The sequence below is a fragment of the Megascapheus bottae genome, chromosome 4, assembly GCF_031878675.1.
Source record: "Megascapheus bottae isolate mThoBot1 chromosome 4, mThoBot2.hap1, whole genome shotgun sequence".
NCBI classification, from domain to species: domain Eukaryota; kingdom Metazoa; phylum Chordata; class Mammalia; order Rodentia; family Geomyidae; genus Megascapheus; species Megascapheus bottae.
In genome coordinates, this window is record NC_143512.1 from 14,678,486 (window position 1) to 14,819,202 (window position 140,717).

The 140,717-nt window shown below is 42.4% G+C and overlaps 5 protein-coding genes and 2 non-coding genes across 22 annotated transcripts; 4 read left to right on the plus strand and 3 right to left on the minus strand.

Moving 5' to 3' along the window:
- Positions 1-6,070: 6,070 nt before the first annotated feature.
- Positions 6,071-24,458, plus strand: Cdc23 (cell division cycle 23). The gene is made up of 16 exons (XM_090331474.1): positions 6,071-6,247; positions 6,338-6,410; positions 7,030-7,167; positions 9,622-9,664; positions 10,089-10,194; positions 10,430-10,562; positions 12,994-13,171; positions 13,257-13,354; positions 13,502-13,583; positions 17,637-17,790; positions 17,940-18,059; positions 18,365-18,440; positions 18,883-18,944; positions 21,325-21,403; positions 21,689-21,808; positions 22,637-24,458. The coding sequence occupies exons 1-16, from the start codon at positions 6,087-6,089 to the stop codon at positions 22,805-22,807; spliced, it is 1,794 nt and encodes a 597-aa protein (XP_090187600.1). The 5' UTR covers positions 6,071-6,086; the 3' UTR covers positions 22,808-24,458.
- A 3-nt stretch (positions 24,459-24,461) lies between these two features.
- On the minus strand, positions 24,462-38,643 carry Kif20a (kinesin family member 20A). Of its 3 annotated transcripts, none has more exons than XM_090331471.1 (19): positions 38,559-38,643; positions 37,424-37,610; positions 36,101-36,190; positions 35,883-36,002; positions 32,922-33,060; positions 32,362-32,549; positions 32,143-32,272; positions 31,805-31,999; positions 31,594-31,705; positions 30,610-30,678; positions 30,301-30,444; positions 30,005-30,170; positions 29,533-29,694; positions 28,730-28,869; positions 27,957-28,059; positions 27,501-27,681; positions 26,406-26,497; positions 26,064-26,201; positions 24,462-24,992 (listed from the first exon to the last, which is right to left on the minus strand). In XM_090331471.1, exons 2-19 carry the CDS (start codon positions 37,586-37,588, stop codon positions 24,672-24,674), a joined length of 2,655 nt encoding a protein of 884 aa, XP_090187597.1. In that variant the 5' UTR covers positions 37,589-37,610; positions 38,559-38,643; the 3' UTR covers positions 24,462-24,671. The 3 variants fall into 3 exon arrangements, with proteins under 3 accessions (XP_090187597.1, XP_090187598.1, XP_090187599.1); XM_090331472.1 differs by lacking the exon at positions 38,559-38,643 and adding an exon at positions 38,316-38,537; XM_090331473.1 differs by having other exon boundaries at positions 24,463-24,992; positions 37,424-37,557; positions 38,559-38,641.
- On the plus strand, positions 37,938-38,047 carry LOC150064076 (U6 spliceosomal RNA). Its single transcript, XR_016535334.1, has one exon. It is a non-coding gene; the product is annotated as a U6 spliceosomal RNA (small nuclear RNA).
- On the plus strand, positions 38,605-95,216 carry Brd8 (bromodomain containing 8). 12 transcript variants are annotated; one of them, XM_090331461.1, is made up of 28 exons: positions 38,605-38,731; positions 40,875-40,971; positions 51,900-51,969; positions 54,506-54,555; positions 54,733-54,855; positions 55,733-55,813; positions 56,585-56,649; positions 59,225-59,361; positions 60,101-60,319; positions 60,655-60,799; positions 65,036-65,245; positions 65,839-66,119; positions 66,385-66,837; positions 66,930-67,023; positions 67,224-67,270; positions 67,971-68,185; positions 68,899-68,991; positions 69,481-69,549; positions 70,197-70,374; positions 73,601-73,705; positions 74,149-74,193; positions 81,276-81,554; positions 83,521-83,790; positions 85,350-85,504; positions 88,153-88,242; positions 90,403-90,471; positions 93,574-93,751; positions 94,926-95,216. In XM_090331461.1, exons 2-28 carry the CDS (start codon positions 40,949-40,951, stop codon positions 94,974-94,976), a joined length of 3,795 nt encoding a protein of 1,264 aa, XP_090187587.1. In that variant the 5' UTR covers positions 38,605-38,731; positions 40,875-40,948; the 3' UTR covers positions 94,977-95,216. The 12 variants fall into 12 exon arrangements, with proteins under 12 accessions (XP_090187587.1, XP_090187585.1, XP_090187586.1 ...); XM_090331459.1 differs by lacking the exon at positions 38,605-38,731 and adding an exon at positions 38,845-38,924; XM_090331462.1 differs by lacking the exon at positions 38,605-38,731 and adding an exon at positions 39,020-39,241.
- A 449-nt stretch (positions 95,217-95,665) lies between these two features.
- Nme5 (NME/NM23 family member 5) lies at positions 95,666-106,412 on the plus strand. Of its 3 annotated transcripts, none has more exons than XM_090331102.1 (6): positions 95,666-95,733; positions 96,156-96,322; positions 99,935-100,140; positions 101,385-101,485; positions 104,216-104,334; positions 106,263-106,412. In XM_090331102.1, the coding sequence occupies exons 2-6, from the start codon at positions 96,194-96,196 to the stop codon at positions 106,341-106,343; spliced, it is 636 nt and encodes a 211-aa protein (XP_090187228.1). In that variant the 5' UTR covers positions 95,666-95,733; positions 96,156-96,193; the 3' UTR covers positions 106,344-106,412. The 3 variants fall into 3 exon arrangements, with proteins under 3 accessions (XP_090187228.1, XP_090187229.1, XP_090187227.1); XM_090331103.1 differs by having other exon boundaries at positions 95,719-95,737; XM_090331101.1 differs by lacking the exon at positions 95,666-95,733 and having other exon boundaries at positions 95,763-96,322.
- A 3,838-nt stretch (positions 106,413-110,250) lies between these two features.
- Positions 110,251-110,357, minus strand: LOC150064079 (U6 spliceosomal RNA). The gene has a single exon (XR_016535345.1). It is a non-coding gene; the product is annotated as a U6 spliceosomal RNA (small nuclear RNA).
- A 13,677-nt stretch (positions 110,358-124,034) lies between these two features.
- Positions 124,035-131,402, minus strand: Wnt8a (Wnt family member 8A). The gene is made up of 6 exons (XM_090331104.1): positions 131,329-131,402; positions 131,205-131,238; positions 130,886-131,024; positions 128,514-128,639; positions 126,953-127,095; positions 124,035-124,580 (listed from the first exon to the last, which is right to left on the minus strand). The coding sequence occupies exons 1-6, from the start codon at positions 131,394-131,396 to the stop codon at positions 124,035-124,037; spliced, it is 1,056 nt and encodes a 351-aa protein (XP_090187230.1). The 5' UTR covers positions 131,397-131,402.
- Positions 131,403-140,717: the final 9,315 nt, after the last annotated feature.

The window sequence follows — 140,717 nt, forward strand, 5'->3', positions numbered from 1 at the left end:
TGAGAAAGTCCAAGGACAGTGCTCAGGCCCTGAGTTCAGTCCCCAGGACTGGCAAACAAACAAAAAAATCATGTTGACATTTGCTTAGAAGGGATGTTAAGTTATGGGACAGTAATAGAGTGGGTGAGTTTGACTGGGATACATTTCATGCGTATGTAGAAATGTCACAATGATGTCAAGAGTTTGGCCTTGTGGTAAGAGTGCTAGCCCAGCATGCCCAAAGGCCTGGGTTCGATTTCTTGGTACCACATACATAGAAAAAGCTATAAATGGTGCTGTGGTTCAAGTCATAGAGCTCTAGCTTTGAGAAAGCCCGAGGAAAGTGCTCTCGCCCTGAGTTCAAGCCCTGGGACTGGCAAGAAAAAAGAAAGAAAGAAATAAAGAAAGAACATAATGAAAACCCCTTTATGCAAATAATGTATGCTAATTTTTAAGTGAAAAAGAAAACCACCAATAATATAAACTTCCAGTACTGCAAAAGATTGAACCCGAACAGTAAGCTCAGCAGGGTTCTAGCCAGCCTGCCTTCTTTTCTCAGCCTTGTGGATCTGGTAGCTGGACATAGGATTCTGTAGTTGTTTTGGCCTGCCTGATGGGAAGCCTGCTACAATCAGGCCCAGCCTGTCACCCCTGCAGGTGGAATTCCTGCTGGATCATCTTCCCTCGATAGAGGAGGAGGCTGAATAATACAGTGATGTCAGCTCAATCAATTTTCCATTTTTCTAGCAGTTCTCAGCAGTGACCTTGAAGGTGAGGTGTCCTTAGGGGAACTTTATTGAGTAATAGGGATAAAAGAAACTGGGAATTGAGGGCTGGGAGCCCCCAAGAACAGATCTGATAATGAGACATCCCATTACAGCCCAGGGCCATTACCTTGGGGAGATGGAATTAGACAAGCCTGTCTTTCCATTATGTAAAGAAAGGACTTTTCAAGTAAATTTCCATTTAAGTATGAGCTTAGATCAGTGAAGATGGGGCCATAATAGCTTTGATGGTCATCACAGCTATTAAAAATACATTTTTCCCCCCAGTGCTTGGGCTGCTTTGTCATCTTCACATCTTTCATTCCCCCCGTATGCTGTGGCTGTGACTCAACCCTTTGCAAACATCTGGGAGGCAGGTTAATATGCATCGATACCTACAACTTTCTAATTCTTTGCCATATCTAGTGGATGAAATTTAAGGACATTGATGTATCAAGAATGTGATAAATAACTTAAAAGGAGGCGGGTGGTGGCCATTCTTCACTCATTAGTCATTGCCTACAAGGCAGGCTCCTGCATCTCTATAGCGCTTTATGCGTCTATTTCCCACTTAGGTCCTCAACAGATACCTAGGTTCTGCTGTAGCTCAGCACACTCAAATATTGACTCTGTGGTATAGATACTTTCCCCTCATGCTCTGATTATTCCTACTTGTCCTTTAGGTCTCAGTTTGAACTTGGTCTTCAAGGAAGCCACCCCCCTGACACCTCCTGTGTCCTAAGCCAAGCTAGGGACTTGTAGTGGTTGTATATTAACCAATATAATAAATGACATGGTGAATCCTTCTAACCAGATATTTACTCAGGATACTGAGATTGAAGGATGAGCTCTGTAGCTGCAGTCAGTTTTCATGCTGCACCCCGGTACATAATGTCACTTAACTATGTCTGCAGTCTCCACCAGAATGGTGGGAACAGCAAAGATGCTAAAATGTCTGGAGTTTCCTTTGCCTTCAAGGCAGCCAGAAGGTAAGAGTTAGAGCTGCAAGGTCTTTTGTAGCCAAGGCTCACAAGTCACATCACTAACTTCCACTGTGTTCTGTTAGTTAAAGCAAGTTACTGATTTAAAGAGGGGGTATAGATTAACCTCTTGATACCAAGTCACAATGCAAAGGAGCACATATTCAGGAAGGGAAGGACTTGTGGCCATCTTTGCGTACTCAGTATAAGCCTCTTCTGCAATTCCAAGGGCCTTTCCTTTGTTGTATTTATCATAACTGCTATTAAAGAGCTCCTTGTGTGATCGCTTGCTTATTACTTTTTGCTCCCATTAAACAAAAATGTCCATGAGTGTACGGATTGTCTTGTTCATCTGTCTATTTCCAGAGTATGGTAGAGGCAAAGTAAGTAGTTATATTGATATGAATAGCCTCCACCCTCCAATTATCAACAAGATGTCATTAATGCCAAAGTTGAGGAACTTTGATGGGAACTGACTGTATTTTCCATCCTCATGGGTTTAGATTTGTAAGTTCTTCCTGATAGCAGCCAGCCCTCCACCTACTTTGGTCTCTGATGTCCTGTCCCACACAGGTTTGAAGCAAAAGCTTTTCTTAAGCCTTTTGAAGAGTGGGAAAGGAGGGGGAAAGCGCTCCATCTGCTGGCCAGAGCCAAGACTACAGAAGGAGAAGGCACAGGAGTTTTTTTCTAGAAAGGTCATTGCATGGGCCAGCCTTGAGTACACTGCACCTCCTAATGGTAGCTGGAGAAAATTCAGTGAAGCACTTGATACTCAAGCTGGTTGTTTTTTGTCTGTTTGTTTGTTTTAAATTTTTTTTAAATGACAAGCTGTATTTAGAAGTTTGAAATGAGTCCTATTCCTTCTGTACCCCTTCCCACTTCTGCTCTTCTCCCCTTCTCTTCCCTGCTTTTCCTGATTAAAAAAATTGTGGAGTCCAGGAATTTGGTCTAGTGGTAGAGTGCTTGCCTAGCATGCAGGAAGACCCGGTTTGATTCCTTGGTAGAAAAGCCAGGAAGTGCCAGGAAAAGCCAGAAGTGGTTCTGTGGCTCTAGTGGCAGAGCTCTACTTTTGAGACAGCCCAAGGACAGTGCCTAGGCCCAGAGTTCAAGTCCCAGGACTGGCAAAAAAACAAAAACAAAAACAAAAACAAAAAACACAACGAATTGTGAAACATGAGACACCTACATAATAAGCAGCATACAAATTTGTTTATATAGAGAGTATGTAAGTACAGTTTAAAGATTGATATTTAAAGATACACATATGCTGGGCACTGGTGGCTCATACCTGTAGTACTGGGTACTTAGGAGGTTGAGATTTGAGGATTGAGGTTCAAAGCCAGAACAAGTAGGAAAGTCTGAGAGTCTCTTATCTGATTAACCTCCTAAAGACTGGAAATGGAGCTATGCATTAGAGTGGTAGAGTGCCCAGTGACAAGAAGAAGAAGGAGGAGGAGGAGGAGGAGGAGGAGGAGGAAGAAGAAGAAGAAGAAGAAGAAGAAGAAGAAGAAGAAGAAGAAGAGGAAGAAAAGCACACATGATCTATTACTCAGATTAAGAAACAGAGACATTAGCAGCCTTTTAGAAACCTCCAGAGTCAGGCCAATCTCCTTCCTGTGTTCCCTTTCCTTTCTTTTTCTCCATCCACTATTTCTTTATTTTGTTCCTTTTAAATGATTTTCTTTTTTGTGTTTTGTTTTCTTTTGCACTCTCTCTACCACTTGAGCCACAGCACCGCTTCCAGCTTTTTCTGTGTATATGGTACTGAGGAATTGAACCCATGGCTTCCTACATGCTAGGCAAACACTCTACCACTAGGCTACATTCCCGGCCCTTAAAATTGTTTTAAATATCTCAATTATCCCTAATAAAATAGTAGGGATTATTATTAGCTTCATTTTAATCAATTAATAATCTGAACCCAAATAGTATGACTTGGAGTTCACATTCTTTTTTTTTTTTGGCCAGCCCCAGAGTTTACATTCTTGAATTCTATATTTCTCTGCTTCACAAAAATAATAATAGAATTCCTCTCCATATGCTTATATATTAAAAAGTAATAAAGCTTACTTTATAATATAATCCTTAATAATATATTGATATAAAATGACATTCCTGGCTGGGCAAGGTGGCTCACGCCTGTAATCCTAGCTACTCAGGAGGCTGAGATCTGAGGATCAAGGTTCAAAGCCAGCCTGGGCATAAAAGGTCCAGAGACTCTTATCTCCAATTAACCTCTAGAAACAGGAAGTGGGACTTGGCTCAAGGGTAGGACAGTAGCCTTGAGCTGAAGAGCTCAGGGACAGTGCCCAGGCCTAGGAGTAGAGTGGTAGCCTTGAGCTGAGGAGCTCAAGGACAGCACTCAAGCCCCACAACCCACAAAAAAAATGACATTCCTTACTTAAAACAATGACAATGACAAAACGCCTTAAAAAAAAATCGCAACAGGGGCCAAGTAGTAGAGGACTTGACTAGCATGCATGAAGATCCAGGTTTGATTCTTCAGTACTGCATAGATAGAAAAAAGCCAGTAGTGGTGCTGTGGCTCAACTGGTAGAGTGCTAGTCTTGAGCAAAAAGAGTCCAAGGACAGTGCCCAGGCCCTGAGTTCAAGACTGGCAAAAAAAATCTCAATAGAGTTGATGACACAATAATGCATACTACAATTTATATATATGTATATATATATATATATATTTTTTTTTTTGTCAGCCCTAAGGCTTGGACTCAGGGCCTGAGAACTGTCTTTGAGCTTTCTCAAGCTAGAGCTCTGCCACTTGAGCCACAGCACCATGCCCAGCCTTTTCTGTATTTGTAGTTCTGTGGAATCAAACCTGGGTCTTCGTGCATGGTAGGGAAGCATTCTACCACTAGGCCACACTCTTGGCCCTGTTTGTTTGTTTGTTTGTTTTTAGGCAGACTCTTACTATGTTGCCCATGCTGGTCTCAAATGGCTGTGCTCAAGTGATTTTCCAGCCTCAACATCCTGAGTGGCACTTTGCTTTAGCCACAGCACCACTTCGGGCTTTTTCTGTGTATGTAATACCAAGGAATTGAACCCAGGGCTTCATGCATGCTAAGTGGGCACTCTACCACCTGGCCACACTCCCAGCCCTCCAGTTGCATTTTAGATGTAGTTTCCATGTATGAGAGAAAACATACACTGTTTGTCTCTCTGAGTTTGGCACTACTGGCTTATTTATTTTGTATGGATGTGTGTGTGTATGTATTTATGTATGTATTTTGCCAGTCCTGGGACTTGAACTCAAAGCCTAAGCACTGTCTTTGGGCTTTATCAAGGCTAGAGCTCTATCACAGAACCACTTCTGGCTTATTTGTATGTATGTGGTACTAGGGAATTGAACCTGGGTCTTTGTGCATGCTAGGTAAACACTCTACCACTAGGCCAAATTCCCAGCTCCAACTACTGGCTTTTTAAAAAAGTAGTTTATTGGTCTGGGAGTTTGGCCTAGTGGTAGAGTGCTTGCCTAACATGCACAAAGACCTGGGTTCGATTCCTTGGTACCACATATATAGAAAAAAGCTGGAAGTGATGCTGAGGCTCCAGGTGGTAGAGCTCAGTGCTCAGGCCCTGAGCTCAAGCCCAGGACTGGCAAAAAAAAAAAAAATGTATAACACAAAAAAGTAGTTTATTGGAGACAGTAGAGGGAGAGAGATAGGAAAAGTGAGTGGGGGAAAGGTAGAGGGGTAAAGGAGAGAGTTTGAGAGGACAGTTTTGAACTAGGGCCTCACCTCCAGTTCTCCTCATGTTCTTCATACATCACAAACATTACCGTCACCCCTGGTACAGGGTTTGTCTAGAAACCATGCTCTTTCTGTTTTTTTTTTTTTTTCTAGTTACATTACCTCTCTCTCTCTTTTTTTTTTTAATTTGTTATTATTATTTTTTATTTTGCCAGTTCTGGACTCAGGGCCTGAACACTGTCATTGGGCTTTCTCAAGGGTACGGCACGACCACTTGAGCCACAGCACCATTTCTGGCTTATTTTCTGTGTATGTAGTACTGAGGAATCGAACCTGGGCCTTACTGCATGCTAGACGAGCACTCTACCCCTAGGCCACACTCCCGACTCTTCTTTTTTCCCCCTTTTCCCCCCCTCCCTTTTAAACTGCTCTCACGTCCAATCCCAGCTTTCCAATCCGCCTATCCCTCTCCTCCCAGCTCAGAGCCCGCCCACCTCTCACTTCCTGTTCTAATTTTCCCGCAGCCACGGCTCTTGACCAATCAGAGATGTAATTGAGCTCTCGGTTACAACTGACCAATGACCAGCAGGCTTTCTCTTTGCCGACAGGCAGCTAAGTAGTCTCTCTAGGGATTGGTTGGAGGGATCCAAGTGAGAAAGATGGCTGCGAGTACCTCGGTCGTCGCCGTGGCAGGGCCAGCGGCCGTGATGCCCAACTTGTCGACGAACGCAGATTTCTCAGATTTGCGAGAAATTAAAAGGCAGCTGCTGCTTATTACGGGCCTTACTCGGGAGCGGGGCCTGCTGCACAGCAGCAAATGGTGAGCAGTGGGGGTCGGGAGGGGCGGGTTCGGCTCCTGGGCCTTGGTGGGCGGCCTTGTCAGGCTGATGCAGTTTGTGTGGCGTTTCAGGTCTGCCGAGTTGGCCTTCTCGCTCCCGGCGCTGCCTCTGGCGGAGCTACCGCCGCCGCCGCCTATCACCGAGGTAAGGTCGTCTTACCTCCCCCTGTCCCCCCATCTCACACAGGCAAGAACGTCTCACCCTCCCACCGCAGTGGTAAGGGCGTAGTCTACCGCCACGACCATTCCGTGCCCCCTGTCAGCCGAGAGCGGGGCCTCTGAGGCCCCGAGCCCCCGCGCCCCCGGGGGCCCCCGAAGGGAGCCAGCTGCCAGCGGCTTTGTCAGGAGGAAAAGCCAGCATTTTTTTCATCGCTGGGCGGCGCTGCTAGCCGTTCTGTCTGTGGTTTTCTTGAGCATTGGAACAGTTTTTGGTGTGCTCGCCTGTAAGCCTGAGAGAAGGAGTAAACAGCCATTGCTGAAGACACCCGCCTTTTAGATTTTGTAGCGCGAAAGTATTCGTAAGGATAAGAATCAAAGATTTCCCAACTTGTTGCGTGAAATGATTCCTCGGGAATCAGCTGCCTGTCTGATAGGCATTGCAAAAAAGGGTATGGAGTTCTCCATTCCAATCTGTCAGATCTGTGAAATTAGGAAGGTAGGAATGTCTGTTTTGAGGTTTTTAGTGTATTTCGTTTCATACTCCTACGACTTTCCAGTCGGTTTGGGGGTTTTATTTTTGATCATTATGTACATTTGTCTCATAGGAGGATGCCCAGGATATGGATGCTTACACCCTGGCCAAGTCCTACTTTGATGTTAAAGAATATGATCGGGCGGCCCATTTCTTACATGGCTGCAATAGCAAGAAAGCCTATTTCCTGTTTATGTATTCCAAATATCTGGTAAGGACCATTTTAAGATGTTACTTTTTTCTTCAATGATGCATTTATATTTAGAACCAAGTGGGAAAAGTTTACTCTTTTAAATAGCTTGGAAGTGGGTCACCAAGTAAATATACCTTTGTATTTTTAATTTTTTGTCTGATAATGGTACTAGAACTTTTTACCTGCTGCTGGTGCTCTACCAACTGAGCGTAACACCTCCAACCCCAGTAAGTGTACTTTGTAAGTGTAATATAGTAATAAAAATATAAATATATAGAATAAGTATGTAGATAGGAAAATAAATAATAGAGTAATAAAAATGTAGAGGACTGGAAGCTTGCCCTAGTGGTAGAGTGCTTGTCTAACATGCATGAAGACCCAAGTTGGATTCCTCAGTACCACATATATAGAAAAAAGCCAGAAATGGTGCTGTGGCTCAAGTGGTAGAGCTCTAGCCTTGCAAAAGCCCAAGGACAGTGCTCAGGCCCTGAGTTCAGTCCCCAGGACTGGCAAAAAAAAAAAAAAGGTGTGAAAAATAACGTTATATAATAATGGCTCCATAGGGCTGGGCAAGAATTCCAGCTGTTTTTTTTTTTTTTTTCTTTCTTTCTTTTTTTGCCAGTCCTGGGCTTGAGCTCAGGGCCTGAGCACTGTCCTTGGATTTTCTCAAGGCTAGAGCTTCACCACTTTAGCTTCACCACTTCCGGCTTTTTTCTATGTATGTGGTACGGAGAAATCAAACCAGGGTCTTTGTGCATGCTAGGCAAGCACTTTTACCACTAGGCCAAACTCCCGGCCTAGTACTAGCTATCTAGTCATCCAGTACCTTGTATATGCTTGAGAAGCATTCTCTTCATGGGCTATATCCCCAGCCATTGGATTGTCTGGGTATGTGGTATGTTAGTGTGTGGATATAAGGCTTTGAACTCCGGACCTTGCAACTTGATTGGTTGGTATTCTACCCATAAGCTAATATTTGCTAAGTTTGTTTTGGAGATGGAATCTTGCAAACTCTTCTACCTAGGCTGGTTTTTAACCATACCTTCCAGATCTCAGTTAGGATTATAGGTGTGAACCAGGATCAGCCCTTGAATTTTTATTTTATTTTATTTTATTTTGCCAGTCCTGGGCTTGAGCTCAGGGCCTGAGCACTGTTCTTGGATTTTCTCAAGGCTAGCGCTCTGTCACTTGAGCCATAGCACCACTTCCAGCCTTTTTCTATGTATGTGGTACCGAGGAATCGAACCTGGGTCTTCGTGCATGCTAGGCAGGCACTCTACCACTAGGCCAAACTCCCGGCCCCAGCCCTTGAATTTTGAGACAGCAGCTCATTTAGGCTGGCTTTGTACTAAGTGTGTAGCACATAATTCCAATCCTGCCTTACCTCTTAAATGCTAGGATTTTGGATATGCTTCATCTTTCCTGACATTTGAGTGCATTTTGTCATTTCTGTCTCCACACCTGTATATATAGATATACACATAAGCACAATGTCTTACTCTCTGATGCATTTGAGAGAAAGCTACTGATGTCATGATAACTTTAGTATAAAATGCTTCCGTTTGTATCTTTTTAAAATAAGGGTATTTACCTCAACCTGTTTTCTCTGTTCATCCCCTCTTCCCCCCGCCCCCTTTCTGCATAATGATGGATCAAACCCTAGAACCTTGAATATGCTAAGCACCCATATTCTTATGCAGCGCTATAGTCCCCAGACCAGGATATTAAATTTAATTCATTATTACTTGGTCAAAATTTTGCCCATTTTCTCCACTCTGTAGTTACTATTATTTCACTTGTAATTAATCTGTAATCTAAGAGGATATACTTTTTTTTTTTTTTTTTTTTTTTGCCAGTCCTGGGCTTGAGCTCAGGGCCTGAGCACTGTCCTTGGACTTTCTCAAGGCTAGAGCTCTACCCCTTGAGCCTCAGCACCACTTCCGGCTTTTTTCTATGTATGTGATACCGAGGAATCAAACCTGGGTCTTCATGCATGCTAGGCAAGCACTTTAACCACTAGGCCAAACTCCCGGCTCAGAGGATATACTTTAAAGCCATGCAAGTTTCCTACACTTCATCAAAAATTTTCCTCTAAATCTAATATCCATCGTTAATTCTTGCCAGAAGTACTCTTTATCATGATGTTGTTACATGATGTTTCCACTGTAGTATTCTCCGTATTTATTACTTGAAGTTTCATTCTACTTTAAGCATCACCATCCTTTTCCCATGTATTTATTTGGCATCAGTGTGACTTATGAATCTTGTATTTTTTAATTGGTATTATTTTGTTGCTCTAGTTACCCAGACTTAGTCAGTAGGAACTCCTGAATAAAATTTTAAAGTTAGTGACTGTGAAATCTGGCTGGACAAGTTCAACAAATTCTACTTAAAGTAGAATCAGTTTGCCAGTTTTAGAATATGATTTAGATCTAACTGAAAAAGACCCATTTGTTAATTTTTCTCTTACAGTCTGGAGAGAAAAAGAAGGATGATGAAACAGTTGATAGCCTAGGTATGATTTTTTTTCTTTGTAATCTTTTGACTTAAAAAGCAGGGTTTCAAAGTTAAATGCCTATCTGATTCAAGCAAGTGATATAAATTGTTGCACATTGTACACTACACAGCTTGTCTCAGCTGCAGCTGTTGCCTTATGGAAATCTGGGCCTGCCATTGTTAAGACTCTCCCGTTTCTTATAAATTGAAGCTGAAAATTCCGTTTTAATGGAAGCTTCTGATTTTCAGCAATAACTCATTCAAAGTCAGCTGTGTGGGCTTATTAAACTAGGAGTGCAGAACATTATCACTTGCAATTTAGAAATAAACGGACCACTTGTATTTACTAAAGGTTTACTAAAAGTTTGGTTGAGACTAACTGCATATGTCTTTAAGAATGAAAACCAGCATCCTTCTCTTAGATCAGACTATTTCTTTCTTAGGTCCTCTGGAGAAAGGACAAGTGAAAAATGAGGCTCTCAGAGAATTGAGGGTGGAACTCAGCAAAAAACACCAAGCTCGGGAACTTGATGGATTTGGTCTTTATCTGTAAGTGTTGTGGTTGTTTGGAACTTTCTATAATATATTCCCTTGAGTAGAAGGGAAGAGAAACTCTTTGAGAGTGAATGATAGGAAGAGGGGGTGAGGGGCAGATAGGGGTACATTATATATTTAAATGTCACTGTGGAACCTCCCCCCCATACAACTAATGCATACCAATAAAAATATTAGAAAAGAAAAAAAATGAACCTCTTCTGTGATTCTTTCTTTTTTTTCTTTCCAGGTATGGTGTTGTACTTCGAAAATTGGACTTGGTGAAAGAGGCCATTGATGTGTTTGTGGAGGCTACTCATGTTTTGCCTCTGCATTGGGGAGCTTGGTTAGAACTCTGTAACTTGATCACAGACAAAGAGATGGTAATTGAGATGAGCTGCTCTAAGCTTTGTATAATCTGTAACAATATGTGTTAGGGGTGATATTGACCTTTGATTATAGCTATCTATGCTGCATCTGTAGCCCCTTTCACTGTTTTGTTGTTGTTCTTGCTTTTTGTTTTTGTCAGTCCTGGGGCTTGAACTCAGAACTAGGTTCTGAGCCTCTCTCTGTGCTCAAGGCTAGCACTCTACCACTTGACCACAGCACCACTTCTGGCTTTTTCTGTTTTTCCAGCTTTTTTTGATTCTGAGGAATCGAACCCATGGCTTTATGCATGAGCGTGTACCACTAAGCCACATTCCCAGCCCCCTTTCACAGTTTTGAAATTTAGATAATCATTTGATGATGTTGGCTCTTGTTCAGTAGTTGTCATTGGGCTTATGTTTTTTTATTTTAAAATATTTGTCATATTTATATTTTTACCTTAAAGGTTTGCTGTAACTTTTTTTTTTCTTTTGGTCATCGGTCGTGGGGCTTAAACTCTTGGCCTGAATGCTGTCCCTGAGCTCTTCAGCTCAAGGCTAGTGCTCTACCACTTGAGCCATAACACTACTTCTGGTTTTCTGGTAGTTAACTAGAGTTAAGTGTCTCACAGTCTTTCCTGCCCAGGCTGGCTTTGAGCTACGATCCTTAAATATCAGCTTCCTGAGTAATTGGGATTATACCACTACTCCCAGCTCTAACTTTTCTTTTTTCTTTTTTAATTTTTTTTATTGTAATTAATAGAAGGGTTACATGATATTTGCCAGATAGAAGGTGCATTAATTCACATACATTGATACCCTTTCACATGTCTTGGTACCCATTTCCCTCCCCCCCCACATCTAACATTTCTTAAACATTATTATTATTATTTTTTTTTTTCCAGTCCTGGGCTTGAAGTCAGGGGCTGAGCACTGTCCTTGGACCTTCTTGAGGCTAGAGTTCTACCACTTGAGCCTCAGCACCACTTCTAGCTTTTTTTTTTTTCTATGTATGTGGTACTGAGGAATCGAACCCGTGTCTTCATGCATGCTAGGCAAGCACTCTACCACTAGGCCAAACTCCCGGACCTTAAACATTATTCTTTTCACAGAAATTTGCAGTAGTTTTCTATTGCATTCTAGTTTCTTTTTTCTTTTTCTGCCAGTCCTGGGGCTTGAACTTGGGGGCACTGTCCTTGTACACTTTTAGCTCAAGGCTAGCACTCTGCCACTTGAGCCACAGTGCCACTTCTGGCTTTGTGTATGTGGTTCCTGGGAATCGAACCTAGGATTTTGTGCATGCTAGACGAGCACGTTACCGTTAGACCATACTCCCAGCCCTCCTTCACCCTACTTATTTATTCCAGTCTGTTTTCCTTGTACTTTCATTTTATTGCCCTTACCTATAATATTGAATTCTCTCCCCGTCTCTCCCTCCCTTTCCCTCCTCTCTTCCTCCCTTTCCTTCTTCTCCTTTTCCCTTTCCTCCCTCCTTCCCTCCCTCCCCGCCCCACCCCTTGCTTGCTGGCTTACTCATTTTTTTTTTTTTTGCCAGTCCTGGGCTTGAGCTCAGGGCCTGAGCACTGTCCTTGGACTTTCTCAAGGCTAGAGCTCTACCACTTGAGCCTCAGCACCACTTCTGGCTTTTTCTATATATGTGGTACCAAGGAATCGAACCCGGGTCTTCATGCATGCTAGGCAAGCACTTTAACCACTAGGCCAAACTCCTAGTCCAAGGCTTACTCATTTTTTGTTGAGCCTGAGCTCTGTCCCAGACCCTCTTTGTGCTCGAGGCTATGTCTCTACCAATTAAACCACAGTGCCACTCTGGCTTTTTCTGAGTTGTTTGTTGGAAATAAGAGTCTCAGGTACTTTCCTGCCTGGGCTGTCTTTGAACCAAAATCCTGAGATCTCAGCCTCCTGAGAGTAGCTAGGATTATAGGCATGAGCCACAGGCTCCTGGTTCCCTCGTTTATTTAAATCCTATCCATTCTCTAAGACTCAGCTCAAATTCTTTGTTTTTGTTTTTTTTTTGCCAGTCCTGGACTTGAGCTCAGGGCCTGAGCACTGTCCTTGGACTTTTTTTTTTTCTCAAGACTAGAGCTCTACCACTTGAGCCTCAGCACCACTTCTGGCTTTTTTCTATGTATGTGGTACCAAGGAATCGAACCCGGGTCTTTGTGCATGCTAGGCAAGCACTTTAACCACTAGACCAAACTCCTGGCCTCTTTCTTTCTTTTTTTTTTTTTTTCAGTCTATTGTATTAATATTTCAGTTCAATTGAATTTTAGTTATCACTTAGATTGTCCTGTGTTCATTTTTAGGTTTGCTAATAACATTTTTTTGGTCAGTACTTTAAGACAGAAAAGATCCTTATTGTTCATTTGGGAGAAAGATTGATTTATTAAGCATGTCTTTTCCCCCCTTTCTCCTCTCCTGCTGCTGCTAGCTGAAGTTCCTGTCTTTGCCAGACACCTGGATGAAAGAATTTTTTCTGGCTCATATATATACAGAATTGCAGTTGATAGAGGAGGCTCTTCAAAAATATCAGAATCTCATTGATGTGGGCTTTTCTAAGAGCTCATATATTGTCTCCCAAATTGCAGTTGCCTATCACAATATCAGAGGTAAGTGAATAAGGACAATGAAATACTATTAAGTCCTGAGAGGTACACTATATTATCTTCTGAAACCCCTGTCTTCTTTTGGCAGATATTGACAAAGCCCTGTCCATTTTTAATGAGCTGAGGAAACAAGACCCTTATAGGATTGAAAATATGGACACATTCTCCAACCTTCTTTATGTCAGGGTAATAAGTTGTTTCTCTTGCTTGGGTTTGATTAAACTCTTTTGTGCTTTAATGTCTTGAATTAGATTGTTATCCATTTGCATTAGCTATAAAAAAGGCAATTGATGGAGTTTTTAGATGATCTCGCTCTCTCTTTTTTTCCCTCAGAGCATGAAATCTGAATTGAGTTATTTGGCGCATAACCTTTGTGAAATTGATAAATATCGTGTAGAAACGTGCTGTGTAATTGGTAAGGGTTAACCACATTTTTTTTCTCTTATAACATTTATCCTTTGTTTTAAATAGTACAAACATAAAAATAGTAACAGTGGATGGGCAGTGGTACCTCATGCCTATAATCCTAGCTACTCAGAAGGCTAAAATCTGAGAATCATAGTTTGAGGCCAGCTTGGGCAGGCACGTGCACAACACACACACACACACACACACACACACACACACACACACACACACACACACACACACACACACACACACACACACACACACACACACACACACACACACACACACACACACACACACACACACACACACACACACACACACACACACACACACACACACACACACACCTGTTAAAATGTCAAAGACATGCCAGAGACTATGACAGTTTAATCTCAATCCTATGGCTGTTTAGTAAAAGTAACTCCAGAATATTTTCCTATTCAAATAGTAAAAATTTGTATGCTTGTGTATGTGCATAAGGACCTTTTGCTTGCCTAGTTGTTGCTGTCCTGCTTGAACAACACCTCCAGTCCTGCTTTTTGCTTGTTTGGAAAAGAGTTTCTTGAACTTTTCTGTGTACACTGGCCTTGAACCACAGTCCTCCATGTCTTAGCCTCTGAAATAGCAGGATTACAGCATGAGCCACTAACAACTGGCTTTCTTTTCTGTTTTTGCCAGTCATAGGGCTTGTACTCAGGGCCTGGGCACTGTCCCTGAACCTCTTTGTGCTTAAATCTAGCACTCTACCCCCTCCTCATCCTTCTCCTCCTCTTTCTGTACAGGTTCATCTATGGGCACTGTGCCTAGAGTCTGCTCACTCTCTGTCTCTAGATCTTAGTCAGGAAGAGAAACAAAGATATCCTTGTGTAGGGCACAGGGCCCTCCTTTTTCCTAGATTAACATAAAATTGAGTTTAAACTTAGATATAGGGGATTATATAATTGATTTCTCCTGAATAAAACTAAAAAGCTGGGACTAGACAGACAAGAGTAAATGCTTTTTTTTTTTTTAATGGAAGTTTGGCTTTTTGGTTGTTTTCCCAAAATGGAATCCTATTAGATAATTTCTCCCTAACTTGATTTTTTCACTTGATAGAATCTCATGGCAGTCCTGGAGATAATCAGGGCCTTGTGCTGTCTCTGAACATTTTTACTCAAGAACAAAATAACCTCCTGTGCCACAGTTCTATTTCTCCTCCTCCTCCTCCTCCTCTTCCTCCTCTTCCTCCTCCTCCTCCTCCTCCTCCTCCTTCTTCTCCTCCTCCTTCTTCTCCTTCTTCTTCTTATGGTGGTTTTAATTGGAGATAAGTGTCTAATAGACTTTCCTAGCTGGCTTTCAACTATGAACCTCTGATCTTTGCTTCCTAAGTAAACTGTCATAACAGGAATGGGCCACTGGTGCCCAACTTATAAAGGAGATTTTTTTTTTTTAATTTAATTTTTAATTTAATTTTTTTTTCTTTGCCAGTCCTGGGGCTTGAACTCGGGGTCTGGGCATTGTTCTTGGGCTTTTTCCTCAAGGCTAGCACTCTGCCATTTGAGCCACAGCACCACTTCTAGCTTTTCTATGTATGCAGTACCAAGGAATTGACCCTGGGTCTTTGTCCTGCTAGGCAAGCACACTGCCACAAGGCCAAACTCTTGCCTCCCCACCTCCGTTTTTTTTGGCCAATCCTGGGGACTGAACTCAGGGCCTGAGCACTGTCCATAGGCTTTCTCAAGGCTAGAAATCTACCACTTGAACCACAGAACCATTTCTAGCTTTTCCTATATATGTGATACCAAGGAATTAAACCCAGGTCTTTATGCATGCTAGACAAGCATGCTTACCACTAGGCTAAACTCCCAGCCCTATTTTTAAATTTTTATCTATTGTTGAGCTTGAACTCAGAGCCTGGGTACTATCCCTGAACAATTTTGCTCTTCCACTTTGAACTACAGCTATACTTCTGATTTTTTGTTTTGTTTTGTTTTTTTATTTTTATTTTGAGGCTTGAACTCAGGCATTGTCCTTGAGCTTTCTCGCTCTACCACTGGACCACAGCACCACCATTTTTCTGTGCATGTGGTACTGAGGAACCCAACCCAGGGCTTTGTGCATGTTAGGTAAGCACTCTACCCCTAGGCCACACTCTTGGTCCCAGGAATCAAGGACTTTCCTGCCCAGGCTGGCTTTGAACCATTATACTTAGATCTCAATCTACTGAGTAGCTAGGAATAGAGACATGAGTCACCAAGTGCCCAGAAAAGGAGATATGATGATAATGATGATCATGATGTTTTCTGCCAGTCTTGGGGCTTGAACTTTAGGGCCTAGGCATTGTCCCTGAGCTTCTTTTGCTCAAGGCTAGCACTCTACCACTTAGGCTACAGCACCACTTCTGGCCTTTTCTATTTATGTGGTACTGAGGAATTGAACCCAGGGCTTCATGTATGTTAGGCAAGCACTCAACCACTTAGCCACATTCTCTGTCCCCAAAGGATTTTTTTTTGCGCGGGGGGGGAGGGGGTGTCATGGGGGAGCTCTTCAGCTCAAAGGCTATGGCTCTACCATTTTGAGCCACAGCACCACTTCCAGTTTTCTGGTGGTTAATTGGAGATAAGAGTCTTACAGACTTCCATACCCTGACTGGCTTTGAACCTTGATCCTCAGATCTCAGCTTCCTGAGTAGCTAGGCTTGCAGGCATGAGCCACCATCACCTGGCCCTCAAAGGATATTTTTAAAGTACAACTTTTTTGCTTTTTGTTGTTATTCTTTTGTTTCTTTTTGTTTTGTTTTGTCTTAGTCCCCTTCCACTTTTATATTATTTGTATTTACTTGTTATGATGCTAAATTAAAACATTTGCACACATATGCTTTTGCTTTGTAAAAAAAGGATCAAATTGGGGCCGGGTTCGATTCCTCGCTACCACATACCACATATATAGAAAAAGCTGGAAGTGGTGCTGAGGCTCAAGTGATAGAGCTCTAGCCTTGAGAAAGTCCAAGGACAGTGCTCAGGCCCTGAGCTCAAGGCTAGGATTGGCAAAAAAAAAAAAAAAAAAAAAAAAAAAAAAAAATTGGATCAAATTGTGTAACTTTTTAGCTGGGTGCCAGTGACCCATACCTATAATCTTAGATACTAAGATGATCTGAGTATCATGGTTTAAAGCTAACTGGGGCAGACAAATCTGAGAAAGTCTTATCAGTAATTAATCACCAAAGCATAGTTCAGGTCCCATGACTGGCATGCCAATTTCCCCTCCTCTCCCTTCCCCCTCCCTCCCCCCCCCTCCCTTCCCTGCTTCACTTCTCTCTTTCCCCTTCCTTCTCCCTCCCTCTCCTCCCCATCCCTCCTTCTCTCTCTCCCTCTCCTTCTCTCTTCTACAAAGAAGGTTATTCCCTTTGTGTATAGTTTGATTTTTCTATTTGGACTTTTTGGAGAAAGGGTTACAGCTTCATGTTCACTTAATGGACAGCCCAATGCAGTCTATTTTAGCAGGCTTTTGAATTATGTATACATTCTTATTTATAATATACATATATATTTTTGAGGGGTGGTATTAGGGTTTGAACTCAGGGTTTCATACTTGATGGCTTACTTGCTTACAGTGTCATGGGTGATACTGTACCACTTAGGCCAAGCTTCTAGCCCTCCTTTTTACTCTTTTTTTTTTTTTTTTTTTTTGCCAGTCCTGGGCTTGAGCTCAGGGCCTGAGCACTGTCCTTGGACTTTCTCAAGGCTAGAGCTCTACCCCTTGAGCCTCAGCACCACTTCCGGCTTTTTTCTATGTATGTGGTACCAAGGAATTGAACCCGGGTCTTCATGCATGCTAGGCAAGCACTTTAACCACTAGGCCAAACTCCCGGCCCTCCTTTTTACTCTTTATCTTGCAATTGGAGCCTAACAGACTCTTTGTCTGGTCTGGCCTTGAACCCCCGTCTTCTGGATCTCATCTTCCTGAGTAGCTATGATTTTAGGCATGAGCCCTTGGTTCCCAACTCAGCATACTTAAAAAAAAAAAACCAACTTTCTAGGTATTAATATTTTTGTTTGTTTGTTTTTTAAATCAGGCAATTATTATAGTTTACGTTCTCAGCACGAGAAAGCAGCCTTATATTTTCAGAGAGCCCTCAAGTTGAACCCTCGTTATCTTGGGGCATGGACCCTAATGGGACATGAGTACATGGAAATGAAAAACACGTCTGCTGCTATCCAGGCTTATCGGTAAGCATATAGTTAGTGTATGTTGGAGGAGGAAAGAGAGGAGGTGGATTTGACTGCTGTAATAAACTTGTATTGAGGCTGTAAGTTGTAAACCTCATTGATTTTGCCTTCTCACCAGACTTTTTTTTTTTTTTTTTTTAATTTCTTAGACATGCCATTGAAGTCAACAAGAGAGACTACAGAGCTTGGTATGGCCTTGGGCAGACGTATGAAATCCTTAAGATGCCATTTTACTGCCTTTATTATTATAGACGGGCCCACCAGCTTCGGTAAGTTTGGTGTGAGGACTATATTGCTTCTTTGCCTGATGATAGCTATTAGTAAGTTACTGTGATAGTTTTTGGAGACCTAAGTTAAGACTGACTAATCATTTTTATTGAGTGTATTCCACTAGTGGATAATAGTAAAACTATGAAACCAAAGTCATGTTATTACTGCATGAAGCATTCTATTAAAGACCAGTCCTTGTATAGATTGGAAATAACAGTGCAATCGCAGTGGTGCTAGTTTCTTGATGAAAGGCTCCAGTTATTGGTGGTAGTCTCTGATCAGACTCCCTATGCTTTTTTCTCAGGCCTAATGATTCTCGTATGCTGGTTGCCTTAGGAGAATGTTATGAGAAACTCAATCAACTAGTGGAAGCCAAAAAGGTACCTAAAATTAGGGCCTTGATATTTTTGGGTAGGAATCTGCTGTTTAGATGAGGGTCTGGGAAGTGGGGCTGTGGCTCAAGGGGAAGGACAGTAGCCTTAAGCTGAAGAGAAGAGCTTAGGGACAACACTCAGGCCTGGAGTTCAAGCCCCACGACCGACAAAAAAAAAAGTTCAGTAGATGGTCAGGCTGTTTGTGCCCTGTTTTTGTTTTTGTTTGTGCTCTGATTTTTATCTTTATTGTGGTCTATGTCTGAGTATTTTTCATGTACTTAGGCTAACAAAGCAGGATCAGTGAGAATACTGGTATTTAATCTAGATGTGTCAGAACTACTTAAAATGCTTTGTACTTTGCATGTCTGAACTTCTAGAAGGGTTAGAAAACGCTTTATATGATTATTTGTTACAAGTTGAGTAACAATCAAAGTGGGTTTTTTGACAGTGTTACTGGAGAGCTTATGCTGTGGGTGATGTGGAGAAAATGGCTCTCGTGAAACTGGCAAAGTAAGTGAAAGGAGGGAATGCTGCTGGTATTTTTATCTTCTCTAGGTTGGTGGGTGTTGCAGGTGCTAGAGCCTCCCATCCTTCCATTATCACGTAGGAGTACAGTGAGATATATGCTGGTCTGGAATTGGGTGTACATGCATGCATGCATGCTTGCACGTGGGTGTGTTTTGCTGGAGACAAACCAACTTTACTCTAGGAGACGTGTATGGGAAATGTCCAGCCTGATTCACTACCTGTACTAGAGAGTACTACCACTTTTAGTCAGGTCTCTGGCTCACACCTCTAATCCTAGCTACTCAAGAGGCTGAGATCAAGGATCTCAGTTCAAAGCAAATCCTAGCAGACAAATCTGAGAGACTCTATCTGCAATTACCCACCAAAAAGCTGAAAATAGAGATGTGACTCCAGTGGTAGAGTGCCAGCCTTGAGTAAAAGAACAAGGCAAGAGCACTAGTTCCTAAGTTCAGGCTCTAGAACCAGCACCAAAAAAGTGGTAGAGTGCCTTCCTAATAAGTACAAGGCCCTGAGTTCAAACTCAGTACTACAAAGAAAAAGAAGGAATAGGTCCAGGAATGTGACCAAGTGGTAGAGTGCTTGCCTAATATGCATGAATTCCTAGGTTCAATTCCTCGGTGCCACATAGAAAAAGCCAGAAGGGGTGCTGTGGTTCAAGTGCTGGAACACTAGCCTTGAGAAAGCCCAGGGACAGTGCCCAACCCCAGGACTGGCAAAAAGGGGTGGGGGGCGAGGGATATAGCTCAGTGATAAGAGTACTTGATATAACAGGTACATGTCCAAGAGTTGGATCCTTAGGATGGTAAACAAAAGCAAACGAAGTAAGAGAGGGGGGAAGGGAAGAAGAGAGAAATGAAAGGAAAGGAGGAAGGAAAGAAAGGAGGAGGGAAGTGAAATTAAAAAATACATATCCTAAATTCCTGATAAAGGACAACTAATTGGACTGATGACTCAGAAACAGTTGGCCAGTCAAATGGTACAATGTCAGCCTTGAGCACAAAACCTCGGGAACAGTGCCTAGGCCCACATTTTAAGTCATGGGACTGGAAAAAAGAAAATAGTTGGCCGAGAGGTTCTATTATTAGTAGTATATGTAGTAGTAGTAGTAGTATAAAGCTGATCTATATCAGGGTTATAGTTACATAAGCCAGATAATGAGTATATTTCTTTCTTTTTTTTTTTTTTTGCCAGTCCTAGGGCGTGAACTCAGGGCTTGAACACTGTCCTTAGGCTTTTTCATCAAGGCTAGTGCTCTGCCATTTGAGCTACAGCACCACTTCTGGCTTTTCTATGTATGTGGTACTGAGGAATTGAACCCAGGTCTTTGTGCATGCTAGGCAAGCACTCTACCACTAGGCCAAACTCCTGGCCCATGAATATATTTCTTTTGGGACAATGTCACTCTCCCTTGCTCTCGAGAGACTTTTTTTTTTTTTTTTGGTCAGTTGTGGAGCTTGAACTGAGGTGATGCCCTGTCTCTGAGCTCATTTTACTGAAGACGAGTGCTCTGTGGGCTGGAGATGTGGCTTAGAATATTTGCCTATCATGCATGAAGCCCTGGGCTCAATTCCACAGTACCAGAAAAGGCCAGAAGTCGTGCTGTGGCTCAAGTGGTAGATTGCTAGCCTTCAGCAAAAGTGCTCAATGATCGTGCTCAGGGTCCTGAGTTCAAGCCCAGGAATGGCAAAACAAAACAAAAAATCTGGTCCTCTAGTACTTTGAGCCATGCCACCACTCCTGATTTTCTGGTGGTTAGTTGGAGATGAGTCTCACAGACTTTCCTGCCCAGGCTGGTCTTGAGATTTCAGCCTCCTTAGTAGATAGGAATATAGGTGTGAGCTACCAGTGCCTGGCTTAAGAGATTCTTTTTTTTTTTTTTGCCAGTCCTGGGCTTGAGCTCAGGGCCTGAGCACTGTCCTTGGACTTTCTCAAGGCTAGAGCTCTACCACTTGAGCCTCAGCACCACTTCCGGCTTTTTTCTATGTATGTGGTACCGAGGAATCGAACCCGGGTCTTCATGCATGCTAGGCAAGCACTTTAACCACTAGGCCAAACTCCCGGCCCCTTGCCAATTCTTTTCTAGATTATCTCCCCCTCCTTCTCTAGGTACTGGGGATTGAAACCAGTGCTTCCAGTTTGCTAGGCAAGTGCTCTACCACTTGAATCACAGTCTTGTTTCTGATCTTTTTAATAATAACTATGTGCTGGGCACTAAAACTCTTCTGGATCTCAATTTTGTTATTTTTGAGGAAAATTGTACTCATTTAGGTATTGTGATTTTTTTTTGTTGTTTGTGTGTGCGTGTGTCTTAGTCATGTTTTTACTTTTTAATTACTAAGGTGTTTCACAATTTCTCTTGTAGACTCCATGAACAATTGACTGAGTCGGAACAGGCTGCCCAGTGTTACATCAAATATATCCAAGATATCTATTCCTGTGGGGTATGTGTGATAAAATGGAGGTTGTTTTACTGACTTTTTTGTTTGTTTCTGGTTTTTGCCAGTCCTGGGGCTTGAACTCAGGGCCTGACCACTGCCCTCGAGTTTTCTCAAGGCTAGCACTCTACCACTTGAGCCACAGCACTACTTCCAGCTTTTTCTATGTATGTGGTATGGAGGAATTGAACCCATGGCTTTGTGCATGCTAGACAAGCAACTCTACCACGAAGCCACATTCCCAGCCCTACCAACTATAAGGTATCACTCATTCCTATTTTCCTTATCTAGGAAATAGTGGAACACTTGGAGGAAAGCACTGCTTTCCGCTATCTGGCCCAGTACTATTTTAAGTGCAAGCTGTGGGATGAAGCTTCAACTTGTGCCCAGAAGTGTTGTGCATTCAATGATGTACGTATCAGTTCCTTAGTAAAGGGTTTGGATTTTAGGCTAGACTATATGTCATTTGTGTGTGTGTGTGTGTGTGTGTTTGTACTGTGGCTTAACTCAGGTGCTGTTCCTTAGGCTTCTTGCTTAAGGTTAGCACTCTTTTCACTGAGTCACAGCTTCACTTCTAGCTTTTTGTTGGTTAATTTCCCTATCTGGGCTGCTTACTGACTGTGATCCTTGGATCTCAGCCTCCAAGTAGCTAGTATTGTAGGTGTAAACTACTGGTACCTGGCTAAGGGTAGAATACGCGCGCGCGACCACACACACACACACACACACATACCCCACACACACTGTGATGTGGGGGAGACACACACACACACACACACACACACACGCACACACACCATGATGTAGGAAGGTAAATGTAGGGTGGGACAGTGGTGGCTTAGGCCTGTAATACTAGCTGTTTAGGAGGCTGAGATCTGAGGATCATGGTTCAAATCCAGCCTGTGTAGGAAAGACCGTGAAGCACTTGAATTAACCACTGTCCTTGAGCCAGAAGTGGCACTGTGACTCAAAGTGGTAGAGTACTAGCCTTGAGCATTAGGTCCCTGGGCCTCAAGATCCTTCCCACCCTTTAGGAACAGGGTCTTGCTTATGTAGCAGGTTGGCCACAAATATATAATCTTCCTTAGTTCTAAGTCTTGAGATTTTTGGCGTACCACCTTGCCTGGTTTAAAAACTTACTTTGGTCTAACTCATTTATCTGTTGAACAGTAGTATCTCTTAATGGAATGCCTTGGATATATTTTGAAACAATTGCCTGACTTGTTATTTTTATTTCAGACCCGTGAAGAAGGTAAGGCCTTGCTCCGACAAATCCTCCAGCTTCGGAATCAAGGGGAGACTCCCACAACTGAGATGCCTGCTCCCTTCTTCCTCCCTGCTTCACTGTCTGCTAACAATACTCCCACCCGCAGAGTTTCTCCACTCAACTTGTCTTCAGTCACACCATAGTTATTATCTTAAGTCAGCACATTTTGCTAGACCCCTTACTAAGCTTTACGTGAGGAATGGCCATGTCTGTTTTCCCAAGGATCTCAGCTCTTCTCATTTCTACAAATGAAAACAGCTTTAAGGAGCTAATGTACATTCAGAGGCAGGAACAGATATTTGTCTTTTGTTAATAGAAGCACTTCTATCGTCCCTGTTCAAAGTGGCTATAGTTCTTGGCCTTCTTTCCAGAGCCTCTCCTCCACTCATGAAAACATCCCTTGTATAGCACTTTAGCACAGGCCATCCTACAGGAACAAAGTTTTAATGCTGCTGGGAATGCTGCAGACATGAGATAAATTTGTCACTCTACTCTCCCGGGTGGGTATTGAGTCAGACAGAGGCAGAGTTCTGCACTAGACAGAAATGAGTTTTTAATTTTGGAGGATTCTTTTTTTTAGGCCAGCACTTGGGCTTAAACTCAGAGCCCGAAGCTCTTAGTTTTTTACTCAAAGCTAGCACTCTACTGCTTGAGTCACAACTCCACTTCTGGCTGCTTGTTGATTGGAGAGAAGAGTCTCTGTTAGATTTGGCTGCTACAGCTAATGGCTGGCTTCATATTAAGATTTCAGCCTCTGAGTAGCCAAGATTACAGGCATGACCAGCGCCTGAACCCCGCCCCCCCCCCTGCACATTTAAGACGATCTCACTAAATTTGCCCGGTCTGGCCTCAACCTGATCCTCCAGTATAAGCCTCCCTATTACTGGGATAACAAGCATTGGCCATTGTCAAGATGTTACCTTGTGAATTGGCTGAGCATAACCCCTATTTTGATGTCACTGATTATATTTACATATAGTAGAGCTGTACATGTGTTCTTATTCCACACGACATTCTTTGAAAGACCTTTGAGGAATACTGTTCTAGCTTTCAAATTAGAAATGATTTAGGATTGAATAGAACTTTTGATGCCTTTTCCTAAGGCAAAGATAGTTACAGTATTAGCTTTACTCTTACTAATGCAGGATAAGGAGAGAGGATACAGTCTTTTTTGTGATAGTACTGAGGCTTGAACTCAGGGTCTCACAATCACTTGGCTTTTTCGCTCAAAGCTGGCACTCTATTTCATTTGAGCCATTGCTCCATTTCCAGGATTGTAGATAATATCATGGACATTTGAAAATAACTGTAGGTAAAAGTAAGTGTTCTTAATGCTGGTCTGTGTTTCTCTTATCTCAAAAACAATACTTTTTTTTTCAGCCTTATCTGTCTAGACAAGGTAAATGGGAATCATTGTTACTGTGCTCATTGAAGGTTTTAGGCCTGTGCGTGTGTTCAGTAGATAATGTGCTATTTGTCTGTTGTAATGAATTTGTACATTAGATGCTATGGGTATTCTGAGTTTAGGACCCAGCCTTGTCTTGTTCCTTGAGCATTTTTACTCACGTTCTAATGTATGGTATTTCATTTTGTATTAAAAGTTTGAGTATCTAGTGACAGTTGAATCCATTTCTTAATAAGCCTTCTTTGGATATATATACTAGTTTCTGATTTCTATTGCTATTCCTGTGCAAGATTCCCATTAGCCAGAATGAAGTTTGAGTCAATTTTTCTGCCTTTTTTTTAAGTTGTTTGTTGCTAAATTTGAAAATGAAATAAAGATGTGAACAATAATATCTTTATTTAAATTTTTTGTGTGCATAAAAACCATATGTGAAAAAAACATAGAGATTACATAGGTGTTTATAATACAAAAAGGGAAAGACCAGTATCTGAGTATTATATTCTGAATAGAGTTCCAAATATATGGCAAAGCTTAAGAGAGAGTATTAGGCTGAGCAGTTCATCCACTTTGGGGCAGTGCCTGTATTTCTGTTCCCTTTAGCCTTAGTATTTTTTGCCAAAAGGCCCAGATTTGAGTAAAGGAGAGTGCCTTGAGCGCAAAATCCGGGCATAAGGACTACAGTTTGTTGAGCTTTGGCAGGTGGGTGTTCGGGGAAGTAAGTTTCGAAGGAACGGTTTTTTCCCTGGTGGTTGCTGATCTGGTTGTTGGTTTTCCTGGTTGGCACCAAGGCGCTTTTTGGAAGAAGAAGCCTGGCCTTGGAGCTTTAGGACAGTATTATACTGCTCAGCAATGCATGCTGCCTTCTTCCGAAGGTCCAGTTTCACTAGCATCATGTTATTTTGCAGCTCAGCCAGGGTCTGGTCCTAAGGGACAAAAGCAAAGTTAGAGAAAACATTTCTGTCTTCTACATTAGATAAATAAGAGCAAGGCAATAAGCTGGGTACATGCCTCCTGTAGTAGAACATCTGCCTAATATGTATGAGCTCTGGTTTCAAATCTCAGTAATGGGGTGGGGAGAAAAATCAAGGTGTATGATACGTGCTAGTATTGTTTCTTCAAAGACGATTAGGTCAAAGATCAAAACTGAACAGTGTATATTTTCTTTGATTTCCAGATGTATGCTGTGCTGAACAATCATTTTCTAACACATAATGTTGTATGTACTTTTTTTGGTGTGTATGTGGTTGTGGGGCTTGAACTCTGCCTGGGTGTTGTCCCTGAGTTCTTCAGTTCAAGGAGCCACAGCACCACTTCTGGTTTTCTAATGGTTAATTAGAGAGAAGAGTCTTACGGACTTTCATGCCTGGGCTGGCTTTGAACTGAGATCCTCAGATCTCAGCCTCCTGAGTAGCTAGGATTACAGGTGTGAGCCATGGAGCCAAGTTTAGGATCTCATGATAATTTCTATGTCATGCCTGGATGTGGCTCCCATTAGTTAGAAACTTATAAATTTGAAGTCCAAGCGTCTATATTGTCTATACATTTAAAATTTGAGTCTTAATTTGTTATCCCAAGATAACAAATGCTGCCTAGTCACTTTCACATTTTACGATTCTGAAGGCACAATGTATCTTACTGATAAGAAGTGTACTGGGCTGGTAGAGTCCCTGCTCTGGGTTAAAAAACACATAGCTTAATTGTTACTTTTAAAAAAAATTAATACATAAAGTAGTATTGATGGTATTATGATCAACAAATATAATATCAGATATTAATATCTGTCTCCCTAGCAAGTGTCTATATAGTATCACTTCATTTAGAGTGCCTGGTAAAATAAATACTGCACACAAATTATTTTTATTTTGCAAGAAAGAGTAACTCTAAGTTCCACTTAAAACTTTTCCATTTTCGTCATTCCCTTTTTCACATAGCATTGGAGCAAGTAGGGACAAGTAGAGGATGGGAAGAATATGGGGGTAGCAAAACTGCCTTACTTGTTTGATTAAGATGTCATCACAAGTGGTAAAAGCTTGACGAAGTTTTTCTGCTCCAGTGCTGTGGCAACAGGCCCTTTCTGCTGATTGGAGTGACTGGCCAAGTTTCTGAAGTTCTGACCTCAGCAGCCTTATGTTCTGAGAAAGGAGTAGGAATAAGATTGGGACCAATACCAACTAGAATAATTCTGGTGGAGCTACTTGAAAGTATAATTAGGAAGGAAAGGCAAATAAGCCACTCCCAAGGACTTGGGGCCTAGAGGGGGCTCACATAAACTGTTAAGAGGTTTGTATGTTAGAAATTGTTTTAGGTAAGAACTTTGGTAACAGAAAGGTAATTACCTTCTGGCCTTCCTCTAACTTCTTGTCCACATCAGTTGTGAAAGGTTTGGCTGAAGGTGGTGGTTCTAACATTTTTTGGTACTTCTGTAGCTCTGAGGAATGGAAACAGGAGACTTGAATGTGTGGGATTTTTCAGCTTTTGACTTGACTTGTGTGTGTGTGTGTGTGTGCACGCACATGTATGCTGGTCTTAAGACTTGAATTTAGGGCTTAAGGGCACTGTCCCTTAACATTTTTGCTCATAATATCACTTGAGATACAGTATAGTCTACTTGCAGGTTTTTGGTGATTGGGATAAAGAATCTTACGGACTTTCATGCCTAGGCTGACTTTGAACCTAGATCTTCAGATCTCAGCCTCCTGAGTAGCTAGAATTACAGGCATCAACCACTAGGGCCAGGTTCCCTAGACTTTAAGTTAACAGTAGCTTATACCAAATTTTAAGAGTGAGGTCAAGCCAGGCACTGGTGGCTGTAGTCCTAAGTACTTAGGAGGCTGAGATCTAAGAGTTACCATTCAATGCCAGCCAGGAAAGTCTGTTGGTTCTTTTCGTGAATTAACCAGGGAAGAGTTAAAAATACAGCTGTGGCTCAGGTGGTAGATAGAGCACCAGTCTTAAGCAAAAAAGCTACATGATAGCTTGTAGGCTATGAGCATGTGTGCACACAAAAGTGAGGTCAAATGCATCCTAGACTGAACGTTGCATGAAATTCTGTTGGGAGTCGCAATGCCCAAATTTGACAGGCTCATTACTCCAGTGGTAGAGCACCTGCCTAACAGGCGGAAAGTCCTAAACTCAACCCCCAGCACCACCAAAGGGGAAAAAAAAGACCTAGGTTTGAATAGTCTTTTCTTTTTGCCAGTCCTGGGCTTGAGCTCAGGGCCTGAGCACTGTCCTTGGACTTTCTCAAGGCTAGAGCTCTACCACTTGAGCTTTAGCACCACTTCCGGCTTTTTTCTATGTATGTGGTGCCAAGTAATCGAACTTGGGCCTCCGTGCATGCTAGGCAAGCACTCTACCACTAGGCCAAACTCCCAGCCCCTGAATACTCTTTTCCCAAAGCAGTACCATGCTTCCTGCCTTCCCTTCCTCACCTTCAGTAGCAGAGCTTAGTTCTGCTTGGCACTGTTCTAGTTTAGTTTTAGCCTCCTGGAGCTGCTGAGTTGAGGCAGAAGTTGCCAACCTTTGTGACCGTCGTAGGGATAGTTGGGTCATAGGCTGCTGTCTGGCTTCTTGCAAGAGAGCTTCTAGCTCTTCAATTTTTTCATCCCGCTCCTAAGAAGAAAGAAGAGACGCAATCCTATATATCATATACCGCAGGACTAATGAATAAAATCCTTCTCAGTAGTTATTTTAACTCAAAATGCTTTTTGTTACCATTTTTTACATTTTCTTAGCCAACTAAATCCTTGATTTATTGACTAAGCAACAATGGAACACCTACATAGTAAAGTGAGTTCCATGTGTCTTCGCTCTCACCAGTAATAAAATCTGCTTATGTAAGGTAATCTAGTGATGGAAATTGTTTGGACAGGTTCAGGATAACTCACTTGAATCTCTTCTTGGTAAAAAGTTGTTAGTGATTCCTTGAGTATCTTTAGTTTCTCTTCGTATGTTTCTTCTAGTAGCTCCTTTTGGGCATCCAAATGTTCACTATTAGGAGAAAAGACGTGAAGTTTTCTTTGTTTCCCCCTCCCTTTTTGTTTTCCCAGTCATGGGACTTGAACTCTGGGCCTGGGCATAGTCCTTGAGCTGTCTTCAACTCAAGGTTACTGCCCTATGCCTTTGGCATGGGTGTTGTCCCTGAGCTCTTTAGTTCAAAGCTACTACCCTATCCCTTGAGCCATAGCACCACTTCCAGTTTTCTGGTGATTAATTGGAGATAAGAGTCTAGTGGACTTCAGTGCCTGGCTGGCTTTGAACCATGATCGTCATGTCTTAGCCTCTTGAGTAGGTAGGATTACAGGCTTGAGCCATTGGTGCCCAGCCTGAGTGAAGATTTTTTTTTTTGGTGCCCGTCTTGGAGCTTGAATTCAGGGCCTGAGCACTGTCCTTGGGCTTTTTCCTCAAAGCTAGCACTCTGCCACTTGAGCCACAGCACCACTTCTGGCTTTTTCTATGTATGTGGTACCAAGGAATCAAACCCTGGTCTTCGTACATGCTAGGCAAGCACTCTACCACTAGGCCAAACTCCTGGCCCATGAGTGAAGATTTTTAAGGAATGAACTTGAAGGACACTTGAGGCAAAACTCTATCCTAGTACCTGCTTCCTGCCTTCTGCTCCAAGTGATGCATCACTTGGGACACTCAGTAGGTACTGTACCTGCACCACTGTTCCCGCTGTTGCATCTGTTCCACCATCTCGTTACAAATCTCATCACGGAGCTGCATTTCCAGCTGCACCTTTTCCTGTCGTTCTTTAAAAAGCAATGTTTTCATAGCTTCTACTACCTGTAGGAGCTCCTAGGAAGAACATATGTCAGAAACCATAAATTTCCCATGTTCCAAATAGATAAAGCCCTTCTGCTCTTTTGGAATGCAGTATAGAATATATAGTCATGAAGCTACTATGTCATACTTTTTTTTTTGTTGGTTGTGGGGCTTGAACTCAGTGCCTGCGTGTTGTCTCTGAACTTCTTGGGCTCAAGGCTAGCACTATGCACCGTTTGAGCTACAGTGCCACTTCTGGTTTTGTTTTTTGTTTTTCCAGTCCTGTGGCTTGAACTCAGGGCCTGATCACTGTCCTTGGAATTTTTTCTCAAGGCTAGTGCTCTGCCACTTGAGCCATAGCACAACTCACGGTTTTTCTATATATGTGGTACTGAGGAATTGAACTCAGGTCTTTATGCATGCTAGGTAAGCACTCTACCACCAGGCCAAACTTGCACTGCTGGTTTTCTGAGTGGTTAATAGGAATTTTTTCTGTCCCAGCTGGCTTATAACATCAATCCTCAGATCTCAGCCTCCTGAGTAGCTAGGATTACATGTGTGGGCCACCGACACCCAGCTCTTCCCATTACCCACTGAGTCATGCCTCCAGACCAGCCTTTTACTGGATATTTTGGATATACAGTTCTTGCACTTTTCTCCAAGGGTTTGTAATGAACAAAAATTTTGTTTTCTTACCTCCTTGCTATATACAGAGATGTCAGCTTCATTTTCAATGTGGTTATCAAGGCCTATATCTGCCTTACTCTCTTTCTCTAAGCCAGGTACTTGAAGACTGTGCTCTTTGATGAACGAACGCAGGGATGTGAGTCCCAGATGCATAGGTGGGGCATGTATAAGCTAGAGGAAGGGGGAAAAACAACATATTAAGTAGTCTCTACTAGGTTTCATCAAGTTACCAACCCTGGGCCGGGAGCAATAGCCTAGTGGTAGCGTGCTCACCTAACATGCACCAAGCCCTGGGCTTGATTCCCTAGAACCACCTACACAGAAAAAGCTAGAAGTAGTGCTGTGGCTCAAGTGGCAGAACGACAGCCTTGAGCAAAAAGTGTCTAAGGACAGTGCCCTGACCCTGAGTTCATGCCCCAGGACAAAAAAACAAAAAAAGATACCAGCCTAAACAGGCATCTTAACATCCATAGGTCCTCACCTGGCTAGCAATGGCTGAGAATTTGGCCACATGTAGAGTCTCATCATAGGTAGATGCACAGGGATTGATATTGACAATCATGCAAGAACGGCCTCTACCTGTGAAGAAGCCTTGGAACACTCGAGTCAACTTGCTATCACGGAAGGGAACCAGGTTCTGCTTTAACCTGGCAGAGAATCAGAGAATTGTAGCTATGAGCAGAACTCATTCCTTGAGAATTCCAGCACCATCCCCAATGATGACCAGTAAGTCTTAGCAAATTGATCAGCTTCCCAGCCATCCATCTCATAGCTTACCGGTTCTGTTGGTTTTGGCGAAGGGCAGCAATACATCGGCCTAGGGTATGCAGAGAAGTGTTAATGTTCCCTGCTTCCTTTAGCCGTTCACCACTTTTTTGATCTTTGCAGCGCTCTGAGCCAGCCAGATCACAGAGGGACAACCTAGAACGATGCCCAGTGTCTCTCATAAGAACCTTGTGTTAATGTGCTAGCTATCCTAAGTCCTGGAGAAGGGAAGGCGTATTGGGAATCTCTGCCTGAGAAAGAACAAGTAATTCCTCTCCTTCCACAACTAAATAGCCAAGATTTCCAAGAGGAAAAACTTACTCGCTGATTTTGGGGATCATATCTCCTTCCCCCTGCAGGTGCAGGATTCGGATTGAGAAGATGCTGTGACTAAAAGTTAAGAAAAAGAGACAAGTCATTGCATAGAAAACTAAAATTTCCTAGAATGAAGGGCATTTATCTATGTATTTATTTTTGCTGGTCCTGGGGCTTGAACTCAGGGCCTGGGCACTGTTTTTGGGCTTTTTCTTTCTTCTTTTTAAAATTGTATTATTGTTACATTCGTCAGGTAATGGGTATATTACTTCTTGAACCTTGATACCCCTTCTCATGTTTTTGTCCCCCACTATACCACTAGGCCATGCTCCCAGCCCCTGAAGGGTCTATTTGGGGAGGTTTTTTTTAACTCTGGGCTTGGGCATTGTCCCTGAGCTCTTCAGCTCAAGGCTAGTGCTCTACCACTAGCCACAGACTTTAGTGTCCAGGCTGGCTTTGAAGTGCAATCTTCAGATCTCAGCCTCCTGAGTAGCTAGGATTATAGGTATGAGCCACTGGTGCTTGCGGGGTTTTTTTGTTTTGTTGGTCATGGGGCTTGAACTATGGGCCTGGCTATTACCCCGAGCTCTTCAGTTCAAGGCTAGTGTTCTACCACTTGGACCACGGCACCACTTCCGGTTTTCTAGTGCTTAATTGGAAGCCAAGACTGGCTTTGAACCTTGATCCTCAGATCTTAGCTTCCTGAGTAGCTAGGATTGCAGGCGTGAGCCACTGGTACCCGATACAGGGTTGATTTTTTTTTTTTTTTTTTTTTTTTTTTTGCCAGTCCTGGGCTTGAGCTCAGGGCCTGAGCACTGTCCTTGGACTTTCTCAAGGCTAAAGCTCTACCACTCGAGCCTCAGCACCATTTCCAGCTTTTTTCTATGTATGTGGTACCAAGGAATCAACCCAGGGTCTTTATGCATGCCAGGCAAGCACGCTACCACTAGGCCAAACTCCTAGCCCACAGGGTTGATTTTTATAACTCACCTTCGGCTAGAGTTCTGATTTAGGTGGGTGCTGGCAAAGCTCTGGTTCTTACGACCCACTTTGAGGAATTTCCAAGCTTCTTCAGCATCTCGAACATGAATCCAATTGAGATCTGGAGCCAAAGGTGACACAGATATAAGGCAGGACACTCAACTCCTTCCTTAGTTTACACATCCCTTCCAGAGTTCCTGTAGTTTCCACAATCACATACCTTTTACATAAGTATTGCCATTTTGGTCCTCGCACAACCGTAGAGTCTGCCTCTTACGCTGCTGGCTAGGTGGCTCTAACAGGTCATACAGCAGTTCATTGTAGATCTCAAAGAAAGAGATCCAGATAGAGAAGCGAATGTCTGTTGGGACACTAACTGGGGCAGTGTCTGGCTGTGCCCATCGTTGACTTGTTTCTAAGAAAGAAGCCAATGGAGAGTCTATCAACCCTAGAGCAATACATCTCAAAATGGAGCCTAACAGTGCACCCGTCATAGACCTGTTGGGAGCAGGGAGTAGGTTCCTGATACTTGGCACAGAACCCATGCCCAGTACATACCATCTAGTTGGCTACTGCTGGTAAACTGACTGCTTGAAGAGAGCCCAGCAATGCCACTATCAAAACTAGTGCTGGTACCCATCCTACTTTCAATGTAGACATTTTTCTTCAAGGAGGTAGATAGCTCCTCCTGGAGAAGAGAGAGAAAGTAAGCACAAAAACTTTCCTGAGATTTGTACCCCTTATCCCTCCCTACCTTCGTGCATACCAACACTTCACCTCTTGGAGGCCTCCATTTAGCAGGGACATCTTTCTCACTTCCTCCTGTCGAATTTGTTTGCTGTCTAGCCAGATTACCTCATTGGAGAGCAATGGCTTCAGATCAGGTGTTGAATGAAGTTGGCCCTGGAGGCTACTGAAGATCAGAGCCAGTGACCGGGGAAGGATTCCTCCGTCCTTGATGGTACCTGGGGTCAGAGAAAAGATGGACAGCTGAAGCAAGTCTCTTTCTCTTCATAACTCAGAGTATCAAAAGGTAAACACCACCATTACATGCAAATCAGAAGCCTGGTAAAGCCAGGTGCCGGTGCCTCACACCTGTAATCCTAGCTACTCAGTATGCTGAGATTTAAGGAACATGGTTCAAAGCCAGCCCAGGTGGGAAAGTCTGTGAGATTTATCTCCAGTTAACCACCAAAAAGGCCAAGAGTAGAGCTTTGGCACAAGTGATAGAGTGGTAACCTTGAGTGAAAAAGCTAAGAGACAGCGCCTAGGCCCTGAGTTTAAACCTCAGTGCCAGCACAATAAATAAATAAATCATGTGAGTTCGTACTACTTACCCTGAATTGTGTGGGTTTTCCCTGAGTTGGTAACTCCATATGTATAGATGAGCCAGTTCTGTCCTTTGAGTACATCTTTTACCATCTCTTTAACAGTCAGGTTGAAGAAGTTTGCTTGTCCCACTTCTGGCCCAAATATCTAGAAACATATTCAGGGTTCTCAGAGGCCATCCTTTCTTTCTTTGTATTTTGTATTTATTTTTTTTAATATTTTTATTTTTTGTGAGTTATGGGGCTTGAACTCCCTGGGTGCTGTCCCTGAGCTCTTCAGTTCAAGGCTACTACCTACCCTAGGGCCAAGGCCCACTTCCTGTTTTCTAGAGGTTAATTGGATATGAGTTTCAGGTCCTTTTGTGCTGGGGCTGGCTTTGAACCTTGATCCTCAGATCTCAGCCTCCTGAGTAGCTAGGACTACAGCTGTGAGCCACCCAAACCACAGTTTTCAGATCTCAGCCTCTTGAGTAGCTAGAATTACAGGTGTGAGCCGCCAAAGCTTGGCTTCAGAGTCCATCATTTATCTCCACATATCTCCTAGACAGCCAGCAAATATATCCCTTTCTGGGTGGTTGGCTCTGAAGACCTTCAAGCAGGTACTTTCTGCTTGTCGAAGTTCTTTCTCTTTCTTCTGCTATTCCTAAACACTGAACACACAATAGCTCTGTAAATCCATCTTTCATCCAAATCAACCCTTAGGGAATGCTATAAACTAAGCCTAAAACTGCATATATAATATGGGCAATATATTAGCTATAACTGTGGGCTTTGGAGATGGATGAGTCTCTAGTCATAGCTCTACCACTGGCTAAGTTTTATGGCTTAACAGTAATTAATACCTTTGCTGAGCTATAGTATCCTTGTCGGGAAAATAAGAATAGGGATAACAATAGAATTATTAGGATTGAGTGCAAAAAAGTACTTTACACACTCTACTAGAAAAGTCTCTAAAGTTGAGCTGGGTGTCAGTGGACCATGCCTGCAATCCTAGCTACTCAGGAGGCTAAGATCTGTGGACTGTGGTTTGAAATCAGCCAGGGTAGGAAAACCCATGGGAGATTCTTATTTTCAATTAATTTCAAAAGACAAAATAACAACAAAAGACAAAAAACAAAAAACCGAAATGGAATTGTGGCTCAACTGGTAGCACTTTAGCTTTGAGCAAAAAATCTCCAAGACAGTGTCCAGGTTCTCTTGAGACTGGCACACTGGTGTGTACACACACAGACACACACACACACACACACACACACACAAGCAGAACTGAGTACCATTTGAGGATCACAGTTTGAAGCCAGTGTGCACAGTAAAGTCCATGAGACTCTTATCTCCAATTAACAAGCAAAAGCCAGAAATGGAATTGTGATTCCAGTAGAATAGTGTCATCCCTCCTTAAGCAAAAATGCTAAGGGACAGCATTCAAGTCCAGATTTCAAGCCCTAATACTAGCACCAAAAGATAAATAAGCCTGTAATCCTATCTACTCAGGAGGCTGAGATCTGAGGATCATAGTTCAAAGGACGCAAGACTCTTCTCTCAAACAAGACTCTTATCTCAAACGGGAAAGTGGGGCTGTGGCTCAAGGGGTAGGACGGTAGCCTTGAGCTGAAGAGCTCAGGGACAGTGCCCAGGCCCAGAGTTCAAGTCCCACAACCATCCCCTCCCCCCCAAAAAAAGATACATACGAATTGTGGCCAGGAGCGAAGGCTAGTGGTAGAGTGCTCACCTAGTACAAGCCCTGGGTTCAATTCTTCAGTACCACATGCACAGAAAAAGCTGAAAGTGGCGTTGTGGCTCAAGTAGCAGAGCTTTAGTCTTGAGCAAAATGTGTCCAAGGACAGTGCTCAGGCCCTGAGGTCATGCCCCATGACTGGCAAAAAAAAAAAAAAAAAGTTGTCTCTAAGCCAGGCATGGTGGCTCATACCTATAATCCTAGTTACTCAGCAGGCTGAGATCTGAGGATCCTAAGACTCTTATCTCCGATTAACCAGCAGAAATCAGGAAGTGGCCCTGTGGCTCAAGGAGTAGGGCAGTTGCCTTGAGCTGAATTGCTCAGAGACAACAACCAGGCCCAGAGTTGAAGTCCCACAACCAACAACAACAAAAAAAGTTGACACTAACTTTGATCATTTTTTACTTTTAATTTTTTTTCTTTTGTAGTTGTGGGACTTGAACTCTTGAGCTCTTCGGCTCAAGGCTACTGTCCTACCCCTTGGGCCACAATGCCACTTCTGGTTTTCTAGTGGTTAATTGAAGATAAGACACTCACTTTCTTTAGTGCTCAGGCTGGCTTTGAACTGCAATCCTCAGATCTCAGCCTTCTGCGTGGCTAGATTTACAAGTATGAGCTGACACGCCTGGCTATTCTTTTTTTTTTTTTTTTTCCCAGTCCTGGGGCTTGTGCTCAGGTCTTGGGCACACTGTCCCTGAGCTCAAGGTTAGCACTCTACCACTTGAGCCACAGTGGCCTTTTCTGGTTATGTGGTATTGAGGAATTGAACCCAGAGCTTCATGCATGCTAGGCAAGCACTCTACCACTAAGCCACATTCCCAGCCTGATCATTTTTCTTTTATTTTTTAAACTTTTTTTCAAATTTTACTACTTTTTCATTTGCGCTTTTTTTGGCCACTTGAGCCTCAACACCACTTCAGCTTTTTTTCTATGTATGTGGTACTGAAGAATCGAACCCGGGTCTTTGTGCATGTTAGGCAAGCACTTTACCAATAGGCCAAAGACCCAGCCTCTTTTCTCTATTTTATCTTTTATGCTTTGCCAATCCTGAGGCTGTCAGGACTCCAGCAATGTCACTGAGCTTCTTTTGCTCACGCCTGGCACGCTACCACTTCCAGACTTTTCTGTGTATATGAATGGAACCCAAGGGATTCTTGGGTGCTAGGCAAGCACTCTACCACTAAACCACATTTCCAGTCCATGATGATCATTTTTCATAGACAGTACCTCCATACCTGAGAAAATGTGAACTTGTGGGTGGCTTGGCCAATTCCCCGCTCATTGCTCTTTAGAGCAAATGAATCCTTGGGTGCTTGCAGAACAAGCGTCTCCGAATTCTCGATATGAACACAGCCCTGAGAAGGGAAAAAAATATCACCACCAAAGGAAATATTCCTGCGTAGCTTCTTCTGTACTTCATTATTCCTCTTTAAATCCTTGTTTAAACACTTACCTGATCCTCCTGTTTCTCTAACTCTGATGGTAACAAGGGCCTGACTCGGAGGTATACTTTCACCTTCTCTGTATTGTCCTCATATGGAACCTGTAGTAAAATTCCAGACAGAAACCATAGATTAATCTCAGAAGTTACCTCTGAGCAAATAGCATATAGCACAGTTAAATATCTCGGTCCAAGTGTCCTTTGACTCTTCAATCATTTCAACCCACATGAACTATTCTTTGGTACCTTTCCTTATTTCATCATTACGCTGAAAACCTGGCTTGCCATATTAAATAACTCAATTAGAACTCATTGATTGTATAAAAATCAACCTGTGACATTATAGCAAAGCAGATCACTTTTGAGATGAACACACTCTGACTTTGACTCTCAATTCCATCACTTAGTAAATACAAGACCTTAACAAGTTCTTTAAATTTTTTTGCCTTATTCTCTTTTCTTATTTAAAATTTTATATATGTGGCACAAAGGAATTGAACTAGGGTCTTATGCATGCTAGGCAAGCACTATATACCACTAAGCCACATTCTCAGCTCTTACCCTGGTTTTCTTATCTAAAGAATGAGGTTAATAATAGCACCCACCTCATTCATTCAATATGTATTTAGAATGCCTACTATGGCCCAGGAATGTTAAGAGGCTTTAGTGGTTCTAGTGAAGGACATTTTTAAGGGTCTTGTTTTCATGAAATTTTTTAGTTTCCAAAATAAACTCTGAGAGGAAAAAGATGTAACCAATGTACGTTAACTTTTAACTTAAGACCCTGTGCAGTGGTTCTCAACCACTCAGAGGGCGTTAGAACAAGTGGGAAGGTACCACTGGCATCTAGTGGTTCAAGGGCAGAAATGCTATTAAGCATCCTACAATCACAGGACACCCCCAGAATACAAAGCCTTGGCTCCAAATATTAATCAGGGGCTATCTGTGTTGATATTACTAAAATATGAATGCACAATCTGTCCACTGAATGTTATGGCTCTGCAAATAATTTTTTGTTCGTGTGCTGGGATTTGAACTCGGGGATTCACAAATGCTAAACACAGATTCTACCATTAAGCTACACCTTCCAGCCCTGTACAAATTATATAACAAAAACAGACTTCATGGCGGGAAGATATGATTAGTCTTCCCTCAAGGCTGAGCAAGCACTTAAGGGTGTTTCATTAATACAAGGCAAGTAACAGTTACTTTTATGAATACACAGTACATTTTCTTCTTGCCAGGCTTTAAAATTTGAATTGTTCTCCCATACTTTCTTCAGTATTACAGATCTTTGCCTCACTTTCTGTCCCAAGTCGGATGCTCCAACTCTACCTGCTGTTTGTCTTCCAAGGAGGTGGAAATGACAGAGCAGTCTGACAACAGTTTCTTGCATACTACAGACCCCAAATCTGCAGCTGTGGACTCAAACATAGGAGATACTACGACGTCCTCATCATACAGCAATCCTGCTGGCGGGGAAAGGATCCCTTGAGCCATGACAGTAGGAAGAAGCCTACGTCTAAAACACAAGAAAAGAAAATTATAGAGGTGAACTATAGGAGACTCATGACCAGGCCATGCTGCCTGAATTTCAACTCTCTACCCCCATTATAGGCAAAGCGGTGTAAGAATGGGAGGAATTAAATCAGTCCGCAGATCAGCGTCGCATTTCCAAATGCCAGAATTATCTGGCTTTAAAAGCAGAAGGCGGAATTGGCGCTGTGGTTCAAGGGATAGGGCAGTACCCTTGAGTGGAAGAGCTCAGGGACAATTCCCAGGCCCAGAGTTCAAGCCACACGACCGACGAAAAAAATAACAATAATAACGACTACGGTAATTCATGTTTGTGCTCGCTTCGGCAGCACATATACCAAAATTGGAACGATACAGAGAAGATTAGCACGGCCCCTGCGCCGCAAAGATGACACGCAAATTCGTGAAGCGTTCCATATTTTTGTAATGCACCTTCTATCTGGTGAATATAATGTAATCCTCCTAGTAATTACAATAAAAATATATGAAAAAAAAGCAGAAGGCACGCCCCAAGGAGGGTATCTGGCACTCAGTGCTGTGGAAGTGGTGTTCGGATCCCAGCCTCACGCCCAGGCTCACAAGAGTATGAAGAAAAAAAGAGAGAGAGATGGCTGCCGCTCCACTTTCTGAATGCCTGTTCCGCAGGAGCATGAGCGGATAAAACTGGGTTAAAAACCATCGGCACACTTACCAGGAGTCGGGATATTCGCTGCCTCTTCGGTACCAACTCCCAGTTCGTGGCGGAACCCGAACTTTCGCAAGGACAGCACTCAACTCCGCCCACGGCGGGCAGCTTTGTTCTGATACAATGTTTTAAATTACGCGCGGAGTTCCCCCAGCCAATCAGAAAGCAAATCCTGCGGCTCCCAATCAGCGCAAGGAGAAGGGGAGGGGTAAGGGAGCGAGAGACCGTTTGTTCAGTGTGACCCCTCACCTCAAAAGTGCGTCCGGGTTAGTGTTTTCACCTAGGAAGGAGTCTTCTCTTTTTCTTTTCCGGCTGTGAACTCAGAACCTCGTACTTACGCGTTTACCCTGAACGCTAGACATTTTTTTTTCTTCATTTAGACGTCCTGAAGTTTTAGTGCTATCACTCCCACTTCCTTAACGGTATTTATTTCCGGAAGCGCCCGGGGAAACGAGTTGTCCGCTTCCTCTTGAAAAAAGAACTACATTTCCCAGGAGGCTTCGCAAACAAACGCCGTTATTTCCCCCCCCCCCAGAATCCCCCGGGGTCGGCAATACCGACTGTCTCTCACTGCCTTTTATGAGTACGAAGCCAAAATGGCGACCGGCACCGGCAGTGAGTATCGGAGTTGCTTTTGTGTGGTAGGCCTTAGTGCAGCCGAGACAAGGCGCCAAGCTTCCCCCCTTTTTTTGTGGGGGGGCGGGGATACACGCTGAAGAGAGTGGGAAGAGTGGCTTGTCCGAGAGAGCCCTGGGCCTTCCGAGGTCGGCTGTCGACGGCGCCACGAGGGCCAGCGTCTGGGGGCGGGGGGAACGGAGGCTCGAGAGGAAGCAGCCTCGCCGGTCTTTGTTTGTGAGGGGCTCAAGAAACTTGGGCTTAAAAACAAAGAGATGGGAGCCATTTATTCTCTGATAAACGTCTGAGGAAGAAAAGTGAGCGCTCGTTTTTTAACCGTGGGCTTTTTTTTCCCCCCCTGCCACCAGAGAGATTGGATTTTGTGTATTTCAGTCATTTTTTTTTTTTCTCTTGTTTCTTGGCTCGGCGATTGGGAGGGGAGGGCCGACTGAGAGAAGTAAACAGGTTTATGCTAAGAAGGAGGCGGTGCCTTACGAGGAATGGCTGCTCGGTATCTTGGGAAGTAAATTTTCCGTCTACAGTGGAGTGCAATGCTCTCAAAATTGGGCCTTTCCGGAGAACTGCTGCTGCTATTTGTTTTTTTTTTTTTTTTTTGGTCGATGGTGGGGCTTGACCCTAGGGCCTGGTCAATATCCCTGAGCTCTTTTTGTACAGGCTGGCGCTCTTCCATTTTGAACCACAACTCCACTTCTGATTTTTGAGTGGTTTAATTGGAGATAGAATCTCTCGAACACTTTCCTGCCCAGGCTGGCTTCTAACCGCGCTCCTTAGAGCTCAGCCTTCTGAGTATCTAGGATTATAGGCCAGCTATACCCACTTATACCCAGGTAGAACTGCTTCATTTTTTTTGTTTGTTTGTTTTGCCAGTTCTGGGCTTGAGCTCAGGGCCTGAGCACTGTCCTTGGACTTTCTCAAGGCTGAAGCTCTACCACTTGAGCCTCAGCACCACTTCCGGCTTTTTTCTATGTATGTGGTACCGAGGAATCGAACTCAGGACTTTGTGCATGCTAGGCAAGCACTCTCCCACTAGGCCAAACTCCCGGCTCTGGAACTGCTTCATTTTAACCGATACTCCTTTTTTGTTTTTTTGTTTTTTAGAAAGGCTGACTTTAAAATGTTCTGTGACTTACATGCAGGTACCACAGTCAGTGGTGGATATCTGATTGGTGTGACAAAAATCAAGTTTTGATGATAGTTTAAAAATAGGGTTTGGGGTCAGGAGCATGGCCTAGTGACAGTGTTCCCCTAGCATGCACAAAGCCCTGGGTTCAATATTTCCGCATTACATACACAGAAAAAGCGGGAAGTGGCGCTGTGGCTCAGGTAGCAGAGCTCTGGCAGAGCAAAAAGTGTTCAAGGATAGTGCCCAAGCCTTGAGTTCAAGCTCCAAGACTGGCAAGAAAAATCTAGGGTCTGAGGGGACCAGGAGCATAGCTTAGTAGTAGAGTGCCTGCCTAGCATGCACAAAGCCCTGGGTTTGATTCCTTGGTACTACATTTACAGAAAAAGCTGGAAGTGGCTCAAGTGGTAGAGGGCTAGTCTTGAGAAAGCTCAAGATCAGTGCTTAGTCTGCATTCAAGCCCCAGACTGCTTCCCCCCACCCCAATAAATAAAAAATAGAGTTTGGAGCTAGGTGCCCAGTAATCCTAGGTACTCAGGACCTGGCTGAGATCTTCTAGTCGAGAGGTTCAAAGCTAGCCTGGACAGCAGAGTCAGTGAGACCCTTAACTCCAGTTAACCTCCATTAAAAAAAAAAAAGAGCTCGGAAAATGACCATATTGAGTTCAAGCCCCAGGACTGGCAAGGGAAAAAAGGATTTGATGGAGGTAGTTTACTTTGTCCCTACTGTTTGGGATATTTTGTAGTAGCCTTTTAGTTCCTTTGGGACTCAAAACTACTATCTGGTAATCTTAAAGCCTTTCTTTTTAGAACACAAGCTGCTGAGTACAGGTCCCACAGAGCCATGGTCCATTAGAGAGAAGCTATGTTTAGCATCTTCTGTCATGAGGAGTGGAGATCAAAACTGGTAAGTAGTCTGAGATGCCTGTTTTCTTGGGTTTTACTAACTTGACATTTTCTTTTCAGTTAATCCTTTTAAGCTTCCCTCCCTCCGCCCCCCATACTGGGAATTGAACTTAGATCCTCCTGCTTGCCAGGCAGGTACTCTACCTTTTGTGTTTGTGGGGTTGTTTCTACTGTGAACTCAGTGCCTCACACTTGTTAAGCAAGTGAGTCATGCTACTATACCCAGTTTGTTGGAGGAAGTGGGGTCTTGCTAATGTTTTGTCTAGACTTGACTTAAACTAAGATTTGGATCTCTACCGCCTAAGTGGCTGGGGTTACATGCATAAACTACTATATGCAGATACCCATAAACTGTTTTTACATCATTTATTTCAAGTTTAACTTTTCTTTCTACTAGGACTTGAACTTGTACTTGGCTAGGTACATTCTCTACCACTGAACCCTACCTCCAGCCTTCAGTTTAACTCTTGTCACACGTAGTGAGTTTTTATACCCTGCTTTGTGTGCAGTATAAGTACTGAACTTAAAGTTAGGATTTCACATTCTTTCTTGGATTTTACTGTTCAAAGCTAAGTGCTTTCCATCTTTTTGCTGGCTAGAGATAAATAGTCTTACTTTTTTTTTTTTGTGCCAGTCCTGGGCTTGAGCTCAGGGCCTGAGTGCTGTCCTTGGACTTTCTCAAGGCTAGAGCTCTCACTTGAACCTCAGCACCACTTCCAGCTTTTTTTTTTTTTTCTATGTATGTGGTACCAAGGAGTTGAACCCATGCATGCTAGACAAGCACTCAACCACTAGGCCAAACTCCCGGCCACACTTTTTTTTTTTTTGTGGCTAGTCCTGGGGCTCGAACTCTGGGCTTAGGCATTGTCCCTGAGCTCAAGTCGAGTGTTCTACCACTTAGAGTCACAGTGCCACTTCAGCATTTTTGAGTAGTTTATTGGAAATATGAGTCACACAGAACTTCTCTTCCTGGCTGGCTTCTAACCGTGCTCCTCATATCTCAGCGTCCTGAGTTGCTAGGATTGCAGGCATGAGCTACCAGCACCCAGCTCTTAACGAACTTTTTTGATTAGGCTGAACCTCAATCTTCAGAGTTCAACCTCCTGAGTAGCTAGGATTATCAGTATAAGCCACTGATTTCCAGTTTTTTTGGTTTTTTTTTTTTTGGGGGGGGGTTGCTTTAATGTACCAAAAATGAGGGAGTCTAGAAGTAAGTCTACAGCTGATACAACAGCTTTATACTCAGGCTCTTCTCTGCTTCACTTTCCTCAGCATCTTCAGTTGAATTTTCTCAGCATCTTCAGTGTGTCTCCTAGAGGAGCTGGCTGCTTGAGCTTTGGCTAAACAGAAAGAAGAGGGGCAAAAAAAAGATCACAAGCTGTTCCCTTTTTTTTTTTTTTTAATTTTATTTATTTATTGCCAGTCTTGGGCTTGAGCTCAGGGCTTGAGCACTGTCCTTGGACTTTCTCAAGGCTAGAACTCTACCACTTGAGCCTCAGCACCACTTCTGGCTTTTTTTCTATGTATGTGGTACCGAGGAATCAAACCTGGGCCATTGTGCATGCTAGGCAAGCACTCTACCACTAGGCCAAACTCCCGGCCGTCCACTCCTTTTTATAGTTCTTTCTTTCTTTCTTTTTTTTTTTTTTTTTTTTTTTTTGAGGGAAGGTTGGTCATGGGGCTTGAACTCTGGGCCCAGGAACTGTCCCTGAGCCCTTCATCTCAAGGCTACTGGCTACCCCTTGAGCCACAGCCCCACATCCCCTTTTCTAGTGGTTAATTGGAGACAAGAGTTTCAGATTCTTTAGTGCCGGGGCCAGCCGGCAGCAAACCAGGGTTCGCGGATTGGGATTCCTGAAATAGGGGCAAGGACTAGGAAAAAATAGAAGAGAGACAAACAGATGGAGTTCGGGAGGACTACAGCCCAAGTCAGCAGTCCAAGAAGACTGTGAGCTCCAGACTGCCGCCTAAGACTCTCTCGTTTATTTTAAGTTCCGACCTTAAATACTCTTCTTAAAACTTGGAGTTGCCAGAGGCTACATTCATACAAAATAGTAAACAAATCACATATAGGATAAATGAGAAAGGATTAACATTGCTTAAAGTCATCATGATAAGAACTGATTGACATTGCTTAAAGTCATCATGATAAGAACTGATTGACTTTGCTTAAAGTCATCCTGATCAGAGTTACTTCCTTGTGTATACAGTTGTGTAGGTCCAAGGTCAGGTCCAAGGTCATTGACCCCACAGTCGGTCCCCAACATCTCCCCCGTCTGTCTTTTAAAAGATGCGGTCTTGCTTGTCTTGGGTTGGGTGGATCGCTGACTCTGCCTTACCCGTCATGGGGAACTTCTTCAGATCAAGCTGAAGGCCCTGTCTTAGGTTGGTCAGAGAGCGTCCCCTCTTATCCCATCCTTGACTGCGATTCCTCTCGGGGGGGGGGGAATTCATCCATCTGGGGCTTAGAACTGCGGAGTTGTTCGATTGGTGACTGTTGCAGATGTGACCATTGGACGGGTACTGGCCATAGGTGTTGATTTGTTCCGAGCCATAGCTTCAGTTGTCACTTTACTTGGAGTAGAAACAACAGGAGTTGGCTTGATATTGGCTGTTGGTGGATCTGAAGTGCTGGCAATTCCTCGTTCTTCAGAAGCTGCAGTAGTTTTCAACGTGATCTGTCTCTGCTGTTCTGGGACCTTACTAGTAGGTTCTTGAGGCTCTTTTCTCGGCTCTAAGTGCCTCCCTTGATGCTCTCGGAGTTCTCTCTCCAATCTACTGATTCGACCTTCTTAATGGGACTTAAGAGCTGTCACACGAACATCAGTACATTTTTTTGCTGATCTAATATTCCATTCTCCCCCTTCTTTAAAACAATGCAATAATTCAAACCTAAATGATTTTCTTGATTAAACCTTGAACATGTTCACTCACTCATTCACACACATTCATACTCAAAGATTTTAAAGTGCAAAAAATTAATATTGGCCATTCATTTTCCGGAAGTTTGTGTCAAGAGAGCTTTGCCAATTTTACTCTTGCAGGTGAGAACCAGGTTCAAAACAAAACTTTAGAAAAAACATAAGGATCCATATTTAAAACTAGTACCAATTTCAAAGACAAAACTGGACAAGAAAAAATATGTAACATGAACAAGACAAAGAAACAGAGACTTTTACACTTAACACAAAAACATGAATTCAGGTATTTTCTGCATTACTGGATGCATTACTGGAGGGTTGGGGGTGAAGGTCCAGTGGGTCGCTGCTTGGATGACCACTGTCACTCTCCACAATCCGAACATAGCGTTCGGGCAGCCAGCGGGCATCATTTTCTTCCTGTGAGAAAACACATACATGCCCTCTACCCCAGGTTAGAACAGGATCTGGTCCGTGCCAAGCACCAGTTAGGGGATCCTTCCATTTTACTAAGGCAAAAGCACGCTGCTCTCTTTTTTCCCAGAATCGCTGAGCAGCAGATAAATTATTTGAATCCAAATTCAAAAAATTTAAAACAAATAAGGCATGATTAAGTATATTCACAGGGGTAGCGGGATACGACTCTCCTTTCTGTATTTTAGCAATTTGATGTTTTAATAATCCATTAGCTCTCTCCACGATGCCTTGACCTTGAGGATTGTAAGGAATGCCTGTAATATGAGTGATATTATAAGAATGGCAGAAGGACTGAAATGCTTGGCCTACATAGCCAGGGCCATTATCTGTTTTTATTTGCGAGGGAATCCCCATCACAGCAAAACATCGAATGCAGTGAGAAATACAATGTTTAGTAGCTTCCCCAGCAAGGGGGGTGGCTAGGATAAAATTAGAATAAGTATCTACAGTAACATGAACATATTTTAATCGGCCAAATGATGGAACATGTGTGACATCCATCTGCCAAATGTGATTAGAAAGCAGTCCTCGTGGATTTATACCTAAATGAGGAGCTGGTGAGAAGGGCACACAGTTGGAGCAAGTTTTAACTATTTGACGTGCCGCTTCTCTAGATAATTTAAACTGTCGGCGCAAGGCTCGGCTGTTTTGATGATGGATGGCATGTGACTGCTTAGCAAGTTCAACTTGAGTTAAATAAACTCTGGTGGAAGAATCAGTAACTGCGTTACCCTCACTTAAAGGGCCAGGAAGATTAGTGTGAGCTCGAATGAAGCCAAAAAAACAGGGGTGGTTGCGAGAACAAAGCAAAGTTTGTACTTGGCGAAATTGGGTCTGGATATTGGAGTTAGTAGTTCCAATAAAGGGAACAGTTTCTATGACTTGAAGAGCACGAATTACATATTGGCTGTCTGAGTATAAGTTAAAGGGCTCATCTTGTAACAGGACGAGTGCTTGTAAAACAGCCTCTAACTCTACCTCTTGGGCGGAGGTAAAACCCGTAACCCAAGATTGAGTTTTCCCATTAATGGTCAAAGCAGCCGTTCCATTAGAGGATCCGTCTGTAAATACTAAAGCGGCAGAAGATAAAGGCGAGGCCCGTACTATGGAAGGAAATAGGAACGTATGACACGTAGCAAATTGGAGGAGTTTGTTAGATGGGTAGTGATGCAAAATTTTTCCCGTATAATTGGCCCAAGCAATGGCCCAAGAATCGCAATGGGCGAATAGCCAATCTTGTTGTTGTGAATTATATGGGACACAGATAAAATGAGGTTCCTGACCTAAATATTTACGGGAATCCACTCGGCACATATGTATCAGATTAGCTACCAATTCGTAGTAGGGGGTCAGCACTTTGCCAGGTGTTGATGGTAGATAAAGCCATAAAAGTGGGCCATCCTGCCACAATACAGCAGTTGGGGAGTGAGAAGTAGCTAAAATGTAAACTCCCCATGGTTTAGAGTAGTCACAATAGTTCACTTGTTGCTGGGAAATTGCCTTTTCTACGATTTGGATGGCCCTCTCGGCGTCGGGATTTAAATTGCGCAAGGATGTAGGGTTGGTATCTCCTTTTAAGAGATCAAAGAGGGGTTTTAACTCTCCTGTGGACAGCTTTAGATAAGGACGAAGCCAATTTATATCTCCTAAGAATTGCTGAAAATCATGAAGGGTTCTTAAGTGTGAAGTTTTTAATTGTATTTTTTGGCTTTTAAAATAGTGTGGGCCTAATATATGGCCTAAATACGTAAAAGGGGGATGTTCCTGAACCTTTTCAGCTGCTATTATAAGGCCAAAGCGGCTCAGATCTTGCTTTAGTTGTCCAAAGGCTTGTCGTACGACGATAGGGTCAGAACAAGCCAACAAGATGTCGTCCATATAATGAACAATATAAACAGAAGAGAATTTTTCACGGGTGGAAGAAATGGCTCTAGCTACAAAACTTTGACATAAAGTTGGGCTATTTGCCATGCCCTGTGGGAGCACAAGCCAATGATATCGCTTCATGGGTTCTTTAAAATTAACAGAGGGGACGCTGAAGGCAAAGCGCTTACAGTCTTGAGGCGCCAGGGGTATAGTATAGAAACAATCCTTCAAATCTATAATAATCTTATAAGTATCCTTTGGGATTGCCATGGGGGAAGGCAAGCCGGGCTGTAAGGCTCCCATCAGTTCCATAGTTGCATTTATCTTTCTCAGATCCTGTAACAGCCTCCATTTACCTGACTTTTTCTTTATAACAAAAATTGGAGAATTCCATGGAGAGTTAGAAGGGGCCACATGTCCCAAGTCTAGTTGTTCCTGTACCAGCTGCTGAACTGCAATGATCTTTTCTAGAGAAAGAGGCCACTGTTCGACCCATACCGGTTCTTCCGAGAGCCAATTTATGGGATCAGCATGAGGGGCAGGACAAACAACAGCCCCCGTTAAAGAATACCCTAATCCTTGTCTCGTAGGGTGAGACTGGGGTTGGAGTGGCTCTAGCTCCCCCTGTGCTGCTCGGCCTAGTCCCCTAAAGGGGAGGAGGCCTTGATCAAGTAACTGCTTAGTGACCGCAGCACTAGGACTAAACATATACACTCCCATTTTTTCCATGATATCACGACCCCATAAATTAATTGGCAGATGATCCAAGACAAATGGCTGAAAATGACCAGAGTGCCCTTCTTCATCTCTCCAAACAAGGATCGCACTGCTCTGCTGTGGGTCAGTTGCTTGCCCAATCCCCTGTAGGGAAGTCATAGAGGTTGTCAGGGGCCATTGGGCTGGCCAATGCTTTTTAGATATTACAGACACATCCGCTCCTGTGTCTAATATTCCTTTAAAGGGTTTTTCTTGTATAAATATAGTCATCTCAGGCCTCTCTTGTTTTATGCTTTGTACCCAATAGATATCAGAGGATCCAAATCCTCTCTGTCCGCATGGGGCAGAAGAATTAGCAGTCTCCCCATGAGATAAAGGGACAAGTATTAGTTGTGCTAATTTTTGACCGGCTGGGATTGATACTACGTGTTTCGGGGCAGAGGCCATAACTTTGATTTCTCCAGTGAAATCCTGGTCAATTTTGCCAGGTGTAATCTGTATCCCTTTAAGGGCTGAGCTACTTCGCCCTAACAGCAATCCAGCCACTCCCGGGGGAAGGGGACCGAAGACCCCCGTGGGGAGAGCTTGTGTCCCCATCTCTGGGGTCAATACTGAGCAGGTGGAGGAACAGAGGTCCAATCCTGCGCTGCCTGGGGTGGCACGGAAGAGGCTGGAGACTGATTTTGGGGGGTTGTTAGAAGATTTACTTGTGGCCGAGAAGAGGGAGGGACTGCCCCATGGTTTTGCGGGGCCAGAGGCTGGCCCCTTCTCCAGTTTCCCGAAAGCGGGCGGCCATTGCGATCTGTTCTTGACCTGCAATCTTTAGCCCAGTGCTTCCCTTTACCACAGCGTGGACATGTGCCAGGTAATTTTTCTCTCTTTAACCTGGCCTGGCGTGGGCATTGCGTCATCCAATGTCCTATTTGTCCACAAGAGAAGCAACGCCCTGGGGGTCTAGCAGCCCGGGCCTCTGGCCTCTGGCCTCTATATTTTAGAAATTCAGTAGCAGTCTTTCCTTGAGGAGCGGCGGCTAAAGTGAGGCCTTGTACATGGGAGGGTCCAATATCAGCACATAGTGAAATAAAGTCATTGATTCCTCCCTTATTCCTATGGGGTCTGATAGCCGCCTGACAGGCGGCGTTGGCATTTTCATAGGCTATGTGTCTAACTATAATATTCCTTGCGTTCTCATCTTGTACTAGGTGGTCTGCAGTCTCCATTAATCGAGACAAAAATTCTAGATAAGGTTCATTCGGTCCCTGTTTAACTTCTACTAAATTTTTTGTACGATGGGAATTACGTAACCTTTTCCAAGCCTCTCTCGCCGCAGCATTTATTTGTAAATAGGCTTCCTTTGCATAACCCAATTGATCTTCGGTGTTTTTATAGATTCCCTCTCCTAACAACTGATCAAAAGTGTAAGGCAGGTTCTTAGACCTATTTGTTTCAATTTTAGCCCGACACTGTGCAGTGAACTCTGTCTCCCATAATAAGTACTCTCCCGCACTAAGGCATGCTCTGGCAAGCCGCTTCCAGTCATTTGGGCATACAATACCAGCACACGCGGCCTCTAATATTACTTGAGTAAAAGGGGCAGTTGGCCCATATTGGGAGCAGGCACTCTTTAAATCCTGCAATAGTTTAACAGTAACAGGTTGATGGTATACTTGTTCATCCTGATCAACTAAACTAGGGAAGCATCGAGGCTCTGAAATAACTTCCCTCTCTCTAGCAGCCTGAGCCAGGTTTAATTGCGATGCACTGTGCCTGGTTGTAGTGCCTGTTAAAAGGGACTTATTGCTAGGGCCTTTAGGCTTGAAAGGTTGGAAAAGGGATTGAGGCCGTAAGGCTGCAGCCGGAGGCGGTGGGTGTGAGGGATAGGATTTAGAATCAGAAACCATAGTGGCCTGAGGGTCATATCTCCTTCCTACTTCTGGAGGGGCTCTCTGCTCTATCCCCATTTTAGATAGTAGATGTAGCATTTCTTCTAATCTCTTTTCTATTGTAGCTATCCGGTCCTCCATCGGCTCATCATAACTTTCCTCCCTCATATTAAAATTTGAATTCTGATACTCAATATCTACTGGTTGTTGTTCCCTTATCAAGATCTCACTTAGACTCTCTTGGGCTGCGGCATATGGCTCAGTCTCAGGTTTTTCAGAAGGGTCCTTTAATTCATAAAGTTCCCTTAATTCAAATTCAGCATTCTCATGTTCAGGATCTATGCCTTCACTTACTAAATTATATACATCAATAGCCTCTACTGGGGTCTTTTCGGGGCCATATACATTATAATAATCTTTAATTCTTTTTCCTATCCCCTGCCAGGCTTTTTGCAATTCCTCCTCTATAGACCTCGGGCATGCCTCCTCGAGAAACTGTAGGAAGCTCTGAAGTGCCCCTTTTTCCACCCACATTCCGTGGGCTTCAAGTAGGCCTGTTAAGATCGGTAAATATGACATATAGCTATTAACTTGACCCATAATTTTTTTTTCTCCTGACTATACACTCTCCTAATAGTCCTACGACGTGTTACTCACCACAGGGGGGGTCCTTCACCTTGTCCCAGATTTTCAGGTCCCTGTTCGGGCGCCAGTTGCCGGGGCCAGCCGGCAGCAAACCAGGGTTCGCGGATTGGGATTCCTGAAATAGGGGCAAGGACTAGGAAAAAATAGAAGAGAGACAAACAGATGGAGTTCGGGAGGACTACAGCCCAAGTCAGCAGTCCAAGAAGACTGTGAGCTCCAGACTGCCGCCTAAGACTCTCTCGTTTATTTTAAGTTCCGACCTTAAATACTCTTCTTAAAACTTGGAGTTGCCAGAGGCTACATTCATACAAAATAGTAAACAAATCACATATAGGATAAATGAGAAAGGATTAACATTGCTTAAAGTCATCATGATAAGAACTGATTGACATTGCTTAAAGTCATCATGATAAGAACTGATTGACTTTGCTTAAAGTCATCCTGATCAGAGTTACTTCCTTGTGTATACAGTTGTGTAGGTCCAAGGTCAGGTCCAAGGTCATTGACCCCACAGTCGGTCCCCAACACTTTAGTGCCTGGGTTGGCTTTGAACTGCGATCCTTATATCTCAGCCTCCTGAGTAGCTAAGATTACAGGCATGAGGCCACCTTGCCTGGCTAAGTTTATAAGACTCTTATTGCCAGTAAACTTTTAAATAAAAGTCAGAAAATAGAGTTGTGGCTCAAGTGGTAGAGTACTAGTCTTGAGCCAAAAGGCTCAGGGATAGCACCTAGGTCCTGAGTTCAAGCTCTGTGATTGACACATGCGTGTATGCATGCACATGCGTGTGCACACAGGAAATAAGTATCCTTTGAAATGTGGAAAATGATGGTGCTGCTGTATCTGACTTTGGCACCTGGTGTATTGTATATGCATTTATTTGTTTATTTGAATTAGGGAAGGGAAGGGGAAAAACAAGATGATGAGACAGGGTGAACTAATGTAACAGCAATATTCACAAGACAATATGTTAGAGATGAACTTTACAACTTGGGGGGGTAGGGGAGGGAAAGTGGGAGAATAACATGGGAAGGGGTAACAATGTTCAAGAAGTAATGCACTCATTACTTTATGAATGTAATCCATCTATATATCACCCTGACAATAAAATAAAATTAAAAATTAAAAAATGTAGAAAATGGGACTGGGAGTTTGGCCTAGAGGTAGAGTGCCTGCCTAGCATGCACAAAAACCCGGGTTTGATTCCTTGGTACCAAATACATAGAAAAAGGCTGAGGCAAGGACAATGCTCAGGCCCTGAGCTCAAGCCCAGGACTGGCAAACAAAATAAATAAATAAAAATAAATAAGTTTAAAATTTTTAAAAAATGTAGAAAATGATGTACTCTTGTGGGATTTTTTTTGGGGGGGGCGCTAATTCCTGGGCTTGAACTCAGGGCCTGGGTACTGTCATTGAGCTTTCTCAAGGCTAGCAATCTACCATTTGAGCCACAACACCGTTTCTAGCTTTTTTCTGTGTATGTGATGCCAAGGAATCGAACCCAGGGCTTAATGCATTTGAGGTAAGCACTACTCCTATAACGTACTGGCCCCATAAAATACTCTTATATGTCTATGTACCCAGTGTCTGGGGTTTTATTTTTTTTTTAGAATATGAGACCGGCCCAAGGCAGGTCTTTTTTAAAAGAACTAAGAGGAAAACTTAACAAAAGTAATGAATAGGGCCGGGCGTTTGGCCTAGTAGTAGAATGCTTGCCTAGCATGCACAAAGACCTGGGTTCAATTCCTCAGTACCACATACATAGAAAGAAAGAAAAAAGCTGGAAGTGGTGCTGAGGCTCAAGTGGTAGAGCTCTAGCCTTGAGAAGGTCCGAGAACAGTGCTCAGACCCTGAGCTCAAGCCTAGGACTGGCCAAAAAAAAAAAAAAAAAAAAAGTAGTGAGTAGATTCTGAGTGAGTAGCTTGATAATTGACTCCATTCACTTCAACCAGTAAGAATATCATCCAGATAAACTTGATTAGCAGTGACTCCTGTGGCAATAGGGATCTTACTGTTTTTCCCAGACCACTCTCAAACAAAATCCTTATGCCTAGTTCCATATCGCTGACATTACAGACATGTAGCACAGTGTCAGCTAGTAGTTACTCTCTTAACTTTTTAAGTACTTGTGTCATTTTCCACCATCAGATATTCCAGAACTAAAGGTGTAAGGTCATTAATAGAGTGTTTGGTAACACATGTAAGGTTCTGAGTTTGATCCACAGAATTTCAAAATAAATGTACAATGATTATAATAAAAGTTGGAAGATAGTTCCAATGACAGTTTTTTTTGTTTGTTTTTTTAAATCCTAAAATTTGAAGTCTAAACCTTGAACTCTCAGCAGTTTGGTGTGCTCAGTGTGTATTAAATATGTGTATGTTTAGTGTATTCATTTTATATTAAGGCTATTCTCATTTTGTAGGGTATCAGTTAGCAGAGCAATCAAGCCCTTTGCAGAACCTGGCCGACCTCCAGACTGGTTCTCTCAAAAAGTAAGTTACCAAGTTTTTTAAGTTTGCTAAAATTTTTTTACTGTTTTATTATCTGTAGATAGTTGTACCAGAAGGATTTCAGCACCTGACAATATAATACATCTTAATCAATGTCACCTCGTTCATCATCCTCCACCCACCACAATGTTATTTTATAGTCATTGAGATGGTACTTCAGTGCCTACCAGATTCTGCCTTATTTTTACTACATGGAAGGGGTGAATAGTGGAAAACATATTTTTTCCTTTTATATACTGTTTACTATTTATTACAAACTCTTGTGGTCCTGGAACTTGAAATAAGGGCTTTGATCATCTTTTTCAATCGGGGCTGGCACTCTACCACTTAAGCCACACCTCTAGCCCGGCTTTTTTGCTGATTAATTGAAGATAGTTTCTGGAACTTTTCTACCTTGGCTACCTTTGAACCTTGATCATCAGATTTCAGCATCATAAGTACCCATTGTAAGCATGAGCTACTTTTTTTTTTCTCTCTCTCTATGTATGTGGTACCAAGGAATCGAACTTGGGTATTGGGTCTTTGTGCATGCTAGGCAAGCACTCTACTATTAGGCCAAACTCCCAGCCCTGTTGTTATTATATATTTTTTAATAAAGGAATTAACATTGATTTTTATGTCATATTTCAAATGATGTGTTTAACAAACAGCTATTCAAGAAGGGAATCTATATACAATCACTGGCACTTAGATTTTAGAACATAATCAAAATTAGGCTGAGGGTTTGTATGTCATAGATACATAATAATCTATGTAATAAAACATGTCTATAGAGTCATAAGTTTGTATAACTATGTAGTTGTGTTTGTATTTCCAATACCATGTCCATAGGATTGGGTATGCAACTTTTGAGTCCTCGCTCTTGTACTGTTTGGATCTAATAACCACATATTAAGGATACCATGCGCCTTTTTTTTTTTTTTTGGCCAGTCCTGGGCTTGAGCTCAGGGCCTGAGCACTGTCCTTGGACTTTCTCAAGGCTAGAGCTCTGCCACTTGAGCCTCAGCACCACTTCTGGCTTTTTTCTATGTATGTGGTACCAAGGAATCGAACCTGGGTCTTTGTGCATGCTAGGCAAGCACTTTAACCACTAGGCCAAACTCCCGGCCCGCGCCTTTTGTTCCTTTGGTCTTGACTTATCTCACTCAACATGATTCGCTCTAGATTCATACACTTCCCTGCAAATGCCATTATTTGATCTTGTCTGTTGGCTATGTAGAATTCCATTGTATATATAAATATACCACATTTTCTGTATCCATTCATCTGCAGTAGGGCATCTGGATTGTTTCCATCTCCTGGCTATTGTGAATAGTGCAGAGATAAACAGAGCTGAGCAGATGTCCTTATCATACCTTGGGTTATGATGTTCAGGGTAGATACCCAGAAGTGGTATGGCAGGATCATAGGGAAGGTCAATTTTCAGTTCTTTTTTTCTTTTTTTTCCTTTTTTTGCCAGTCCTGGGCTTGAGCTCAGGGCCTGAGCACTGTCCTTGGACTCCCTCAAGGCTAGAGCTTTACCACTTGAGCCTCAGCACCACTTCCGGCTTTTTTCTATGTATGTGGTACCGTGGAATCGAACCCGGGTCTTCGTGCATGCTAGGCAAGCACTTTAACCACTAGGCCAAACTCCAGGCCAATTTTCAGTTCTTTAAGAAACCTCCACACTGCTTTCCAGAGTGGCTGCACTAGTTTGCAATCCCACCAGCAGTGTAGTAGGGTTCCTTTTTCTCCACAACCCCGCCAGCATCTATCATTGTCTGAGTTCAAAATCTTGGCCATTCTTGTTGGGGTAAGGTGGTATCTTAAGATTGTTTTTATTTGCATTTCCTTTATGACCATGGATGATGAACATTTTCTCATATGGTTTTCTGCTATTTTAATCTCTTCTTTTGATAAGTCTCTCTTTAGTTCCGTTGCCCATTTAGTGAATGGTTTGTTGGATTTGGGGGTAATTAGTTTCTTGAGTTCCCTGTAGCAGCTTTTTTTGTTGTTGTGTGACAGTATCTCATTGTGTAACCCAGATCTTCCCTGCATCAGCTTCCAAAGTGCTATGAGTACAGACAAGTATAACCATACCAAGTTTTACAAGCTCTTCTCAGTGTGGCATAATAGTTAAGAGCCCAGTCTTGAAAGTTACACAGTTCTAGGTTCTGTATGACTATACTAAAATCTTTGGACCATAATATTTAATTTTCTTGTTTTTAAAATAAAGATGTTAGGATTGCTGAAGAGGTAATAGATACCAAAAATTTAGCACAGTACCTTGCCTATGGCAACTATTCTATAAATATTAGCCATAAATATATTATTAGGTTGATTTACCTCAAATACACAAATTCCACTCCAGAAGACATAGTTGTATCTCTCAGTTACCTTGAACTGATGTAATTGCAAAGTAATTGGCTGAGAAACAAACACATCTTGAAGATGGCGCTATTCATTAAATCTTACTTTAATTTATTTAACTGCTTAATCTTTCCAGGCTTGCTCATCTGATTTTTACTTTTTTCCTTAGCATTGTGCTTCTCAATACTCGGAGCTCTTGGAGACCACTGAAACCCCAAAGTGAGTATAAAGCAAGGTATCACAGTCAAATGCCTTTAATAAAAATTGTTTGCTGTGGAAATCTGTATTAAATCTATAGGACCAGGTAGGAGTTTTCCATGATTAAGTGGCAAAGAAGGCTCATGAGTGGGAACAAATATTTTCTTAGTTTTTTTTTTCTTTTCTAATTTTCTATAGACGGAAACGGGGTGAGAAAGGAGAAGTGGTGGAAACTGTTGAAGATGTAATTGTTCGGAAACTGACTGCTGAGAGAGTTGAGGAACTAAAGAAAGTGATAAAGGAAACCCAAGAGAAATACAGGTACTTACAAGAGCATATCAAGTGCTTATGAAAGACAAAAGTGGCTGACTTTTGGTATTGATCACAGCTTAAATCAGCAGATTAAAAAAACCAACAGGGGGCTGGGAATATGGCTTAGTGGTAGTGTGCTTGTCTACTATGCATGAAGCCCTTGGTTTGATTCCTTAGTATCGCAACAGAAAAAGCCAGAAAGACCCTGTGGCTCAAATGGGTAGAGTGCTACCTCTGAGCAAAAGAAGCTCAGGAACAGAGCCTAGCCCCTCAATTCAAGCCCCGGGCCTGGCAAAAAACAAAAACAAAACCAAGGCTGGCTAGAGTACTTTATAGTACATGAGTTTAGCCCAGGATGGGCAACATTGGCATGTAACAAAAAAGACTGGGTTCGGGGGCCAGGAGTTTGGCCTAGTGGTAGAGTACTTGTCTTGCATGCATGAAGACCCGGGTTCGATTCCTCGGTACCCACATACATAGCAAAAAGCCAGAAGTGGTGCTGAAGCTCAAGTGGTAGAGTGCTAGCCTTGAGACAGTCCAAGGAACAGTGCTCAAGCCCTGAGCTCAAGCCCAGGATTGGCCAAAAAAAAAAAAAAAAAAAAAAAGTGGGTTCTGGTGGCTCCTGCCTGTAATCCTAGCTACTCAGGAGACTGAGATCTGAAAATCAAGGTTCAAATCCAGTCTGAGCACAAAAGACCCAGAAACTCTTATCTCCAGTTAACAACCAGAAAACCAAAAGTGGCACTCTGGCTCAAGTGGTAGAGTGATAGCCTTAAACCGAAGAGCTCAGGGACAGCACCCAGGCCCAGAGTTCATGTCCCAATACTGACCAAAAAAAAAAAAAGAGTAAAGAAGAAAATCTCAGTCTCTACCTCTCTTTCAACAGACGGTTAAAAAGAGATGCAGAACTAATTCAAGCTGGACACATGGATAATAGACTAGATGAACTTTGCAATGACATTGCAATGTGAGTTCTATCTATGCTCTCTTTTCTCATTTTACCTCTTTTCCCTCAAGTAATATAATGTAGTTCATTGCTCCTATCTACCATCCCTTTATAGACTTGAAATAGATTTGGGAAAGGAAATGATGCAGAGAGGTCTGGTGGCCTGGGAGGAAGGAATGACACTTAGATGTGACAGAACATTTCAGCGTGAGATGGTAACTATTTTACCTAGGCAGAAAACAGGGAGCTACTATAACCCCAGTTCTCTATTTTTCCAGTGATAATTCCTATTTAGGCCTTTTTCTTAGAAAGTAATAATCTGGGATGGGCGTTTGGCCTAGTGGCAGAGTGCCTAGTATGCACTAAGACCGGGGTTTGATTCTTCGATACCACATATATAGATAAAGCCGGAAGAGATGCTGTGGCTCAAGTGGTAGAGCTCTAGCCTTGAAAAAGCCCAAGGACAGTGCCCAGGCCCTGAGTTCAAGCCCCAGGAATGGCAAAAAAAAAAAAAAAAAAAAAATGGGGGGGGGGGTTGGGAGTTTGGCTTAGAGGTAGAGTGCTTGCCTAGCATGCACGAAGACCCATATTCAAAAAGCTGGAGATGGTGCTATGGCTCAACTGGTAGAGCTCTATCTAGCCTTGATAAAGCCCAAGGACATTGCTCAGGCCCTGAGTTCAAGCCCCAAGAGTGGCAAAAAAAAAAAAAGTAATCTGGGGTGGAGGGGAGGATCTGTGAATCATAAATAGGAAGTAGAGCTGGCTAGGTCTAACCCTTAATTCCCTGTTTAGGAAAAAGAAATTAGAGGAAGAGGAGGCTGAAATAAAGAGGAAGGCGACAGATGCTGCATACCAGGGTAAGCTGAATCTACTGCCTGTTTGGTAATTGCTTGCACGCTACTGCATGCTGATGATAGTTGAAAGTATTGTCTTGTAAGGTAGTAGCCTTAATTAAATTTTCTTTCATGGCCTCCTCTTTTTTTCTTCCTTTCCACCCCTACCCCCCATTTATGCATTCTAGTCTGCTGGTATGATTATAAAAGTTTACAAGGAAAAATACTGTCAAAGTTATAATTTTCTTTGCATATACTTTCTGTATGTCCTATGATTACTGGGTAATCATAGTTCCTGAGTACTAGCACCAAAAGAAAAAGAAAGAAAAAAGGGACTTCTATAATCTTTCACAATTGAAATATCCTGTAATGTCAAGGACAAAGTGAGCTCTATTGAAATCTTAAAAAAAATCTCAGATTTACTTTTAGGACACAGAGACATGGAACATTATTAAGGTTTTAAAAGTCAAGAAGAGCTGGGTGCTGGTGGCTCACACCTGTAATCCTAGCTATTCAGGAGGCTCAGATGACAGTTGCTGCAGAAAAGTCCCTGTGAGACTCATTTCCAATTAAACCCCAAGTAGTTCTGTGGCTCAAGTGGTAGAGCACTTGCCTTGAACACAGAGAGGCTCAGGGAAACACCTAGAAGTGGGGGCCTGGAGTTTGGCCTAGTGGTAAAGTGCTTACCTAGCAATGCATGAAGATCCAGGTTCAATTCCTTGGTACCACATACATAGAAAAGCCAAAAGTGGTGCTGTGGCTCAAGTGGTGGAGCTCTAGCCTTAAGGAAAGCCCAAGGACATGCTCAAGCCCTGAGTTCAGTCCCCAGGACTGGCAATTAAAAAAAAAGATTTTTTTTTTTAGAAGTGGGAAGATTGGGAACAGAGCAGTTATTTGGTAAGGGGAGATATTTAAGGTTTTGCAACTACAAGCAGTGAACCATTAAGCTGTGTTGTTTTTTGTTTTGTTTATATGGGTGCTGGGACTTAAGGACTTTTTTTTGGGGGGGGGGGGTTCTGGGGCTTGGTCTGTGCACCTGGATGCTGTCCCTGAGCTTTTCTGTTCAAGGCTACTGCCCTCTACCCTTGGAGCCACTGCACCACTTCCAGTTTTCTAGTGGTTAGTTGGAGATAAGAGTCTCGTGGTCTTTAGTGTCTGGGCTAGCTTTTAACCCCGATCTTCAGATCTCAGCCTCCTGAGTAACTAGGATTATAGGCGTGAGCCACCATGCCTCGCTTTAAAAGGACATTTCTGTCTATGAGGGTGGGGTTTTTTTTTGTTTGTTTGTTTGGTTTTTTTTTTTTGCTCAAAGCAGTCTACCACTTGAGCCACAGTTCTACTTTCTACTTGTTGACTTGATTGGAGGTAAGATTATTAGCTGATTAGCTGTCCTTGCGAACACACGCACACACATGCATGCACACCAGTACGCTGATACTGGAGCTTAAACTTCAGATTTTTGTGCTGTTGGATGGCTATTTTGTCCAAAACTGGTACTATACCAGTTGGAGCCAGAGAAGTCTGTAAGATTTTGGGGGTTTTTTTTGTCTGTTGTGGGGCTTGAACTCTGGGCTTGGATGTTGTCCTTGAGCTCTTCAGTTTAAGGGTAGCATTCTACCACTTTAAACACATCACCCACTTCAGGTTTTCTTATCGTTTTTTGGAGGTAAAAGAGTCCCATGGACTGTCTGCCTGGTCTGGCTTTGAACTGTGATTCTCAGCCTCCTGAGTAGATAGGATTACAGGAATGAACCACCAATGCCCAGCTAGCTTTTTTTTTTTTTTTTAGCCAGTCCTGGGCCTTGAACTCAGACTGAGCACTGTCCTTGAGCTTTTTTTGCTCAAGGCTAGCATTCTACCACTTGACTCACAGCACACTTCCAGCTTTTTCTGTGTATGTGGTATCAAATAATCGAACCTGGAGCTTCATGCATGCTAGGCAAGCACTCTACCACTAGGCCACACTCCCAGCCTGTAAGCCATTTTTCTTTTTTTTTTTCTTTTTTTTTTTTTTCTTTTTTTTCTCAAGGCTAGAGCTCTACCACTTGAATCACAGCACTACTTCCAGCTTTTTCTGTGTATGTGCACAGAAGAGTCGAACCCAGGTCTTCGTGCATGCTAGGCAAGCACTCTACCAGTAGGCCATCCTACCGACTGTGTAAGCCATTTTTCTATTCTGAGAATCTTTATGATGATTAGTTTGCTTAGTGTGAGAATTTCTTTAAGAAAAGTTGGGCTAAGAAGAAAAGCCCATCATCCCAGGCACTGGTGGCTTATGCATGTAATCCTAGCTACTTAGGAGGCTGAGATCAATAGCTGGCTACTTGTATCTGGTTTCATTTGGGGGGGGGGGGAGGGTGGGTACTGGGGAGTTTACCATTTGAGCCAGCCCTGTGTTGTCTTGTTCATTGTCAGATGGCATCTCAAGGTGTTTTCTTTGTTTTTTTAACCTGAGCTGAGTTTTTGCTGGGGTAGGCCTGGGATGGAGATCCTACCTACTACCTACATACAGCCTCCTGTGTAGCTGGATTGTAGAATAGACCACCATGTTCTGTTTATTTAATCTGGAGGATTTAGACTGTTCTTTTTTGTGTTCTAGCCCGACAAGCAGTAAAAACGCCCCCTAGGAGGTTACCTACTGTGATGGTCCGCTCTCCTATAGATTCTGCCTCCCCAGGAGGTGATTATTCACTTGGAGACCTGACTCCAACCACTATGGAAGAGGCTACCTCTGGGGTAAGTAATTGAAATTGATCTCTGAAGGGGCAATAAGTCAGCTGAGAGCTGAGTAATAAGGAAAATACTTTTTGCCTAGAGACAACTTCTCTTCATCTCAATGCTAAAGACTAAACTTACCATGTACTCATTTATAAGATAAAGATGGACCTTTTAAAAGCTTAAAGGCTTTTGACCTTTTGAGGGATAGGTAAAACTATTCAGGAATTATTAGCTAAATATACTAGTCTTTAAAAAAATCCTGCTGAAGTGAACTTCAGTTTTTTCTAAATAAGATAGTGGTAGTGGGGCCGGGAGTTTGGCCTACTGGTTAAAGTGCTTGCCTAGCATGCATGAAGACCCGGGTTCTATTCCTCGGTACCACATACATAGAAAAAAGCCGGAAGTGGTGCTGAGGCTCAAGTGGTAGAGCTCTAGCCTTGAGAAGTCCAAGGACAGTGCTCAGGCCCTGAGCATCAAGCCCAGGACTGGCAAAAAAAAAAAAAAAAAAAAAAAAAGATAGTGGTAGTGGGTAAGGAAATTGTAAATGGCAGGTTGGATGGAATCTGTTTGGGCTGTTGTAAGTTAGAGTGGGTGGAAGGAAAACTGTTGTGGGGAAGAAAGCTGGAGGGGTTGAGGGTTTCTGGGCATATCTACTCAGAACTAATAAAATAATAGTTAGACACACTAACCCATCCAGATGAGTAGGGAACCTTCCATAGTTTGAGAAGTCAGATAAAGGTTCTCTGTTGTCTCTTAGGTAACCCCTGGGACTTTGCCGAGTACCCCAGTCACCTCGTTTCCTGGGATTCCTGACACCCTTCCTCCAGGCTCTGCACCCTTAGAAGCCCCCATGACCCCAGTAACAGATGATTCACCCCAGAAAAAGATGCTTGGACAGAAAGCAACTCCACCCCCCTCCCCTCTGCTGTCAGAGCTCTTGAAGAAGGGCAGCCTCCTGCCTACTAGCCCCAGACTGGTATGGAGACTTCTGTGGGTGTTTGAGAGCTATGATTTAAGTATTTGGAAGGGAGTGCCTGGGAATTAAATGTTAATTTAAAAACAATAGTAATATAGTAAGTTTTTAATGTCCTTGGGTCCTGAGGTATCTGAACCATGATTATTTTGGTTTTCTTCCCTAGAGAACACTTGTCAAATAAGTTCTGAACATTATAGTTTAGAGTTTCCCCTGGATCTTGAATTATTCTCAGTAGATAGATTTAGTTTCAAGAACTTTGACTACTGGAGCTTTTTTGGGAAGCAGCAGTGAAAGAAAGCTTGAGTGTAGCCTTCACTTCTGTTCTTCCCTGGTAGGTCAATGAGAGTGAAATGGCTGTGGCTTCTAGCCACCTGAACAGTACGGGTGTCCTCCTGGAGGTAGGCGGGGTCCTTCCCATGATACATGGTGGGGAGATACAGCAAACACCCAATACTGTTGCAGCCTCCCCTGCTGCCTCAGGTAAGTCACTGCTCTTCCTTATCTACTTCACAGATGTCAGACTTGGTTTCAATTATAAAAGAAATATTAATCTTAGATTTAAAGTCCAGTTTTTCAATTTTGTAATTCATTTGATTGTAACATATTATGTAAGATTATTATCTAGTCTTGTCTTCAGAGTATTGATAGCCCTGATTATTGATGAGGGGAATAGTAAAGTTAATAATGAAGCTGCTTTTCTATGGCTTATGAAATTATACAATGATAGTAGACACCTAAGGGGCTGGGAGTTTGGCCTAGTGGTAGAGTTGACCCGGGTTCAATTCCTCAGTACCACATACATAGAAAAAAGCTGGAAGTGGTGCTGAGGCTCAAGTGGTAGAGCTCTAGACTTGAGAAAGTCCAAGGACAGTGCTCAGGCCCTGAGCTCAAGCCCAGGACTGGCAAAAAAAGAAAGAAAAAAAAAAAAAAAAAAATGATGATAGATACCTAAGATTATAAAATAGGGGAAAGACATTTAAAATCAGATCTGAACTTAAATCTCAGGCCTGCCACTTGTTGGTTTTCTGACCTTAGATAGGTAACTTAACATTGAGACACAATTTCCTGTTTTTGTTATTTCGCAGATGTGTGATGAGAAGTAAATGAAGTAGAAAATTTGAAAGTATAAAATAACTTTACATGCCGGGTTTCAGTTGCTTGTGCCTGTAATTCTAGATACTCCCATAGGCTGATATCTGAGGATCACTGTTCAAGGTGAGCCCAGTCAGGAAGGTTCATGAGACTTCTATCTCCACTTAACCACAAAAAGCTGGAAATGGAACTGTGGCTCAAATGATAGAGCGCTAGCCTTGAGCAAAAAAAAAAAAAAAAAAAAAAAAAAAGCTCAGGAGTACTGGGCACTGGTTCATACCTAGCTACTCAGGAGGCTAATATCTGAGGATCGTAGTTCAAAGCCAGCCTGGGCAGAAAAGTCCCCATGATACTGCAATTAACCACCCAAAAAACAGAGCTGTGCCTCAAGTGGTAGAGCGTTACTCTTGAGTTCAGAGGCTCAGGGACAGTGCCCAGGCCCTTAGTTCAAGCCCCAGGACTGGAACACACAAAATACCATACTAACATTATGCACTGGCACTTGAATATTGTTGAACTTGAGTGTATAGCATACTGAACCTAAACAGAAGTGACAGATTTGTTCATATCATTTTTCTGTAGTATTGAATTTTTTTTTTTTTTTTGCCAGTCCTGGGCTTGAGCTCAGGGCCTGAGCACTGTCCTTGGACTTTCTCAAGGCTAAAGCTCTACCACTCGAGCCTCAGCACCACTTCCGGCTTTTTTCTATGTATGTGGTACCGAGGAATCGAACCCGGGTCTTCATGCATGCTAGGCAAGCACTTTAACCACTAGGCCAAACTCCCGGCCAGTATTGAAATTTTTATAGAACTCAGTCAGGGCCTTGTACTTTATAGGCAGGCATTCTTAATGCTGAGCATGCCTCCTGCTCTTTTTTTTTTTTTTGGAGCCTTTATTTATTTTTGAGGTAGTATACAATGTGATCATTGGCTGGCACTTGACCATTAGAACCATGACTCCGACTCTATTTGCTCAGCTTTCTTGTTCATGGTTATTTATTTATTTAGTGTGTGTGGTGGGGGGAGGGGATGGCCATGGGGCTTAAACTTGGCCTGGGCACTGCCCCTGAGCTCTTCTAGTCATATGGCTTCCTAGTCATAGCTGGGATAGGTATCCATTTATGCCACCTTACATAGCTCACAGATTTGCAAAGTTTTACCTGGGCTGGCATCAGGCTGAGAGCCTCCCAATATCAGCTAAGTAACTAAGATTACAAGCATAAATCACCAGTGCCAGTGCCTGGCTCATTTATGTATGTATGTATTATGTATTTAATGGTGCCAGTCTTGGGAGCTTGAACTCAGGGCCTAGGCATTGTCCCTGAGCTTTTCTGCTCAAATCTCAAATCTAGTGTTCTACCACTTGAGCCACAGTTCCACTTCTCCTTTTGTGCCTGTGTGTTTAATTGGAGATGAGTCTCACAGACTTTTCTGCCTGGGCTGGCTTCAAATGATCCTTGGCTCATATTTTGAATTACGTGAGTATGTATGCGCATGCTTGCATATGCAGAAGGATCGGGGCAGAGGGTGCTTGAATTCAGGGCCTTGAACTCTAGTATGGCTTTTCAACTTAAGATTGTGCTCTATTACTTGACCTATAACTCCACTTCTAGTATTTAAGCTGGCTAATTGGAGTCTTATAGAGTCTTCTGTCGGGCTGACTTTGAACAGTGATTCTCAGATCTGTTTTTAGCTAGTGACTTACAAGTGTGAGTCACTGGCATTTGGCTATTTTTTATTTTTGCTAGTCCTGGGGCTTGAACTTGGGGCCTAGGCACTGCCCTTGAGCTTTCTCAGAGTTAGTACTCAACCACTTTTTTCTTTTTTTTTTTTTTTTTTTTTTTTTTTTTGTGGATCATGGGCCTAGGCACTGTCCCTGAGCTCTTCAGCTCAAGGCTACCACCCTACCCTTGAGCCAAGCCCTACTTCCCATTTTCTAGAGGTTAATTGGAGATAGGAGTCTTAGGTCCTTTTGTGCCCGGGCTGGCTTTGAACCTTGATCCTCAGATCTCAGCTTCCTGAGTAGCTAGGATCACAGGCGTGAGCTACCACACCCGGCTGTACCTCTTTTTTGTGTGTATGTGGTAACAAAGAATTGAACCCAAGGCTTTGTGCATGCTAGGCACTCTACTGCTAGGCCAAATTCCCAGCCTTGTTTTTTCTTTTTGAGATATGGGCTCAAGGTCTCAATATATATTCCAGGCTAGCCTGAAACTCAATATATATAGCTCAAATTGGGCTCAATCATGAGATTGAGATCCTCCTGCCTCATCATCTTGGATGTCCTAGGTTTTTGTTGTTTTAATTTTGCTATTGAAAGTGTTATTAGGGGCCGGGAGTGTGGCCTAGTGGTAGAGTGCTTGCCTAGTATGCACAAAGCCCTGTGTTTGATTCCTTGGTAACACATACACAGAAAAAGCCGGAAGTGGTGCTGTGACTCAAGTGGCAGATTGCTAGCCTTGAGCAAAAGTGTTCAAGGACAGTATGGAGGCCCTGAATTCACGTCATAGGAATGGCCTCCCCCCAAAAAGTGTTATTAATTTTCCTTTGAGGAAAAATGACTACCTATTTTTGATACTTTTGATACTTTGTGTGTGGGGGGGGGGGTCGTAGGGCTTGAACTCAGCCTGGGTGCTGTCCTTGAGCTCTTCAGCTCAAGGCTGCCACCCTACCCTTGAGCCAAGCCCCTGTTTTGTAGAGGTGAATTAGAGATAAGAGTCTCAGGTCCTTTTGTTCCCGGGCTGGCTTTTGAACCTTAATTCACATATCTCAGCCTCCTGAGTAGCTAGGATTACAATCGTGAGTCACCGTGCTCGGCCCAGCTTTCATACATATTTTTGTGTTTTAGTATTTCAGTTCACTCCTAATGTGGAATAAGAGTTTAAGTGAGATTAGAAAAAGTAAGAGCTATGGCTCAAATAGTATAGGACCAGCCTTCAGCAGAAGATCCAGAACAGTACCCATGCCCTGAGTTTAAGCCCTAGGACTAGAATAAACACAGCAGCAAAAATAAGGGATGCACAGTGTCTATGTTTGAGGGTTGTTTAAGATCTTCAAAATTATTTAGTACATGATTGACTAGGTATGTGTGTGTGCTTGTTAGGTAGCTGCAACCACCTGCCTATAATGATGAGTTTGTATGGTCCTCCAAGGATGTCATGGATATCCAAATGGCCCTGAGGAGAATAAAGGATTCCCCACTGTAGTATCTCAGTCACTCAGATGGGACTTGAACCCACACCATTAAAGTCACCAGCACTCAGTGAATCAAGCTAGGAGTCATTTTAGTAGCTGTGCAGCAATTGCTCTTCACCTTCAGGATGGTAGAAAACAGCCTTGAGCTTCAGTAGGGCTGAGTTTTTAAAGGTCAAAAAGCACACACAGGTGGCCGAAACTACATACAGGTGGTCAAGTGAGTCAAGCAAATTTTACAAAAGCAGAATTTGACGATTAAGCTTAGTAGGGTACTACACCCACCCACATTGGGAGAGGATGAGCTTATTCAACACAGGAATTGCTTTCATCCTTTTGAAACTATAAAAAAAATTTCTTGGTTGGGTCTTAAGGCTATTGCTTCTTGTTCATGTGCTTTCTTCTTACCTCATTTTGTGTACCTCTTTGTTAGGTGCTCCTACTCTTTCCCGGCTTTTAGAAGCTGGTCCTACACAGTTCACCACACCTCTTGCTTCCTTCACTACTGTTGCCAGTGAACCTCCAGTTAAACTTGTGCCACCCCCTGTAGAGTCTGTGTCCCAGGCTACCATTGTCATGATGCCTGCGCTGCCAGCACCATCCTCTGCTCCAGCTGTCTCCACTCCTGAAAGTGTAGCTCCAGGTGCGTCCTTGACCCACGCCCTGAGCAGCCACTAGGACTAAAATTTTATTTTGAGCTTCAGTTAGAGAAAAATATCTAAGAGCACGAACTCAATTCAGATGTTTCTATTTTTCCACGGACATGTGCCATCTGTAACCTTAGAAAAGGGATATGGGGCCAGGAGTTTGGCTTAGTGGTAGAGTGCTTGCCTAGCATGCAGAGAGACCCAGGTTCGATTTCTCAGTACCACATTTATAGAAAAAGCTGGAAGTGGTGCTGTGGCTCAAGTGGTAGAGATAGTCTAGCCTTGAGAAAGCCCAAGGACAGTGTTCAGTCCCTGAGTTCAAGGCCCAGGATTGGCCAAAAAACAAGGATATAGGTGGGCAGTTGTGTTCTGGGGATGGGAAGAGAGGCTTAGCTGTACAAATATGAGCAGGCTTTTAGAATGTTCTCACCTTACTTTCTTAATATAATGGGGGAAAAGAAAACAGGTAGATCTGAGTTTCTGACCTTAAGAGTGTACTGCATTGGTCTACAGTCCTAGGGTGATCTCTAGGTGATCACTTAATACCCAACAAGCTTCTGAGATGTTTTTTTCTTTTCCTGTTCTTCAGTGAGTCAGCCTGATACCTGTGTTCCGATGGAGGCTGTAGGGGATCCACATACTGTGACTGTTTCCATGGATAGCAGTGAAATCTCCATGATAATTAATTCTATCAAAGAAGAGTGTTTTCGATCAGGGGTAGCAGAGGCTCCTGGTGCATCAAAGCCTCCAAGCATAGATGGGAAAGAAGATTTAGATCTGGCAGAGAAGATGGATATTGCTGTGTCTTACACAGGTGAAGAATTGGACTTTGAGACAGTTGGAGACATCATTGCTATCATTGAGGACAAGGTAAGTAAATATTCAGTCTCTTGATCCTAGGCTTCTCTATGCTTCTTATGTTTGCTTCTTATAGAATCATTTAAGCAGTTCTTCTGCTTCTGCCCATCTCCATTTCTCTAAAAGCTCTTTTGTATTTACATACTAGTTATCTCCCTGGTAACATCCCTGAATATGGGACAAACAGAGAAGTATAAATTAATGTCATCTTATTCAGTGCTAGAAAAATAGAATTTTTTTTTTCTGTGATCTCAACAGTCTTTATATTATGAAACAGGTAGATGACCACCCTGAAGTGCTAGATGTGGCAGCCGTGGAAGCAGCACTGTCATTCTGTGAAGAGAACGATGATCCCCAGTCCCTACCTGGCCCCTGGGAGCACACAATCCAGCAGGAGCGGGACAAGCCAGTACCTCTTCCTGCACCAGAGATGTCAGTCAAACAAGAGAGATTAGACTTTGAGGAGACAGAAAACAAGAGGATCCATGAATTGGTAGACATCAGAGAGTCAGGTGTTGAGATCAAGATGGAACCTGCAGAACCAGAGCCAGGCATTTCAGGAACTGAAATAATTTCTGGAGTTGGATCAGCCACAAGCATGGAACCACCAGAACTCAGGAGCCAAGATTTAGATGAAGAACCCAGGAGTATTGCAACTGGAGATATTGTTGAAACAGATGTTTCCAGTGGAAAGAGTAATGAGATGCCACTTACAGCTGTGAAGGCAGAGGTATTTAATAAGATATCATTATTATTGAAGACTAAAAACTGGAGCATAGCAGTTTACCAGTACTTAAGATACTGTTCTTTGCTCATCTTCAGGCATCCCCTGAAAGCATGTTGTCCCCATCACATGGCTCAAATCCTATTGAAGATCCTTTAGAAGCAGAGACTCAGCACAAGTTTGAAATGTCAGGTAAATAGAGATCAAGAAATATATACTCTGTAACTAACTTGATATCATTTGCTTTGGCTTTTGAGGGATTGTGGGTTGTGGGCAAATAGAAGAGATAGAACAGGTCAGCATCGAAAGGAGAGCTTCAAGGGATTATGGTCCATAAGAAGGGGAAGGCTAAGGTGGAAAAAATCTTCAGGTAGTCTTTCTCTCCTCTGCAGAATCATTGAAAGAAGAATCAGGGACTATTTTTGGAAGCCAGATAAAGGTATTTCAGATTTTTCTTTATTCCTCTTGCCATGTGACTAGATTTGCTTATAGTACAACATTTTTAATATATTTTAGTAAACACATCTTTGTCTTCTGAGATGAAATTGTTAAGGACTTGCGTGAGGGGAAGCTACAATGGACAGTGGGGTTACTAAAGCAATATGTGCTTCCCATCTGAGTTTGAAAAGATCATAGTCTTTTCTGTGCATATAGTGCACGGAGTATTATTGATACACCTAGAATCATTTTGAGTGAATAGAGGTACAAGGGAGAACACACAGGAAATCAGACTAATAATTAAACTACCAAAAGCAATAGTTGACAGATTTAAAAGTAATTCGATGTGAGCTTGCTCCATCAAATGAGACATGAAATAAAACTATTTTTGGTAACTTTGTACCCAGGGTCAGAGTTCCTCTCAAGAGCAAGGGGAAAGAAGGAACGCCTCTTAGCTTAGTATTAAGTAAGTAGCTTTTTTTTTTTTCCTTCCTCTTATAAAATCCTGGCCTCCAGGTACTAAATTACCTTACTTAGTGAAAGTCTGAAAGTAGAGGGTAGTACAAGTCAGAGGGCTCAGCCAAGATACAGTGTGAGGCAATTTCTAGAACTGATCTAACCCAAAACATAGATCATATTTAATGGTGCTTTGCTGGATAGTTTTGCTTACACTTGTTGACTGTTAACACATTATGTCTAAGGATGCCCCAGGTGAGGATGAAGAGGAAGATGGAGTCAGTGAAGCAGCCAGCCTAGAGGAACCCAAGGAAGAAGATCAAGGAGAAGGCTATTTGTCAGAAATGGATAACGAACCCCCTGTGAGTGAGAGTGATGATGGCTTTAGTATACACAATGCTACGCTGCAGTCACATACACTGGCAGACTCCATTCCCAGCAGCCCTGCTTCTTCACAGTTGTGAGTATCTGAAATTCATTCTTTGAGGCAAACATGATGCAGTGAAGGTGAAAAAGTAGAAGATCTGTAACCTTTTTTGAATGTACTAGGATTTGAACTCCGAACCTCATGTTGGCTAGGCAGCACTGTAACAGTCCAAGAGAGAATCTTTTTTTTTTTTCCCTTTGCCAATCCTGGGGCTTGAACTTAGAGCCTAGCTGCTGTCCTTGGACACTTTGCTCAAGGCTAGTGCACTGCCACTTGAGTCACAGCGCCACTTCCAGCCTTTTCTGAGTATGTGGTACCAAGGAATTGAACCCAGGACTTCGTGTGTGCTACATGAGCTCTAATACTAGGCTACGCTCTCAGCCCTGAGAATCTTTTTTTTTTTTTTTTTTTTTTTTTTTTTTGCCAGTCGTGGGCTTGAGCTCAGGACCTGAGCACTGTCCTTGGACTTTCTCAAGGCTAGAGCTCTACCACTTGAGCCTCAGCACCATTTCTATGTATGTGGTACCGAGGAATAGAACCCGGGTCTTCATGCATGCTAGGCAAGCACTTTAACCACTAGGCCAAACTCCCAGCCCCTGAGAATCTTTTCTTTAATCCTAACTTCCTCATCTTCTCTTTCTTGGCCTGGGACAAATAGTTGAGCAACAAAACAAAACAAAAAACTTTTTATTTTGAAAAAAGGAAAAAAAAGTCAACTTGTGCTAAGTAGAATTACTGTATTTCAGCTCTGTTTGCAGTGAGGATCAAGAAGCTATTCAGGCCCAAAAAATCTGGAAGAAAGCAATCATGCTTGTATGGAGAGCTGCAGCTAATCATAGGTAAGTGGTCTTGTTTATCAATCAGTAAGTACATTTTCTCCTGCCCCCCTTTGTTAGCTTAGAAAAATGTCCTGGGCCAGGATTTTGCCCTAATAGTAGAGTGCTTGCCTAGCATGCAGGAAGACCCTTGTTTGATTCCTCAGTACCCATACATAGAAGAAGCCAGAAATGGTGCTGTGGCTCAAGGTAGAGCACTAGCCTTGAAGAAAGCCCAAGGACAGTACTTAAGCCCTGAGCTCAAGCCCAGGACTGGCCAAGAAAAAAAAAAAAAAAAAAAAAGCCAGAAGTAGTGTTGGGCTCAATTGGTAGAGTGCTAGCCTTGAGGAAAAAGCCCAAGGACAGTGCTCAGGCCCTGATAAACAAATGAAAAATGTTAAGTAGATTTCTGTGGTCCACAATTGAATAGTGGCTTTCTGTACTTTCACTTACATAGATTAAGTTCCCTCTTATGCATCTAGAGAATAATTGTCCCTTACTGGTTTTGCACAGGTACGCCAATGTCTTTCTACAACCTGTTACCGATGACATAGCACCAGGTTACCACAGCATTGTACAAAGGTAAGCCATAGTCTATCCAGCATACTGCCTTGCCCAAATTACTAATTGTTCAGACTTAAATGAATTTTTGCCTTAAATAGTAGGTTTTTTCCTTTTTGTATTTTAGAGGTTTTTGTTGTTATATGTGTGTGTGTCCATTGGTATGTGTCTGTGAGTTCATTCTGATAGTGAGGTTTGAACTCAGGTGCCCCCTCAAGTGTGAAGCTCAGTTACTTGAGCCACAGCTCCAGTTGCAGTTGTTTGTGTCTGTGTCTATGCATATGTGGATGTGTGTGCCAGTGCTGAGACCTGAACTCAAGACCTGAGTCCTGTGTCCCTCAAGACACAGCACTACCACTTGAGCCACTTGCAGCATAAGCCCAACAATGCCCAACTAGATAGTAAGTTTAAAGTAAATATTTGTAAGAGTGGTGGTAAATTTACCCAGTTGCTGATGGTCTAAAAAAATAAGCTGCCTTTTTGCTTTTCTGTGTATGTTATGCATACTGATTTTTTTGTGTAAAGTATATATTTTGGGGTGATAGGTTGGTATTTGAATCTTTGCAGCTGAGACTGAAGGTATGGTATATATGAGAAGATATATGTGGTGAAAATGATCCAGATGAGTCTTTTTTCTGTCTTCACTGCTATTTACTCCTTTTTTTTAGGCCTATGGATTTGTCAACTATTAAGAAAAACATTGAAAATGGGCTAATTCGCAGTACTGCTGAATTTCAGCGTGACATAATGCTGATGTTTCAGAATGCTGTAATGTATAATAGCTCAGACCATGATGTTTATCACATGGCAGTAGAGATGCAGAGAGATGTCTTGGAACAGATTCAGGTACTTTGAGACTCTTTGTGTTTCGGCAATGATGAAGTGAAAATATACTCAAGGGAAGGTTTGTCTTTTACTTGGCTTAAGCATCAGGGACACACAAGTCTGTAATAATTTGTTCTTGCTCAAGTTATCTTGGCTTTATCTGGCTTAGTGCAGTAGTTATAAGATTCTACCTTTTTTATTAAACAGTTTATTTTATTTTATTTTATTTTTGCCGGTCCTGGGCTTGGGCTCAGGGCCTGAGCACTGTCCTTGGACTTTCTCAAGGCTAGCACTCTACCACTTGAGCCTCAGCACCACTCCCGTTTTTTTTCTATGTATGTGGTACCGAGGAATTGAACCCGGGTCTTTGTGCATGCTAGGCAAGCACTCTACCACTAGGCCAAACTCTCGGCCTAAACAGTTTATTAACATTGATTTTTACATCGTATTTTAAATGACAAGTTTAACAAACAAGTGTTCAAGGAGGGAATCTCTATTTACAATCACTGGGACTTAGTATTTAGAACTTAATCAAAATTAGGCTAAGGGTTTGGATGTCATAGAAACATTAATTTATGAAATAAGACATTATGTCTATAGAGTCATAGGTTTTTATGTCTATATAGTTATGTTTATATTTCCATTACCATGTTCATAGCTTTGGGTATGCAGTTATTAAGTCCTTGCTCTTGTACTCTTTGGATTTAATAGCCACATATTAAGGATACCATGTGCCTTTTGTTTCTTAGGTCTTGACTTGTCTCACTCAACATGATTGGCTCTAGATTCATCCACTTCCCTACGAATGCCATTATTTTATCTTGTTGTTGGCTATGTAGAATTCCATTGTGTATATATACCACATTTTCTGTATCCATTCATCTGCAGTAGGGCATCTGGATTGTTTCCATCGCCTGGCTATTGTGAATAGTGCAGAGATGAACATAGCTGAGTAGGTGTCCTTGTAATATCTTGGGTCAGATTCTGCCTTTCTTGGGCAAATGAATTCACTTCCCTTAAGGTTTTTGTAGGGTTTTTTCTTTCGTTTAAATTTCAGTGCTAGGAATCTTACTCAAGGTTTCAGATGGGGGTGGTGTGTGTGTGTGTGTGTGTGTGTGTGTGTGCGTGTGCATGTGCACTGGTCCTAGGGCTTGAATTCAGTGCGTGTGTGTGTGTGTGCTATGCCTGAGCTTTTTTTTTTTTTTTTTTTTTTTTTGCTCAAGGCTAGCACCCTACCACTTGAACCACAGTTCTACTTCAGCTTTTTGGTGATTAGTTAAGAGATAAGAATTTCATGTATGTTCCTACCTGGACTCACTTCAAAGCATTATCCTCAAATATGAACCACGTGAGTAGGATTACAAACATGTGCCACCAGTGCCCTTGTTTTTTTTTGTCGGTCATGGGGCTTGAACTGTGGGCCTTGGCACTGTCCCTGAGCTCTTCAGTTCAAGGATAGCACTCTACCACTTGGATCCACAGCACCACTTCCAGTTTTCTGGTAGTTAGTTGGAGATAAGAATCTCAGGGACTTTCCTGCCAGGGCTGGCTTCAAACCATGGTCCTCAGATCTCAGCCTTCTGACTAGGTAGGATTACAGATATGAGCCCAGACTGATGCCCAGCTCCCTTTTTTGTCTTTTTTGGTCTGTCATGAGGCTGGAACTCCACCCTACCCCTGAGCCACAACACCACTTCCAGTTTTCTGGTGGTTAATTGGAGATGAGTCTCATAGTCTTTAGTGCCTGGGCTGACTTTGAACCATGATCCTCTGATCTCAGCCTCCTGAATAGCTAGGATCACAGGCATGAGCCACCACACCCAGCGTGGCTTCCATTTTTGTTGTTCTTATTTTGTTTTTTCATTTTTGTTTTTCTGGTGCCTGGGCATGAACCCAGGACCTAATGCTTGCTTGGCTTGCTTCCTTGGCTGACACACTTAAGACTTTTTTTTTTTTTTGGTCTGGTACTGGTGTGGATTCAGCCAGGCTACTCAAGCCATATTCCCGCTTCTTTTTTTTTTTTTGCCAGTCCTGTGACTTAAACTCAGGACCAGGGCACTATCCTTCAGCACTTTGGCTCAAGCCTAGCACGCTACCACTTGAGCTAAAGTGCCACTTCTGATGTTTTTGTTGTATGTAGTACCAAGGAATTGAACCCAGGGCTTCGTGCATGCTAGGCAAGCACTCTACCACTAGGCTATTCTCCTGGCCCCCACTTCTGGCCTTTTGCTGGTTATTTAGAAATATGAGTCTCGGAATTGTTTCACCTGGGCTGGTTTTGACCTGTGATTCTCAGATCTCAGCCTCCTGAGCAGCCAGCATTACAAGCATGAGCCACTGGCACATGGCTACAGCTTGTTTTTTGAGAGCTCAGGGACAACACTCAGACTCAGGGGTAGGGGAGTAGCCTTTAGCTGAAGAACTCAGGGACAGTGCCCAGGCCCAGAGTTCCAGCCCCATGACTGACAAAAAAAATAAAAAGAATCTCATATACTGTTCTGCCAGGGCTGGCTTTGAACCTCAATCTTTACATCTCAGCCTTCTGGTTTTGAGTGGTTAATTGGAGATAAGAGTCTCATGGGCTGGCTTTGAGCCACAATCCTCAGATTGAAGCCCCCAGAATAGCTAGGATCACAGACATGAGCCACCAACACTCAGCAGCTATATTTTAAGTGCATAATTTACATGATATATGTCCTAAACCAAAGAGATTTTTCTTTTTTTTTAATCGCAGATGGTTCTTCCACGCCACCCCAGTCCTGGGGTTTGAACTCTAGATCTGGGTGTTGTCCCTGAGTTCCTTTTTGCTCTAGGCTAGCTCTCTTATCACCTGAATCACAGGTGATAAGAGCCACTTCTGGCTTTTTCTGTGATTAATGGAGGTTAGAGTCTCATAGATTTTCCTGCCCAGACTTGCTTGGAACTGTGATCCTCAGATCTCAGCCTCCTGAGTAGCTAGAATACAGGTGTGAGCAACTGGTGCCCAGCCAAATAGTTTGCTTTTATCCTATATTTATGTTATCAGGCACCCTTTGAGATGTTGATGTAGAAAGAATATCATATCTGTGCAAAGTAAGTATTTTTATATTCTTAGGCTGCCTGTTACTCTAGCATTAAAATTTTTAACATGCTAAAATTTCAGTATGTCAAAAAATAATTGGATACTATACAGAGTTCTGTTCAGAAAGCCTAAACTTTCTTAGTTTATCCCTACTGGACTCATTTTGTATGTTTCTTCTCTCTACAGCAATTCTTGGCTACACAGTTGATTATGCAAACATCAGAATCTGGAATCAGTGCTAAAAGTCTTCGAGGACGAGATTCTACCCGCAAACAGGATGCTTCAGAGAAGGTGAGGAGAAAAAGTAGTATTAGAAATCTGTGTGATATTGCCAAACTTCTACTTTCCAATAGAAAAAGACACATAGAGCTTAGAATGAAGGTCATTTCCTCCCATCTAAACATTGAAATCTACTGAGAGACCCAATTAGATGGGAGAAATTTTAAGCATATGAGTGAATTATCTATTCCTTTTTTGAGAGTGCTTTCAAGATGGGGAAAACAATTTAGCTTTCAGCAGTTGGTGATTATCAGTTTTGGGGGTTTTTTTTCTGTTTGTTTTGTTTTCCCCAGTCAAAATGGCCAGATTGCTTTTGGATCTCTTTCTTCTTGTTCTTGAGTTATAAAATTTTGTCTTTGTGTGTGTGGTTGCTTGTGTCTCTGTCCTGAGGTTTGGGGTGCTTGCAGCTGAGAGTTTCCGTGGAACCTGATCAGTGTTTGTTTGTCCTCTAACAGGACAGTGTCCCCATGGGCTCTCCTGCCTTCCTTCTCTCTCTCTTTGTAAGTATTGAATGGCTGCAAGGGATGGTGTTGCCAGAAAGAGTCTCAGCTCCAGCTGGGGGTGGGTGGCAGAGGGAAACCCAACATGTAGACTGTGGCAATATCTTGAACTTCTTTTTATTCAGGTCATTGAATAAGAAACTGTCTTCTGCATTTCTGTCTTTGTGTGTGTGTATGTGTGTGTATGTGGGCTGGACAGAGATATTTATGAGATCACTGGACTGAAATATGAGGTATTCTTAAAGTAAAAGGTCTAGGATGCATCTGCTCCTCATTTCTTGACTCCATCTTTTGGCAATTCTTTTCTTCCAAGTAGAAGGTTATTCAGAGCAGCAGCTGCTACCTGGCTTTTAACAGTACTATACAGTGTTCCTCATGTTAGCAGCATTTAGCACAGTTTTTCTCCCAAAATTAAGTTGTGAGACAAATCCCTGATATATAAATGTTCAGTAAAATTAAAGCAAAGATTTCAGTAGTAATGACCAATGCATAGTTATGGTTGGAGGAATTACATAGGCTAGAGATAATCTAAAGACTTATTCTTTCCATCCATAAGCTATGACTGTTGTTTATTATGGAACAATGAAACATGATGTAATAGAAGAGACATCAAACTTTAAAAACTACATGGCCTCAAGGTTTGGATAATTATCTGGGGCCTTGATTTCCTCAACTGTGTGATAAAACTAATAATTATGTACCTGTCCAGCCTACCTCACAGGGATGTTGTGAGGATAAAATAAATATGGAATGGGCTTGAAAAAAATAATTAAAAGTATTATATAAATGCAAGGTGTTACTTTTATTCTTACTGTTGCCTCATAGGCAGATTTGGTTCGTGAGCTCCAAAAATTTTAGAATCCTTGCATAATAGAAATGTAAAAATGATCTGGCCCAGCAAAAGTCTTCACTAGTTCATCTTGCCTACAGGCCTCTCAGCCTGTACCACAGACAGAACACTATGATCTGCGTTTTTTTCTTATTGGCCTGCAACAGTGACTCTGGATCCCCAAGCAATTGGCTGGCTATTGCAAGGCTGGTTAATAGGATCGTTTATCTATTGAAGACAGCAAAGTATTGCACAAGAGGAAGGAGCTGGGCTACAGGGAGAGAGCAGCAGATGGAAAGAAGCCTGACTGTCCTGATCTCATGGAAAACAACTGTCAGGAGGTGCTAGGGAACTAGTGCCAGGGTCAGTCTGCAGGAAAGGCCTTTCTTATAGGGACCAACAGATGGACAGGTATGTTAGCCAAGAACCTCACTATTCACTCCCTTTTCTGACTCTACCACCTTTCTTTTACTCTTCCAATTCCTTGCACATGATTTGGCCCTGGGTGGGATGACTATTAAGTCATTCTGTGGGACCCTAGGTGAATTCCAAGGACCTTTGTGATGGGTATGAACAAGATGCTTTATCCTACATTTCCTCTCACAAACTACCAGGTGTTCTTTTAGTTACTCTATGGGAATACAGAAAATGCCCTCCTCACTCCTTTGGAGTTTTCTACTGATTCTGTCCTCTCCCCCAAGAAAACAAACCTCCCAACATTTTTATTGTACATTTTTGATTACCTCCTAACAAGCTTACTCATATTCCTATTCTTTCTCTGCTGTCATATAGGATGGGGGAACCAGGGGACGTCGCTGTGCCATTGAAGCAGATATGAAGATGAAAAAGTGAACCCTCAAAGAACCCTCTTTGAGCTGAACCTGAAATGAAGTAAACAAACTAGAGCTTGTGCTTGTGGGCCCAGTTCCACAGTTGGTCTTAGCCTAAAGGTCAAAAAATGATGTGGGCCCAATTACAGAAGAGGAGACACCGGGCCAAATGACATGAGCTGAGAAAAATCTCAGGAAGTTGGAGTAATGTAGTTGCCTGTTTTAGGGCAAAATTATGGGCTAGGTTAATGCCCTAATGTGTAGCTAGCTGGTTTGTAACTAGGTTGTATTGTACAGACTTTTTTTTTTAAATAATAAACCTGTGAAGTGTGTGTATACAATAAATAAAAATCTTGCTTTTGGTGTGTCATTTGTGTGTGAGTATGTGAAATGTGATTTATTCTACATAATCTAAGTATTTGTGAAAATGAGGTTATAGCTGAAGTATCATCTTATAAACTAGCTACTGCAGCTGAGAGGAGGTAATTAGCACTAGGACTTAATTTACAATTTGTATTTTTAAAGTACTGAATTGTGCAATAAGGGCTATCTTATTCAGCTTTTCTTCAGTGGTAAAATTTGAGGTTTTCAGAATTCAGTTCCTGTGTTGCTTAAAGAAGATTAGAGAATAGATATAGGAAGCATTGCCTGTTTTTGTTTTTTTGCCAGTCCTAGGGCTTGAACTCAGGGCCTGAGCACTGTCGTTGGGCTTTTTCCTTAAGGTTAATGCTCTACCACTTGAGCTACAGCACGATTTCTGGCTTTTTCTGTGTATGTAGTACCAAGGAATTGAACCCAAGACTTCCTGAATGCTAGGCAAGTAGTCTACCACTAGGCCATGCTCCTAACTTGGAAAAATTGATGTGTGTGTGTGTGTGTGTGTGTGTGTGTGTGTGTGTGTGTGTGTGTGTGTGATGGGGTGGGGTGGGGGGAGATCATGAGGCTTGAACTTAGCCTAGGTGCTGTCCTTGAGCTCTTCAGGTCAAGGCTACCACCCTCACCCCTAGGCCTGGGCATTGTTCCTGAGCTCTTTAGCTTAAGGCTATTACCTTACCCTTGAGCCAAGCCCTACTTCTCATTTTCTAGAGGTTATTTCTGGATAGGATATTGCTGGTTCCTTTCCATTTCTATGGGTTTGGCTCTTATACAAAGATTTTTTTTTGTTGTTTTTGAAATGGAGTGTCATTGTGTTGCCCAGGCTGTCTTGGAACTAGCAATTCTTCATCCTCTGCTCTTCATCCTCTGCCTCCCGAGTAGCTTCTATTACACATCATGCCCAGCCAATTGTTCTTAATACTGCTGCTTTAAAGCTAATCTGTTAAAATGTGTCTTGGGCCAGACATGTAGGTCAATCCTAGGACACGCAAAGCACTGAAGAAAACAAAACATCAGATTAACCTGAATTCTGTTCTGTTACTAAGAAAATTTAAGTAGTGAACTAATGAGACTTTTTTTTTTTTCCCGTTGTAGAACTTGAACTCTAGGCCTGGGCATTGTCCCTGAGCTCTTCAGCTAAAAGCTACTGCCCTATTCCTTGAGCCACAGCATCACTTCCAGTTTTCTAGTAGTTAATTGGAGATGAGTCTCAAAGACTTTTTAGTGCTCAGGCTGTCTTTGAACTTCGATCCTCAGAGCTCAGCCTCCTGAGTAGCTAGGATTACAAGTGTGACCCGATGTGCCCAGCTCTAATGCAGCTTTTTATAGAAATGATTAATATGGCATTTTCTATTATATAACTCCATCTTGAGAAAGTTGGGTTTAAGGAAGGATATGATTAGAAGTCACACTTTTATGCCTATAAAACTTAAGATAAGGAAATAGAAGTAAGGAATCAGAATTTGAGACAATCCATAAACATAAACATTGAAGTCCTATAAGTTGGAATAGTTTCATTGAAGGACAGATTTAAGGTTATTAGGTGAAAAGTGAACTTAGCAAGCCACATTGGAGTCTTGTGTAATAAAGAGATAACTAATAAAAAACATTGAGGAATAGTGAAGTTCAGATACAAAGAATCAAGACTAAAGAACTTGGTATGGCAGAAATTTATATTCAAGGCAGCAGATGATATTCAAGTAGTTTATAGAAGGTTGAGATAAGAAAAACAGGTGTAGTTCACACCTGTAATCCTAGCTACTCAGGAGGCTGAGATCTGAGGATCAAGGATCAAAGCTAGCTCGGGCACAAAAGGATCTGAGATTCTTATCTCCAGTTAATCTCTAGAAAACAGGAAGTGGGGCTTGGCTCAAGCACGATGCCCAGGCCCAGGGGTAGGGCGATAGCCTTGAGCTGAAGAGTCCAGGAACAGCACCCAACCATTTGTTCAGGAGCAGACTAAAGGAAAATATCCAAGAAAATTTGGATATTCCTTACTGAATAAGAAAGATAATTAGTAGTAAGGATGAGGAAATTGTTAATAGTGGTTTTGGAGATTGGAAGAAAATATTTGTTTTAGAAATCTCATTGATATAACAGAAAAAGTAATAGGACTAAGGAATGGGAAGATTGACTAGGAGGAAGAAAGTTTTAAAATTGTATGTAGCTGGGGGGTGGCTCGTGCCTGTAATTCTAGCTATTCAAGAGGCTGAGATCTGAGGATTGCAGTTCAAAGCCAGCCCCAGCACTAAAGACAGTGAGACTCATCTCCAATTAACCACTAGAAAATGGGAAGTGGGGCTGTGGCTTAAGGTAGTAACCTTGAGCTGAAGAGCTCAGGGTCAGTGCCCAGGCCCAGAGTTCAAGCCCCATCACATACACGATTGTAAATGGTAGGGTATCTAAGTGGAATTGACTCAAATACATAGAGAAATGAGATCATACCCTGGTATGCAGGTGCGCACTGGAATTGCAGTACTCAGGAGACACATGCAAAAAGAGTACAGATTGAAGAGCATATGAGGGGTTTTTGTTTGTTTTCTCAACCTTCATCCCCGAAAAATTACAAGTAGAGATTGGGAGCCATCTGAGTAAAAATGCTGAAACTATAGAAGTGTATACATCTTTTTAAAGGAATTATTAAGAAAGCAGAGAACCGAGAGAAAAAAAAACTAAGTTGTAAGCGACAAGAGACAAAGGATAATAAGGAAGGGAAGATAGGTGTTTTTGTTTTTGCCAGTCCCAGGACTTGAACTCAGGACCTGAGCCCTGTCCTTCAGCTTTCTCAAGGCTAGAGCTCTACCACTTGAGCCACAGTACCATTTGCAGCTTTTTCTATGTATGTAGTACTGAGGAATCAAACCCGAGTCTTCATGCATGCTGGACAAGCACTCTATTACTAGGCCAAACTCCCAGCCCAGGAAGATAGTTTTAAAACTTAATGTTTGTTTTTATTCAAAACTGACAGATTTGACAAAGAAAGGCAAACTAATTTTTAAGATGTTTGATTGTAACTGTTAATAGCTTAAAAATACACACTGAGGAAAATAACTTCTCAAATTTACTGCTTTATAGTTAGTTGCCTTATGGGTGATTTGGGATAGAAGAAATAAATCTGTTCAGTTATTTTCCAGGTTTCTCCCCACCTCCCTCTTTTTTTTTTTTGTAATATAAGTTGAAAAGTTGGGTAAAATCACTCATGCCATGATCCTAGGAGTCTGAGATCTGAGGGTCATAGTTTGAAGCTAGCCCTAACAGGAAAGTCTATGAGAATCTTACTACCAATTAACTATTAATAAGCTAGAAATTGAGCTGTGGCTCAAGTGGCAGAGCACTAGCCTTGTACCCCCCCCCCGCCCAAAAAAAAAAAGTTGGCATGGTGGCTCACGCGCCTATAATCCTAGCTACTCAGGAAGCTGCAGGCTGAGATCTGAGAATAACCATTCAAAGCCAGCTTGGGCACTAAAGACAGTGAGAATCTTTATCTTCAATTAATCACTAAAAAAGGGGAAGTGGGGCTGTGGCTCAAGAAGTAGCCTTAAGCTGAAGAGCTCAGGGACAGTGCTCAGGCCCAGAGTTTAAGCCCTAAGACTCAAAAAGAAAGAGAAAGAAAGAAAGACAGAGAGAGAGAGAGACAGAGAGAGAGAGAGAGAGAGAGAGAGAGAGAGAGAGAGAGAGAGAGAGAGAGAGAAAGAAAGAAAGAAAGAAAGAAAGAAAGAAAGAAAGAAAGAAAGAAAGAAAGAAAGAAAAAGAAAGGAGAGAAAAGAAAAGAAGAGCTCAGGGACAGGGACAGTGCCCAGGTGAATTTCATATTCCAAAATATAAAATAATTCCAGCATATATATATATATACACACATATTTAGTATAAAGATGATGTATAGAGGGGTTACAGTTACATAAGTCAGATAAAGAATACAATTCTTTTGGGGCAATGTTGCCTCTTGCCTCGCTCTATGTTTTTATCTCCCATCCCAACTCACAAATTGTACATTTTCAATATAGCAAATAACATTGATGTATTTGTTCACCCTTTGTCCATTTCTATGTCTTTCTCAAGGACAAATTAAGAAAACAAAAAGAAACAACAATTAAAAAATTCCATTTTCTCGAGTTCATTTTGATAAATATTTTATATGATCAGATGTACATAGACATTGTACCTTTGTATTCCTTTCCTAAGAATATCCTCTTTGGGGGCTGGGAGTATGGACTAGTGGTAGAGTGCTTGCCTGGCATGCAGGAAGCCCTGGGTTCGAGTCCTTAGTACCACATATACTGAAAAAGTCAAGTGGTACTGTGGCTCAAGTGGTAGAGCCTTGCGCAAAAGTGCTCAAGGACAGTGCCTGAGTTCAAGCCCCAGAATAGGCCAAAAAAAGAGGCATATATATATATGTGTGTGTGTGTGTGTGTGTGTGTGTGTGTGTGTGTGTGTGTGTGCTTTTAATATGCTTAAGTATATATGTTAGTTTTGTATGAATTCTTAGAGTCCTGTATCATGTCCTGGTATGAGTGTATTTTTGGATCTACCTTCCCCATATGAGAGAAAATGTGAGCCTTTTCTCTCTCTGAAGCTTGGCTTCACTTAACCTGATTTATTCTCGGTTTATTCATTCCTTGCATGTGACATAATATTCTAGTGGTTGTGTAAAACTTCATTGTGTTTAGGTACCACATATTTTTTGGATCCACTCATCTATTGTAGGGCATCTGGGCTGTTTCCATAACTTGGCTATTGTGAAGAGTGAAGCAATGAAAAAGGATGTACTAGTGTCTTTATGGCTTGTGATGCTCTGGGTAGATGCCCAGGAGTGGTATGACTGGGTTGTAGGGAAGATCTGTTTTAATGTATTGAGGAACATCCAGACTGCTGTCCAGAGTGGTTGTACTAGTTTATACCATTTCATATTTTAATTTTTATCTTCAGCTAGGTGTTACTCTTACTAATAAGCAGAAATTTCTTGCCCCTTTCTACAGAATATGGATGGTGCTATTGCCTTGGAAATACTGATTTGAACGAATTTAATGCATTTTTCTCTATATTTACAGATGGGGCGTGAATGGGTTTGGTTGGATTCTGAACGAGACTATCCCAATGAGTCTGAGTTGAGCAACAACTGCAGGTCTCTCTTCAGCTCATGGGACTCCAGTCTGGATCTTGATGTAGGCAGCTGGAGGGAAACTGAGGATCCAGAGACTGAGGAACTAGAGGAAAGCAGCCCAGGGAGAGAATCTAGTGAGCTGCTTTTGGGAGATGGAGGCAGTGAGGAATCTCAGGAAGAGAAAGAACAAGTGAGCAGCCAGAATCTCCTTCACTTTCTCTCTGAGGTAATGGTGAACTATTATTTTGGAACTTCTGGCCTACTGCCTCAGGCTCCGAAGTGCAGAGTTTTATGGTCATGTGCCACCATCCATGGCCTAACTTTCCAAAAATGCTCTGTCCTTCCATGTTCCTCCCTCTTTTAATATTGTTGACCAAAATATATGTAACTGGTTCATTCCCAGCCCTTCTGGTAGAATATGCACCAAAAAAAAAATGTTTTAAAAGCTGGGAGGGGATCCTAGAGCTTAAACTACTCCCGGCCTTAGCACTATCTCTGAGCTTTTTCTCAGAGCTAGTGCTCTACCTCAAGAGCCATACCTCCACTCCTGGCTTTTTGATAGTTAATTGAAGATAAGAGTGATATGGATTTTCTACCTGGCTGACTGGGCTGACTTTGAACTGTGATCCTCAGTTCTCAGCCTCCTGAATAACTAGGATTACAGATGGTTGCCACCTGTGTTCAATTTAGAATATGTACCGAATGTTCTAAGACCCCACCCAGTCTTTAGTTCTAGAAATCAGAATTTTTGCAGGATTGCCTTAATGAGAATCCTTAAAATTCAAGGAAGTACTACTACTTTGGCAAAGGCCAAGAATCAGAAATAGGTAAGGACACCGAGAGCAGTGGTTCATGCCTGTAATTCTAGCTACAGGAGGCTGAGATCTGAGGATTGTGGTTCAAAGCCAGTCTGAGCACTAAAAAGTCCTTGAGACTCTTATCTACAACTTAAAACCTGGAAGTAGCACTGTAACTCAAGGAGTAGGGCGGTAGCCTTGAGCTGAAGAACTCAATGACAGCACCCAGGCCCAAAGTTCAAGCCCCACGACTGAAAAAAAAAAAAAAAGAAGAAATAGATAAGGGCCAAGCCAGCATGGTGGCTCACACCTGTAATTCTAGCTATTCAGGAGGCTGAGATCTGAGAATCGAGGTCCAAAGCCAACTTGGGCACTAAAGTCTATGAGACTCTTACCTCCAAATAACCATCAGAAAAATGGAAGTGGTACTGTGGCTTAAGAAATGGGGCAGTAGCCTTGAGCTGAAGAGCTCAGGGACAGTGCCCAGACCCAGAGTTCAAGTCCCATGACTGACAAAAAAAGAAAAGACAAGTCATTTGATATAAGTTGATTTATGCTTTGAAATGCTTTTTACTTCATAATCAAAGCAATTTTAAACACTGTCTCTGTATTAAGGAAATGAGTCAATAGAGTTATTTTTATAGGAAATCAGAGATTTTATAATTTGCATGAGTTCTAAGGGTTAATGAAGTAAGAAAATTGAGGAAAATTTTAGAAAGCATAAAATGGATTTTCTTTTATAGCTTCAATCTCATATGTTACGATATCTTACCTTGTTATCTGATATATTGTATATATGTTTATTTGTTTGTTTGAAATAGGATAGGGAAGGGGGAGAAAACAAGATGAGGGAAGGGGATGGGGGATGGAAATGGGGACAAAAACACGAGAAGAGGTAGCAATGATTGTTAAGTAATACATCTTCTATCTGGCGAATATAATGTAACCCCTTCTATTAATTACAATAAAAAATATATATAAACTTTTAAAGAAAGAAAAGAAAAAAGAAATCGATAAGGACATGATTTATATGCATGCTGCAAATGAACAGTATAACCTAGTTTAAGATCAATTGGTGTCCAGCTTAATTAGTGTCTGTTCTCTAGTTTCTGTAGCAGACAATATTTTCATGTTTTCTAGTAACCACTCTTAATTGACCAGAGTTACACATTAGATGAAAAAATGATAACTTAAACTCTTGGAAAAGGTAGCAATTAACCCAGTATATACATATACATATATATGTTAAATTTCAAATAATTAAGTGGATTAATTAAACCTATGTGCCATATCAGACTTGGTCACGGTGACAATATAAGCATATAGCATTACAGACTACTGGATGATGGTTTCCAGTGGTATTCCTGTGCATCTAATAATAAACTTTGATTGCAGGTAGCTTATTTAATGGAACCATTGTGCATTAGCAGCAAAGAACCAATTGAAGGTGGCTGCCCTACATCTGGAATGAGACAACAAGAGGGAAGGGAAATTGATGCTACTGAAGGAGATAGGGAGCCCTGCAACGAGACTGAAGAGCTTTTAGCCGAAGTAGACCCCTTAGCAACTGAAAAGAAGCTAGTGGGAGACTATAGAAAGCCAGAGATGATTCCAGACCCCTCAAATACTGGCACAATTCAGGAACTATTCACAGATAGTGAAGAGGTAAGTGAATAACTTACATGAGAAGTCTGGTTGGTCTTGATGAAGCAGAGCAGAGTGGTCAGAGCACATAAATAACTCCAAAGGACCCAGGTCCAAATTCTGGTTTTAGTACCAATTTTAGCTGTATGATGTTAGACATACTACTGAATGATTGTAATCTCAGTTTTCTCTGCTACAAACAGGATAGCACTGCTCTACTCTAGATGTGTTATGAAGTTGAAGTGTGACAATTCAGGAGGACAAGGTGGCTCATGCCTGTTATCCCAGCTACTCAGGAGGCTGAGGTGGGAGGATCACTTGATCTAGGATTTTGAGACCAGCTTAGGTAACAACTTAGTAAAACCTTATTTCAAAACAAATATGACAACTCATGGCAAGCAGTTAGCACAAAGCCTGAATCATAGTAAAAAATCAATTATTAATATTAGCTACCATAACTACAAGACTGCAAGTGAGCTAGGGCCTATAATCCTAGCTATGTGCAAAGTTGCCCTCAGGTGATAAGGTTTGAGATTCTCTGCCCAGGTAGAAAGTTAGTGAGATCCTATCTTAATCCAAAGGCTAGTGAGCACTTGCCTTGAAAGCCTGGACAGTGCCCAGGCCCTGAGTTCAATTTCCAGGACTGGCACACACACACACACACACACACACACACACACACACACACCATAAAAAATTAAAAAGATGTACCTTGGGGCTGGGAGCATGGCCTAGTGGCAGAGTGCCTGACTAGCATACAAGAAGTCCTGAGTTCAATTCCTTGCTACCACATACACTGAAAATGCCGTAAGTGGGGCCGGGAGTCTGGCCTAGTGGTAGAGTGCTTGCCTAGCATGCACGAGGACCCGGGTTTGATTCCTCGGTACCACATACATAGAAAAAAGCCATAAATGGTGCTGAGGCTCAAGTGGTAGAGCTCTAACCTTGAGAAAGTCCAAGGACAGTGCTCAGGCCCTGAGCTCAAGCCCACGACTGGCAAAAAAAAAAAAAAAAAAAATGCCACAAGTGATTATGTGGCTCAAGGGGTAGAGCACTAGTCTTGAGAAAGCTCAAGGACAGTGCCTGGGCCCTGAGTTCAAGTCCCAGGACTGGTAAGAAAAAAAAAAAACACTGCTCCATATTCATAATCTGACATATAGACATTGTAACCTCATTATACCTTAATTTTAAAAAATCACTTAAGTAGCCTGGCACCAGTGGTCTAGCTATTCAGGAGGCTGAACTATGAGGATAGAGGTTCAAAGCCAGCCCCAGCACAAAAGTCTTATTTCCAATTAACCACCAAAAAACTGGAAGTGGTGCACTGGTGCACTGATGGATCCAGGCCCAGAGTTCAAACCCCAAGCACCGCAAAAAATAAAAATAAATAAAAATTTAAAAAAATTATTAAGATTCCATTGACTTAAGTCTAGTTAAGCCAGTTTTCTCTTAATTTCTTTTCTGTAGCTTTACTATATTTAATCAGTCTCTTCTCACATTTAGCCTTCATATACTGTAAACATTACAATGGGAATAGTAAATTTATTTTAGAAGTTTTCTGTGTTTTCTGGAATTCCCAGGATGCTCAACAAGACTCCAAAGAAGAGGATCAAGGTGAAGGCTCTATTTCAGAGGTGGAAGAACAACCCCCTTCGGGTGACATTGATGATGACTTCAGTGTTCAGGAAACTCCACTGGTGGATTTCCTTTATAACAGTACTAATGCATCAAAACTGTAAGTTCAGAACTCTTAGAGTGTTGCTCAATGGTAAATTCTTGCATTGCATTCACAAGATCTTGATAAGGTCTCACAGACTTCAAACCGAAATCCTCATATCTCAGCCTCCTGAGTAGCTAGAATTATAGGCATAAGCCATCTGAACCCAACTATCTTAAGGGATATAGAAAACATTTCTTGTGTTATCAGCAGACAAACTTAAAAGTACTTTTTAATTTAATTTAATTATTATTATAAAGGTGATATATAAAGGGTAATATATAAAGGTGATATATAAGGTAATGACGACATTTCTTTTTTTTCTTTTTCTTTTTGTCAGTCATGGGACTTGAATTCTGGGGCTAGATATTGTCCCTGAGATCTTCAGCTAAAGGCTAGCACTCTACTACTTGAGCCACACCACCACTTGCTACTTCCAGTTTTCTGGTGGCTAATTGAAGATAAGACTCTCAGAGACTTGTCAGGCAGGGCCCGTGGCGGTGGCTGACACCTGTAATCCTAGCTACTCAGGAGGCTGAGATCTGAGGATCAAGGTTCAAAGCCAGCATGGACATAAAAGGACCTGAGACTCTTACCTCCCATTAACCTCTAGAAAACGGGAAGTGTGGCTTGGCTCAAGGGTAGGGTGGTATCCTTGAGCTGAAGAGCTCAGGGACGGTGTGAAAGCCAAGTTAAAGCCCTATGACCCACCAAAAAAAAAAAAGAATCTCAGAGACTTTCTTGCCCGGGCAGGCTTTGAACCCTCAATCCTCAGATCTTAGCCCTGAGTAGCTAGGACTATAGGTGTGAGCCACCAGTGCCCAGCTATGAGTACATTTCTTTAAAAGTACTTTTTGTTGTTGGTGGTGGTGGTCATGGGGCTTGAACTCTGGGCCTGTGAGCTGTTCCTGAGCTCTTTAGCTCAAGGCTATTGGCCCTACCCCTTGAGGCACAGCACCACTTTTGGTTTTCTGATCATTAATTGGAAATAAGAGTTTCATGGACATTAGTGCCAGGGCTGGCTTTGGAACACCATCCTCAGATCTCAGCCTCCTGAGTAGCTAGGATTATAGGTGTGAGCCACCGTGCCCAGCTAAAAGTACTTTTAATAAAAGACATTCATGGGGCCAGGAGTTTGGCTTAGTAGTAGAGTGCTTTCCTAGCATGCACGAAGACCTGGGTTTGATTCCTCGGTACCACATACATAGAAAAAAGCCAGAAGTGGTGCTGAGGCTCAAGTAATACAGCTCTAGCCTTGAGAAAGCCCAAGGACACTGCTCAAGCCCTGACTTCAAGCCACGACTGGCAAAAAAAAAAAAAAAGAAGGCATACATGAGCCAGATGGTGGCTCATGCTTGTAACCCTAGTGAGATCTGAGGTTTGAGGTTCAAAGCCTGACTTGGCAGGTTGGTCTGTGAGACATTTGGTGACTTTTATGTGTCTGTGACTGTCCTGAGGGCCTGGGTGCTGTCCCTGATCTTTTTTGCTCAAGGCCAGTGTTCTAACTACCACCTGAGCCATAGCTCCATTAACAGCTTTTAGTTAATTGGTGATTTGGAGTTTGGAATCTCACAGATTTTCTTGCCTCAGATCTAGGCCTCCTGAGTAGCTAGGTTATAGGTATGAACCACAGGCACCCTACCATGAGACTCTTATCTTCCATTAACCACCCAAAAGCTGGAAGTACAGTAGAACTGTGGCTAAGTAGTAGAGCCCTGGCCTTGAAAGAATAAAGGTAAAGTACAGCGCCCAAGCTCTGAGTTCAGTACAGCACTGGCATTAAAAAAAAACAAAAAAACACAAAACAGGGGCTGGGAATGTGGCCTAGTAGTAAAGTGCTTGCATGCATGAAGCCCTGGATTTGATTCCTCAGTATCACATAAACAGAAAAGGCCAGAAGTGGCACTGTGTCGAGTGGTGGAGTGATAATGTTGAGCAAAAGAAGCTCAGAGACAGTGCCCAAGCCATAAGTTCAAGGCCTAGGACTGGCAAAGAAAAAAAAATCACCAGAGAGGGAAGAGTGAAAAGGAAAAATTAAAATTTTAACACTCAGCAAAACAGATATGTGAAACCAAGCATTTCCTTCTCTAGATTAAAACAGAATGAAATTACTTTTTCAAATAAGTTACTTACTGAATACCTACTATGTGCCTCTTATAGAGGTTTAGAATTATTACTGTACAGAAACTATTTTTTTTTTTTGCCAATCCTGGGGCTTGAACTCGGGGCCTGAGCACTGTCCTTGGGCTTTCTCAAGGCTTGAGCTCTACCACTTGAGCCACAGCAGCATTTCCAGCTTTTTCCATGTATGTGATGCTGAGGAATTGAACTCAGGTCTTCGTGCATGCTGAGCAAGCACTCCACCGCTAGGCCAAACTCCAGGCCCCCAGAAACTACTTTCATAGACCAATTCTTTAGAATCAAAGATGCTTTTCAGCAAATTGTAAAAGTTTAGCATACTTTATAAGGTGGTAATCATTTCATTAGGTAATAGTGGTAAGTAGAAGAATATTTAAGAGGTTATAGGCCTTTACAGAAGTATTAAATATATTCCTATGATGTTCTATTAATTAGGCATGTTATGCCTTTAGAAAAATCTCATTCCCTTTGAGGACAGAATGCTAATTGTGAGGTTACTTTTCTTTCTGGCATGTTGCATGCTGTAGGACTGATCTAAGCCAAGATGACCCTGTTCAGAGTCATTTGTTATTTAAGAAGACTCTTTTGCCTGTCTGGAAAATGATTGCTAGTCACAGGTAAGTGTTCAAAGTGGTAATAGGATTATGTTCAGAACAGAAGCAATCAAGAATTGGAACTTAAGTATGAAAGGAGATATATTTGGTTTGTTCCTCAAGTGAGCCATAGTATCCCCACAGCTGCTTTCACTAGTCTGTACAAGAAATTATTGTTAGGCCAGGTGTTGATGGCTCAAGCCTGTCATTCTAGCTGCTCAGGAAGCTGAGATATGAGCATTTTGGTTCAAAACTAGCCTAGAAGCTGGGCACTGGTGGCTCATACCTGTGAGCCACTCAGAAGTCTGAGATTTAGGAAAAGTCCATGAGATTCTTATCTCCAATAAACTACTACTCAGAAAAATCTGGAAGTGATATTGTGGCTCAAGTTGTAGAGCTCTAAACTTAAGCACTAAGAAGTTAAATTCAAGTCTCAGGATGGGGCTGGAGGGGAGGCGGGGAGGACACACCTGGCCTAGAGCCAGATGCCCATGGCTCATGTCTGTAATACTAGTTACTTAGGAGGCTGAGATCTGAAAATTGTGGTTTGAAGCCATTTAGACAAGAAAGTCCATGAGACTTGTATTGCCAATAAACTACCAAAAAGCATGGTTCAAATGGTAGATTGTTAGCCTTGAGAAAAGGCGCTTAGGGAAAACACATAGGCCCTGAGTTCCCAGGTCTGGAGTGTACACGTGTACACACACACACACACACACACACACACACACACACACAATTAGCCCAGGCAATAAAGTTCATGAGATTCTGATCTTCTGGCCTCCAAGCAAAAAAGCCAAAAGTGGACCTGTGGCTTAGAGGTAGAGTGTAGTTTTGAGCAAAAAAATTGGAGGGCCAGCCAAGCTCTGGTGGTTCACACCTGTAATCCTAGCTGCTCAAAAGACTGAGATTTGAGGATCATGGTTCAAAGCCAGCCTGGGCAGGAAAGTCCGTGAAGCTCTTATCTCCAATTAACTACCAGTGAACTGGAAGTGGTGCTGTAGCTCCAAGTGGTAGAGCATTAGCCTTGAGCAAAAGAACTCAGGGACAGTGCTCAGAATTCAAGCCCCATGACCAACAGAAAAAAAGAAAGAAAACAGTTGAGGGAGACAGGCACAGTGGCTCACCCCTGTAACCCTAGCTACTCAGGAGGCTGAGATCTGAAGATTGAGGTTCAAAGCCAGCCCGGCACTAAAGACCGTGAAACTCCAATTAACTACTAAAAAACCGGAAGTGGTGCTGTGGCTCAAGGAGTAGGCTGGTAGCCTTGAGCTAAAGAGCTTAGGGATGTCACCCAGGCACAGAGTTCAAGCCCCACGACAGACCAAAAAAGAAAGAAAAAAATAAAAAAATCGAGGAGGCCAGTACCCAAGCCCAGAGTTCAAGCTACAGGACCACACACACACACACACACACACACACACACACACACACACACACACTCTAATTGCAATGACATTTGAATTGTGTGTAGAAATAGATTTTTCTTCCTTTCTTGGTTTTTGTTGTTGTTGTTTTTTGCCAATCCTGGGGCTTGAACTTAAGACTAAGAGCTGTCCTTGGGCTTTTCTCACTCTACCACTTGAGCCACAGCACCACACCACTTTCTTTTTTTTTTTTTTTTTGCCAGTCCTGGGCTTGAGCTCAGGGCCTGAGCACTGTCCTTGGACTTTCTCAAAGCTAGAGCTCTACCACTTGAGCCTCAGCACCACTTTCGGCTTTTTTCTATGCATGTGGTACCAAGGAATCAAACCCGGGTCTTCATGCATGCTAGGCAAGCACTTTAACCACTAGGCCAAACTCCTGGCCATCCACACCACTTTCGACTTTGTATGTGGTACTGAAGAATTGAACCTGAGTGTATGCTAGACAGGCACTCTACCAGTATGCCAAACTCCTGGTTTCACCTGGTATTTTATACTTCTCATATATATAAGCCTTTCCAGCATGGTGAATTTTCTTTTTTTTTCACAGAGAAGCCCTCAAGAACTTTGAATATATTTCTGAACCTAAGCAAATAGATTATAATAGTGGTTAAATATTTCTAGTGTTTACAGTATGCATATTCTTAAGAAAAACTTAAGCCATACTCTGTAGCTTTAAGAAATCTTGTTCATAGCCACTCTTTTCATGTAGAGTAACTTGCTATGGTTCCTTTTCTTCTCTGGATTTGTTCCTTAACAGGTTCAGCAGTCCATTCCTAAAGCCTGTGTCAGAAAGGCAGGCTCCAGGATATAAGGATGTGGTGAAAAGGTCAGTGGAAAAGGGTCAAGAAAAGTTGATTTGAGGGGCTGTGGATTTAGCACAGTGGTAGAGTGCTTTGCTTAGCAAATATAAAAATCTAGGTTCAGTCTCTAGCACCATAAGCACACATAACAAAATAACATTAACTACACTTTATAAAAGTTTTTTTTATCTACCAATCTTTATTTTCACTTTTCAGATTATTTATTTTACTTAGAAATATATTTTACAGGGCTGGGTCTTCCTGCATGCTAGGCAGGCATTCTACCACTAGGCCAAACTCCCGGCCCTGGTTTCCCTCATTTGTCATAATCAGTAGAAACCTTGGGCTGTCCTAGCAGAGAGTTACAACAGAACAAAACCTAGATAATAAGGCCATATAGTATGACCCTAAATGAAAGGACCTCCAGGATATAAAAACAAAATCCATATAATGAGTGAGTGATTGTTGTCCCTAATGTACTATGTTTTTTGTTTTTTTGGTTTTTTTTTTTGCCAGTCCTGGGCTTGAACTCAGGGCCTGAGCACTGTCCTTGGACTTTCTCAAGCCTAGAGCTCTACCACTTGAGCCTCAGCACCACTTCCGGCTTTTTTCTATGTATGTGGTACCGAGGAATCGAACCCGGGTCTTCATGCATGCTAGGCAAACACTTTAACCACTAGGCCAAATTCCCGGCCCCCTAATGTACTATGTTATCTCTCATCTCTTGCTGTCCCTTGGTTATCTCATATTGTTACAGTATTTTATCTTGTTATCTGATATATTGTACATATGCTTATTTGGTTATTTGAAATCAGATAGGGAAGGGGGGAAAACAAGATGAGGGGCGGGGGTGGAAAGTGGGAAATGGGGACCAAGACATGAGCACGGGTATCAATGTTTGTGAAGTAATGCACCTTCTATCTGGTGAATATATTGTAACCCTTCTATTAATGACAATAAAAAAATATATCAGGGGAAAAAAAACAAACAAACAAACTTGTGATCCTGCCAGGTGCAGTGGCTCAGACCAGGAGATAAGAGTCTCAAGTCCTTTTGTGCCGGGGCTGGCTTTGAACCTTGATCCTCAGATCTCATCCTCCTGTTTAGGAGGATTACAGGCGAGAGCCACCGAGCCGAACAGTATTTTGAACTTTCGTAGCATAGTTCCTCTTAAATTTTGTCATAAAGCAATATGGTAATAGAAGATAAAAAATTATGACAGCAGCCTTGGGACTGTGGTATTCCATCTGTGCTCCTACAACAAAATTCTACAGACTGAATAATTTATAAAAGCTGTTTGTGTGTGTGTGTGTGTGTGTGTGTGTGTGTGTGTGTGTGTGTGTGTGTGTGTATTGGGGCTTCAATTCAGTCTAGGTGCTGTCCCTTAGCTTTTTTGCTCAAGGCTAGCACTCTACCTCTTGAGCTCCATTTCCAACATTCCTGTGGTTCATTGCGAATAAGGACTTATTTTGTGCTTGGGTTGGCCTCAGATCTCAGCCTTCTGAGTAGGCCCTGCAATATCTGCTGCATGAGCTACCTGTACCAGCCTACCAAAGTATTATTTTTTTTTCCCATGGCTCTGAAGGAAGTGAAATCAAAGCTCAAAACACTATTGGGGTTGATGTCCTACAAGGGCTGTTCTCTGCTTCCATGATCATGTCTTTGGTACACTTCCAGGAGGATAAATGCTTGTCCTTGAGTAGGAAAGGAACAGAAGGGCAAGAGTGCGGAGTACTTTCTTCAACTTCTAACATCTTTCTTAGCATATTAATCCATTTGTGAAATTGGAGCCCCTGTGACTTAATTCTTCTCCAAAAAATTCACACTTCTTAATATTCTTTGCATTTTGGAATTAAGTTTCAGAAAGACACCATCATTCAAAACAGAGACAAATTCCTTCAATCTGTAAATGAGAAAAGTAACACTTAGAGTAGTCATGAACCCAGATTCTTACTTCCAGTTCTACATTTCTGAACCTTTGTATGTGTGTCTGTGCATGTGAATGTAGGAGGGGTGCATGCATGCATATGCACGCACACATATGCATGTATATATGGGTATGCTAGTAGTGGGGCTTGAAATCAGGGCCTCATATTCTTACTTAGCTTTTTCACTCAAGGCAAATGCTCTATCACTTGAATCACACAGATCCACTCTGGCATTTTGCTGGTTAACTGGAGATAAGAGAGTCCCACAGACTTTTCTGCTTAGGCCAACTTCAAACTATTATTTTCTGATCTTAGCCTCCTGAGTAGCTAGAATTATTAGGCATGAGCTGCTGGCTCCTGGCTTGCTGCTGTGTCTTCTAGTCTACATCCCCAATACTTACTTTTATGTCTCATTAAATAATTATCTTAATATTCAGTTCATTTGGATTAGTAATGTGGCTTAGTGGTAGAGTGCTTGCCTAGCATGCATGAAGCCCTGGATTTGATTCCTTAGTACCACATAAATAGAAAAAAACCAAAAGTAGTGCTGTGGTTGAAGTGATAGAGTGCTAACCTTGGCAATAAAACAAAAACAAAAGCAAAAAAATAGTTGATTTTTACTTTTTTATGTTCGTGAAAAGAGGAAATAGCTTTCCTTTTAGAGAGCAGACTTTTTTCTCCATTTCTTCCTATTCAGTCCTATTTTACTAAAATAAATACTTGCTAAAACTTTCCAAAAACAAACAGCCAATAATGACTGTGTGACAAACTATTCATTGGAACTACTTACAGCTTTGATACTTGAGGCCAGTCCTTATTCCTTCCCGTGATAGCAGATTATAGTGGCTTGGCCTGTGAGCTCTGGAGTCAAGACTACTTCCGAATTAGAATCTAGGCAGTATAATTTGGGGCATGTATTTAAACTCTTTTATATATTTTTTTTCTTTGCCAGTCCTGGGGCTTGAACTCAGGGCCTGGGCACTCGAGACTAGCACTGTGTCACTGGAGCCACAGCCCCACTTCCGGCTTTTTCTATGTATGTGGTTCCGAGAAATGGAACTCAGGGCTTAGTGCATGCCAGGCAAGGACTCTATCCCTAGGCCACATTCGTGGCCCAGTACTTAAACTCTTTAGATCTTCATTTTTTCATCTGCTAGTTGGAAATAATAGTGGAACCTATCCCTGTTTGATCATCTGCAGACCCATGGACTTAACTAGCCTCAAGAGAAATCTGTCTAAGGGACGGATTCGCACCATGGCCCAGTTCCAACGGGACCTGATGCTGATGTTCCAAAATGCTGTTATGTACAATGACTCTGATCATCATGTGTACCATATGGCTGTGGAGATGCAGAGAGAAGTGTTGGAACAGATTCAGGTACTACATATATAGAAATTTCTATTTTTTAAGGGGGTGAACCTGGAATCTGATTTTGAAAAGAATAAAAGTGATGTTGCAATAATATTTTGATTCCAGAGTGTGTGTGGTGTGGGCACATGCATGTGTGCATGCCAGTGCTGGGACTTGAACTCAAGGCCTCACACTCTACCACTTGAACCACACCTCTACTTCCCACTTTTTGCTGGCTAATTGGGCATAAGCGTCTCTTGGATTTGTCCGCTGGGCTAGCTTCAAACCAAGGTTCTCAGATCTCAGCCTCCTAACTAGCTAGAATTACAGGCATAAGCCCTGGCATCTGGCACTAGAGTTCAGTCTTTGGCCAAGATAAAGATTGATATTATACTTTTGGGTCTGGGAAATCCCAAGACTTAGCATGTTCATGATGAGGTGACTAGGATGGCAGGGAGCAAGAGAGTTGGGATGGACAACAGGCGCTTCTACTTTCAGAGTTTCAAGCTGAAAGGCTAAAATTGCTAAGCAGGGGCTTGAAACACTCCTTCTTTTTTGGTTGCTACATCTGTTCATACTAATGTATGTTCACACTTTCCTATTTTTAGGGATAAGACATAGTAGCTTCCAAAAACTAAGAATTTATTTTCTGGACAAAATGGAAGAGAAAGCATACTTTCTTGCTTTCTAGACTGGAGCAAGTGTATAATCCTAGCTAATCAAGATGCTGAGATATGAGGATTGTGGTTTGAAACCAACCCAGGCAGGAAAGTCTGTGAGACTCTTATCCCCGATGAACTGCCAAAGAGCCAGAACTATGGCTCTTTGTGGGTAGAATACTAGAGTCAGGAAGAAAGTTCAGGACAGTGTTCAGGCCTTGAATTCAAGCCCCAGGACCAGAGCACACACACACAAATATTTATATTCAATCCTGTAGCATTTAAGATTCATAGCCTGGGCCGGGAGTTTGGCCTAGTGGTTAAAGTGCTTGCCTAGCATGCACGAAGACCCGGGTTCGATTCCTTGGTACCACATACATAGAAAAAAGCCGGAAGTGGTGCTGAGGCTCAAGTGGTAGAGCTCTAGCCTTGAGAAATTCCAAGGACAGTGCTCAGGCCCTGAGTTCAAGCCCAGGACTGGCAAAAAAAAAAAAAAAAAAAAAAAAGATTCATAGCCTGCTATCTGTATTTTCCTCTTGTAGGTGCTGAGTCTTTGGTTAGACAAAAGAAGAGACTTAAGTGGTCTGGAATGATTATCAAGCCATCCTAGCAGATGAACCTGTTTGTTTTGGTTTTGACCTGGAATAACTACCCTGACCCTTTCTGAAGTTTAGACCTTGTAAGAATAACCACAGAAGATCCTAGGGCTTATCACCTCCCCTTATATTTCAATTAAACATAAAGACTTACCTCACAACCAAGTACTCAAAAATGCTTTTCAATAGAATGAATCTTTTACTTCTGCTCTATAAATAAATATTTTACCAACTGAAGATTGCCTTTTTGTTTGTTTGAGACAGTTTCACTATGTTGGCTAGATGGCCTTGACATTCCTATCTTCTTCACTTCTGGTGTGCTGGGATTTATAGGCTACAGAAGTATGTCACCATGACCTGCAAAGATTGCTTCTTACTGATTACAGAGGCTGGGACTAAAGGAACAGCATCATGTGATGAAACAAGAAATAAATCTGACATCACTTTTCATGTATTCTCTAGAAGATGTCTGAAAGGAGATGGATACAATCTGTATTATCCAGATAATGATAATTCAAGTATCCTTTAAATGAGAAAAGACAAAATTATGAAGAATGTGTTTGAAAATATCTAGGGCTCTTAGGTTCACAAGATAATAAAAACAGGTTGTGGCTGACTCCCTCCCTTGATTTAAACAGCTAGTCTAGAGACTGCAAAAATTCTTGCTAGGATTGGCCCTGTGCAGCCACTGTAGGAAATGGGCTTCAGGTCTCCTAGCAACAGATTGTGAACACATTGGAGTGACTGGTTGCAGGTAGGTGAGTTTGTATTCAGAGGGTCCAGATTGGCTAGTGCTAATCCTGCCTTTTTGGTCATGTCTAACCTTTATAAACAAAGTGGTATCGGGGCTGAGTATTTTCACTAAAGAGCCTGCTGGGTCCAGTCACTCCTGTCCCCTCCTCCCAGTCTTCCTTCTCTCTCCTCCCTACTTCTCTACCCTACCCCTGCCACACTGTAGAATAGTACAGTTACCTCAGTCTTTCATCCCTTGGTAGTCCTTGCCTTGGTGAAAGCATACATGAAAAGCCAAAGCTCACAGTTTCTTGAATCTTTTATATCCATACAGATCTATCTGTATCTATTACTTATATCTTTTCTATAAATAAAACTACTTAATACTAGCATTTAACCATAATTACATCGAGTTTGGGATGGGGGGAACCCATGTCATTGCAGTGATACCTGTCAAGAAAAATTGTAGCAGAAAAGCCAAAATGGAGTTATCAATGCCCCCACCTCAGATATATGTAGAAAAAACGTTGGCCATCATCAAACCAGATATTGTTGACAAAGAGGAGGAGATACAAGATATTATTCTCAGATCTGGATTCACCATTGTTCAGGTAACTAACTTTTGGGTATGATGCATGTTTTTGTTCTCTTTTTATTTTTAATGTAAATATGCCTACTCAGATCCTTAGTATTAAGCCTTAAATTTAGCTTTACTTTTTTTTTTTTTGGCCAGTCCTGGGCTTGAGCTCAGGGTCTGAGCACTGTCCTTGAGCCTCAGCACCACTTATGGCTTTTTTTTTATGTATGTGGTACCGAGAAATTGAACCTGGGTCTTTGTGCATGCTAGACAAGCAGTGTATCACTAGGCCAAACTCCTAGCCCAAATTTAGCTTTACTTTCTAAATTCAGGTTATACATTATAGTTAACTTTTGTCACATTTCAAAAAAATAGAGAAGAAGCCTTTTATTTCCCCTGTTTTCTTCCTCCCCTATCTAGAGAGAGGTAACTAACCATTTAGTATCCATTTAATATTTCATGTTCTGCCAGGAGGTTTTTTTTTTGCATTCCCAAAAATGTAAGCTACAATATAGAACTTCTTATTTTCCTTTACCAAATCCTTTAGGTAGCATTCCATATTGTTACATACGTATGAATTTGTCTCATTCTTTCTAATTACTGTGTAATATTCTCATGCACAGTTTGTTTATTCAATTATCTAGTCTATTCAGGTTATTGTGTTTAGTTACTATAAACATTTAGAGATCCTGAGTTCAGACTTCATAACTACTTAAAAAGGTAGGGGTAAAAAGGTGTAGACATGGTGGTATAGACTTGTAATCCTAAAACCCTGGAATCTGAGGCTGGAAGATTTGGAATCTGAGGCCAACCTGGGCTACATAGCAAGAACTTGTCTCAAACAAAACAAAATTTTAAAAAATAAGCAAAACAAAAAACACCCCTATAGAATTGGTGGTCTTTAATTTTTTGTTTTACATGGTATTGGTACTGGGGCTTCAATTCAGAGCTTCAAACTTACCTACTAATCTACTGATTGAGGCCAGGAGTAAACTTTTTATTTTTTGGTTAGTTGTGGGGCTTGAATTCAGACCTTGGTGTCCCTGAGCTTTTTTGTTTTACTACTTAATGTCTGCTTTTCTTGTGGTTAACTGGAGATAAGACTCTAGCAGCCTGTCCTGCCTGGGCCTCCTGAATAGCTAGGTAACTAGAATTATAGGTGTGAGTCACCAGTGCCCAGTAGAAACAAAATATTTTAATTGTGTGTGTGTGTGTTTGTGTGTGTTGGCTTGTACCTGTGTTGGCTTGTACTAGGGCTCTAATTCAGGATCTTGTATTCTCACTTGGATTTTCCATTCAAGTCTGATGTTCCACCACTTGAGCCACACCTTTACTTCCAGCTTTTTACTGGCAAAACTAGCATATAACACCACCTCTATGGAAGTGAAACTAGTAATTACCTACTGATATTATAAATGGAGTTCTACTCTAGGAATCTTTCCTGTAGAAATCTTTATGTTAATACGAGGAACTCAAGGCGCGCGCACACACACACACACACACACACACACACATACACACACACACACAGAAAACCTTTGTATTAATATGACATATATGCAGTTTTATGTTTTTCCACCATTGTTTATTTACCAGCAAAAAATTATAATTCAAGTCTTACAAAACTACCAAAAGACCAGGAGCATGGTAGAGTACTTGCCTAACATGCATGAACACTTGGGTTCAATGCCTTAGTACCATATAAACAGAAAATCTGGGAGTGGCACTGTGGCTCAACCGGTAAAGTGCTAGCTTTGTGCAAAAGGAATTCAGGGACAGTGCACAGTCCCTGAGTTCAAGCCCTAGGACTGGCAAAAAAAATTTTTTGCCTCCTTCTAATACTGGGGTTTGCACTGCCTTAATGCTTTTCATCCAAAGCTGGAGCTCTGCTACTGGAATGATAGCTCCAATTATTATTATTATTTATTTTTATTTTTATTTTTATTTTTGCTGGTTTGGGAAATAGTATAGGTTAGTCTGCCCAAGCTGGCTTTGAACCAAGATCCTCAGATTTCCTGAGCAGCTAGTATTACAGGCATGAACCACTGGTACGCAGCCAAAATTTTAATAATTCTTAAAGGTAAAATTCAGTATTATTAAGCACATTCATATCTATATGCAGACATAACCCACTGAAGAATTCTATGTTCCTCTTTAATAGCCCCTAGTAACCATTTTTCTACTTTCTCTCTCTAGGAATTTGACTATTCCAGCTATTTCATATAAGTGAAATAATATACTATTTGTCCTTTTGTGTTGTATGTTTGTAAAACAGGCTTTAATGGTTGGGAATCCATTAAACTTAAGGCTTTCTTGTCCCAAAGAAAACTTTCTGGAAAACTATTCATCTTTTCAGTAGGTGGCAGTCTTTCCTTTGTTAGACACTAAGAATTCTGTTTCTGATACTATTTGATACATACAGCTGCTTCTCTTTATCAACCTAATTTCAAAGTTTTTCTCCTGATAAAATCATAATCAGTAGTTTAATATCAACTTATATCAACTTCAAACTGGGTGTAAAAAGTTCACAAGACTCTTTTTTTTTTTTGGCCAGTCCTGGGCCTTGAACTCAGGGGCTGAATGAACACTATCCTTGGGCTTTCTCCAGGCTAGAGTTCTACCATTTGAGCCACCGCACCACTTTCGGCTTTTTATATGTATGTGGTACTGAGGAATTGAACCCAGGTTTTTGTGCATGCTAGGCAAGGGCAAGCAAGCATTCTACCACTAAGCCAAACTCCCATCCCTTTTTTTTTTTTTTTTTAACCAGTCATTGAACTTTGGGTCTGGGCCCTGTCCTTGAGCTCTTCAGGTCAAGGCTTCCTCCGTACTCCACAAGACTCTTATCTCCATTAAACTTCTCAAGAAAAGCCAGAAGTGACACTGTGGCTCAAGTGATAGAGTGCTAGGACCTGAGTTCAAGTGCTAGGACTGGCAGAAGAAGGAGAAGGAGGAGAAGGAGGAGGAGGAGGAGGAGGAAGAGGAGGAAAGAAAACATGAACTATAAGGGATGTAGGTAAGGTAAATACAGGAGACTGAGATCTGAGGATTATAGTTGGAAGCTTGTCCAGGCAGGAAAGTCAGTGAGACGCTTATATCCGAATAACAACCAGAACATCCAAAGTGGAGCTGTGGCTCAAAGTGGTAGATTTCAAGCCTTGGGCAGAAAAACAGGGACAGCTTCCAGGCCCTGAGTTCAAGACCCACAATCAGCAACAACAAACAAAGAAGATGTGATGGGTTTGTCACTAACAAACTATATGGTGAAAGAGGTTGCCAAATGAATCATTTTCTTAAGTAGGTTAAATAATTCCTATTATTATCTTATTCCCATATGGGTTTATCTTCATAATACAAAGATAAACTAAATTTGCAATGACACTGGTGGCAATTTCAAGTTATAATGATTTCATGGGTTGGGTGCTGGTTGCTCACACCTGTAAATACTAGTTATTTAGTAGGCTGAAATCTGGTGCAGAAAAGTCACCGAGACTCTTATTTAGCAGCAACAAGTAAGGTACAGCACCCAGGCCCTGACTTAAAAGCCTAGTACAAAAAAAAAAAAAAAAAAAAAAAGATTTCATGGGGTTTTATTAAACTGTCACTTTAAGTGCTTTTGTTGACTTTGTTTTTGTTTGTTTTATAGAGAAGAAAACTACATCTCAGCCCTGAACACTGTAGTAATTTTTATGTGGAACAGTATGGGAAAATGTTTTTCCCAAACTTAACAGCTTACATGAGTTCTGGACCACTTGTTGCTATGATACTAGCAAGATATAATGCCATCTCTTACTGGAAAGAACTTTTGGGACCAAGTAATAGTTTGATAGCTAAAGAGTCACACCCAGACAGGTAATTTTCTTGGGGTGGAAGGACTGAAACTGTAAAAATTGGGGGAAAAATCCCAACAAACAAAAAACCCTGATTTCACTTGAACTCACAGCACCACTTCCAGCTTTTTCTATGTATGTGGTACCAGGGAATCCAACCCAGGTCTTTGTGCATGCTGGGCAAGCACTCTACCACTAGGCCACACTCCCAGCCCCTGGGAATTTTGGTTTTCTTGAGTGTGTTTTTGTTTTGGAGGGGTTGGGGGGCGCATGTGAGTTTGCTTGTTTTTTGTTGTTGTTTGCCAGTCCTGGGGCTTGAACTTAGGGCCTGGGCACTATCCCTGAGCTTCTTCTTCTTTTTTTTTTTAATCTATCATCCACACCTGTGTTTTATTATAACTCAGGAAAAAACAATGGGCAAGATAAACAATCTCAAACAACACATCACTAGTGATTAATTCAATATAAAGGAAAAACTAGTCATTTTGGGGTTACTCATCAAAATTCTAAAGATTCTTCTCTTTATATCCCTGAGCTGCTTTTGCTTAAAGCTAGTATCTACCAGTTGAGCCACAGTGCCACTTACAGCTTTTTCTGTGTATGTGGTACTGAGGAATCAAACCCAGGGCTGCATGCATCCTAGGCAAGCACTCTACCACTAGGCCCCATTCCCAGAATGAAGAACACAATTTGAGGGCAACCTAGGCAAAAAAAAGTTCATGAGAACCCATCTCAATCAATAGTTGGGTACCATGGCATGCCTGTTGTCCATGCTATGAGATCATTGGCAAACTGTTCAGACAGGAAAACAAAATGTTCATGAGACCTTGAACTCAGGGCCTGAGTACTGTCCTTGGGCCTTCTCAAGGCTAACACTCTACCACTTGAGCCACAGCACCACTTCTGGCTTTTTCTGTGTATGTGGTATCGAGGAATCAAACTCAGGTCTTTGTGCATGCTATGCAAGCACTATACAATTCTGGGCTGCGTGCTGTCCTGGAGCTCTTCAGCTCAAGGATATCCCCCTATCCCTTAGCCATAGCCCCACTTCTGGTTTTCTAGTAATTAATTGGAGATAAAAGTCTCTGGGTCTTTAGTGCCTGGGCTAGCTTTAAACTGTGATCCTCAGACTTTAGCCTCCTGAGCAGCTAGGATTACAGGCATGAGCCACCACACCTGGCTAAAAGATTCCTAAGAAGAATGCTTTCATATGAAGTAAGGAAAGGATACTAGAATAGATAAATGTCATCTCTAATTTGCTTCTAGTTTAAGGGCAATTTATGGCACAGACGACCTAAGGAATGCGCTTCATGGGAGTAATGACTTTGCAGCTGCGGAAAGGGAAATCCGTTTCATGTTTCCTGAAGGTGAGTTACACAGCTATTCAGAGCTCAGTCTCCTGAGTAGCTAGGATTACAGGTGTAAGCTACCTGGGCCCAGATTGTTTCCTTTTTTTTTTTTTTTTTTGAAGATGTGGGCAAGGCAGAAGTTTTCTTCAATATATTTTGTCATACTTTCATGTGGTTCTTACATAGAAACTTGAAACCATGCATGAATATTTCATAGTTTCCTAATAGGGCCAGAGTGTGGACTAGTGATAGAGTGCCTGATTCGCATGTAAGAAGCTATAGGTTCAATTCCTCGGTTCCACATACACAAAAAAAGCCAGAAGTGGTGCTGTGGCTCAAGTGGTAGAGTATTAGCCTTGAGAAAGCCCAAGGATAATGCTCAGGCAAAAAAGAAACAAATAAAACCCAAAGTTTCCCTTATAAACATATGTTTGCCAGTGGTTCACATGTGTAATCCTAGCTAATGAGGGTCTCAATTTGAGGTCAGCCCATGGAAGAGAGTCTAGGAGACCCTTAGCTCCAGTTAGCCACCAAAATGCCAGAATTGGAGCTATGACTCAAGTAGTAAACTGCTGGCCTTGAGCACAAAGGGGACAGTACCTAAGCCCTGTGTTCAAGTCCCATGACAAGCACAAATTAAGAAATCTATGTGTCCCCTAGAAAAACTTTGGAGAACCTTTTCTTCTTCCTCTTTATCTTCCTCATCTTCCTTGTCCTCCTCCTCCTTCTTCCTGTCAGTCATGGGGTTTGAACTCAGGGCCTGGGCACTGTCCCTAATGGCATTTTGCTCAAGGCTAGCACTCTGCCACTTTGAGCCACAGTGCCACTTCCAGTTTTTGAGTGGTCAATAGAGATGAGTCTTACAAGGACTTTTCTGCCCAGGCTGGCTTCAAACAGTGATCCTCAGATCTCAACTTTCTTTTTTTTTTTTTTTTTTTTGCCAGTCCTGGGCTTGAGCTCAGGGCCTGAGCACTGTCCTTGGACTTTCTCAAGGCTAGAGCTCTACCACTTGAGCCTCAGCACCACTTCCGGCTTTTTTTCTATGTATGTGGTACCGAGGAATCGAACCCGGGTCTTCATGCATGCTAGGCAAGCACTTTAACCACTAGGCCAAACTCCCGGCCCCTCAGATCTCAACTTTCTAAGTAGCTAGGATTACAGGTTCCACAGGCTCTCAGCTCTTCATTTTATTTATTTTTTGTTTGTTGGGTATGTTTAAAGTAGTTCTATGTTATATGATTTTTTTTCCTGTGGTAGTGGGGTTTAAACCCATGAGCCTTGTGTGTACTTAGATGGCCTTCTATCACTTAAGCCACACCTCCAGCCTTGCTTTTTGCTGGTTATTTTGGAGACTCACACTTTTGTTTTCAGGCTAGCTTCTAAGACCCTCCAGGACTCTGCCTCTGTGAGAACCATTGGTGCTTGACCAAAATGTATTAATTTTATTATGTGTAACTAATACCTCAAGAAGAGGTTTTCCCAGAAGTGGTGCTATGGCTCAAGTGGTAGGGTGGTAGCCTTGAGCTGAAGAACACAGGGACAGCTCCCAGGTCCAGTGTCCAAGCCCTATGACAAGAAGAAGAAGAAGAAGAAGAAGAAGAAGAAGAAGAAGGAGGAGGAGGAGGAGGAGGAGGAGGAGGAGGAGGAGGAGGAGGAGGAGGAGGAGGAGGAAGAGGAGGAGGAGGAGGAGGAGGAGGAGGAGGAGGAGGAGAGGGAGGAGAGGAGGAGGAGAAGAGGAAGAGGAGGAGGAGGAGGAGGAAGAGGAGGGGGGAGGAGGAGGAGGGGGGGGAGGAGGAGGAAGAGGAAGAGAGAAGAGAAGGAAGTTGTTTTCTTATGTGTATGTGCTAATTCTGGGGCTTGAACTCAGGCATAGGTACTGTTCCTGAACTTTTGTGCTCTAGGCTAGTGATTAGATGGAGTCTTGATGACTTTCCTACCTGGTCTACTACTTGATCTATAATCTGCAGATCTCCACCTCCAGAATAGCTAGGATTACAGGCATGTATTATCAGTGCCTGGCCGTAATAAGAGTTTTTTGTTGTTTTTTTTTTTAAATATATAAAGGCTAGGAATGTGGCTTAGTGGTAGGGAGCTCGCCTAGCATGCATGAAGCCCTTGGTTCAATTCCTCAGTACCACATGAACAGACAAAGCCAGAAGTGTGCTGTGGCTCAAGTGGTAACTAGCCTTGAGCAAAAGCAGCTCAGGGACAGAGCCCAGGCAGTGAGTTCAAACCCTAGAACCAGCCAAATATATGTGTGTGTATGTGTGTATACATACATACATACACACACGAATCATGAATGCTTCTCATAGCATTAGAAGCTCTTTTTAGCTGTGTGCCAGTAGCTCACCTGTTAAACCTAGCTACTCAAGAGGCAGAGATCTAGGGATCATTGTTTGAAGGCAGCACCAGCATACAAACCTGAGAGACTCTTCATTTCCCATTAACCACCAAGAAGCCAGAAATGGAGTTGTGGAACAGTGGTAAACCATTCAACTTGAGGACAAAAGCTTAGGACAACACCCAGACACTCAGTTCAAGTCCCAGGACTGGCACAAACAAACAAACAAACAAACAAAACCAATGAGAGGGGTAGGGGGAGGGAAGAAAGGAAGAGAGGAGAGAGAAGAGAGAGAAAGAGGAGGGAGGAGAGAAATTTTTTTAAATATTTTTATTTTAACATTCTTTAGTACCTGTATGTTTAATCACTTTTTTGTTTTAAGGAGAATATATTTATAATTTCAGTGATTATTGAGCCTATTCCAATTGGACAAGTTGCTAAAGACTATTTAAATTTATATGTAACACCAACACTGCTTGAAGGACTCACAGAACTTTGCAAGCAAAAACCAGAAGATCCTTTTGTAAGTATTCTTTTTATTCACATTAAAAAAGAATAAATATATGAATAATATAAATATATTTATAAACATAATGTATAAATAAATAATATATTTTCATATGTAAAACCATTATATCTATTTCATTGCGCTTTTAGAGGGGGGTTCATGAGGCTTGAACTCGGCCTGGATGTTGTCCCTGAGCTCTTCAGTTCAAGGATCCTACCCTTGAGCCAAGCCCCACTTCCCATTTTCTAGATGTTAATTGGAGATAAGAGTCTCAGGTCCTTTTGTGCCCAGGCTGGTTTTGAACCTTGATCCTCAGATGTCAGCCTCCTGAGTAGCTAGGATTTCAGGTGTGAGCCACTACGCCCAGCTGTCCCTGAACATTTTTGCACAAGGCCAGCACTACCACTTTAAGCTACAGCTCCATTTTCAATTTTCTGGTGGTTAATTAGAGATAAATGTCATATGGACTTTCCTGACTGCGCTGGCTTTGAAGTGCAATCCTCAGATCTCAGCCTTCTGAGTAGCTAGGATTTAGAAGCATGAGCCATCAGCACCCAGCTTGCACATTCATTCTTTTCTCAAATTCTGTGAGAAGTATGTGACTTAGAAGCTCAGGGTCTCAGGAGGAAGGCGTCACTGCTCTAGGGTTAGGGTAACTCTTCAATCAGTCTAGTGCTGAGACAGACTAGTACTCAACAAATGATATCAAGATAGATGTTGTGGGCTGGGAATGTGGCTTAGTGGCAGAGTGCTTGCCTAGTATGCATGAAGCCATGGGTTCCATCCTCAGTACGACACGAACAGAAAAGGCCGCAAGTGGCACTGTTTCTCAAGTGGTATAGTGCTAGCTTGGGCAAAAAGCAGCTCAGTACTGCCCCAGTACTGGCAAAACAAGTAATAGTAATAAATAATGGGTCTGGGAGTTTGGCCTAGTGGTAGAGTCCTTGCCTAGCATGCACAAAGACCCGGGTTTGATTCCTAGGTACCACATATATAGACAAAGCTGGAAGTGGTGATGTGGCTCAAGTGGAAGAGCTGTAGCCTTGAGAAAGCCCAAGGACAGTGCTCAGGCCAAGGACAGTGTTCAGTCATCAGGATTGGCAAAATAAATAAATAAAATAAAAAATAAAAAGATATCACAACCTTCTGATATTTCTACCTTCTGAATCACTGTTCCTTAAGGTAGGTAAAGGGGTGCATCTATCCCTGAACTTTTGGCTGACTCAGCCAACATGGCAATGCTTAGTTATGGTTCCACCTGGGGTGATGGTATTAAATACGACATTATAGTCTACTTATTACACAGACCTCCTCTCCTTTTTTAGCCTGTATCAGGTCTAATGCTAGCCTGTTTTGTTTGTCGTTTTTGTTTTGTTTTAGGGCATGTGGCTGGTAGTGCCCAATTGTTTAGCTATTTCCTTGATTGTGTATCTGGTATCTTTTTTTTTTTTTTTGCAGTGGTGGGAATTGAACTGTGGATCTGGGCACTGTCCCTGATCTCTTTAGTTCAAGGCTGTCACCCAACCATCATCCTCAGATCTCAGCCTCCTGAGTAGCTAGGATTATAGGCGTGAGCCACCAACCCCCGGATGTTTCTGGTATCACCGCCAAACCTGTGTGTATTATAGTGAAGATAATTAATCCAATCACATTTTTATTGACCTTGGACCACCAAAACTGGAATACTATTGTCATTTGATTTCTGGCTTAAACTCATTTGATACTACCCTGGGAACCCCAATTGCATTAATGTAAATATAAAGAACCAGTAGGAGTGCTTATACCCCTTGTCTTTCTGGATGTTGTCTCTGTGGTGTGGATTGGGGACATGCATGCCAGGGTGAAAAGTATTGCCAATAGTTCCAAAGCACAGTACCTGCCCAATTCTCCAGAAGAGTCCCAAGTAAATGTTTATTAACTTAAGAGGTTTTTCTCCCCCACAGATATGGCTAGCTGATTGGCTGCTGAAGAATAATCCCAACAAGCCTAAACTTTGTCACTATCCAATCCCCGAAGAAACTTAAAGTCCACTAGGAGTAGCTCATGAGCTGCCACCCTGCAAAAGTCTCTGCAGCTACTAAATAAAGAGACCTCATGCCTTACACATGAAATAAATTTTTTCTTAAAAATAAACATTGTAGGGCCGGGAGTTTGGCCTAGTGGTTAAAGTGCTTGCCTAGCATGCATGAAGACCCGGGTTCGATTCCTTGGTACCACATACATAGGAAAAAGCCGGAAATGGTGCTGAGGCTCAAGTGGTAGAGCTCTAGCCTTGAGAAAGTCCAAGGACAGTGCTCAGGCCCTGAGCTCAAGCCCAGGACTGGCAATAAATAAATAAATAAACATTGTAGGCTGGGAGTTTGGCCTAGTGGTAGAGTGCTTGCCTAGCATGCACGAAGACCCGGGTTCGATTCCTCGGTACCACATACATAGAAAAAAGCTGGAAGTGGTGCTGAGGCTCAAGTGGTAGAGCTCTAGCCTACCAAGGACAGTGCTCAGGCCCTGACCTCAAGCCCAGGACTGGCAATAAATAAATAAATAAATAAACAAACAAACAAACAAACATTGTAGACAGGTGTGGTGGGTCATATCTGCAATCCTAGCTACTCAGGAAGCTGAGATCTAAGGATCACAGTTAAAAGACAGCTTAGGGTCTAAAATCTATGAGACCCTTATCTCCAGTTAAGCACTAGAAAACTGAAAGAAGCTGTGGCTTAAGGGGTAGGGTGGTTGCCTTGAGCTGAAGAGCTCAGGGACAACACCCAGGCTCAGAATTCAAGCCCCTCGACAAATTAATTAATTAATTAATTAATTAATATAAATAAAAAAATGTTGTAGCTGGTATGATGGCTCACGCCTACTCAGGAGATCAAGAGGATGACGGTCCAAAGCCAGCCTGGGCACAAAAAGTCTATGAGACTCTTATCTCCAATTAACCACCAGAAAACCAGAAGTGACACTGTGGCTCAAGTGGTAGAGCACTAGCCTTGAGCTGAAGAGCTCAGGTACAGCGCCCAGGCCCAGAGTTTAGGCCCTACAACCAAAACAAAAAAGTTGAATATGCAACAGATAATATTATTTAAGGTTAATACAGAACTAGTATATGAATTTAATGATGATAACCATGAGTAATAAAATATTTATGCAAGATATTAATAATTTTTGGAGGGAAGGAGGCTTGTATTCAGAGCCTCAAACTTGGTTGACATTCTTCACTCATGACTGTGCTCTACTACTTGAACCATGCCTTTATTTCTGTCTTTAAAAAGAAATTTTAAATTGTTATAAAGGTGATGTACAGAGAGGTTAGAGTTTACTAAATCAGATAAAGAGTACATTTCTTTATGAACAATATTACCCCTTTCCTCACTTGCTCCCAGTGTTTTCCTCCTCTCCCACCAGCAAGTTATATAGTTCATTTTCAAAATAAAGTCCACTAAGTACCAATTCTGTCTTTTTTTTTGGGGGGGGGAGTCATGGGGCTTGAACTCAGCCTGGGTGCTGTCCCTGAGCTCTTCTGCTCAAGGCTTACCCCTGGGCCTGGGCATTGTCCCTGAGCTCTACATCTCAAAGCTACCACCCTACCCTTGAGCCAAACCCCACTTCCCATTTTCTAGAGGTTAATTAGAGATAAGAGTCTCAGGTCCTTTTGTAGGCTTTAAGCGAACTTTGATCCCCAGATCTCAGTCTCCTGAGTAGCTAGGATTATAGGCATAAGCCACCTCGCCTGGCCCAATGCTGTCTTTTTGCTGGATAATTGGAGAGAAGAGTCTCCCTGTTTTGTCTACATAGGCTGGCTAAGAATCACATTCCTTTAGCTCTCAGCCTTCTAAATAGCTAGGATGAAAAGCATGAATAACAGTGCCTGGCTAGATTATTTTTAAGTTTGAGAAGACATGTAAGTTTAGTTATGTTTGCTGCCACCACCTCCTCCTCCTCCTCCTCCTCTTCCTCCTCCTCCTCCTCCTCCTCCCCCTCCTCCTTCTCTTCTGTAGAAATGAGATTTCTCATACTTTTCTTCCCCAGCTGATTTGAACCAGGTAATTTGAAGCCAGCCTGCCAGGAAAGTCCATGAGACTCTTATCTTCAATTAATCACCAAAAAGCGGAAATGCTCAAGCTTTTTCAGTTTAAGTGTCAGTCTTGAACTGAAAAGGCTTCAGGACATCAACCAGGCCTAGTATCAGTGCACACGCGCACGTGTGCGCACGCACACACACACACACACACACTATGGTAGTACAAGTAATTTCAATTCACAGGAAGATTGTTAATTCTTAATCAGCCTAGGCTGCATAGTGAAGCTATGTCTCATAAACTCAAAAAGAAAAGGGAAAAAAGTAATTATATACAAAATTACATGCTATAATGATAATGGTGACAGACAGGGAATAGTTCTAATTGATTACTCCAAATATTTCCTTAGTAGATTTGAACACCAAATTTATTTATTTTTTTTAATGAAGTGGGAAGAAATAGAAAAAAGCAAATTAATTTAAAATGTATTTTGACCTGAGTGCTGGTGGCTCTTGCCTATGATCCTAGCTACTGTTGAAAACCGAGTCAGCCTTTTTCTTTTTTTTGTCACAGGACTTGAACTCACCACCTGGACATTATCCCTGGGCTTTTCAACTCAAGACTAGTGCTCTATCACTTTGAGCCACAGTGTCACTTTCAGTTTTCTGGTGGTGAGTTTGAGATAAGAATCTCCTGGACTTTCCTGCCCAGGCTGACTTCAAACCATGATCCTCAGATCTCAGTCTCCTTCGTAATTAGAATTACAGGTGTGAGCTATTGGTACTTGGCTTCAGTAGGACTCTTATCTCCAATTATTCAGCAAAAGCCAGAATTGGAGGTGTGGTAGAATGCTACCTCTTAGTGGAAAAAGTCCAAGCAATTATGAGGTCCTAAGTTCAAACCCTAGTACTGGCAGTAAATAAATAAAATATACTTTGCAGGTGGGATAGATGAAAATAATATAGATAAGAAAATAATATAAATGATCAGATTTCTCTCATTTTAGACTCACTTATTATTTCATAAGACAGGAACCAAAAAGCATAGTATTAGATTAATAGGAAATTGCAGACTACTTTCCTATTTACTCCCTAGGATTCCCAAAGTACAGAAATCTGTCTTATGACACAAAATCTTAGTTGGTACTAAAGTAGAAGGCCCACACTTGACTTTGAGTACTGATGCATTCATGAATTTTTCTCACACTGAATAATAGTGTGGTATTCTGTTTAGCCAAGATGAATCATTATTTTTAATTACTGTGTCTAAGACTCAAGAAGAGCCAAAGCAATCAAGCATGCAGCTTTCTTGAAACTTATAGTAAATCAAATTTTAAGTGGTTCTTTAGATCTGGAGCTAAGTGTGATGAAACACTACTGCACTCCCAGTCCTCAAGAGGCAGAGAAATGAGGATTTAAGTTTGAGGCTAGCCAGGATTACACAACTAGACATCTTAAAACAAAAACAAGACTAAACTGAAAAAAAAATATTTAGATCTGGAGTAATGGCTACAGGCCCCATCCTTTTCAGTTTCTTGTCAATCATTTTTAAAACTTGGCCAAGAAATAAAATAATGTCTAACTAACCCAGGTAATCCTCCCTTATTTTCTATCTGGAGAACTTTGAAAGAGAGGGCTAATGTTTGAAGAGGTATATAAAGAACTGACTCTTTATACAAACTATTTAGATTAAGTTTTTTAAAATTCTTCTCAGTTTGCTATTTTTTGTGACTTCAGTTGCCTTTCTTGGGTTCTTTCTTTCTTTATCTTTATTTCAAGATACTTTATTTTCAAAACAGGTCCGTTCAACCCTAAGCTTCTGGCCCTTGCTGCCATTGTACAAGCAACAAATGCTTCCTGGGCAGCGAGGGCACTGTTTATAAACATGTTGGAAAAGTGAATAAAAATCCATAGAAAAAAATATGGCATGCTTCACGAATTTGCATGTCACCCCTGTGCAGGGGCCATGCTAATCTTCTCTATATCATTCTAATTTTAGTATATGTGCTGCCAAAGCAAGCATATGGGTTCTTTATTTTTTTAGCCCCCTCAATAATAACATTCTATATTTCATCTTTCATTTAGAATCTACAATCCCATTCCAAAAGTTAATTGATGCAGAAACTTGTAGACCTACAAGAGCCTTTAGCAGTTTACTTGTAAAGGTAGTTACATATAGATGTTGCAAACGAAATTGCTTTTTCCTCCCCCACCAAATGACTGAAGAAACAGGTCTTGGTGGAACAGCTGTGTATTAGCTTCACTACTAATTTAATTAGACTATTATTCCACAGGAAAAGGGAGATAACTAAATAAGATGTTTCTTCCTCTCCTGATTCTGACCCAAGAAATTCTCATTTGAATCAAATGAGAATTTGCTGTGATGGATGCCTTTTGTTCCCAGACCAAATTGTTTTTTTATAGCCAGCCCCCTGCCAGCACTTGCCAAGTGCCACTACCATCAGCTCTGGAGGGAGTCCCTTCCTCAGGCTTCCTGGGCTGCAGCTGCTCTGTGATTGCAGGGAGTGGAGCACAGACAGAATGGGAGGAGAAAGCAGCTTGCAGACAAATGGGCAGCTAATCAGACCAACAGCCCAATCAACAGAACTATTTTTAAAAATTCCATTTCTCCTTTTTTTTTTTAACCTGCCTCACCTGTATTTGATGGCTGTGGTGGAAATCTTCTTTCAAACCAGTTACGCTTATTCAACCCAATAAGGGTCAAATCTCTACAACCCCCTTAACAAATATTAGAAGGATGACTGGTAGATATTATAAGCAACTTTATGCCAATGAATTGGATGAAGTAGATGAAATACTCTAAAATGAACAATGCCATGTCAACTCTAACTACAGTTTCTGAACCTTTAATGTTTCTTTCAACATTCAAAAAATTTTTTTTTCATTTTGAATCAGCCCTACTTAGCATATTGAATTAATGTTCTCATCTATTAGGAGCTAGTTACGTCTGTGCTGGTACTGGGGCTTTTCACCCAAGGCCTCAATGTGTTTCTTAGCTTTCATGCTAAAGGTTGGACTTGAGCTACAGCTCCACTTTTTGTTAGGTTAATTGGAGATGAGTGTGTCACTTATTTTCCTGCCCAGTCTGTCTTAGAACTGGGGTTGTTAGAACTGAGCCTCCTAGCCCAGTGAGGTGGCTCACACCTGTAATCCTAGCTACTCAGGAGGCTGACATCTGAGGATCAGGTTCAAAGCCAGCCTGGGCACAAAAGGACCTGAGACTCTCATCTCCAGTTAACCTCTAGAAAACAAGAAGTGGGGCTTGGCTCAAGGATAGGGTGGTAGCCTTGAGCTGAAGAGCTCAGGGACAACCCTCAGGCCTAGGAGTAGGGGTGGTAGCCTTGAGCTGAAGAGCTCAGGGACAGGGCCCAGGCCGGAATTCAAGCCCCATAACTCCACCCCCACCCTTGCAAAAAAAAAAAAAAAAAAAAAGAACTCAGCCTCCTGATTAGCTAGGATTACAGGCTAAGCCACCAGCTTTATTTCTGAGCATACAATGTCTAATTATCAGATAGAGACTAGGCTATTTTATAAGCATCTCCAGCTTGAGGAAAGGAAATAAATCCTCATCAGGATTGCAAAATCCAGATCCTTCTGGGTGGTCTTTACATTGGGGCCAGAATGACAACTTCTTTGGGCCTTATCTAGCATTTCAGGCTCTTGCCAAAGAGAGACTGCTGAGTCTTTAACATGTCTATATGATTAGTGTCTCCTTGTACCATAAAATGGTTAGACAAGGACCAATACAAAGCAGTCAGTCTACAGTAGGATTGAAACTTTGGAACATACACATCCTTTCAGTGGGTTTTGCTTTTATTAGGTGTCATTTAGCAAATGGACTGTGAAGAATTAGACATGCTAAACTAATCACTAATGACTGGGAACCAACTAAAGGGCTAAGAGCTTTCATTTCAGAGCTCAATTAAAGTAAAAAATAGAGATTGGAGATTGGCGCTGTGGTCCAAAGTGGTATAGTGCTATAGTCAGGGTGAGCACCTAGAATTTAGTTTAGGCCCATAAAAAAAACAAACACTACTTATTGAAATTAATTCCAGGAAGTGGAAACAGGATTTTTTTGTTATTATTGTTGGCATTTGTGCTTTTGTTTGTGCTGTATTTTATCATTTGTGATTAAGAGACATGTAGAAATGAAGGGAGAAAAGATGAACAAATGTAAGCACGGTACTCAGTAGACATCATGTGGAAAAATGAACTATGCAACTTGTAAGTAGGGACAGGAGTAGGTAATTGGAGGAAAGTGAAGGAAGAGGTAACATTGTCCAAAAAGAAATGTACCTGACTTATGAAACAGTGACCACTCTGTACAACATCTTTAAAATAACAATAAAATTACATTAAAAAACAAAAATAAGTTTCCAGGCTGTGAATGTGGCTTAATGGTAGAGTGCTTGCCCAGCACATATGAAGCCCTGGATTCAATTCCTCACATAAACAGAAAAAGCTAGAAGTGGCACTGTGGCTCAAGTGGTAGAGGGCTATCCTTGAGCAAAAGAAGCTTAGAGACAGAGCCCAAGCACAGAGTTCAAGCCCTAGGCCTGGCAAAGAAAAAAAAAAGTTTTCTGGTAGGTACTTATAATCCTAGTACACAAGAAATTGAAATCTTAAACTCTAATCTCCAACTAACCAACAAAAATCCAGAAATGGAGCTATGTCTTAAGTAGAGCTACAGCTCAAGTGAGCTATGGTTCACACACACACACACACACACACACACACACACACACACACACCTAAAAAGTGATAAAGCAGAACAGAAGCATGGCCTAGGGGTAGAGTGCTCGCCTAGCATGCATGAAGACCCTGATTCAATTCCTCAGTACCATATACATAGAAAAAGCTGGAAGTGGCACTGAGGCTCAAGTGGCAAAGTGCAAAAAAATATCCAAGGGCCGTGCTCAGGCCCTGAGTTTAAGCCCCAGGACTGGCAAACGGGAAAAAAAAAAAAAAAAAAAAACCAGCAGCACTTTTTCCTATAATACTAAATTGCTTCTTTGACTTTCTGAACTTTAAATTATGTGTGCACGTGCACATGTATGTGCACGCACACAATATTTTATCCATAGAAGCAACAAAAATTTCCCGGGTCTTGAGTAGTACTTCATCAGTACATCCTCATTCTTTGAGCACAAAATTTTCAAATAATTTGTATTGTTATTTTTGTTGATTTTTCTCTCCTGTGTTGTGTTATTCAACTTAGTCTGAGGAATAAAGCACAATAGGAAAATTCATCCATGCCTTCAGCCCAGACTCTGGAGATTAGTCAACCCCAAGACACTGTTGAGAGTGAGAAACTCTTGGAGGGGTGGTGAGTGTGTGTGGTAGTGGGGCACGGGGGAGGGGGGATAAGGGGGTGCCAAGGGTCTAAAAGATCTTATGAAGCTCCCTGCCAAGATGGCCCGGGATTAACCCATCATTTCCCCAGCCAGGCTTCCTGGCTTTCCTGGGGCCTCTAATGTTAATCTATGGAATTGACCAACAGTGTTTGACCGTGACTGGCTTTGTTTTGCAAAAACAAAATTGGTAAGGCAGACCTCATGCTGACTGACTGAATGGTGTCATCAACCTAATTCAAGGGGTGCTACAAAAGCAAGGAAATGAAACTTCAATTTCCTCCCCATGTGAAATGTAGCTTATCCTACTGATTATAACCTTTATGCAACTCAGGGCAAAGTATTTTATTGCTTTTTTATGTGAACAGCAATAAACCACTTTCTTTTACTTTTTCCTCTAATGTTCACCCCCACTCCACATCTGATTAATGCTCAATGGAAAGGGATGTCCTATTTTCACAGTACTGAACTAAAAGACTTCTCTCTCTCCCAACCTGTCATGATTTTAGCTTTACCCTAAGAAGTTCAGATTTCTTTAAGCACAAAAGAATATAGAAATAAAAGAAGAGAAGCCAGCTTGGCTTCAGAGCATTCTTGTAATGTCCAGTGCCTCTTGGGTGCGCTATACATTTCACCTCACCTAGGCAAATAAATATTGGTTGTGTTTGTGTGTGTGTGTGTGTGTGTGTGTGTGTGTGTGTGTGTGTGTGCCAGTACTAGGGCTTGAACTATAGGCCTTGTTCTCTTGTTTGGCTTTGTTGCTCAAGACTGGCACTCTACCACTTCAGTCACAGCTTTACTTCTAGCTTTTTGGTGATTAATTGGAGATGAGTCTTTTGGACTTTCCTGCCTGGGCTGGCTTTCAGCTGGGATCTTCAAATCTCAACTTCTGTTGAGTAGCTAGAGTTACAGGTATGACCCATTTGCATCCAGCTTGAATATTGTATTTTATTATTATTATTTTATTTTTGCCAGTCCTGGGCTTGAGCTCAGGGCCTGCGCACTGTACTTGGACTTTCTCAAGGCTAGAGCTTACTACTTGAGCTTCAGCACCACTTCTGGCTTTTTTCTATGTATGTGGTACCGAGGAATTGAACCTGGGTCTTCGTGCATGCTAGGCAAGCACTCTACCACTAGGTCAAACTCCCAACCCCACCAGCTGTACATTTTCTGTGTGCCAGTAGTATAGCTTGAACTCAGGGCCCCGAGCACTGTACTTTATCTTTTTCACTCAAGGCTAGCATTCTACCAAGTGAGCCACAGCTTCATTTCCAGCTTTTTTGGTGGTTAATTGGAAAAATGGCCCCTTCCCTTAGGCAAAACTGCATATAGACCCTTTCCCCTTTGTTCTCTGAGTGAGACTACTCATGGCCCTCCCTAACAGTCCCTGCCTAGCATCTGTAACCCAGGTAACTGGTGCAGTTGGGGGCAGGGAGAGGTCCCCCAGGCTCCGAGTTCACTTCCTCATCCTCTGAGATTATTTCCTCATCTGCTCCAGTTTCACCACCACCTCCTCCTCCTCCTCCTCTTTTACACAATCGCTCTCAACCATAAGTTCCCTCTATGCACACCCACATCTGGTGCAGGCCTGAGGTTTGCTTCTCCTAAGGAACTCTCTTCTGTCAGAACTGTGTTTCCATATGTGTCCTAATAAACTCTCTTCTGTCTGAACTGTGTCTCCACACATGTCTTCTTTCTCTAACCCTTACATCTGGTAATGAAACCCAGGAAGGGATAGCGTCAGGAGTTGATGGATCCCCTCCACATTGGACTTCTTGCCTTTACCATTGCTGGCCAGGCAGCAACACACTCTCTCCCCTACCTACAGACACCCTCTTCATCTGTCTTTCAACATGGTGCCATGCCAGAGGGATCCCCTTCACCTTTTTGGTCAGTCTGTTTTCAGACTGACTGACCAAAATCTAAAAGATTTTGGGTAGATAGGGATGCCTTCTACCTGTTGCCTCTTTCTCCACACTCACCAGACTCCCTCCTTGTGATTCTTTTTTTTTTTTTTTTTGCCAGTCCTGGGCTTGAGCTCAGGGCCTGAGCACTGTCCTTGGACTTTCTCAAGGCTAGAGCTCTACCACTTGAGCCTCAGCACCACTTCTGGCTTTTTTCTATGTATGTGGTACCAAGGAATCGAACCCGGGTCTTCGTGCATGCTAGGCAAGCACTTTAACCCCTAGGCCAAACTCCCGGCCCCCTCCTTGTGATTCTTATTCCAATGGTGCCCCATCAATCTCTTGAGAGTGGAGACACTCTCTTGGGACATCTCCTATTCTCTTTAGATACTTTCCCATCAAGGACTCTATAAAACCCAAATGCCTTACTCTCAGATCTGTACGATTTTTGCCAATGCAATGATAAATGATCCGAGGATGTGTTCAGGCACATGGCACTCCCTAGAAGCCTCTGCTCAGTGGTTGTAACCCAGGGGACAGTGGAAGGTCCCCCTGGATCACTTCCTCATCTGCTGCAGTTACACCTCCTTCTCATCCTCCCTATATAATCCCCCTCTGCTATTAGTTCTTACTCTGCCCACCAACATCTGGTGCAAGCTGCAGTTTAGCTCTCCCAAATAAATTTTCTTCTGCCTGAGCCATATGGAGGTCTCCTTTCTTCAAGGAGACCTTCCCGCCTAAGCTAGCTCTGAATTGGAACCCTCAGATCTCAGCCTCCTGAGATCTAGAAGATCTAGGATCTAGCTAGAATTACAGGTATGAGCCACTGGTGCCTGAAAGAAGCTGGCTGTTTTTGAACACGTATTGTCTAATTATGGGATAGAGATGGTTAAGCTATTTTAGAAAAATAAGCATCTTGGGACCGGGAGTTTGGCCTAGTGGTGGAGTGCTTGCCTAGCATGCATGAAGACCCAGGCTCGATTCCTCGGTACCACATACACAGAAAAAAAAGCCGTAAGCGGTGCTGAGGCTCAAGTGGTAGAGCTCTAGCCTTGAGAAAGTCCCAAGGACAGTGCTCAGGCCCTGAGCTCAAACCCAGGACTGGCACCAGAAAAAAAAAAAAAAAAAAGCATCTCCATCTCTCCATCTTACGGAAAGGCAAGTTTTGTTTTTGTTTTGCCTGTTTATTTAAGTTCCAAATAAATCATTTTGTTCCTTTGGTTTCCAATTTCTTCATCATGTTTTTGTTTTGTTTTGTTTTGTTTTCCAACAACCACCCCACTTTCCCAGCCACCATCTCAAGTCCTTTTCTAACAAAGTAGTCTGAAGTCTTCCAGATCCCTGGCCTAAGTGTCTCAACCTTTCTTGGAATGTGTCACAAATCCTTTTCCAGATGTCTTACCTTGGGAAGAGCCGCCCTGTAGACAGCCTAGTCGTGGAGGTTGTTCCAGGACCTTGAGGTCTAATCCTAGTATCTTCTGCTTTATAAGATACTTTCCTCCTCTTTGAAGTCTCTAGAACCAGTCAATAGGATTAAGTGGTTTTGAGTTCTATTCTTACTCAAAGCTGTTTAACCTCCCATAGAAGCCTGTGCTCTGGTCTCTGCCTTTCATTTTCCCCCAACTTAGGCTTTTTGTTGTTGTTATTGTTGTTATATCAGTGAGGATTATAAATGTTTGTGATTTAATGCTAGAATTTTACCCATTTTCCTCTGGAGTCTATTTTTTCTTCCTCTTTTGTATAAAATAAACACCCCTTCCCTGACATCTGCTCTTGAAACTTTGACCTTTAAGGTAGACAATAAAGGTTAGCCTTTTTCTTTTGAATACCCCCTGGAGACTCAGGATTCTGCAGTCCCACGTCAGCAGGAGCCAAGCTCTCTGCTTTGCAAATCAAAAGGATCTTCTTTCTGGAAAAGGGCTGATAAATATGAGTCTCTTACTCGTGGGAGAGGCAGCTGGGGACACCTTTCACTACATATGAATGATAGCCATTCTACAAACCTGTCTTAATTGTCACCATGTTGCTGGGGAGCCTGGGCTCTCGGAGAATAAGTGGTTGAAAGGGAAATAATTTGAATTTATAAGGTGGCAGCATTGAAATCACATCCCTGTATTTAATTTTAGATTTAGATTTCAAGCCAGCCATGTGTTCTAACTCTAAACTATATCACAAGATCCTAACAACTTAAAAAAATTAGGTCAAACTTTGGGTCTTTGCTATATCACTTATGCCATGCCTCCAGCTCTTTTATTCCTCTGGTTATTTCACCTTTCTACTAATGTTTTCTGCAATAGCTAAGATAACAGACAAAATACCACTGTACCCAACTATTAGAGAGGGACTTGGGAATTTTCTGTCTGGACTAGCTACTATCTTCTATCCTGTGATTTCAATCTCTTGAGTTGCTAGAAATGTGGGTATAAGCCATTGAAACTTGACTATAGGATTTTTTTTTTTAATCAGTTTTGGGGCTTGAACTCAGGACCTGGGCACTGTCCCTAAGCTTTTTTTGCTCAAGGCTAGTGCTCTACCACTTGAGTCACAGTATCACTTCTGACTATTTCTAAGTAGTTGGAGATAAGAGTGTTAAAGATTTTCCTGCTTGAGCTGACTTCAAAATGAGATCCTCAAATCTCAACCTCCTGAATAGCTAGGATTATAGGTATGAGCCACTAGTGCCCTGCTTGACGATAACTCTTAATTAAAGATTGAAGGAGACCAGGCTTGGGCTTGCTGGCTCACGCCTGCAATCCTAGCTACTCAGGAGGCTGAGATCTAAGGATCACGGTTCAAACCAGCCCGAGCACAAAAGGACCTGAGACTCTTTTTTTGTTCGTTTGTTTGTTTTTGGATGGGGGGCATGGGGCTTGAACTCGGCCTGGGTGCTGTTCCTGAACTCTTTAGCCCAAGGCTACCACCTTACTCTAGAGCCAAGCCCCACTTCCCGTTTTCTAGAGGTTAATTGGAGATAAGAGTCTCAGGTTCTTTTGTGCTCCGGGCTGGCTTTGAACCTGATTCTCAGATCTCAGCCTGAGTATCTAAGATTACAGGTGTGAGCCACCGAGCTTGGCTAGGACTTTTCCCCCTGCCCCCCCCCCAAAAAAAAATTGAAGGAAATAAAATCTGTAAGTACCAGTGGCACTTAATAGTGCTCAGTTATTCCCTCTCCACTCTAGTTTCCCTTTTTCTTTATGATCATCCAACTTCCAAGCAAACTGTTGAGTAGGTTGATAGCAGACCCTAGCCATCTCTGGCAGGAATTTTGAAGGTTTTAGAGTCCCTTACTATTCTCGCATCAAAGGTCAGATGAAAGAGTAATAAAAGAGGAAGGTAAGGGAGAAAAAGATTTGTAGGAGTCTAACAAGGATGAGCATATTTTCTAGATTAGAAAAGAAGCAGGAGGGGCTAGGAGTTTGGCCTAGCGGTAGAGTGCTGGTCTAGCATGCACTAAGACCCAGGTTTAATTCTTCGGTACCACATACATAGAAAAAAAAAGCCAGAAGTGGTGCTGTGGCTCAAGTGGTAGAGCAATAGCTTTGAGAAAGCCCAGGGACAATGCTCAGGCCTTGAGTTCAAGCTCCAGGAGTGACAAAAAAAAGAAAAAGGAAGGAAGGAAGGAAGGAAGGAAGGAAGGAAGTAAGGAAGGAAGGAAGAAAGGAAGGAAGGAAGGAAGAAACAAAGAAACAAAGAATCAGGAATCCATTCTCTCGGCCAAATGACACAGTGGCTGAATTTATTGAAATGTAGGGATAGATTTGTGAACAGCTTTCCCTAGGTGAAATGATCCCCTTTCAGCAGGGTTTCAAGCAAACTGTGGTCAATTTACCAGTCTCCTTCCCTGAACCTATTGAACATGGGGTTTTATTGTTTTGTCACCTTCATGATAGCTAGCTTGTTAAGGATGAACCAAAAGGGAAGGGGTGGATGATTGTAACTAACGAATCTGAATGATGCTGGAATGAATCCCTGACAGGATGGTGATGGATGTAGAGAAATCTAAATTTCTTTAGTTTCTGGCCCCTGAGTCATGTGAGAAGGTTGGTTGGTGATTGATTGCTTTGAAGGTAAGATGGATGAGGAGAGGAGAGTCTGGGAAGAAGAGAGTAGGAGGTTATGAGTTGGAGCTGCTAGGCAAGGCAAGAAAAAACTTTTTTGTGGAATTGCCGTATCTCTCTGGGTATTTATTTATTTATTTATTTAAGGGGACAGTGCTGGGGCTTAGAGCCAGAGCCAGGGTGCTCTCCCTGAACTTTTTTTTTTTTTCTTTGCCTAAGGCTAGTACTCTATTACTTAAGCCACAGCTCCACTTCCAGCTTTTTGGTGGTTAATTGGAGATGAGAGTATCCTGGACTTTTCTACCTGAGCTGGCTTTGAACCTCTTGGAGTAGCTAGGATTATAAGCTTGAGTTGCCCAGCTCAGCTATCTGGGATTTCTTAATAAAAATCTCTGTTCTCAGTCCCATAGTAGGGTTGGGAAGATGGCTTAGTGGTAGAGTGCTTTGCCTAGCATGAATGAAACCCTGGGTTTGACTCAGTACCACATAAACAGAAAGAAAAATAAAAGAAAGTAGTGCTATGGTTCAGTAGGGCTTAGGCCCTGAGTTCAAGCCCCAGGCCTGGCAAAAAAAACCCCCCAAAAACCAAAAAAACAACCTCATAGTAGCCAGACTGTGGTGGCTCATGCCTGTAATTCTAGCTACTCAGGAGGCTGAGATGTGAGGATCAAGGTTCAAAGCCAGTCCTTTTGAGACTCTTATCTCCAATTAACTACTCAAAAGCTATAAGTGCTGCTGTGGCTCAAAGTGGTAGAGCCCTAGCCTTGAGCAAAAGAGCTTAGGGACAGTGCCAAGCCTGAGCTCAAGCCCCATAACCAACAAAGAAAATAAAGAACACCCCACAGTAAACACAAGGCTTGTTCTCCTGGAGTGATCATTTGAACAAGACAGCAGGGACTGTTTTGTTTTTGAAAATTCCCCCCTGTGATTATTTTAGCCTATTAGTAAAGCTATTTTTGGGCATATAAGCACAATCCTTGGGGAAATATCAAGGCATCAGATGTCTGAATTCTTTGGGCAGAAAATCTTTTTTTTTTAATTTTTTATTATAATTAATAAAAGGGTTACATGATATTTGCCAGATAGAAGGTGCATTAATTCACATACATTGATACCCTTTCACATGTCTTGGTACCCATTACCCTCCCCCCTCCACCCCCCAACCCCACGGACAGAAAATCTTAACATGGGAGAAAAGTGAGTTTGTTCATTTCCCTAGCTTTCAGGAAGGGAACATTGGCATCCTAACATATTGAAGGTTTAAACCTTAGGAACATATAACTTAATGATTTTATGTTTTCTTTCTCTCTAAGCTCCATGGAAATAATCATGTCTTTTGGTTGCTTTTTCAATTAAATATTGTGTCCTAGTGTCTCTTCTATTCCTTTTTTCATTACACTATCTCATAACACACACACACACACACACACACACACACACAGTCTTTCTCTGTCACGACTACAGTGTAGGTTTTTTAACCCCTTCCTTTGAAGATAGGACTTAAGGAAAGATGTTCTATTGCTTGAGCCACACACCTCAGCCCTTTTTCTGCCTGCCTGCTTGTTTTTTTTTTTCTTTCTTTCTTTTTCTGAATAGGCTTTATCATGTATCCAAGGCAGTCTGGACCACAATCTGCTTAGCTACACTTTCCATCTAGCTAGCATGACAGATGTCCATTGAGATGGTAGTCTGTCTCTGGAGTAGTTAGGATTACAAACATGAGACACTAGGGCCTAACTATGCATGGTGGTTTAAAATGCACCAGAAGTAATAGCATGAACTTTTAAAACAGCTGCTTAGTTTTTCCAACTTCCTTTATGGAGATTTCACCTTATCACTAAAATAAGTTTAAAAAATCACTTTTAAGCACTTAAAAATCACATTTTTTTTTTTTTTTGCCAGTCTTGGGCTTGAGCCCAGGGCCTGAGCACTGTCCTTGGACTTTCTCAAGGCTAGAGCCCTACCACTTGAGTCTCAGCACCACTTCCGGCTTTTTTCTATGTATGTGGTGCCGAGGAATTGAACCCAGGTCTTCATGCATGCTAGGCAAGCACTTTAACCACTAGGCCAAACTCCCACCCCAAAAATCACATTTTTTGATGAAAAAATTTATTTAGACAAAAGTAAAAGAAACAGGAGAATGATGTTGGCATTACATGATGGCAACTATGTTCATTTTTGTATGTGGGAAAGGGATGGGAGAGGTTCCCGGGGCTTAAACTCAGGGCCTAGGCACTGGTCCTGAGTTTTGCTCAAGGCTATTACTTGAGCCACAACTCCACTTTTGGCTTTTTTTTATTTTTATTTTTTGGGGGTAGTATATTGGAGATGAGTCTTCCAGACTTTTTTGCCTGAGTTGGTTTCAAACCATACCTTCAGATCAACCTCCAGAGTGTAGCTAGGATTACAGGTCTGAGCCACCAGCATCTGACATTATACTCATATTTTTAAAAACAATATTGAAGCATCCTGAACATGCTACTTTGTTAATATGATATGTGTTTTCCAGTTACTAAAGATTTCTCAAGAATATTTCAGTAGCTAATAGTCTGTGATATGGGTCCAGGTTTAACTAGTTTATCTGACTGTAGAACATTGTTTTATTTAAAATAATAAGCTGGAAGGTTGTTTCCCCACTCTTAGTGGTCAGTCATTCCACTTGTTTTTTAAATCTCCCCACAAGAGGTAATTAGGTCTTGAGAAATTCCCAAGGCTGAGAAACTCAGATTTAAGAAACCAGTGGCCAGGAAAGAGGTCCTCTCTTCCAAAGATTGCCATAGGAAGATGTAAATGAAGGAAGTAGAAACCACATCTTAGCCTCTTGCCTTGAGGCCCAGGACTCAATGTGTGGATACCTTAGGAAGTACAAGTCAAAAGTACAAACACACTTTGATTGACTATGGTTCAGGTTCAAAGGGTTTCCCTATTCCTCAAATTGCTTAGGTTGCATTAAAATAACACCTTCTGAATCTGTGAGTCTGTATTGTTCTCTTGTGTGTCAGTGCCTAGCTCCTAGCTTCCTCTCTAGACTGGTGTGTAAATGGGACCCACAGAAGAACTTCCTTTCCCTTTCTTTATCCATCCTTTCTTCTTCTTGCCCAACTCCCTTTCTAATTCCAAGGTTTCTGAACACAGTAGTAAAATGTTTCAGCTGGATATATCCTAGAAGCATTTATTACAAAAATAAAGCTGAGTTCCCAATTTGGGAAAACAACAAAATAGAGATTTTTTTTTAAAATAGCTCTCTGGGGAAAACCCCTTTTGTAGAACTTTGTAAGTTAGGGTCACTTATCCACTGAGTGTGACCATTCATTCTCATGGCTCCAGAGGTGGTTTATGAGCTGGAAAATACCATGCATGGGGAGAACTTTTCAAAAGTTCACACTCAGAGCGCCGGGAGTTTGGCCTAGTGGTAGAGTGCTTGCTTAGCATGCACGAAGACCGGGGTTTGATTCCTTGGTACCACATACGTAGAAGTAAGCCAGAAATGGTGCTGAGGCTCAAGTGGTAGAGCTCTAACCTTAAGAAAGCCCAAGGACAGTGCTCAAGCCCACGACTGGGAAAAAAAAAAAAGTTTACTCTCAGGTGAAAAACCCACCACAGAAATAGTCTCCCAAACAGGAGGTGCATAGTTTCTACCTTTTTTATCTTTATGACTTGCCCTTGGGCAGCTTGGGGAAAAGCTTGCTTTAGAACAGTACTGAAGAGTATAAACAGACTCTCATTTGTTTGTTTGTTTGTTTGTTTGTTTGGTTGTGGGGCTTGAACTCTGGCCTGGGCACTGTCCCTGAGTTCTTCAGCTCAAGGCTACCACTATACCTCTGAGCCACAATACCACTTCCGTTTTCTAGTGGTTAATTTGAGATAAGAGCCTCACAGTCTTTTAGTGCCCTGGCTGGCTTTGAACCACAACCCTCATATCTCAGCCTTCGGAGTAGCTAGGATTACAGGCTTGAGTCATCATGCCGGGCTCAGACTCTCATTTTTGTATCTTTTCCTCATTCCCCAAAGCACAGCTGGATGGGACATGGTCTGAAACTGAAGGAACAAATACTTTGAGAGCTCCTCTGAGATGGGTCCCCCCTAAGCCACCTCTCCTTTTTAGCAAGCTGCATTAGGTATGCGGACAAACACAAGGAAGTAACTGGTTCTAGCAGGAGGTCCACGTTCCAGTTCCAGCTCTGCTAAAAATGTGCTATACAATCTTAGTTAGGCCTCTGTTTCCTCATCTGTAGCAAAAAGACCATGAAACCCACAATCAAACCCTGTGATGTTCCAGTTGTTTTCCAATGTCTACTCCCTCCAAGAGAGAAGCTTGTGTGCCTCTGCGGTTATGAAACAGAGCAGGTCAATTTGTGAGGACTTGTCAAGCGCTGCCTTTGCTGGGGGTCTGGGTGCTTCCTGGGAAACGTGTACAATAATACTTGTTCATAACTTGCCTACACTGGTCACACTTGACTGTGCAGCACCACTGAAATTTGCAATTACAGCTCCTCATGGCCTCAGTTCGCCTTTCTTCCACCTGCAGCCCACACTCGGTGCACAAGCGCCCACAGCTGCCTTGCTCCCATCTGGATGTATTACGACTGTTCTGTAGGCACTCTCGACCCTCTGTGCCATAGATGCCCAGGCTGGCATTGCGGGTACAGTAGTCTGGAGATTCTTCCAAAAAGATCAGCTCCTCCTCGACTCTAGGAAGGAAGGCCTCTGTGGGAGCCCAGCCACCCTCAGCGCTGTTCCCGGCCCGTAGGCGCCGCTTGTCCGTATCAATTTTCAGTGCTTGCTCATACTTTGCCTTTAGGTAGTCTCCCATTTCCCGGAAGTCTGCTAGCTGCAACCAACATGTCTGGATGCTGCAGCTCCCTGAGATGCCATGACATTTGCAGGTCCTTTTCATGGTGGCTCTTACTGCCTTCAGAGAGAGAGGACACAAAAGAATGAATGGCTCTTGGTAAGGAGGCCAATGGCCAACAATTAAATGGAATATTTTAGAGCTGCGTTTGTCTCGTTTTGTTTTGCTTCAGTGAAGCATAGTGTGATTGAGGTTCATAAATATTTCAGTGAGACCATTTAGAGGCGTAAAGGCCTGATAATGGGGATTTTTAGTCATTTTCTCTAATTTTGTTGGAGAGCTGGAACAATGTTCAACATGGTTACTGGAGTCAGGAAATCTAAGACTCCAGGCCCAACTCTTATTATTTGTGGAGCAGGTATGCTTATTTGTTTCTCTCTTAGTGTGTTGTGGGTTTTTTATTTCGGACTGAGGACTTAATTTAGGGCTTCATGTTTATTAGGCAATCACTTTACCACTTGAGCCATGTCCCAGTCAGGATTTTTTTGTGTGCTGGTCCCGGGGTTTGAACTCAAAGGTTGGGCATGATCCTTAGGCTTCTTTCCCCTACTCCAAGGCTGTTGCTCTACTCCCTGAACCACACCTCTACTCCTGGATTATTTTTTTTGGGGGGGGGTTCATGGGACTTGAACTCGGCCTGGACCCTGTCCCCAAGCTCTTCAGCTCAAGGCTACCACCCTACCCTGGAGCCAAGCCCCACTTCCCATTTTCTGGAGGTTAATTGCAGATAAAGAGTCTCAAGTCCTTTTGTGCCCGGGCTGGCTTTGAACCTTGATCTCAGCCTCCAGAGTAGCTAGGATTACAGCGTGAGCCACCATGCCTGGCTTATTCCTGGAATCTTGCTGGTTAACTGGAGATGGAGAGTCTCTTGGTTCTGTGTGCCTAGGCTGACTTTGGACCTCAGTCCTTAGATCTTCAGCCTCCTGAGTAGCTAGGATGCCAGGCATGAGCTACTGGTGTCCAGCCTCTTTCAATTATTGTTGTTGTTGTTATTTTGTCAGTCATGGGACTTGATCTCAGGGCTTGGGTGCTGTTCCTGAACTCTTTCACTCAAGGCTAACACTCTACCACTTTGAGCCACAGTGCTACTTCTGGTTTTCAGGTGTTAATTGGAGATAAAAGTCTCTTGGACTTTCCTGCCTAGGCTGTCTTTAAACTGTGATCCTCAGATCTCAGCCTCTTGAGTAGATAAGATTACAGTTGTGAGCCACCAGTATTTTTGTTTTGCCAGTCCTAAGGCAGAACTCAAGGCCTGAGCACTGTCCTTGGGCTTTCTCAAGGCTAGAGCTCTACCACTTGAGCCATAGCAGCACTTTTGGCTTTTTCTATGTATGTGGTACCAAGGAATTGAACCCAGGTCTTTGTGCATGCTAGGCAAGCACTCTACCACTAAGCCAAATTCCCAGACTCAGCCACTATTTTCTTTTTTTTTTTTTTTTTAAGATCAGTTTTCTCTATCAGCCCAACTGGAATAAGAGTTGACTGAAATTGGGGTGGCTCTATTGGTGAATTAGGAGAGTACTTGCCTTACATGAGGCCCTGGATTCAATTCCTGCCAGAGAGAGAGAGACCGAGAGGAGAGGGAGAGGGAGGGGGCGGGGAAAGGGAGGGAGGGAGAGAGAGAGAGAGAGAGAGAGAGAGAGAGAGAGAGAGAGAGAGAGAGAGAGAGAGAGAGAGAGAATAGAATAATCAAGGAAATACTTGGACAATTATAAAGGAAAATATGATTGCTTATACTGTTTTACTGCCTTGAAGCTGGGAGCTTGAGTATTTGTGGTGGTTTGGATTCATCTTCAAGGCCCTCTTTCAGATGGAAGGGAGCTCCTGGAGTTTGATCCCCTTACCCTGGACAGCCCTGAAATCCAGGTACAGATTCACAGGGAAATTTTCTATGATTTTTTTTTTTAACTCCAGTTTGCTTCCAGATTTGAGTTTAAAGTTTGCTTCCAGATTTGAGTTTAAATATTTCCCCATCAGAAGTCTTAGGGGAAGAACTCCTCAAAGAAGCCTGTATCAGTCTCAATAATTTACAGCCCAGACAGACTTTAGAACACAGGGTGGACAATAATGTTAATGTTTTAGAACATATGATTATAATTTTAATTAATAGAATCAAAATCTTGATTGTCTATTGTTCTATGTCCTCAGAAAATTGCCTGTGATTGAGGAACAGAGCCTTCACTTTAGGATTAAGAGGACAGGGTCCAAGGATCTGAGTTTATTGCCTAACTCTGAAGTGTGTAGTTGTAGTGCCTTAGACAAGCCGTTGGGCCTAGACCTAACTGGCTTTGTGATCCAGAGAATGGGAATAGCTGTCTGGCTTGACGGCTAACTGTGGGGATGAAACATGGGCATGAGACAGCTCTAGGTAAGCTTGGAAGGTCTAGATAGATGTAAAGCTGTTGCCAACATTAGCCAATTCCTATACCCACCAGCCTGCCGGCCCTGTTGTTGTGTAGATTCATCAGGGCTCTGGCATCCTTTCCCTTCTCCAAACCGTCCACAAAGAGTTTGGAGATCTTTTCCCCAAATTCCACATTGTCGCTGCAGCCTCCCCAGATCCAGCCATGGCCTCCTATACATAAGGAAAAAATAAGTTCTACATACAGCTCCCTGCTAAGTTTAGAAGAAGAGTCACAGTATTTTTGGATGACACAATCAAACCATCCCAAGAGCCCTGGGAAGGTATAAGGTGTAACTGAAGATGAGATAGGTGCTTGTGTTGGGTGGACAGAGTCCTGTTCCCAAAGCACACTGCTGGCATTTCTCAGCTCTCAGCAATAGGTCTTTATACTCCAGAAAAAGTAGGCACACTGGGCTGTTCTAGATGATTGCCAAGGTATTCTGGGACTCTACACCATTATTTTACAATGCTTTTGTTAGAGTCCCCTCTACTAGTGATAAACCTGAGCTTAGGTCTACACACAGCTGAATATCTCTGGGTTACATACAAGCCATTCTAACACTAAGGCTAACTTTATACTTACTTTGGCTTCAAAAAAAAAATATTTTAGGAAGTGGCGCTGTGGCTAAAGTGGTAGAGTTGATAGCCTTGGCTAAAGAGTTCAGGGACAACAAACACCAAGGCACAGAGTTCAAGCTCCACGAGCGACCAAAAAAAAAATTATTTTAGCTGGATGCAGTGGCTCACGCCTCTAATCCTAGCTACTCAAGAGGCTGAGATCTGAGGATCACCGTTCAAAGCCAGCCGAGGCACTAAAAAATTCTGTGACACTCTTATCTCTAATTAATCATTAGAAAACAGGAAGTAGGGCTGTGGCTCCAGGGGTGAGGCAGTAGCCTTGAGCTGAAGAGCTCAGGGACAGCCCTCAGGCTCAGAGTTCAAGCCCCATGACCCACTATATATATTTATTTATTTTTTTGCCAGTCCTGGAGCTTGAACTCAGGGCCTGGGCACTGTCCTTGAGCTTTCTTAAGATTAGCATTCTACCAGTTGAGCCACAGCACCACTTCTGGCTTTTTCTGTGTATATGATACCTAGGAATCAACCTCAGAGCTTTGTGCATGCTACACAAACACTCTACCACTAGGCCACCTTCCCAGCCCTATCGTTTTTTGTTTTATCTTCTTCTATCATTAGAACCACTAGAAACACTTGCTAATAATGCTTGGACTCACCCAGTCTCAATTTTTTTTTTTTGGTCGGTCATGGGACTTGAACTCTGGGCCTGAGCCTTATCCCTGAGCTCTTCAACTCAAGGCTACCACCCTACCCCTTGAACCACAGCACCACTTCTGGTTTTATGTTGGTTCATTGGAGATAAGAGTCTCATGGTCTTTAGTGCCTGGGCTGGCTTTGAACTGTGATCCTCAGATCCAGCCTCCTGAGTAGCTAGGATTACAGGCGTGAGAATCTTGATCCAGGAGCTCCCACAGGTGAAAGGACAGTAGGATGTGAAAAAGTATGACCCCTAGCCACTCAGCTCTGCAGCCCCCCTCCTTTTCTGACTTCTATCTGAAAACCCAGCTTACCTGTTTTTCCATTTTTTGACTCATCACAGCCACAGTTTTCAAAGTCGCCCATGCTACAGTTCTTGGTGATGGTGTACATGACTCCAGCAGAGCTGATAGCATGAATGAAGGAAGTCTCCCTAGTGGCTTTGGAGAGAAAGAGGAAACTCACTAAAAAGAAAATTGGCCCTCAGTGATGCCAAGCAGAGATTTTTGGGAAAGCAAGGCTGTTTTGTTCCTTTTATACCCACACACCCCAACCTCCTTCGGGCTTAAGAGGTGATCTTTTTGGAGAACAGTGTATGCCTTTCCAGCAGCCTCAATTCACAGAGGAAGTTCTGGGCAGATGACACAGATGGAGAAGCTAAAACCCTGAGACAGAATGAAGAGACCGAAGGCTACTCCCTCAAGTCTCGGTGTTGAGATCATGACCCTGTTCTACTGAAATCCAGCTAAACCTCTGTCCACAGATAAAAGGCCATGAAGCTGGCTTAGGAAAGAGAGAAATACCTTTGCTGACCACACAGCTGGGCCATGTACTTTCATAAGTATTATGGTTTCTGTTACTGAGCTCTTACTTTTTTTTTTTGGTGATGGTATTAAGTTTAAACTCAGGGCTTCATGCTTATTAGGCAGACACTCTATTATCCTCTGAGTGCTTTCCAAAATTTTGTTGACCTGAATCATATATGCTTTCTAGATATCCCTATTCTGTGTTTACACCCCATAAGGAATGTAGGGAGATAATTGTTTTTGCTTCCATCTTTCTCCACCCCTTTGGCAGAACTGGGATTTAAATTCAGGGCCATAGGCTTGCTGGGCTGGCATTCTCCCACCTGAACTACTCTGCCAGCCCTGTTTCTTGCTAGTTAGTTTGGACATGGAGTCTAACAGACTTTTCTGCCCAGGTTGGCCTCAAACTGCCATCCTCTGATCTTAGCTTCATGAATAGATAAGCTTACAGGTCTGAAGCCTTGATGTCTGCTACCTTGGTTATTTTCTAGGTGAGTTTTGCTTTATGTCCAGGCTGGCCTGGGCTGTGATCCTCCTACTTGTGCTCACCTGTGTCAGTGGGCATGGCAAGCACTGTGCCTACCAACCTACTGGTTGAAATGGAATCTTGTGAACCTCTGTTTGCCAGAGCTGGTCTTGAACAGTGATCTTTTGAAAAAGAGCTGATCTCTGTCTCCCAAATAGCCAAGAATACAGGTTTGAGCCACCATATGCAGCTCTGCCCCATCTTTGCTACTCACTTTCCCACAGCTTTTCTTAGGCAATTCTATTCTTATAAAAATTACTTTTGTAGGAGCTGGGAGCATGGCCTAGTGGTAGAGTGCTTGCCTAGCATGCACGAAGCCATGGGTTTGTAGCACATATACAGGAAGAGCCAGAAGTGGAGCTGTGGCTCAAGTGGCAGAGTGCTAGCCTTAAGTAAAAGTGCTCCAGAAGTGTTCAGGCCCTGAGTTCAAGTCTCAGGACTGGCAAGAGAAAAGATTACTTTTATGCAAACTACTCTATAGTTATACACATACATATCTTGCTCACATACACACAACCAGCCCATCCAAGGCAAAGTCAAGGTGATCATTCAGCTTCACTGTTGCTGGGATTTTATGATAATTGAGCAGATATAAAACTCCTTTAGGTGTTGGAAACACAGACCTTTTCCTAATTTTATTTCATGTGAATCAAATAAAGGTGTATATAAACACAAATGCAGGCAGTGAGCAAATGTCAGAACTGGAGCTGTGTCTCATAGTGGTTGAGCATTAGTCTTGAGCAGAAAAGCTCAGAGACAATACTTAGGCCTGAGTTCAAGACCCATGACTGCCAAATCAATAACAGTAACAACAACGACAACAAAACAATCTAGGCACTGGTGGTTAACACCTAAAATCTTAACTACTCAAGAGGCTCAAATCTTAGGATCCCAAAGCTAGCCCAGGCAGAAAAGTTTATGACTCTTATCTTCAGATAATCACAAAAAGCTACAGTGGAGCTGTGGCTCAAGTGGTTGTGCACTAGCCTTGAACAAAAACTCTCAGGGATAGTGTCTAGGAGATGGATTCAAGTCCCAGGACTAGCACCAAAATAAAACAAAAAATAAAAGCCTAGAACAATTTCTTAGATTTGTAATGAGATACTTCTGTCTCTGGAGTTGAGAGGGAAGATAATTATTCAATGCTGCATAGTGAGGAAATGACAGGCCAGCAGATTGCTGCTGTTTTTCTATCTCACTGTGCACATTCTGTCTCTGTCTCTGTCTCTGTCTCTCTGTCTCTGTCTCTGTCTCTCTCTCTCTGACACACACACACACACACACACACACACACACACACACACACTACACATGCACATATGCTGTCTGATGTATGCCCCCCACAGAAACTTACCATCTCTCAGCCTGTTGTGAGTGGAGAGCTGGAGAGCATTTTCAGGGCAGTTCCATCGCTCCCAAGCAAACTGGAACTTACACTCCTCAATGCCACTCTGGGCACCCAAAGCCACACTGGTAGTGTAGGTTAGATAGGCCTGGCAAAGGGAAAAGGACTGTGAGAGTCCATCTGGCATAGGTCTTCTGTGGTGGGGTAGTGGGCAAGACTTAGGGTTTCTGGGTGAGGGGGTCTAGCACTGTCTCCTCCTTCCCTGTTTCCTCCAGAAGAGTCCTCTTTGGAACCAGAAGTATAAAAAGGGAAGCTGAGACCATCTTACCTTAGGACCTGTTAGCAGGAAATTGTTCACTGACCTAGCAAAAAGAAAATAGGTGAGGCAGATGTGAATGGGGATGCAAATGGGGATGCATGGTGAGCAGTGAGGGCTAGAGAAAAGGACTTACCAGGCAGAGGCACTGAGGTTGGCACAGCATATGCCCACAGCCACCCACAGCATAAACAGGTCACCCATGGTCTTGCCCACTCCAGGGAACCAGTTCCAACCCAGGGTTAAGTAAAAAAAAAAGTGAGGCGAGGGCAGAGTCACAGTGTTTATGTGAGCAAATTCTGAATGGCCAAGGTAGAAAAATCAACAGCCCTTCTCATTTGTCCCTCACTTACAGGCCTGCAGGAGCCACTGACCCAATGAGGGATCAAGGAGGAGGGATTCAGCCCTGAGCCTTTAAGGAAGCCCCGCCCAACAGCCAGGCTGCTCTTCTTCCCTCCCAATCTGAGAGAGAAGATCACTTATCCCCAGGAACTTCAGGGTCCTTTTCTATTAACAAAATTTTATCATTTGGCCTTGGGAATAATCATAGAGGCACTCTAATTTCCACCCCTTCTTTCTCCTTTACCCAAACAAGTGAGTGTACTATCCCTACCTCTTCTCTCTGTGACAATAAGTGACAGACTTGTGGGACCCATTTCCAATTTATAAATTGCTTATATAACTAAAATGAATCTGTGGACTGTTCCTTCTAGTGCAAGTACCACTCTTGGGAGGAGGGATGCTGGCCTTGCTTTCTAATACTAATACAACTTTTAGGAGGAGGATGCAGGGCCTTATGTAGGCTAAGCATATGTTCTACTATTAAGCAACACCCCTTATCACCTTACAAATACCATTTCAATTGGGCTACGTAAGCAGAAGCTCGTTTTGTGTGCTTAGTATTTTAGAAGGTGTCTAGATAATGAAGGAAAGGGGGATGAAACATCTCTGGTCTGTAACAGGGACTTAGACATGTGAAGCAGGACTAGAGATGATAGGAATGGGTACAGGTCTTTCCTGGTTGGTTGCTCAAGCTCTTTCCTACAGGTGGGGAAGGAAGCATAGATGGGCAGCTACAGTTTTGCATCTTTATCTAGTAGTGATGGCTGTACTCAATTACTTTCTAGCATCCTAAGCCAAAGGAAAGCCCAGTGATTCCTCCATCAAAGGAGTTCTGAGAGCCAAGGAGTTCCCAGGCTTTTTAAGGGCCATAGATTTAAAGTACAGACCAGGAATAGTGTGTCCAAATTGACTGCTAACCTTCTGGGTTACAAGAAGTGAGAAAATAGTGTGTTTAGAAATAATTATAACAGGGTCAGGAGTTTGGCCTAGTGGTAGAGTGCTTGCCTCGCATGCATGAAGACCCAGGTTCGATTCCTTGGTACCACATACGTAGAAAAAAAAAAGCCAAAAGTGGTGCTGAGGCTCAAGTGGTAGAGCTCTAGCCTTGAGAAAGTTCAAGGACAGTGCTCATGCCCCGAGCTCAAGCCCAGGACTGGCAAAAAAAAAAGAAAGAAAAAGAAAAAAAGAAATGATTATAACAACCAGTGCGGTGGCTCATGCCTGTAATCCTAGCTACTCAGAAGGCTGAGATCTGAGGATTGTGGTTCAAAGTCAGCCCAGGCACAGAAGACTGTGAGACTCTTTACTCCAACTAATCACTAGAAAAGGGGAAATAGGTTTGTGGCTCAAGGGGTAGAATGGTAGCCTTGAGCTGAAGAGCTCAGGGACAGTGCCCAGACCCAGAGTTTAAGCCCCATGCCACCCTCCCCCCCCCAAAAAAAGAAATGGTTATAACAATTTAATGGAGGAATCTAAATTATATTTAAACTAATAAGAAAATGACATTTTTCTCTGAGTCCTACTTTTCCCAATCAAGAATCTAGTGTTTTGTGGGCCAGGAGTGTAGCTTAGTGGTAAAGTGCTCACTTAGCCCTGGGTTTGATTCCTTGGCACTACATACACAGGAAAGCCAGAAGTGTTGCTGTGGTTCAAGGGGCAGAGTGCTATAGCCTCAACCAAAAAGTATCTAAGGACAGTGCCCAAACCCTGAGTTCAAGCCCCAGGACTGGCCAAAAAAAATCTGGTGTTGCTGGATGATGGTGGCTACTCAGGAGGCTAAGATCAGGAGGATTATAGTTCAAGGCCATTCTATTCATAAATGTTTACTAGACTTCATCTCCAAAATGACCAGCAAAAAGCAGGGCTGGAGCCAGGTACTGGTGGCTCACAGCTCCTCAGGAGGCTGAGATCTGAGGATTGATGCCAGCCTCGGCTCTAGGTGCTGTCTTGCAAGTACAAAGCCATGAGTTCAAGTTCTAATACTGGAAAAAGAAAAAAAATGTTTTTAAGTTTCACTTTGGGGGTGTGGGGGCTGGTCTTGGGGCTTGAACTCAGGGCCTGGGTGTTGTCTGACCTTTTTCTCAAGGCCAAATGCTCTACCATTTGAGCAGAGCTCCACTTCTGGCTTTTTGGAGGTTAATTAGAGATATGAATTTCGTGAACTTTTCTGCCTCATGATCCTCAGATCTCAGCATTCTGGGTAACTAAGATGACAGGTATGTGAGCTACTGTGCCCAGCTTTCTTCTTCTTCTTCTTCTTCTTCTTCTTCTTCTTCTTCTTCTTCTTCTTCTTCTTCTTCTTCTTCTTCTTCTTCTTCTTCTTCTCCTCCTCCTCCTTCTCCTTCTTCTCCTCCTTCTCCTCCTTCTTCTCCTCCTTCTCCTTCTTCTCCTCCTCCTCCTCCTCCTCCTCCCCCTCCCCCTCCTCCTCCTCCTCCTTTTCTTCTCCTTCTCCTTCTCCTTCTCCTTCTCCTTCTCCTTCTCCTTCTCCTTCTCCTTCTTCTTCTTCTTCTTCTTCTTCTTCTTCTTCTTCTTCTTCTTCTTCCTCTTCCTCTTCTTCTTCTTCATCTTCATGCATGCTAGGCAAGTACTCTACCACTAGGCCACTTTCCTGGCCCAAGATAGTGACATTTTTTTTTTTTTGTCAGTCCTGGGGCTTGAACTCAAGGCCTAAGTACTGTCCTTGGACCTTCTCAAGGCTAGAGCTCTACCACTTGCGCCACAGCACCATTTCCAGCTTTTTCTATGTATGTGGTACCAAAAAATTGGGCCTAGGTCTTTGTGCATGCTAGGCAAGCACTCTACCACTAGGTCAAACTCCTAGACCATCTTTCACTTCTTAAAGACAGCACAGTTGGTTTGCATGCCACTCACTAGGGTCAGAACAGGATTATGATAGCCCAGTGGTAGACCTCTTATTTTGTCTTTAAAGACTTGAGGTGTGATTCCACATTTACTTCTTGGGTTTGTCCGCCCATTTAGTTAATATACTATAATAACATTCTATTTCAGGAAGCAGAGACAAAAGAAATTAGATGCGTGCATGTGTGTGTGTGCTTATGTCTGTGTTTGCACACATATGTGTTCATGTGAGCACAAATTTGTGCTGTGCTTGATTAGATTCTCAAAATATCACACAAGCCGGAGCATGGCAAAAAAAATAAAATTAAAAAATTAAAAAAGCCGGACACCAGTGGTTCATACCTGTAATCCTAGCTATTCAGGAGGCTAAGATCTGAGGATCATGGTTCAAAGTCAGCCCAGCCTCTAAAGTCTGTGAAGCTCTCATCTTCAATTAACCACCAGAAAACCAAGAAGTGGCACTGTGGCTCAAGTGGTAGAGGGATAGCCTTGAGCTGAAGAGCTCAGGGACAGCACTCAGGGTTCAAGCCCCACGACTCACAGTTTCTAAAATGGAATGAGGATGGTAAAGAAAAGCCCTAGGGGGGCCGGGAGTTTGGCCTAGTGGTTAAAGTGCTTGCCTAGCATGCACAAAGACCCGGGTTCGATTCCTCGGTACCACATACATAGAAAAAAGCTAGAAGTGGTGCTAAGGCTCAAGAGGTAGAGCTCTAGCCTTGAGAAAGTCCAAGGACAGTGCTCAGGCCCTGAGCTCAAGCCCAGGACTGGCAAAAAAAAAAAAAAAAAGAAAAGCCCTAGGCTTTGGCCACCAATTTCATTCATGGTCAATCTACTGACTAACATATGGGCTGAGTTTCTTCATCCATAAAATGAAGGAATTTCCCAGATCTTTTACATGTGACAATCCTGTTTTGAGATTTACAGAATGTACTATTACCAAAGGTATTAGGTTGCAAATGGGAACATCTTTTCTGCCCTAGCTGTGAGTGTAAATCATCTTACTCATGTTTGACTGCTGTAGTTAACATCAGATGACTCTTCAAAGTTAGTAATTGGAGGACAACTAATGCTTTTTTATTTATTTATTTATTTTGTGAGTCATGGGGCATGAACTTGGCCTGGGTGTCCCTGAGCTCTTCAGTTCAAGGCTACCGCCCTACCCCTTGAGCCACAAGTCTCACATTTTTTAGTGCCTGGGCTGGCTTTGAACTGTGATCATCAGATCTTAGTCTCCTGAGTAGCTAGGATTACAGGCGTGAGTCACCACGCCCAGCATCAATTTTCTTAACCCCAGTCATATTCCCAGCCCTCAAAATTACTACTTCTTAATTGTTTTTCTATTATTTCAAGTCAAGGTTATTTATAGCTATGTTAGATATATTTATATCTATGCTGGAGAAATAGTGAATAATAATATGCTGTTGTGCATCTCTTCCCAAGTCCATATCAGCTATGATGGAAGTATTTCCATGAAGATCAGCAAATATGGGCTGGGAATGTGGTTTAGTGGTAGAGTGCATGCCTAGCATGGGTGAACCACTGTATGAAATGTTTCTTGTTGTTGTTTCGGAGTTTTTTAGTTTTTGTTTGTTAGGTTTTAGCATTGTTTTTTGTTGTTGTTGTTGTTTGGTGCTAAGATTGAACTCAGAGTTTCCTGTATGTCAAGCATGGACTCTACCACTGAACTATATCTTCATTCTATCTTGTTATTACTGAGGTTTGAACTCAGGGTCTAGAGCCTGAGGCAGGCACTCTAATGCTGAGCCAAGCTTCTACCTTTTTTATTTTTTTGTACTTGCTATTATGTGTGTGTGTGTGTGCCAGTCCTGAGGTCTGAACTCAGGGCACAAGTGCTATCCCTGAGCTTTTTTGCTCAAGGCTAGCACTCTACCACTTGAGCTACAGCTCTGCTTCCAGCTTTTTGGTAGTTAATTGGAGATGAGAATCTCATGGACTTTCCTATTTGGGTTGGCTTTGAACCATGATCCTCAGATCTCAGCTTTCTGAGCATAAAAAAAGTGTTCAAGGCTAAAGTGAACAAGGAGAATCAGAGACTAGAATGACCTTAACATTACACAGGCTTTATTAGAAAAGGTTAAAAGGATCTCTCTTCGTCCCAGCCATGGTCCCAAGAGAGAAGGCATCTTACACAATCTGTGGGGTTTTGTTGGTATGGACAGAGTGGAGGGATGAGGCTGCTGGAGAAAGACAGGGCTATTGCTGAGTGATACCTCTGAAGTCACCAGTTACCGGAAACTGAAAATTAGGATCTGCTACGGTAATGAAAGTCCCCAATGGGCCAAAGCTGTGTCTTTGTTCCCATTAAGCTAGGATTATAGATGTGAACCACCGGTGCCCAGACTCCCACTGGTTACTTTTGAGATAGGGTCTCAGTTCCTGCCCGGGCATGTACCTGGGTCAAGATCCACCTATTTTAGGCTTCCTTTTATAGCAAGGTAACAGGTATGCTTCACTGTACCCACTTCTCAGTTGTGAACTTTTCTGCATAGTTGGCTTTGAACTAAGGTCATCCCAATCACAGCCTCCCAAGATTACTGGCATGAGCCACCAGGACTAGTGCCTATCACTAATTTTTCAGCATTGAATTCTGTTTTTCCTGAATGGGAATCAAAAGCTAAAAACCAAACAGATAAACCAAATAGTCATGTCTTTGAAGTGGCAGTATGCTGGTAAATGTTGAATAACTAGCTTTGCTGTGGCAGAGGTCAGATTAATTGCATTTGCAATTTTTTGTTGTTGTTCTAGTGTGTGTGTGTGTGTGTGTGTGTGTGTGTGTGTGTGTGTGTGTGTGTGTGTGTGTTTCTGTGGTTTGATCTCAGGGCCTGGGCATTATCCTTGGGTTTTCTCAAGTCTAGAGCCCTACCACTTAAGCCACAGCACCATTTCCAGTTTTTTCTATATGTGTGTTACCAAGGAATCGAACTTGGGTCTTTGTGTATGCGAGGCAAGCACTCTACCACTAGGCTAAACTCCCAGCCCACAAAATATTTTCTTGTGGATTGTTTGTTTCTCTCTCTTTTTCTTTGGCCGTCCTGGGGCTTGAACTCTGGGTCTGGCACAGTCCCTGAATGCCTTTGTTGCTTAAGGATATCCCTGTGCTTTTTGAGCCACAGCACCACTTCTAGCCTTTTCTGATTAAATGAAGATAAAAGTCATTGACTTTTCTGTCTGGGCTGGCTTTGAACCATGATCCTTAGATCTCAGCCTCCTGAGTAGCTAGGATTGCACTGGTGCTTAGCTTTCCTGCGGAATATAACATCAGATAAGTTTGTTTCAGGGATGGGCAAGGCTTTTGTTTTGTCTTTGCCAGTTCTAGGGCTATAACTCAGGGTCTAAGCACTGTCCTTGAGCTTTCTCAAAGCTAGAGCTCTACCACTTGAGCCACAGCACCACTTTCAGCTTTTTCTAAGTATATAGTACAGAGGAATTGAACCTGGGTCTTTGTGCATGCTAGCTAGGCAAGGACTCTACCACTAGGCCAAACTCTTGGCCTTTGGGCAAGGTTTTTCTTTTATTTATTTATTTAGTCATTGCCAGTTCTGGCTTGAAGTCAGGGCCTATGCACTGTCCTTGAGCTTTCTCATGGCTAGAGATCCACCACTTCAGCCTCAGAACTACTTCCAGCTTTTTTCTATGTATGTGGTACCGAGAAATCGAACCCGGGTCTTCATGCATGCTAGGCAAACTCCTGGCCTCTGGGCAAGGTTTTAAACCTTGCTAACCTGGAGGTCTAAACCAGCTGCCAAGTAGCTTAATGTCTAGTTAACTAGAGATAAGGTATGAGGGGCAGAAAATGTAATGTAGGGCAGAAAGTGTAAAAGGAATATGATGAGTAAGTGCATTCATCTATGGAACTGGATGCACAGAACTAGGAAGGATGTGGGGCTAGGTCATCCTGAAGGCCACTTTCACATGTTCAAAACATGAGATTCCAGTGGTACTTGGGAATTACTAGAACAGAAATCAATGAAGAAGAGACAGAATGACCCTGTGCCTGCTGCAGGAAACCTAGAGTCCATATATGGAACTACAGTGTGTTTGAGCCAGAGTACCATTTTACAAAGACCCAGGGAGAAGGGACTTACTTGGAGTCATAAGTGTGTTGGAGACCGAACAGACTAATCCCACCAACATGGATAACCAGAAACTAAAAGGTTTTCTGTGGTCACATGAGACTTTTCTTGCTGAAACCATGGCAGCCTTAGCACACTTGGGAGAGCCCGTTATACTACCACGAGAGTATATACCCTAGACCAATGCTTCTTTTCAAATGTATACTCTTCTCAAACTTCCCAAATCATTGGTTTCTCCACATTATCTTTTTGCTGTTCCTTATGGGGTTTTGAGCAGAAAGGGGCTGCTTAGTAGGAAGAAGGAGGAGGAAGGGGTGGAGGCCACTGGATAAAGCAAGAGAGGAGCAGGGAATTTCTGACTTTTTACACTTGTCTGCTAATTAGATAAGAAGGTGGGGAAAGGAGAGAATGAGAATGAACTGTCATGCATATTCTTCTGAGCTGTGATACTGAGAAGAGCTCTGGGATTCTGCTCTCCACCCTTCTTCCCTGGAAACTTCCCACCCCTGGAGATATTTGACTTCCAGTCCAAATGCCACAGCTGTTTGAACTCCTGGTCTTCCCTTGGCCTCATCAATTTAGCCTCAGAAACTTGCCAAGTTCCCCCACAGGGTAAAAAGAGGGGAACATTTCAATTTTCCCCTTTCAGATTTGAAGTGTCAGGTGTGGGGAGAGAAACAGGCCATTAGTGCTTGATGCATGTGCCTGGAAGGACTGGGGTCCAATGTTCTGTTTCCTGTTAAAGGAGTGGTTGGTTTTTGTTTTTGTTTTGGGGGTTTGAACTTAGAGCCTGGGTTCTATCCCTGAGCCTCTCTGTGCTCAAGGCTAATAATGCCCTACTATTTGAACCACAGAACTACTTTTGGCTTTTTCTATTTATGTGGTACTGAGGAATCGAACCCAGGACTGCATGCATGCTAGGGAAGCACTCTACCAATAAGCCATACTCCCTTCCCACTAAAGGAATGTTTTTCTTAGGAAAATATAATTTTTTTTTTGCCAGTCCTGGGCTTGAGCTCAGGGCCTGAGCACTGTCCTTGGACTTTCTCAAGGCTAGAGCTCTACCACTTGAGCCTCAGCACCACTTCCAGCTTTTTTCTATGTATGTGGTACCGAGGAATCGAACCCGGGTCTTCATGCATGCTAGGCAAGCACTTTAACCACTAGGCCAAATTCCCGGTCCGGAAAATATAATTTCATTGCTGTTATTATTAAGGTGTTACACAGAGGAGTTAGCATTTCATAAGTCAGATAATGAGTATATTTCTTTTTTTGGACAATGTCACCATTTGCTTTCTCCTAGTTTCCTCCTCCCTTCTCACAAGTTACATAGGTCATTTTCACATAGTGTATGCGGAATATCTGTTCACCATTCTGTACCCCCTTCCTTACCCACCCAGAAGAAAAGAAAAAAAACATGATCTTCAGACCTGTTTTTTGTTTTTGTTTTTGTTTTTTGCCAGTCCTGGGGCTTGAACTCAGGGCCTGAACACTATCCTTGGGCATTTTCCTCATGGCTAGCACTCTGCCACTTGAGCCACAGCACCATTTCTGGCTTTTTCTACGTATGTGGTACTGAGGAATCGAACCTGGGTTTTTGTACATGCTAGTCAAGCACTCTACCACTAGGCCAAACTCCCGGCCCTGGGCCTGTGTTTGTGCCAATCACTACTTTGTAGTAGAATTTGAGGTCCAGGATTGTAATATCACCAGTAACAAAGTTCTTGCGTTTTGTTTTGTTTTGTTTTTAACCAGACTAGCAGTTGCCTTGTCAGTCAACCTCAAACCACAAGGGGACCTCCCCAAGAATTAGGAGAAATTTCTCCAGTCAGTCTGAGGTGCTCAGATGACAAAGGCTACATATTCACCATTGGCACAGGAAAGATTGAAGTTGGAGGGGCTCCTCCAAGGACAGGCTTTAGTTCAGAATTCCAAAACCTCCATTAAATTTCTTCTCTTTTTTTTTTTCCACTGTGAAAATGCCTTAATGGTTTCTGTACAACCCATGTTGTCAAGACAGAACAGCAAGAGTAGTACAGCGACAGAGCCGGGCGCCGGTGGCTCATGCCTCTAATCCTAGCTACTTAGGAAGCAGAGATCTAGGATCATGGTTCAAAGCCAGCTCAGGCATGAAAGTCTGTGAGACTCTTATCCCCAAGTAAACACCAGAAAACCGGAGGCGCTGCTGTGGCTTAAGTAGTAGAGTGCTAGCTTTGAGCTGAAGAGCTCA

What these genes read in the sequence shown, in the direction of transcription:
- Cdc23 (XM_090331474.1), top strand. Translation starts at nt 6,087, where the DNA reads ATGGCTGCGAGTACCTCGGTCGTCGCCGTGGCAGGGCCAGCGGCCGTG. An exon ending in TTATGTATTCCAAATATCTG is followed by an intron (nt 7,168 to 9,621) that starts GTAAGGACCATT and finishes TTTCTCTTACAG; the next exon opens with TCTGGAGAGAAAAAGAAGGA. An exon ending in GATGGATTTGGTCTTTATCT is followed by an intron (nt 10,195 to 10,429) that starts GTAAGTGTTGTG and finishes TTTTCTTTCCAG; the next exon opens with GTATGGTGTTGTACTTCGAA.
- Kif20a (XM_090331471.1), bottom strand. Translation starts at nt 37,588, where the DNA reads ATGGCTCAAGGGATCCTTTCCCCGCCAGCAGGATTGCTGTATGATGAG. An exon ending in TGGCAATACTTATGTAAAAG is followed by an intron (nt 31,706 to 31,804) that starts GTATGTGATTGT and finishes CTTTGGCTCCAG; the next exon opens with ATCTCAATTGGATTCATGTT. An exon ending in AATCAGAACTCTAGCCGAAG is followed by an intron (nt 30,679 to 31,593) that starts GTGAGTTATAAA and finishes CTTAACTTTTAG; the next exon opens with TCACAGCATCTTCTCAATCC.
- Brd8 (XM_090331459.1), top strand. An exon ending in GACAGATGCTGCATACCAGG is followed by an intron (nt 56,650 to 59,224) that starts GTAAGCTGAATC and finishes TTTGTGTTCTAG; the next exon opens with CCCGACAAGCAGTAAAAACG. An exon ending in AGCCTCCCCTGCTGCCTCAG is followed by an intron (nt 60,800 to 65,035) that starts GTAAGTCACTGC and finishes CCTCTTTGTTAG; the next exon opens with GTGCTCCTACTCTTTCCCGG.
- Nme5 (XM_090331101.1), top strand. Translation starts at nt 96,131, where the DNA reads ATGGGGGGAACCCATGTCATTGCAGTGATACCTGTCAAGAAAAATTGT. An exon ending in AAAGAGTCACACCCAGACAG is followed by an intron (nt 100,141 to 101,384) that starts GTAATTTTCTTG and finishes ATTTGCTTCTAG; the next exon opens with TTTAAGGGCAATTTATGGCA. An exon ending in CCGTTTCATGTTTCCTGAAG is followed by an intron (nt 101,486 to 104,215) that starts GTGAGTTACACA and finishes TTATAATTTCAG; the next exon opens with TGATTATTGAGCCTATTCCA.
- Wnt8a (XM_090331104.1), bottom strand. Translation starts at nt 131,396, where the DNA reads ATGGGTGACCTGTTTATGCTGTGGGTGGCTGTGGGCATATGCTGTGCC. An exon ending in TCCTGCTAACAGGTCCTAAG is followed by an intron (nt 131,025 to 131,204) that starts GTAAGATGGTCT and finishes TCCCTTTGCCAG; the next exon opens with GCCTATCTAACCTACACTAC. An exon ending in GTCAAAAAATGGAAAAACAG is followed by an intron (nt 127,096 to 128,513) that starts GTAAGCTGGGTT and finishes CCTTATGTATAG; the next exon opens with GAGGCCATGGCTGGATCTGG.